We start from the raw sequence: 144,179 nt of genomic DNA, 5'->3' as shown, positions 1-144,179 counted from the left end.
CCAGAAAGTACCAAAAGCTAACATAACCACATGTATATTTGAACCGTTTTGCTTTTACTACAACCAAACAATGTACAGAAATGTTCAAACAGAACATGTTACACGACTAAGAACAGACTATAAATGATATAAAACATACACAACAGGGCTGCAACCACCATAAACGAACACTTCCTGACTGAAACAATATATATGTAATAAAATATGAAAAAGACAAATCTAAAAATAAATAAAATAAAATAAAGGAAATATCAGTGCTAAAAAGCAAGGTGATAAACTTTTATGCTACCGTTTTTTTTAAATGAATACTTTTATTCAAAAAGGATGCATTCAATTTATCAAAAGTGATAGTAAAGACATTCTATTTTAAATAAACGCTGTTCTTTTGAACTTTCTAGCCATCAAAAAGTTATGAAAAAAAAAAATGTGTAACAGTTTGCACAAAAATATTAAACAGCACTCTGAGGACTGGAATAATAAAAGCGCTTCTGAAGACTCTCCAGTTATTCATTATTCCAGTCTTCATGATGCTGAAAATCCAGCTTTGCATCACAGGAATAAATTACTTTTTACAATATAATAAAATAGAAACAGGTTATTTTAAAATTGTAATATTTCACTATTTTACTGTATTTTTTCATCAAATAAATACAGCCCCGATGAGCGTAAAAAAGGGAATTTAAGTGTGAAAAGCATGAAAAAATCTTACCAATCCCAAATTTTTCAACGGTAGTTTCAGTGTATATTTTTGACTTCACCTCAGTGTGCACTGAATTCTGTATACGATCTGTTTTAAAACTTTCCATACAATCAAAGACTTTTCTTACAAACATATTTTCTGTCATTTGTGCACAAAATCAATTTCTGTGCTTCTTTTTTCAGTGTAAAGATAAGAACAAGATGGCGCCGCTGTGTTCGGACGCTGTCCAGGTCGCTCCGCTCGGATTGTGCTTTAATTTACTTTTTTACTTACTTTTACTTTCTCTTTTTACACATTTTACGTCGGCACTGATCACCTATAACAAGGAAACACTTTTAGACATTGGAAACCGCTACACTAACCTGTTTAAGCTCGCTGGTTTGTTCACTTCCATCTTTAATGAGTCCCTTGCTACCTCCGTGGTTCCCACCTCATTTAAAAAATCCGTCATTATCCCTGTGCCAAAGAACAATAAACCCTCTTGCCTGAATGACTATTGCCCAGTTGCCCTCACATCTATAGTCATGAAGGTTTTTGAAAGACTTGTAAAGAGCCACATTTGCTCCTCCATCCCTGATACTTTGGACCCTCTTCAGTTTGCCTGTCGCCCCAATAGATCTACTGACGATGCCATCTCTCACGTCCTCCACTCTTCCCTCACACACATGGACAGCAACAATGGGAATGATGTAAGGCTGCTATTCATTGACTATAGCTCAGCTTTCAACATTATAGTCCCCATTAAGCTGGCTTCTAAACTCACAGACCTCGGCCTAAACTCCTCACTCTGTGACTGGATTCAAGACTTCCTCACCGGCAGACCTCAAGTGGTGAAAGTTGGCTAGTTCACCTCAAACTCCATCACCCTGAACGTAGGAGCCCCACAGGGCTGTGTCCTGAGTCCCCTACTCTACTCTCTCTACACGCATGACTGCGTGTCCTCTCACAGCTCCACATCTATTATCAAATTCGCTGATGATACTGTGGTTCTGGGTCTCATCTCCAACAAAGATGAGACCGCATACTTGGATGAGGTAGAGAGACTCACATCATGGTGCCAGGACAACTGTCTCTCTCTGAATGTGAGCAAAACTAAAGAGCTGATCATGGACTTTAGGAAGAGACAGCAGCAGCCCTACACTCCTCTTATGATCAGTGGGACCCCTGTGGAGAGGTTGAGTAGCTTCAAGTACCTCGGTGTAAACATCTCCGAGAACCTTGGACTACACACATCCAAACACAGGTTAAGAAAGCCAGGCAAAGACTGTACCATCTGCGACAGCTGAGGAAATTCAGGGTCTCACCAGCAATCCTGAAAACTTTCTATTCAGGGACCATAGAAAGTGTATTGACTCAGTGCATCTCAATGTGGTATGGAAACAGCTCCAATCAGGACTGCAAGCACTACAGAGAGTTGTGCGCTTAGCTGAGCGCATCTCAGGGTCTGCTCTGCCCTCTATGCAGGACATCTACCTCAAACGCTGCAAAAATAGAGCTGTTAAAATCTTCAAGGACTCTAATCACCCTGGTAACAGTCTATTCACTTTGCTTCCATCTGGTAAGTGCTTCCGTACTCTGATGGCAAAAACTGAGAGACTTAGGAGGAGCTTCTTCCCCCAGGCCATCAGGCTCCTAAACTCTAACTCTGTGTCATAACATCACATGACTCCATGTTAATATCAATATATCAATAAGCTATTCATAATTTTTCTCTACCTCATATTGCTGCTATTTAAATACCCTGTACAACTTTTTTGCACATTCCTCTTATATTACTATTTAAGTCAACAACATACTGACCTGCACATTTATATTAATATTTTTTATCTTTTATTTTATTTTATTCTTTTATTTTTTCTACTTTTCTTTTTCTTAATATTTGTATACTATATAATTGCACTGTCCTTGGAGCGGACCTGACTTACATTTCACTGCTGGTTATACCCTGTATAATTGTGTATGTGACAAATAAAAATCTTGAATCTTGGTAAAGACGGCTATAGATATTCAGATTCATGTAAGAAATGAAGAAAAGAAACTACCACATTTCAATATGCAAGAAAGAAGACCAGTTGCAATTCAAGTATCGTGCTGTGCTGCCCTGCAAACATAGTAAGTACACTCAAAAAAAAAAATGCTGGGATAAATACAACCCAATGCTGGGTAAATATTGGACAGAACACATGCTGGGTTGTTTTCAACCAACAGTTGGGTTAAATGTTTAACCCAACCTTCTGGGCAGTAACCCAACCCCTGGGTCTAAACAACCCAATCGCTGGGTTCGTCCATATTTTACCCAGCATTGTTTAGAGTGTAGAGTATGAACGTGTTCTCTTAAGAGTATTTTACAAAAGATCAGCATAAGGAAGTATATTTTCTAGTAAGTGTGATGGCAAAACCTCTGTCCCATTTATTTGATCCTATCTGGTCGTGAATATGTAGTCATCCTGAATGGCAGCCATATAAACAGCTGCAAATTCTTTTGAAAATAACTTGTGTACCATTTTAAAATCAGCTTATAATGACTGTTTTTATCATGTTTCTATAGGGCTATATTGTCATTTATGGACACTACACTACTTTGTGTACCATGGAAGAAAGAAGAACACAGGTTTGGAACAACATGAAGGGTGCACTGAAAAAAAAAAGATATTGTTCCTTAAGTGGTTTCAACTTAAAATAATTTGTTACCCCCGCTGAATTAAAATTTTTAGTTTAGTAAACTTGAAATTTTAAGTTACTCAAATTTAATTTAAGGGATAACTGGAATATTTTAGTTGACTAAACTAAAAATTATAAGTCAGCGGGGGTAACAAATTATTTTAAGTTAAAAGAATTATTATCTTTTTTACAGTGTGAGTAAATGATGACAGAATGTTCATATAAGTGAACTAACCATTAAAAATGAATGAACATAACGTTGAAACGATAGAATTGGAGATGTTCAGAAACACTCACTTTGTGATAGTTAAGGCTGGAATGGTAAACACATTCAGATCATGTTCTCTGCGCATCTAATGAACATGTTTACGGGGAAAACAGACAATGTATTCCATCACAATACAGAAAACACAATGGATTTGGCTTATTTCACAGTGAGACTCACTTCACAACATAACACAGTCGAAACACACAAACTATAAAAGACTCAGTAAAAAGAAACATGAAAACACGGAAGCGTTCTCGTAGCGCGAAAGACAAACGCCAGTGACCCAATTTACTCTTCAAGTATAAAGTCCAGTGATATCGACCTCTTCAAGTTACGAACGGCGCAGCAAATATATGTTCGGTGACTGGAGGGAATAAAGAACCAAGGCTGTTTTTACAACACCAGCTACACTCCGAATTTACATTCAAAAGATAAATTTTCCAGCTAGGATTATTCAACGTTAAGTTACTACGCCATAAAGCTTTGTTAAGGCTTGTGTAGGCCTCCAGATGTTAGTTTCCTCTATTAGCTTAGTATACAATGTTCTTTCTGTACAGATTTTACATATATGTGTTCAGATTCACCGTATGAATCTTCAATTTCTGTTTTTTCTTTGCGTCCAAAGACTCAACTTATTGAAAAAAAATTCCAGAGCTCTTTGACTCTGAAATGAAATGTGATTGGCTGACGTTACGTGTAATCTGATTGGCTCTGCCACCCAACTCAAGGCATGATGTCTATTTGAAGTAGTTGAGCCCGGCCACCAGAAGGAACTTCTCCAGGAAGAGTTCGGAGTCGAGCACCGCGATGTGAGCCGCACGTCCGATCAGCGTGTTGGCCGTGTTCGGTAACGCGTGGAACACGTTCTGTCTGATCAAACGACAGTTTGGAGCACTCAGCAATGGCTGGAGTAAGTTATTGATCATCTCTGCATATACTGGACCTGTTAAAAAGCAAATATATTTATCACACACATTGCATACAAGTGCAAAATTTTGTATAATATTTAACATTAATACCAAAAATATATTATAGTAGATGTTTTGCGGATGCTTTTATTAACTTTTTTTTTTTTTTTCCAAAAATGAAAACGTTTATCTAAGTAAATATACATACATATTATTAAAATATAAATAAATAATTTAGTGCTGTCAAACGATTAATCGCGATTAATCGCATCCAAAGTAAGTTTTTGTTTACATAATATATGTATGTGTAATATGTATATTTATTATGTGTATATATAAATACACACACATGCATGTATATATTTCAGAAAAAATTTATTTTATATATTAATATACTTTTTTATAATATCAATTATATGAATATAAATATAGACATGTAAATACTTGTAAATATTTTCAAAATATATACTGTATGTGTGTGTATTTATATATACATAATACATATACACAGAACACACACATATATTATGCAAAGAAAAACATTCTTTTGGATGTGAATAATCGCAATTTATCATTCGACATATAAATAGTTAGTTAGGTAGGTAGTTACTTAGTTACTGTTTAAAACTGTGGGGTCAGTAAAATATTTTTATTTCATATAAATGCTGTTTTTGAACTTTTTATTAATCAAATATTCAGGAAAAAATGTATCATAAAATTAAATATTAACATAAAAATGAAAATATTTGAATAAAATAATTCCTAAAGATATGTATAACAAAAATATTAAAATAAAATGTACTTTATAAAATAAACAAAAATAAGATATTAAAATTGTTTAAATATTAAAATTCAATTATATTTTATTAATATATATCTTGAAAAATGTTTACCACTGACAATAGTAAAAAAAAATTATTAAGCATATTAGAGTTATTTCTGAAGGATCGTGTGACAATATAAAAATTCAGATTTGCTATCACAGAAATAAATTACATTTTAGAACATATTTAAATAGAAAACAGCTGTTTCATTAATAATATTGTAATAATATTTAACAATATTACTGTTTTTGAATTCTTTATCATTAAATGCATCCTTTGTGCATTTACTAAAACTGTTTTTTTTTTTTTTTTTTAAGAAAGTCTGTTTTTTTTTTTTTTTTTAAGAAAGTCTGTATAAAAACAGATTGGATACTAGCTTACCACAGACCAGGTTGATAAGTGAATTAGTATGTCTATATTTATTTAACTGTATGTAACATTTATCCAGGCACAATGCCTTGCCCCTTTGACTTGCATTGTAAATGCATTGCAGATTTTTGCTTGTTTTTTAAATTAATCAACAGCATGCAAGGGCATCTTACATATTTTTTAAAGATTCGTTGCATGAACCTTGCAAACCCTGCAAGTCTAGTTCTATCCCAGAAGAGCCTGAGAACTCACAAACATGACTTCATCTCCAAGGGGATTGATAAAAACCTGTGCTCGCAGACTCTCGGAAAGCCTACCAATCTGATTAGACCTTGCCATGTTGAGAAAGCTCTTGCCATTTTTTGCCGTCTGCAGCTAGCTGTGCATTGACACCGACAGTCTGAATACTCATATCCCAACAAAGTCTCTATTTCAAGGCATCCTTCATTGTTCTATGTGATCATAGTCTTGGTGTGTGTGTGTGTGAGACTGCTCAGAGTGAGTATCCTTAGCTCTGTCTGTCACACTGACACTCACAGAGAGCCAGAATTCTCTAATCTGTCTATCAAACCGAGAGAAAAATACCTGTCAAAGAGCCGCATGCCACTCTCAGAGGTGACAGTCTCATAAAATGAAGAACGCTTTTTTTCCCCGCTCGCTCTCTTTTTAACTTCATATCAGTTTCCTTTCATTTCATTCACATTGCTGGCAGAGCGATTTTCTGCTAATGGAATATGCGTGCAGAAAAAATCTAAGGTTTATTTGTATTTTAAATATTAAAACTAAGGAGCAGTTGAAGCGATTGATTCTAGAGCGTTCCAGCTGGTTGTTAGGGTGATGCTATGTGCTTGCTAAAGTGTTCTAGTAAGTTCTGGGTTGGGACAGGAAGTTAACACACCTGTGGTTCTGTCTTTAAGCGCCGTCCGACACATCTCAATGCGGGCCGAGTGGAAGGGCACGTATCTGTCCTGTGGAGAGGCCACCAAGACCACGTTCCTGAAGAACTGCAGACCTGGACAAAGATAGAAAGAAAACATGGGTATGTGTGTGTGTGTGTGTGTGTGCGTGTGTGTGTGTGTTTGTGTTCATTCTTGCTTATTTTTCAGTGAATCTCTACCTGGTTTCTTGCTGAGCATATAGAGGAAGGTCTGTCGCGGGTCAGTGTGGTCTTTGAACGTAAGCTGCAGTAGGGAACCAGACTTCTTCAGTTTTTGCATTAGCCACAGACCTGAAGAACAAGGATAGAAGGTCATATGGGTTTAGAATGAGATGAAGTTGGGGGAAATAATGGCAGACTCCCTGATCAACTCTACACCAGCTTCATATACACTACTGTTCAAATGTTTGGGGTCAGTAAGATTTTGTATTGCTTGGAAAGAAGTCTCTTGTGCTCACCAAAGCTGAATTTATTTAAGCCAAAATATGGTAAAAACAGTAATATTATTATAATTTAAAATAACCATTTTCTATTTGAGTATGTTTTTAAAATATAATTTATTTCAGTAATGCAAAGCTGATTTTTTTAGCATCATTGCTCCAGTCTTCAGTGTCACATGATCCTTCAGAAATCATTCTAATATCTGCTGATTTCCTGCCCAAGACACATTTCTTATATTATCAATGTTAAAACCCTTTTTTTGTTCAAGATTCTTTGATGAATATAAATTTCCAAAGAACATCATTTATTTAATCTTTTGTAACATTATAAATGTCTTTACTGCCAATCAGTTTTGATCAATGTAAAGCATCCTTGCTAAATACAAGAATTACTTTCTTCAAATAAAACCAGACTGACCCCAAACTTTTGAACAGTGTATGTCTGTATTGGTGTGTGTACCTGTGCTGACCAGCGTGCTGTTATTATACAGTGTTCCCAGGTGGGGTCCAGACAGGGACAGGAAGGTGTGGAGTTTACAGAGGTAACAGCGGAATCTGGGTCGGGTCAGCACAGAGCGGATGATGACGTTCCCCAAAGAGTGTCCGATGAAACTGGGAAAAAAAGGCAAACATTTTGAGTAACTTTTTGGGGTCTCTATTCATTGCAAGTTATTCTTACATTTTACTTAGGAACTACAGTTTAAATTAAGTCTGTCATGATCATTTTGAAACTTTTAAACATTTGATTTTGAGAAGACGTGAAACTCTAGAGACTTCAGAGAGAAACAAAGACTGCGAAATATATTAAAAAAGTAATAATTACCGTGACTTTAAAATTATGATTAAAAAGCTTTATATGAACTAGGAGACACATTGCTAAATTTTCCAGTGTGTTGTATGAATGTCTTTAGATTTAATTTCTTCTGAATGCCAAACACTACCTTTCTTTTACTTTTATTACCATCTTGTGGTAATAATAAGTATAACATATGCAATTCTAGTGGGCTCAGTGGAGCCATCACACTTCAGCTATTTATTACTCACTCTAAAACATATCTTTAATGTGAAGCTTTATACTTCATGCTATACTTTATATCTGGACGATACATTTTGAATGCAAACCTTGTCTACAACATACTATTTTGTAACAAGCTGAAGTTCATAAATGTGTTAACTGAATATCCAGATGTAAAGACAAAACTAATGAGGCTTATATAATATGATTAACTACTCTGAAGTGGTTGTGGCAGATGTATCTATTTTCCAACCACAAGGGCGCGCTCTAGTCTGTCATATGTATTTTTGTGTACAGTGTGTGGGATCACATTGTTTTAATAAATCATATTGCATCAGTGTTAACATGGTGGTTAACATGGACTAGTTAGACCTTGCTAGTCAATGTCGTAACTATATCATCTGGATCAAAAGGCATGAAATTTGAATGTCTACACACTGTTCAGACCTGTAGTTTGAGCTCTAAAGCAGTGCTGAGATTAACTGTGGTTTGGCCGCACTGATATAATGTCAATATGACGGTGAGTTTTGCTGCTGTTAAATGAAGTAAAGTCCAGAATTGATTAATAAAGGTTAAGGTAATGTGTATAAACCTGATCCAGTGGATGGTGAGGTTATACAGCTGGATGTGCTGTATTATCTCATCCAGAAGTCTGTCAGTCATGGTGTCAAAATCTGCAAATGTGTCCGTCTGCAGACAGAAGATGAGAACAGAAACAGAAAGCTGATCAAACTTGTACTGGGAACCATATGAAAGTTGTGATTGGTTGTTGAGGGAAATTGTAGCTTTCTGATTGGTTGTTGTGCGCAGCTATGCTGTTAACTGGTCACAAGGGTTGCTTGTTGTTGTGTTGGCATGTTAAAATAAGTTTATAAATAATGAAATAGAGTCAATATGAGCAGAACGAATATTTGATTGCATTATATTCTCTCCATTCAATCAGGAATCCCTTGTTTGTGTGTTTGCTTTTTTTAAACCATGAAAGGTTTCTGATTATATATATATTTTTATCTTACCCCTGACTTGTCATTGATTCTATGTCATTATGTCCTGAGTGCTCTGACTGGCTGAAAGCAGTGCAACATGTGTGCTGATTGGTTGGATGTTCTACCTGGTTGCGTTCTGACATGAGGAAGTCCAGTCTAGATCCAGGCAGCCCGAGCTCTATAAACGTTTTAACCAACCGCAGATCTGCACTGTTACCTAGTAATAACAAACACAAAAATCCATTTACTAAAGATGCAGCTATTATTTTTTATCTTACACACTTTTATGAATCTAAATCTCTTCGAGATTGGCATGTTTACCATCAAGTCCATGGACACACACCACGAGGTGTATCCCATCCTCAAACTCAGTGTCGTCTTCCTCGGGAGGGAAGTATGGATGATCGGAGGCGAGGTAAGGCAGGTCACTGTAGAGAGTGCCTCTGAACACCAGCTCCCTCAGCAAGGCTTCCTTTGCCTTATAGAAGCTTTAAGACATCAATAAAAAACTTTTAATGACACAGTGAACAATGCATAGCCTAGTGTTTCGCATTCGGCCTGTACCAGTATATCTCTTTATGACTAGTGAGTAAATATACATTTAAAATAGAAATTTTGTTTGCTATTAGTGACCCCCCCAAAAAAAGAAAAATTATATCTGAAACACAGAGTTTGAAATTCAAGTTTTAATTTTGCTGAACACTGGCAGATCATCTTTGTTTGTTTGTTTTTTACTAATTTAACTTTGAGCATGGAACTTGGTTGAAATCACAGAAAAACTTACTTAATCATTCTCTCGTTGATTTCCTGATCAGCACCGATGAAAGTGTTAGAGGAGATTATTCCAAAGGAGCCCAGGGGTTGATGGGTAATAGGGGAGGTGGCCTGGCGCGTGGAGATTCCGCTAACTGATGGTGAATCACGTAGTACAGACGAGAAAGGCAGACACGTGGGCGCGCACGACACCGACAAGTTGACAACCTCCACCACCTTTTTATTCATGAATGCCAGACCTGTACTTGGCACTTTACTGGCTCTGCTCTGCCCATCTAGTGCCTGCTGCTCTCTCTCATTGGCTGGTAGTTTAATGAGATCAACGGACCTTTCTTTCTCAACGGCCGCAATTTCGTGACTACTTTTGTCACTGGTTGGTGAATCTGGAAGTTTCTCCTTACTAACTTCCTCAAGTTCATTCATTTGAATGTGACAGACACTGATGTCGTCGGGGTCCTTTTGATATGTTTTTGATTCTAGCACCCCCTTGTGTTCGCAGTATTCATTTTCACATCTACAAACCTCTGTGTTGTCATTCATTAGACCAGAATACTCTTCAAGTAATACATTTGTTTGACATTCCTGTGAGTTTTCAGCCATTTCCTCCACTGTGGCGTTTTCAACACCATTATGCATAACAAATTGCTGGTATAGTAACATTTCTGGATTGGCAAAATTAAGATTTACTGTTTCCTGATTGGACAACTCATCCTTGTCGATCTCCTGATTGTTTTTTTCGTTTCTGTCCTCTGTCCTAGTAAGGCCTTGAAGATTCTGCTTCACCTCATTGGTTTCTTCCTCACTCTGACTCAACTGATTGGCCGCACACACATTCCTCTTCTCCTGTTTGCTTGTTTCTTTTCTGTGTTCTCTAGTAACATCTTGAAGATTCAGCTTCACCTCTTTGGCTGCTTCCTCACTCTGCCTCAGCTGATTGGCCACACAATCATAGCTCTGATTGGTTGTTTCCTCTCTGTCTTCTGTAGTAATGCCTTTAACATTCCACTTCAAATCATTGGCTGCTTTATCACTCAGACTCAGCTGATTGGCCACACAAACATTCCTCTTTTCCTGACTGGGTGTTTCACTATCCTCCTCTGTGTCGTCAGGGCTGCTGATCTGTGGCGCTGAGGCGGATTTGGTCAAAGTATTGAGCTGTCTCTCCTCCTCCTCTTCATACGGCAGGGAGCTTATGGAAGTCAAAGAGGCCTGTGTGGCACTGGGCAGGCTGCCATGACTTTCTGTCTGTAGGCCCTCCAAAGAGCTCTGATGCCCTGGCTGACGTCGCGCCAAGTTTTGCAAGACGTCTCGACCCCCTGCGACAACTCCTCGACCCTCTAGGGTCCAGGCCACAGAGCTTGGCTCGCTCTCAATACCAGAGTCCGAGATCAAGGAGGAGGAGCGGTTCATTAGCTTAGCCCCACCCAAGAATACACCTTTGGGTGGGGTTTCGGACATGCGACGGTTCTGTTGTAGAACATTACGAGAAGGAGACGTGGCTAAAGTGTCAGTTCCCATTGAGTTGGTGTTTAGTAGATTAGCTGGTGTTGTATCCTTGCTCCCATAATCCTTTGCTGGTGCTTCAATGTATCTGCTATCTAATGCCGACTGTGGCTTGTCGCTGCCAAGACTCCCAGTATTGCCTGGTGTTTCAAGATGGTTTTCATGGTTATGAGTGGGCAGGAACTCAAAGCTGTCAAGGCTGGTGAGGTCGGGAAGTTCTGCAGCATCCGTCGGAACAAGCATCAACGATTGTCCGCTACTAAAATCAGTAATATTTGTTTGTTTTAGACCTGCGTGATCGGATTCAACAAAGTCAACTGCTTCTTTTTGGCAACTAGTTGTCTCCTGGTTACCTGTATCTATTGCTTGATCACAGTTTACAGACCTACAGTCAACATCGAATCCTTCCTCAGTTTCATATTGGCATGTGATCTTATGAACAGAATCAATTCTTGAATCTGAGGTCGTGATACATTCGCTTCTATCAATATCGGTCTCACCCACATGGCCAATCAGAGTCTCTGCTTGAGCTCTGGTCTCTTTATAGTCAGTGATGGAGTGCTCCTGCTGGCCAATCAGGGCCATGTATGTGGGCAAGTCCATGTGATCTTCACAGGGAGGTTCCTCGGGGGTTGTTGCTGGTGAATTGGTGTCCTGTGATTCCTCAACCGGACTGATGGTTTGGTCTTCCATCCTTGTTGGCTCAGGACATGGCTGAGAGTTTAAGACTCTTTGATTTTGCACATGGAGGTTGTAGTCTAGAACAAGAGAAAGAGAAAAGTGCTCAGTTGTGTTAGTTTGTTTATTAAAAAAAAACTTTTAAAAGTATCTTTTGTTGATTAATTTGATTTTTGTTTTTGATTATTGAAATTTGACCCTTAATAATTAATTTGGTTTTAAATTCTTTAAATCACATTTTCATTCTTGTTCATACATTCATTAATTTCTTGGTTCATTAGTTTGTTCATTTACTTTTGTTTCTTATTGATTTCTTAGTATATTACATTTGTCTTTGTTCATACGTCCATTATTTCGATGATTAATTTATTTGTTTGTCTGTTTATTTTATTCAGTCCATATGTTCATTCTTTAGTTCTGTTAGTTCTTCAGATCTCATTCGTTTATTCATTTATAAATCAGTTCATATTTTTTCGCTCATTCATAATGCAGTTCACTGATTTAGTGGTTTTTAGTTCAAATTTTTTAGTTTATTTTGATCATTCATAAATTTGTTCATTCTTTCAGTGATTTGTCTGTTTAAAACCTCTTTTTTCAATCCCTCTTTAGTTTGGCGTTTAATTATTTTGTTCATTCATTCATTCATTTGTACAATGATTTACACATTAATTCATACATAGGGGAAGTTGTGGCCTAATGGTTAGAGAGTCGGACTCGTAACCTAAAGATTGCGAGTTCGAGTCTCAGGTCCGGCAGGAATTGTAGATGGGGGGAGTGGATAACCAGCGCTCTCTCCACCCTCAATACCAGGACTGAGGTGCCCTTGAGCAAGGCAAAAATAACTCATTGAGCAAAATAAGTGTTCCCCAGGCGCCGCAGCCCACTGTTCCGTGTGTGTGTTTACTGCTGTGTGTGTGCACTTTGGATGGGTTAAATGCAGAGCACAAATTCCGAGTATGGGCAACCATAGTTGGCCACGTCACGTCACTTTTACTTTCATACATATACAGTTCATTATGCAGTTCACTGATTCAGTAGTTCTTGTTTCTAAAACATTTGTTTGTTAATTTAATCTTTTGTTCATTTGTAAGTTTGCTCTTTCTTTCAGTGATTTGTTTGTTTAAAAGCCTATTGATTTGTATGTTCATTTGTTTGTTTGTACAGATGCTCATTCTTTTGTTCATCTTTCAAATGAACAAAAGATTTTTGTTCATTTGAAAGAATGAACAAAATTCTTTCTTTTAAGCTCTCTTTTAAACTGGGTTTCTATTGGCTGTCACCTAAACAGGGTGTGTCCACGTATCTGTCCTCAAAGATGATTGGCAGGCTGCTCCAGTCTCCATCGATGTCCAGGCATTCCACAGGAAGTGGAGGCATTTGGAGCAGGTAATCAGAGCTGCGCATCTCTGTGGCCATCTGTGCATGTCTATTGATACTGTCATCAGAGATACACAGCAGTTTTTTTAAGGGTTATGAGTAGTTTTAATTACAGTAGCTTTAATGAAATTATTTTTGTGGTTATTTCTCCATTTGCATAGCTAGGTATAGTGTGTATGTGTCTAAAAGAGAAAGACAGAGGCTATACTAAAAAAATAATAAATAAATAAAAACTCACAGCTCCTCCTGAAATGTGAGTGAGGACTCTTTGGGATGTTCAGTGAAGAAATATGCTTCAGAAAATCTCCTGACCTGCACAAACACACACATTCAGTATGTACTTATATCATAGACAACAGCTGTAAATCACAATGACACATTATTTGTTGTTTTATTAATTGAGTATTCTTTCTTTCTTATTAAATTAAAAAAAAGATACTGTTTTAACAGTCTCATAACAATCTTTTTTTAACAAACATTTATTTTGTAAAATTTGAAATTGTCAAAAAAAAGTTCCCCTGTTGAAGAATCACCTATTTCAAAATAATTTCTATAAAGCAAGCATAGCCACTGTAGATCATTCTGGGTCATATTTCATTCATGTTGCATTTGAATCATTTCAGCTTTTCTCTCTGCATTTGTCTTGCAGACACATTTTGAATGCATTACAATCTTGCATTTTATATTTATTTTTTTAAGATCAGCCACAGCGATTTTATAAAGGTACCTCATATAAATTGGATTCATCTCTTCATCTTTTTCATCATTATAATAACTCAGAGTTCTGTAATTAAAAGCTGAGCTGTCCTGTGGGTGAAATTACTGTATGTATCAAAAGAAATGAGGTTTCTACATCTAATGCATCGCTCAACAGAACGCAGAGTTGTGAGGGATGCTGGGAAATTCAGGATGTTTATGAGAAGCAGTTTATTCCGGCTTTATCGAACAATACTTTAAGTTAGTCTGACTAGAAACTAATTCTCCTTTTGGTAATCAGGGAATCATGTCATTTTGTTGCTAGGATTATTAAATGAGCTGTTATATTTGAGTTTGTATATTTCATAAAGCAAAAATAAGCTGTCATGTTTATTTGTCAAGCTGTCATTCAGGTTTACATTTACATTTAGTCATTTGGCAGACGCTTTTATCCAAAGCGATTTACAATTGGGGAATTGGCACCTGGGGGTACAAATGGGGTTCAGCACCTAGTAATAGTAAGTTCTCATAACTTAAGGCTGGAAAAGAAAACCTATTGGTGTTAAAATTGTTCAAAGAAGTTTAAACTTCTAATGTGGCATATTTCTAAATGAAACATGACACTGAACAAGAAACACACTCACCCTGAGTGTGTGGTGCTCCTGGGCCAGATATGAGCGGATATATGGATTAGGAACCGTGGCTTCCAAAAACTGTGTCCAAAGAGCAGACAGCTGAGCACAGAGCTGCGTCAGATCTTTACTGATCTGTTCTGCTACCTTCTCATGACCACCCTGCAACTACAGGGAGAGAGAATTAAAACTGTCAGTAGTCACAGAACAATACTTGGCGCTTAACCTATATCATATTAATTGTATGTTTTTACAGGAATTTGATTAGTCAAGTGTTTCACAAACCTGCAGTTCAATGGTGAGCTGGTTTAATGTCTCTTCAAGGGGGAGGTCCTCTAGAAACGAGAACATAAGGAAAGAGTTAGTCACAGACAAAAAAAAAAAATAATAATCATGGTAATCCTATGTTTTTACATCAGTCGTGGCCTAATGGATAGAGTTGTAACCCGAAGGTCGTGGGTTCGAGTCTCAGGTCCGGCAGGAATTGTAGGTGGGGGGGGAGTGAATAACCAACGCTCTCTTCACCCTCAATACCAGGACTGAGGTGAGACCCTTGAGCAAGGCACCGGACCCCCAACTGCTCCCTGGGCACCGCAGCATTGGCTGCCCACTGCTCCGGGTGTGTGTTCACTACTGTGTGTGGATGGGTTAAATGCAGAGCACAAATTCCGAGTATAGGTCACCATACTTGGCCACACAGTACTTCCCTGTCCCTTTGTGTACTATGTAAATACCGTGGTAAATGAACATGGTGATCATTCATTACCACACAGTATAAAGTATGTCTAAGTACCTAAACCCTAACATGTCTAATCATGTTTATGATGCTGATGCTGACTTTTTTTGAGCTTGACAATTACTGATCACTCTGTGCTTTTTGTGTCCTACAGAAGAAAGAAAACCTTATGGGTGCTGAAGGACATTGAGGGTGAGTAAGTAATCATGACAGGGAACCATCTTCGAGAAATCCACACACATTTGAAGTGAGTGAGTTGCATAAGAGTTTGTGATTATACCCATTTCTATGTGTTGCAGTAGAGGGATCTCCTTCATTAGCGCCGTGTAATAGGAGCGCAGAGCTCTGTGAGCCGCCAGCAACAGTTTACAGATGCGCCGGTGCCACGTGTAAGCTCTCTGCGGACAGTTCTCCGACGCCACGTAAAAACTGCCCTGCAAACAAACACACATTCACACAGGACATATGAGTCGAGGTCAGATTTTACTGCATGTCACACTTCCTCCCTGTTATTCCTGCACACGCATAACCAGGTAGATAAACATTGAACAAAGGTTTACCCAAAGGTTTGGTCACACAGCCGTTGTTCTCTTTTTTTTAAGAGCTAAAAAGACAGGTTTCTCATGACAAAAAGAGAAAAAAAGAATATCATATTTGTGTGATGTGGTTGTTATGAGCAGCAGCTGTATGTTTGTGTTTGGCTGAGCCTGAAGCTCAATAATTAGATGAAGATCAAACGCAGGGTAAAACTTTAAACGCAGTCAGTTTCCCAGCAGTAAAATAGGAGAAGTGTGTATACGTGGCGCTCCTATGGAGAACGACACAGAGATGTCCTGTCGACAGGAAGTGCACACATATACAGCTCTACAGAGAGGAAAGACCCTCTCTATTCATTTCATTTATAGCATTTTTAGCAATTTTCACACTTCTGGGTAAAAAAAAAAATTGAAGTTAGAATAATAAGACTACATTACCATTCTAAGGTTTGTGGTTGGTAATATTTGTTTTTGATAGAAGTATATATATATATTTTTTATCAGAATAAAGTAAAAACAGTAATACTGTGAAATAGTATTACAATTTAAAAACCGTTTCTATTTGAAAATATAATTTATTCCTGTGATGTAAAGTTGTATTTTCAGCATCATTACTCCAGTCTTCAGTGTCACATGATCCTTCAGAAATCATTCTAATATGCTGATTTGCTGCTCAAGAAACATTTATGATTATTATCAGTTTTAAAAACAGTAGCACGTCTCAATATTTTTATGGATACCGTGATAATTTTTTTTCCTTTGATGAACAGAAAGTTCAAAAGAACAGCATTTATTTGAAATGGAAATTCTTTTGAAACTGCAAATATTTTGTACTGTCACTTTTGATCACTTTGTCCTTGATGAAATGAGTAGTATTTCTCCAAAAAAAAAAAAAAAAGATTAACTATAGAGTCACTAGGTGTCACTATAAAATAATGTCAAAAATAAAATAAAGTGTCATAAAATAAAATGTCAAAAGTCTATTACCTTGTTACCTTTTCACACTTGTGGAGACAGGCTTCTATGAATCCAAAACACTAAATACAAGTATTTTTAAATGTACAGTTGTATAGTTTACAGAAAACGCAGGTGATGCTTTTAATGTTTGGAGCAAAGGCTCATAAAATTCTGATGCAGGGCTGATTGTGAGTCCGCTGGGCCTCTAATATGTCTTTACTGCATACTTGTGTGTACTGTGTAATGTGTGTATGTTTGAGTGTAAAGAGAGTGCTGAACGCTGTAATTATATGCGTGAAGCTTTGTAATCTACATTCAGTTATGTCCCTTTGACTCAAACAGATGCGTTCTGAATTCAGTCTCTCTCTCGTGCACACACAAACATCTGCTCTGTGCTTTCTGTTGACATTTCTCACATTTTAGTACATGTGAAAACTGGGGTCAATATTACACTCACATACATGCAACAAAGGCCATAGATTGAGTTCACAGAGCCAAATTGAATGTAAGCATGGCAGAGTAAACGTGCCAACTTGCATTGTGGGATAGTGTCATCTGTTTGCGGTCAGTATGCGTGTAAATACATTCATGCAAGTCTGTACACTATATATTGTCTTAAGTCTTCAGGAGCTATAGAATAGTTTGATAAAAAAAGTAGTGAACAATTGCTCTTATGAGTTGAATCTTTTCAGTGAATCTGATTCACAAAACCAGTCTGAATGATTTGATTAGGAATCAGTTTGATCTGGTTCAACCCAGTGATTCAGTTGCAGCAGTAAACAGCGAGAATGAGTGAATAGCAATCTAAATCTACTTTTAAGCTGATGTTCACTGAACTAAGTTTTAGTTCTCACAGAAAGCTGTTGCATGATTCAGATGTCTTGTAATATATATGACTTGATATTTGTATGCTGTTTTTTCATAACTGTAGAAGTATCATAAATATCAAGTAATTTCTCCTTTCTGTTCTACGGATGAAAGAAATCCATAGGGGTTTGGAATGGCATAAAGGTGAGTAAATTACTAATTTTTAGGTGAACTGTTTCTTTAAGCGTCCAGATACATTTTGGGTTAACTATAAGTTGCTTTTACAGAAGACAAAAACATTAACCCATCACTTAATAAGCTTGAACAACTTATCTTTTGTCCCTGAGTGAAAAGCATCACATTATGTCCTTCATTGTAAAGTAAAAGTGCTGAGAAGCGCTTACAGAAAGCAGAGAGAGAGGGAGAGATGTTTGAGGCTGTTAAAGCTGGGCTCGTTACGATGATCAAACGCTACCTCCCTCCAGCGGAACACTGTACTTAATAAAGTGCCCTGCAGGGGGGGTGTAAACGTTGGACCCATACGAAGACGAGAGGCCTCGTTACGATTTCCTGCCTAAATGGAAATCTCCACAGGCAAGAGAAACCTCTCAGTTCATCCAGTCAGAAAAAAAAAGAGGGCTACTTTGTCCTCAGCAAATAGCCAGAAAGGTCAAATTATCTATGCCGTTTAACTCTAAATTGCTCTGGTTAAGTGTCTGCAGGTATTATTTGGAAATATTCCATGACTGTGTTCTGAATAAATACTGCACATTACATGCACTGCATACTGCCTGGTATTTTTTAAATAATAATAATAAAGTAACACGTTAAAACTGAATGCATTACTTAGCCATTAGGATGCAAATTTGTCATATGAACTCAGTATGTTTAATGTAGTGTCCAATTGTGTGTGTGTGTGTGTATATATATATATATATATATATATATATATATATATATATATATATATATATATATAGAAAGAGAGAGAGAGAGAGAGAGTAAAGATATTACACTTAAAATATTGTGGATTACATTATAAATAAGAAGGTTAAGCATCTCATAGTGTGCCGTGCATTTTGGCAAATATAATCAGTCATTGGGTTTTCATGCATACTGAAAATATGCATACTGCATGTAATACGAATTATGCTATTCAGAACAAAGCAGCTTTAATTTCATCACTGTTTTTTTTTTTTCTTAAGGTTTCATCAAAAAGTAATGACCATTCTCTGCAACAGGTTTCTTTTTCTGATAGATACAGAAAGAGACTTGAACTATCTAAGAACCCAGAAGAGCACCATGGACCAGTTTCAATGCTGTCAGGTAAGATGTCAGATAGCAGGGTTGGATTTAATAGTTCAGTTGAGATCAGTACAGTCATTTAAACACATTATCATTATGTGTATGTGCAAAGTGAATGAGTTAGGCAAGATGTTTGTGTTTACCTCTGTTGGCACAGGTTTGCAATATCCTGCCCCAAACATCAGATTCTCCACTGACATCGCAGAGGGCGGAGCTTCGCTCTCTGGAGAGCCTTTACCCAGCCACGCCCCCTTTCCACTGCGCGCGAAACTACAGAAATACAAACAACAGACTGTAAGAACCTGTGGAGTGATCAATGTGTGCTGCTGTTATCAAGTGAACCGCTCACAAGATTCTTCATTATCCAGTCACGCAAAATCATTTATACTTCATATCTGTCGGAAAACAATGTCTGCCGGTCCTCACGGAAAACCCAAAGACACACAAATGCCTGATTAGTTTGTTAAAGTCAGTCTTGAGAATATTTGTCACTAATTAGGCTTCTGTTCTCTGAACTCCATTACACATGACAGCTGACAAACACACACACTTTGGATTTGACAGCTTTGCTTTCAGGAGAGTTCAGAGTAAGATCTAGCACTTTAAAAGCTCATTTTTAAAGAACAGATCCACAGTAGTGAAAATAGATCACATCCTGCCGATAACACCTCCTACGAACAGGAGGTACAGATCCAACAAACAATACACGGTATTCAACATTCAGCTAGAAAAGCTAGCTATTTTATACAACCATGCTAATAAGCACATTGATTTGATTTGTAATTTAATTGTAAAAATGTAATTTAATTTTTAAAAATGTAATTTAATAAAAAAATATAATTTAATTGGAAAAAATTAAAACTAGATAATACTTGCCTTACAAAATGAATGATGAAATGATCAAAATTAAATTAAAATGCTATACTTTAATGTTTTTATTATTATTATTATTTATTCTTTCTTGTTGCTGTATAGTCATATTGGGTTACATAAAGTGTGAATGCGACCTGAAAATGGAATGTATTATTTATTCATTTTATTAATTAATATTAAATATTAAACAAAATATGATTTATTATTAACCATTAAATATACTACTACTAATAATAACAATAATAATAATTATTATTATTATTTGATGTAATTTCATTTTGATCATCATTAGTTGTGTAAGGCAAGTATTATTTTGTTTAAATTATTTATTTTTAAATTAAATTAATAAAATTTTTAGTGCGGTCAAACGATTAATCGTGATTAATCGCATCCAAAATAAAAGTTTTTGTTTACATAATATATATTTGTGTACTGTGTATATTTATTATGTATATATAAATGCACACTCATACAGTATATATTTTGAAAATATATACATGTGTATATTTATATAATTTATATTATATATAAATATATTTAATATACAAATATATCATATTTTTCTAATATATATGTATATATAAATATATACATGCATGTGTTTGTATTTATATATACATAATAAATATAAACAGTACACACACTTATATTATGTAAACAAAAACTTTTATTTTGGATGCGGTTTAATCGCGATTAATCATTTGACAGCACTAATTAAATTACAAAGCAACAAAACAAAAACAACAACAAATAATAAAGCAATGTAATGCAAAAACGGAACTGGTGGGGTGGAGTTTGTGTGGTCACCTGATCAGCGGTTGGTGCAGTGCCACCAGGGAGGCGTGGATTGAGACTGAGATGACGGACAGGTGGAAATAGTCAAACATGACGGGCAGGTGATGGTGTAGGCCTTGGTGTGGATGGAAGTGCAAGCCTAACGTCCTGCTGCTAATCAGAGGCACTGAAGAGAGATCCGCCAGCCTAACACACAAACACATGACAAAATCACACGTTATAGAGAGAGACACAGTCACACTAGACCTTGTTTAATTTTGTTCATATGCATGTGAACAATGAAGACTGTCTCAAGTCTGCAAAAGTAAAAACTATGCTGAGATGTGGCAGCCAAAGAAAAAGAGCAGGAATAAAAGACCTGAATAAAGAAAACACAGGAGAAGGAGAGAGAACATGAGGAGGACAGAGAGAGATGGACAGGTAGTGTAGTTAATGAGCTTGCCTCACTGCCATCCCTGCAGAGCTCAGGGGCCACAGGGGCCAACCCGCCACTGCCACTCTGAGCTCCGGGGCTCTGCTGCAGGTAAGAGGAGGAGCATGTAATTGCTCTCATTTGTGCTGCTTTGAAACAGGGCTCTCTCTCTCTCTCTCTCTCTGTGTGAGTATTTTAAGCTGAGGGCCTTCAGTGCCTTTCTTCTTACTGTTCTTGATTAATACACACACACATACACACACTGTGCTCTACCACACTCTCTTACTGCAGCTCCTTAAATACCGACAGACAGAGAGATCATACAGACGACAGGAAGGAGATAAAGAATGGTTGTACATAGTGTGTTATTAACTGCATACTATTTTTTTAAATAGTATGTGAAATATGCAAGTATTTTAAAATGTAGCTTCATTATGTTATATGTTTAGCAAGTTGTTTTCATCTGGATGTTTGGTATACCTACATGACCTATTGAATAGAGAAAGTACTGAATGGAGTGTGCTGTGTGGAATACACAATTCAATGCGTTTGATTTGATCTTCCATTTTTCCTGTGATGGATGAACCGGAAGCATTGTTAATTGCTAAATTGGATTAACATTGTTGCATCGGACTTCCAAATATAAAGATATGATTCAATATTGGATTGAGTGCATAATGTTTAATGTTTGAGTGCATAATTTTTTATATACAGCAAACGTGTTATTACTATTAAACAAATTGTGGGCAATAAATAGCATATTCTACAGAATGGATAAGGCTAGTATTTCATTCTGGGAATAATATACACTGCTGTTTACAAGTTTGGTGTCAGTAAGATTGTTTATTTTATTTTTTATTTTTTTTTAAAGAAATTTATCATTTTATTCAACTAGGATGTGATGTGTCAAATTTGGCCAAATATTTTTTTGGGTTGAAAAATCCAGCATTGCATCACAGGAATTAATTACATTTTAAGATATATTCAAATAGAAAACAGTTATTTTAAATATTTTTGATCAAATAAATGCAACCTTGGTGAGCATAAGAGCCTTGTTTCTTACCAACCCCAAACTTCTGAATTCAGTGTAATGTGGTCTGCAGCATTAAACATTGTTGTGTTTCTTCATTTGCCACGCTGTACATGGAAGATCAAGTGCATTGCATTGTGATATACAGTACTCAATGTTTAATATACAAGCAGAACTTAGGTAAAGAAGTAGGTCTGCATACTGAAAATTGACATACTTTGCAGAGTATTCTGACCATATACTGCAAAAACAGCATGGTAGTACATCATTCTGAACACAAGCAGTGATGATGCAGAGGGAGAAAAGTATGGAAAAAGAACTGTGAGAGACTCACTGCTGTTCATTGTCAGTGAAGTGCAGATCTAGTTTGAGCTGGACGTCCAACTCACTCACAGCTTCCTCCACCTGAGAGACACATCAACACACCTGTCAATCAAAACTAACTGCAGAACTTTCAAAAAACAAAGCAATCTCTCTACAGCATTCCTGCAGTTCAATCAATAGAGCATGTGTTCATATTTTCGTCGAATCCTTTAGATAATCCATAAATGTAATGCAAGATAGAGTAAAGTGCAAGAAGACTCATATCAGTCTGTCATAAAGCTGTTGCTATGTCGTTGCCGGGGTGTTTGGGTGATTACATTCTATCTTTATGATCTCTGCATTTTGACTCCTATATGGCTGGTTGTTTCGTGAATGTTTATGGAAACAATTATAAAAACTAGCACAGCTGTCCTAAGGTGTTATTCATCATGTTGTAACAATGTTTAATGATGTTTCCCATGTGCAGAATCTTTATGATCACATGTAAGTAAACAGAACCACATGATTCTTGGCCTTTGTATGTGACCATGCCAACAAGCCCATTGTTGCAATTAAATTAAATTAAATTAAATTATACATGCCTTACACAACTAATGATAAATATATCAAAATTAAATTGCATTTTCATAATTATTAATAGTAAAAAATGACATACGATACAACTTACAATATTAATTTATAATATATATATACTGTATATCTAAGATGCTTCAAGAGACCTACCTGCAAAGCTGAAAAACCTGCTGAAAAATGCACCGAGGGCAAAAGCTGGTTTAAACACAAAGGATGCTCACACCAAATGTTGATTTAATTTAGCTACTAGAAGTTAATTGATAAAGAAAATTTATTTATGACGTTATTTTTGACAGCATCCTCATTTTACAGCATTTTTACACAAGTGCCTAAAACTTTCCACAATACTGTAGCTTTGCAGGTAGGTTTCTTGAAGCATCTTGGAGACGTTGCCACAGTTCTTCTGGATTTGTTTTGTTTCTTCATGTCATTCCAGACAGACTGGATGATGATCAGATCATATCTCTGTGTGGAGCACTGGCTGTTGTCAGATTATTACAATTAATGGCAAAATCAATGTTTGGAAATGTAAACTGAAATTTCCTCCTGACACACTACAGCAAAAGATAGAACTAACTGACTTAAAACCATTTTTAGCTGGCGAAAATACTAGCGTTCTAATAATTTTGGCCACCACTGTATATATCCTGTAAAATAAAATAGTACAATACATTTTATTGTAAAATAACATGTTTAAACACTCAATTGAATACTAAATATGTCTTATATTGCAGTATTATTTAATTTATATATTATAATTAATAGCGTAATATTTCTTTTTTTACATTATGTATGTTTAATATTTATTTCACATGCCTCACATATAACAGCATTGTTTCCCTTGTGTAGAATCTTTATGTGATCACGTGCGAGTAACCACATGAATCTTATGTGCTCTCACATGTGCACACATAATTAATATGTTATGTTTTTTTTCCCCTATAAGGATGTTTCAAATGAAAACATGATTTTAGCATTTGCTGTTCCCACGTATCTCCTCTAGAAAAGAACCCTGATGTGATTTACACAGAAGGTTCCGCCCAGTTCTGAGAAAATGCTGCACTCCGCCGATCTTTGAAAACAAACAGGGCTGCTCCAATTATTGATACACAGATTGATTAAACTCACACTCTGGGGAAATGGAAAGCTATTTTTAGAAATCTTATCTGAGGGGGAGAGACAGAGAGTGAGACAGAGAGGAGTGTGGCTACAGATAACTGCTTCAAGGTTAATAAGAAAGATGGCCTTAGAAATCTGATAAGACACTCTCCCCACCCACAATTCCCTACCTCTCTCTGCCGCTCTCATTTCACATATTTCATAGCATCTAAAATGAGCTGGAATGACACAATTGGTCATAATACTTGAATATAATACAGTGCTGTCAAAAAAGTAAGTACACCCTCTGAAAGGTCTCTTTTTGTTGCTGTTTTTCAATATAGTCAACGCTATCTCACGGCAATTCGTACGTATTTTATGAGGTGGCGAATTCGTTCGACCTCACTCGTACGATTTGTCTAAACCCCAGTGACGGGTAGGTTTAGGGGCGGGGTTAGGTGTAGGTCATTCGTACAAATTCATACGAATTGGCAACTAAAATACGTACGAGTTAGTAAAAATCGTATGAATTTGTACGAGTGAGGTCGTACGAATTAGCCACCTCGTAAAATATGTACAAATTGGCGTGACATCGGGCTGATATAATTGGTCATACTGATGGAATGCAGTTTCTGTAAATAGATAAGACAATAACAAATGGCCCTTGGAATGTACATTTTTAAACAACTAAATTCCCTTTTCTTGTGTGGAAAAAGTTAGTACACCTCCAACATACTGTAACATCACAGATTAGTATAAAATCAAATACTGTATAAATCAAATATATTTTTTATAAAAGATTTCTGTTTCAAATAAAACAGCTTTATATTAATCAAAGAAAAATGTATCACGGTTTCCATAAACTATTTACAGTCACCACTATTTTCAACATTGATTATGATAAGAATCCTGAATAAATTGCATTGCTGTTTCTAACAAAATATTAAGCTATTGTTTCCAACATTGATAACAAATGTTTCCTGAGCAGCAAATCAGCATATTAGAATGATTTCTGAAGGATCATGTGACACTGAAGACTTCAGTGATGATGATGCTGAAAATTCAACTTGGTATCACAGGAATAAATGACATTTTAAAATATATTCAAATAGAAAACAGTTATTTTAAATTGTAATAGTATTTCACAATACTACTGTTTTTACAGTAATTCTCATCAAATAAATGTAGCATTGGTAAGCATAATAGACTCTTATAATATAAAAACCCTATAATATTATGCAGTTTACCTCTGAACCTTTTTATTAAACAGGATTTTGACTGAATTATGTATAAAAGTTAAAATTATTCCAATTCATACTCATACTTTCTAGGGGATTTGAACCTATAACCTTCTGGCTGGCATCTTGCTTCTTTAACCGCTAGCTTCATATGTGTTTGTCTCTTCTGTTGTCAGAGCAGCGGGACACTCACCCTCTCCCCGTCCAGCAGCAGGTGCACTCTGAAGTTCATGCGGTCCTCCAGGGTCACCTCCTCATTCCTGTACAGGATCTGAAAGATCCGACTGAACACGCCACCATCATGAACCCCTGCGCTGCTGAAACTGCACTCGCCTACCCGCAGCAAGACAGACAGACAGACAGAGAGGAAGAAAAGGTAGATTATTTCTCTGCTGTGCACATCACAGCATCTCCAGAGAGAGATTCTCCACTGCGTGAACATCAAAGCAGATTCAGTGACGCTTCCTGCAGAAAGAAAGATGTAGATGTTTCATTCATATTCAGTCTCTTGTTTTCAGACGGTATTTTCTGACAGCGTTTGGCAGGATTGTGATTTGAGACTTTTAGAATTCGAGATTAAAAATACTTACGCCGTCAGAGACCAGGGCCTGCAGGAATACTATTATTATATATCTCAATTGCAGCTCCTAGATAGTGCCCTAGCTCTTAGATTGAGAACAAGAGGAGACTTTGGCTTGAAAGAAAGCCCAAGTGTGAAACATTTTACATTACATTTTTTTTTTTTGGTAATGTCACAGTGCACTGTTACAAAAATGCACTCTTATCAAAAAAAAAAAAAAAAACTGTGCAATATTTGTAATCGTGTTATGTTGCTGTGCAATATTTGCAATATTTAAAAAATGTTTTAGAAAACTGCACAAAAATAGTATATTGTTTTGTCTTTTTGTTTTATTTATTATCATTTTATTTTATTTAGTTAAGTAATGTTGTACTACATTGTTTTAAAAATATTTTTGAAACTGGACACGAAAAAAAACATTTTGTAATTTATTATTATTGGTAGCAGTAGTTGTAGTAATTTGATAAGTAATTTTGGAGTGCAATGTTGTAAATATATTTTAGAAACAACCCAAAACACAGTATATTATTATATACTATTTTTTTTCTATTTTCTTTAGTAGTGCTTTAAAAATGTTTTAGAAAGCACACAAAAACGGTACGTTTTTCTTTTTTTTTTCATTTATTTTCTTTTATTTTGAAGTGCAGTTAATGTCGTAGTGCAATGTTTTAAAAATGTTTTATAAGACACAAAGAAAACAGTACATTTATTGTTTTTATTTGTTTTATTTTTTATTTATTTTTGTGGTGTAGTGTTTTAAAAATGTTCTAGAAACCACATACACACACAAAAGAATAGTGCAATATTTGTAATTTTGTAATTTGTATTTTGCAATGTTTTCTAAATGTTTTACAAACCACATTTGCCAACATAAAAAGTCGTTTTCTATTAAAATTTACAGTAAAGTAGCCTCAAAAAGTGAATCTAGCATTTTTGAGAATCAGACCAAACCGCATATAGAAAATGTACATATTTTATATATACTATATGATGATGATTATATATTAAAAGCAGCATGTTAGTCCACTATTTTTAGCCTACAATATATTTATATTCAAATTAAATCAGGACACATTAAAATGTTTGTGGAACATTTTTGTTTACATTTTTAACTTTCAAGTTAGCAAATTGTTGCAATAAAACGTGACTGCAGATTATTTAGTATAGTGTAAAATATATTAATGTGACCTATTTCAATGTGTGTGTGTGTATTTATTTTTAGGATGTGAGCCCCTGGTCAATGTTTTCAGCAGGAAGGTGAGTAAATTACCGTTTTTTTTTTTCTTTTCATACTTGACTAAATTCCCATTTCTGCAGTTGAATTTTAGCAGAAGCTTCTGAGAAAAGTTTAAAGAGCCACAAGTGAGCAATGAAATCTGTCCATCAAATCCAGCATTACTCGTGCCGTTTTTCACTAACCTGACACTAAAACAGCCACCAAGGCCGCAAGCATCAAACATTGGCCACTGGCTCCACACCCAGCCAGAGAGAGACAGAGATCTCGTCTTTGACGGATGACAGCACCTCAGCGGGGTTTCTCTTCAGTGGAGAAGATGATAGCGTGTGTCAGAGAGGTGCTGAGCGGAACGGTGAGGGTCTCGCGTAAAGACAGACCCCCGCTGCGTCCGTCTCTCTCTGTTTGCCTCTTTCTGTCTGTCTCTCTCTTTCTATGTCTTTCTTCCTCTCTGCGTGTCACCAAAACAGTTCTGCAGTGTGCCGAAGCCCCAGAGACCCGGAGAGAGAGCCATACAGTAGAGTTTGATCTTGCCAGAGGAGTCGTGGGGAGTGTGTGTGTGTGTGTGTGTGTGTGTGTGTTTAATGGAGAGGAAGAGCCAGAAATCCAGAAAAAAGATGATGGATCGAGTTGGTGTGTTTCTGATGAACACCACTATTTCTAGCCATCTGACAGCAGTATGGAAATTTACAGCTCTGCACTGGAATGCGGCATATTGGATAATCTATAATATACCTTTTAAAGAGATTACCAAAAAGTTAGTTAGAGTTGTTTAGAGAGCAACTAGATCTAAAAAAACAAACATTTCTTTATGGCGAAATTTGCATTGCGGTATAATTTGATAAAATAATAGACTTGATTATGTGAGAACAATAGAAAAAAGTTTGAGTCCCAGTGTTTCATTTTTGCTACGCTTAGAAAAATGGTCTCAAATATATGAATGTTCAACATTTCAAGACATTTAAAGTGCCCCTATTATGGATTTAACACAACTCAAAGTGAATGAAAACATCCTGCAAAGTTTTAAATCTGAAAGTGCACCGTGTATAAAGTTATTCTCTCAAAAGAAAGAGTCGACTCTGAATCACTGAAACGAGTCATTTTTAAAACAAATCCCAAGCTGTTTCATGTTGACGTAAACATGAAACATTAGCATATTGCCAGCCCACTTGTTGGGGTTTGGAAAAATGAATCGTTAAACGAATCGTTTGGGAGTCATTGAGCAAACAAAGTAAAAGTAAATGCACATTATAAGACAATGTGACAGTGTTTTTTGACCTTGCATGCATGGACTCCCAACACCAAAATATGAACTTTTCATTATCCATAATAGGGGCACTTAAGATTTTTCCAACAACACTTACAGAGAATAAATAAATAAATAAAAAATAAATAGATTTGCAATTAATAGGTGGCAAATACTTTCTTTGTAAATAGGTTAAATACATTTCTTGTTAAAAATGTTAAGAGTTGTGAATTGCTAATATTATGTGTTTTACCCATATTTGAAGAATATGAAAAGTTTATTTAATTGCTTTATACAAACATTGAAATGTGCTTGGTCTCTTAGAGATGGACTACGTTTATAGTCTTTTGTGTCTTTTTGTTTTTTATGGTTTTCTGCTATTCAAAAAGTCTCCTTTTGTGTTTCAGAGCTGAAAGAAAGTCTGGAACAATGTAACGGTAAGCTTATATATCTGGTTGTTTTGTTCTAGTGCAGATAGTGATGCAACATTTGTCATAAGTATACTTTTATTTTATATAAAAGTGCCTTCTAAATGAATAAATGTAAAATAATCTGAAAATTGGGTATTTTTTTCAAATTCAATACGTTTTTTTGGTAACATCTTAGACACTTCACAGCTCTCCTTTTATCAAGCAAATGCTGATAGCGTTTGACGGGCACAGTAATGGATAGTGGATCAGGACAGTGCGTTTCTGATGAACGACTGAACAGAAGGGACTGTTTCTGCAGTCGTCTGATTGCAGTATGGTAATTCACGGCACTGCACTGCAATATTACATGGTGTACAGTCAGAATTAGCATTTTAGCTCATATCTCCAGGACTTTATTATCGTATAATGTGAGTGTGATATATTATTAATTCTCTTCATACCTACGATATTATTCCTGCTGTTAACAGTAGAGATTTTAATATGCTGTATACATATAGACAGCGCTGCTTAAACATACTGAATGATGCACATGAGTAAAACAAAACAGGTCAGTTTGACGAAAAACTTGTGAGGCACAACGCAACATAGATTTTGGTTGCACTGTTGTACTGTTTTAATCATTTGAGTTAGAGAGCACAAAGACACTGAAACACTTAAGTTTAGTCAGCCACCCAGTTGTCCAAATGACATTTTGAAACTGAAACTGAAATCCCATAAGAGCCAGAATGGCTGACAGATCCAAAATGGCCGCTGATGCCAGTGAGTGTGTGTTTGAGTCAGACCGCTGCTGGCGTTCAGTCAAACGAGCAGCGCCAAGACTCAATGTCAGACAGAGGCCGCGGGGCTTCTGCTGCCAAATACACACTCACACACAACTCAATCAAGACATTAAGATGCAATAGCCAAGGAAAACTGCTGCGTTATCTCATATGACTCGAGCAAAATGAGCAACTGGATGAACAGGAAATACTTCATTTATCACTGACCTAGTTGGATAAATATAAAAGAGAAAAGATGAAAGATTTCAAATGGTTTCCATAAAAGTATGAAGCAGTAGAACTTATTTCAACACTGATAATAATAAGAAATGTTTCTTGAGCAGCAAATCAACATATTAGAATAATTTCTGAAGGATCATGTGACACTGAAGACTGAAGTAATGATGCTGCAAATTCAGCTTTGCATCACAGAAATAAATTACATTTAAAAATATATTCAAATAGAAAAGACTTATTGCAAATTGAAATAATATTTCACAATATTACTGTTTTTACTGTATTGATCAAATAAATGCAACTTTTGTGGACTTGCTGATCCCAAACCTCTAATCAACAGTGTGTGTAAAGTGTCTTTTTTTTTTAGAAACACTAGAATTACAAGCAAGTCTATGCAAAAATCCAACAACAAGCTTGTAGTCTTGTCGGTTCCTCGCACATAAACAGAAGATGAAAGTTTGCCCAGAAGCTCATTATAGTGCAGTGATATCAGTCAGACAGCAGTGTTTGATCTGGAATCACACGATTCAGACGATTATCTGAGGCCTCAGTGAATAAACCGGTGTCACTTTCTGAAGCATGCTAACACACTAACTGAATGCAAAATAGGAAGAAAACAGCAGTCTCATAAGTGAATAGGAGTGATTCTTTCTCAAAATTGTGTGTGGTAAGATATTACTTTTCTGTGTGTTTTTCAAAAATAGATATTTTGGATCTTTTGAACGGGTGAAACAGGTGTCATAACAGCAGTGTGTACACTGATAAGTGTGTGTGTGTGTGCAGGTAACTCGTGTGTGAGAGACCAAAGAAGCCGTCAATGTTGTGAAAACAGACTATATTTCCACCTGACACAACGTGACCTGTGGAAACATGGTGCCCGTGTCCCTGACTGCCATCAGATGGCCATAAAACTAAAGCAGCCTGTAGATTACTGTTTTGAGCACAGAGTGTGTGCTAAGAATGTGCTAAGGACCTTTCCTGTAGCTCAAATAGTAGAGCATGGCGCTAGCAACGCCAAGGTCATGGGTTCGATTCCCAGGGAAAGCAAGAGATGATGAAATGTAAAAACTGTAACTTGAATGCAATGTAAGTCGCTTTGGATAAAAGCGTCTGCTAAATGCGTAAATGTAAATGTAAGAATGTGAGTTAGACACAGAAAAAGACATAGGTAACAGTTAAATTACATAGAGGGTGTATGTTTGTAATCAAGGGGTCATAGAATAGCATGAGAAAATGTCTTTAATCATACAGCAAATGCACACCTTTATGTGTGTAATATAATAGAATCAGCCATGTGTTACAGTGATATTACTATGCTAAAAGGGTAATGCATATAAAAAAATGGCCGCAAACAATGAAGTAAACATTTAACAAATAATTAGATGTATTAGATTTGTATTATTATTAATAGGTTATGTAGTTTGTTGATGATATTGTAGACATTTATACATAAATATATAAGATGTTACAATATTAACATTATATTAAAATAATATTAATAAAGTATATATATATATATATACTTTATTATATCTAGATAGTAAATTCTAGAGACTTTATCTCTGTATCTCTCTGTCCTTTAAAGGCTGTGTATTTTGTCTCAGAAAGATCTCTGTGTGTCTAAGTGGTTTATTCTGCACATTTATTTTTAACAACAGGAGCGGAGACAGTGAGGGAAATCCTCCCAAAGCCTCTGGGAAGGAGCCCTCGAATGCTCGCACTGGGCTTCACTATCATCCTCTATCCAGCAAAACAAGGCAAATAGTCTGTATAATTGTAACCGAAATTAAGTCCTCACAAACAAATGCATTGTGCACAATAACAGGAGCATTGCTTACAGCGAGTGATTTAATGTTCGACAGTAATGGTCTCTGAAATTGTTGTTTAAGAAGTTAAATTAGTTTTAAAAGTGCTGCTTCAATGTGCCTTTAAAGGGAATGAATTTAGAGATGCATCTCCTCAGAGAGGATTTTAGCTCTCAGATGATGCATCTTGAATCTAAACCACCTCCGCTAAAAATATTAGGCCTAACAAAAGAAAAGAATCTAGACACACAAACCGATGTCGCTGACTGATTAGTTGCATGTTGTCTGACATGTTGATGCTGCACACATAGATTTATGGAAACACTGGGATGAAGAAAGTAAATATATGAAGTTCTCACCTGTATATCCAGGTGTTGTGGCAGTGACTCTGTGGGGAACCCGAGGAGACACACGCAGACCTGCCCTCACCTGATAGAAGCTGTAATTGACAGAGAATTGTTGAATTATTATATATTTTATTCCCAGATTACAAAGTGGAAAAGTCACTGGAATACAAATCATTTGTAAATACATTCATTATCATACAATATTACAGATAAACAACTGAAAAACATCACAAATTACAGTTTGTCTGAGGGGGAAAAAACTAGGTAGTTTGCTGGAGTTAAAATGGTCTAGATGCAATGAGAAAACTCCCAAACTCAAGGCAACCAGCTTTAAGACATTGTTGAGAATACTCAACATGAAAAAGTTGCTGTATGTATAACTTTGAGATTGTTGAATGTATAACAATTAAAGTTGGTCTGTGCTTTTAACAAACCTTATAAGTTGTGAACACAAAGCTAATATTTTAGCTATATATAGTTCAAGATCCAAGTTCAGTAAGTTTTCCTTTTAATTAGATCTTCAACACTAAACTTTGAGGATAAAAAAGTATGTCAGGGAACACAAAATTAAAGGCTGTTGCACACTGAGTCCGAAATTTTCGCACGTTGAAATATAAATACAACCTCACATTGTGTCAATCATGTTTACACACTGCCTCCAAAACTTTCGTCTGTCATGAAAAAAATCAGATCAGGTTCGATTTTCTGTTTTTCGCATCTGTACCAAGCATTTTGAGAGATGTTTTGACAATTCAGAGCCACCGTACAAAGTGAACGCCAAAATCCAGAATGGCATTGTCAAGTTTATCCACTGTGTCTTGCAGCTCAAAGCACCATAAAAATCCTTGCACACTGAGTTCACATAAATTGGTGGATTAATTAATATGCATCAGACTCAGTGTGCAAGGTTTCCGTGCGTGACAAATTTTTAGGATGACGAATACGAAAAAACGCATACGAAATTTTCTGACTCAGTGTGCAAGGACCATAACACCCATGGCTTCTGATGATACATTGAGGTCTTATGAAGCGAAATGATCGGTCTGTGCAAGAAACTGAACATTATTTATAACATTATTACCTGTAATCCAGAGCCTCAGACAAACAGGGAAATCTGATTATTTTCCTTTCGGACAGTTCAATGAGTTCATTCATCATAGGATAATATACACCAGTATTTTAGCTCATTTCCAGTCAGCGTGACTGTCATGTGTCCGAAAGTGAGCTTGTAGATTAGACAGTTTCAGATGGTTCAGTCCGATTTGGTGAGCTGTTCAAAAAGAATGATTTCTTGCGAACCAAACTCTGGACTGTTTGCCTGAGGCTCTGGATTAAAGGTGATAATACTGTAAATAATGCACAGTTTCTTCACAGACCGATCATTTTACTTCCATATGACCTCAATGTGATGTATTTTTTGACTCTCAAAATGACGGTAGCCGCTGACTTGCATTTTATGCATGTCTTTACTTTTCTACTGACAAAATCTTGGATGACCTGAAGATTTTTTTCATTTGAACTCTACAAACACCACCAAACTTGTGTTACTTAATAAAAGGCATTTACTTCCCAGCCGAACCGGTGAAGTCCTCCACAAATGTATCTAAATTATTAATTCCTTCAGGACAAAATGGCAATAAATAATGGATATAATGCATGTTCCTATTCCAAGATCAAGATAACATCTCAGGTTACGTATGTAACCATGGTTCCCTGAGTAGGGAACGAGACACTGCGTCCTCTAGGGGTCGCTATGGGGAACGTCTCAACGTGGCCGGTGTCTTGAAGCATATATCTAAACACGGCAATAACATTGGCAGGCGAGACCACAGTATAAAGGGGCGCCAGGAAAATACGTCATTCACTTCTTCGTCTGAAGCTTGCATCCGAAGCATGGCACCGAGCCTAGAGGACGCAGTGTCTTGTTCCCTACTCAGGGAACCATGGTTACATACGTAACCTGAGATGTTCGCTTTCGAGGGAACTTCGAACTGCATCCTCTAGGGGTCGCTATGGGTAACGGAATACCCACACCATCATGCTGAGGGGAGTGCAAGACAAGCACAAAAATGCGAGCACTAAGTACAAACTCTACCGGGCTAAGGGAGTTGTCCCTGGGACGGTTAGACGGCTATCAGTGACATTATGCCCTACGGCCAAAGACCCGAGCTGCATACCCTAAAAAACTTACCTGTCAAGGGCCGGGACTCCTGGACCCAGGGTAGAGCTTGAAGGCTTAGAACCATAAAAAAAGATTTAAAGGGGATACAGCCAAATACCTAGGATAGTAGCTAGGTCCTGGCCTGTCACCCAGGGGCTTCCGCTTTCTCTGCACGAGCTCGCTGAGGGAACTGTCTCCACAGACCCTTTGTAATAACCCACTGTTCAAGCCCAGAAACATTGGGAGAAATAGGTAGAGTGGGGCTCAAGGCGAAACCAGGACCTAACCAACCCAAAGAAAGGGCACAAAGCCGCAGTGCATAACCCATACCGTACAGGATTTTAGAAAGAACGCTAAACACTTGATGTGCGATCTTACCACAACGTGGCTTTCAGAAAGTGCACAGAGACTAGCATGCGCACTTACCATAACATGGATTTGTAAACACCGTTCTAGGGAGCAAAGCGAGCAACTTAACAGGGAGGCAGAGAGAGGCCTAACAACCTGAAGTTGCTGACTCACAGAACTCTGGGGGGTGGAAAACTCAACTCTCAGGATGAGAGGGAAACTCCAACACTCAGGGAGTAGAGGGTCTGCAAGCCCGTCGGGACACACCAAGTCCACTCGGGCCGGGCTCGGGCCATTTTTCTTTTTTACAGATCGGGCTCAGGTCGGACTCGGGCTCATTTAGCTTCTCTCCTTTAATTTTGCCCATATTATGCGCAGAGCACACATGGCAACTGTATGAAATACTGATTATATTATAAATATTACACATCGCCTACGCAATGCATATTCGCACACATTAGCATACAGGTGACAGTTGACCATGCAGAGCATCAGGGATAATTTGGAGCGTGGTTACTAATAAAAGTTCTCAATGCTTCGGGAAAAGCTGCATTTTGGATCATCCATGCATTTGATGATGATCCTGACTCGCCGTCTCCTCATGGATGCGCCTTTAGAGTTTTTCAGAAGCGCTCCTGCTCAAAACCGAAACTGCTTTTTTCCCCTTTATTTAATGTCTTTATTGCATGCTTTGTTGATATTTTGAGTACACACAAATAAAAGTAGGCCCTTTACAGTTCTGAACAATGAAGCCTATTACTCTTACCTTTATGAGCAAAAATGACAACGTATTTTAAATGTTTCCAATTCAAGTGATTGCTCTGGCGCGTCCATGTCCTGTAAAGCGCGCTTCAGCTTGCACTCTCCGCACGAACGACTGGATATGCATCAGTGCACATTAACCAAGGTTAAGCCTTTAAACTAACATTGTGGAGCTGTTTTATAACTATAGATTTAATTTTAGACAAGTCGTGATAATTTGAGAAGGCTAAATATATCAAACATAGGCTATGATCAACTCACTGTCTGCCGCTGGCTGCTTGGTCGTTACTTTAAAAAACAAAAAAACTTACATTTAACAGATAAAAAAATGCTCCAAACGTTTTTCTAAATAAATTTAATAAAATAACGAAACAAAATACAATGCCATTTCATACAAAACTGAAGTACTTTAATAGCTGAAACAATAGGCTATAAGCTGTTTTGGGAGAAAGGGAAAAAAAGATGGGCTCGGGTCGGACTCGGGCCGGTAATTCTGATAAGCTGTCGGACACGGGCCGGGCTAGGGCCTGAGCGTCTCGGGCCAGGGCCGGGCTAGGGCCTATATTTTAGGCCCGTAGAGGGCTCTATCAGGGAGGGGTTGCGTGCTCATAAGAGACCCTCGGAGTGAGGGGAGCACTGCCAAACACACCATGAGATCAGCCTAAGGGGAAGGGCAGAGAAAGGGCCTGACCCGTTGGCATGACTGCACGGTGAATCCCACAGAGCAGAGAATCAAATTCTCAGGATGAAAGAGAAACTCAGATGCTCGGAAGGGAGCAGCATGCTCATAGGTGACCCTCTATAGTGAGGGGAACAATGCTAGCTCAACCAACAAGGAGAGCAACCTAACAGGGAGGCAGAGCGAGGCCTAACAACCTGAGGCCGCTGAATCACAGAGCTCCGGGGAGTGGAGAACCTAACTCTCAGAATGAGAGGGAACTCAGACACTCAGGAGGGAGCGGCATGCTCATAGGTGACCCTCTATAGTGAGGGGAGCAACGCTAGCTCGACCAACAAGGAGAGCAACCTAACAGGGAGGCATAGAGAGGCCTAACAACCTGTGGCTGCTGAATGACAGAGCTCTGGAGAGCGGAGGACTCAACTCTCAGAATGAAAGGGAACTCAGATGCTCAGAAGGGAGTGGCATGCTCATAGGTGACCCTCTATAGTGAGGGGAGCAATGCTAGCTCGACCAACAAGGAGAGCAACCTAACAGGGATGCATAGAGAGGCCTAACCACCTGAGGCTGCTGAATGACAGAGCTCTGGAGAGTGGAGAACCCAACTCTCAGCATGAGAGGGAACTCAGACACTCAGAAGGGAGCGGATTGCTCATAGGTGACCCTCTATAATGAGGGGAGCAATGCTAGCTCGACCAACAAGGAGAGCAACCTAAAAGGGAGGCAAAAAGGGGCCTAACAACCTGAGGCCGCTGAATCACAGAGCTCCGGGGAGCGGAGAACCTAACTCTCAAAATGAGAGGGGATCACACATTCCAACAGCAACAGGGTCCCACATGGAGGCAACTGACCAAGAAGGCAACAGGGATGGGCCTAACAACTCGGTACGGTTGCATATAAAGTTCTCGGGAGCGGCGCTCTCAGCCCTCGGGCTGATAGCGGTCCCTACAACACAAACTGGGAACAGGAGGTGCATAGCTAGCCCTCGCTGTGAGGGGAGCACACCCTAGCTCGACCAGAAGGCAGTGCCAGATTAAAAGGACAGTCCAGCAGCACCCAAAGGGAGGCTGTCATCTGTTAGTAGGCGAACGTAGTCCTACACTCTCCATCTTGATAGAGAGCATAGACCAACCGAAGCCAATGACCATACATGCCTGAAGAGCTAAAGCACTCAGGAAGGGTTTCCTCAGAAACACCTCTCACTCGTACCTCCGGGAAAGCAGTGTACTCAAGCCCACTCCACGGAGGGGCGATTCACTGGTTTGACTGTAAGGGCAATGCGACAGGGAGATGCAGATTTTTTTGACCATCTAATGAACTGCAGAGTGGAGTTAAGGAGTGAAGCTCTTCACCACACACCTAACCCGCAAGCCGTGTGAAACTGCGGGTATCAGAACAAAGCCTCCGGCTAGAGAACATGCACTTTTAGTCATGCTTAGCTTCTGCTAACATAAACAAACGGTCATTGAAGACGAAGAAGGGAATGACGTATTTTCCCAGCGCCCCTTTATACTGTGGTCACGCCGGTAGTGACGTCATAGGCCGTCGCCGGCCAATGTTATTGTCGCGTTTAGATATATGCTTCAATACACCGGTCACGCTGAGGTGTTCCCCATAGCGCCCCTAGAGGACGCAGTTCGAAGTTCCCTCGAAAGAGAAACAGCTGTTGATCTGGTCAGTGTGAAATTTTATGCAGTGAATGTCTTCTAAATCATAAATAATGATGGTGAATTAATGTGAAAGCTTATTCGGCATGTTCAGACAGCCCAGGCTCCATCAGGGGGTTTGTACAAAGGTCACCTTGGTCAGTGAAGTGACTGCAGTTGCATGTTGAAGCACTTCACAGATCATGCTGCAGCTCCCTGGAGATCCTAAACTAAGTTGGGTCATCCTGAGCTCAGCAAGAACATCAGTATATTGACAGTACATGCTAAAATATGTCTACAACACACGTCACAAAAAAATGTATAACATCCACAAGCCTCACTGCATCTATAGTACCTGTTAAACACAACCACAATTTACACCGAAATGTCAACAGACCATTTGATCACATGCATGCATTGTAGCATATCTAAAACACTTTATAGAATGTTAAAATGTCTGTAGCCCATGCTGTAGCACAAGTATATTAAATGATACAGCACTTGCAAAAAATGTCCATAGCACGTGCTAAACATATACAGCACTGCTCAAGCTGCACTGCATGAAACTGCTTATGGTATTTTGCCGGTGTTTTTGTGGTTACCACCATGCTTGTGGTTTGGTTGTAGGATGGTTAGATGATGACTGTGCTTGATGATTAATTCAGTGAACATAGCGGTGCTGATGTCAGTGCAGTGGCAAACAGTAACAAAATTTAAAAAAAAAGGATGTCTAAAATTAATATAAATTAATTCTGTGTAAGCATTTGTTTTTTGAGGAAAAAAAAATGAGATAAACTTATTTATTCACTTTGTTAATTTTACTTAATGTAAGTGGATTTTAAATGCAAAATTTTGTAAAAAAAAAGAATAGTAATAAATAAATAAATTTTACTTTTTTCCAGTGGGGAAAAAACTGGTGTAGAAACAATTTTTTATTCAGAAATTGCTAGTAAATTTCACAATTAATTACAAGGAAAGAGCAAGTAACATTGCATTAAATATACCATTTTAAAGTAGCATGACTGAAATAGTATTTTCTTGTTTATTTTCATGTATTTCCCTACTCAAAAAATGCTTAAAATATTATTTAAATACATCATCTACTCTCCCAATTCAGCACTGTGGAAAGTGTGCTGGGAACTAAAAATCCACTCATACAGTTCCAGTTAATGCAACAAAAATGATTTATATGGTTCCAACACAAATGTATTTTGAATGACTTGGGGAAGAAAAAAAAATCACAAAACCTATTAAATCATGACCATGTATGAGTTTCTCTCTTCTGTTGAACGTAAAAAAAAAAAAAAAAAAACATTGCCCCCATTGACTTACTATAGTATTTGTGACCCTGGACTTAAGTCTTAAGTCACTGGGATATTTGTAGCCAAAAATACATAGTATGGGTCAAAATTATCCATTTTTCTTTTATGCCAAAATCATTAGGATATTAGGCAACGATCATGTTCCATGAATATATTTTTGTAAATTTCTTACCGTCAATATATCAAAACTTCATTTTTGATTAATAATATGCATTGCCAAGAACATTTTTTGCTCAACTTTAAAGGCAATTTTCTCAATATTTAGTTTTTTTTGCACCCTCAGATTCCAGATTTTCAAATGGTTGTATCTCAGCCAAATATTGTCCTATCCTAACAACATCAATGGAAAGCTTATTTATTCAGCTTTCAGATGATCTATACACCTCAATTTCGAAAAATTTACATTTAAGAAGGTTTTGTGGTCCAGGGTTACATTTTACCCCCATACTGTGTAAGTCAATGTAGACAGAATTTTCATTTTTGGATGAACTATCCCTTTAAGTGGACTTGGAACACAATGAGTCTTTTGGAATACTTTTATAATACCTTTATGGTGCTTTTTTGTCCTTTTTAAAGCTTGAAAGCTTCAGCGTCAGTTCAATTTAATAGAAAACTGTTTTAAAATTTCTCTTTTTCTCTTCCACAGAGAAAAAAAAAAGGCTTTGGAATAACATGATGGTGAGTAAATGATGACAGAATTCTTCTTTTTCTTCTTCTTCCTCTTCCTCTTCTTCTGTTCATTCAATCTGCATTTTCAGCTAGTGCACATTTGTGTTTAAGTTAGATGTCATATGTCAGTGATTTGTTCTCTATTTGTCAGCATGCTCTGTCAAATATAAGAAATCGGCATTGATTTTGTTCTTTTCTGTTCATTAAATCCACACACATTTTTCAGACCACTACTTCGCACCCCAGTGAACCACTGCCCACCGGTTCTTCCCAAACAGATTCTCAGCACTCATTATAACACATGCGGTTTGGCTCCATAAGACATATATAGACCAAAGGTCTATTGGTTCATTCAGCCCCGTTCTATTGTTAGCTGCTTCTCTTTGGAGCAGGAACTACATACAGAGCTGTTAAAAACATGCAGTGTATTAGAGCAGTATGTGTCTTGTGGGGATTATTTCAGACGAGAGCTTTAGCTTTCTGCTTTAATGGCGGGGGGGAAGGGCCGGTAAAATCTCTGCAAAGCTGATGTTTCAGCCAATGGCCTTGCTTTAATCTCAGAGCAGACGGGCTGAGCTCAACAACATTACGAGTGACCTCTACTGCATCACAACCTCTGCTTCACACAGCTGTCAGGAGAAAAGTGGAGGATAGAGGAAATTCTAGACTCGATCTGCTGACAGACAGCTGTCTGATGAGACTGTCTACTGTAGATGTGCTGTGGGAGTCTCTAGTGTTTCTAGCTTCATAGTCTCGCTTTTTCAGAAACTTTGTTGATCACCCGATGGGATTGAAATTGCAAGCTTTGCGTTAGCACTGCCCGGATCTTTAAGACAACATGAACTTTCTGTTTGTAGTAAACAATGCTTTCAGCCTTACGCGGTCTTCAAGTCCACCTGGGAAAGTTGCCTATGAGTTTGGAAATCATAGTTACACCGTGATGGGCATTCAAGTGATTCTTGTCAAAATAAAGTAGCCACATTTCAGTTTTATTTTTCAGACTGCCAGCCTTTTGTGTTATAAAATTAAGTTGAATTAGTAGATTTTTTCTTCAATTTTTATCCCTTTTTTAATCAACAAATGCTAATGTACTGTTAACATAAAGTTACATAATGTTATCATATTATACTGCTACCATAATTATGACTAATAGCATTTTTATTTGCCTCCATAAAATGTCATTTTTTTTACAATAAAACAGAAGAATGTAGTAAATAAATAGTAAATAGGATAGAATTTGATTTCATGTTGTCTTTAAATTGGTAGTTGACACTTTTTCTTCATTCAACTTTAAGATGGTTACATTCTAGATATAGGATAATGGAAAGAATAAAAAAAAACTGTTGGGATAAATTTTTTTGACAGGAATCATTTAAAGGGGGGAGGGAACCCTCAAACTAATTAAAAATTACTAACTAAAAAGTACACTAACTAAGTAATATATGTTATATGTTGTAGTCAGGATTTTATTTTTTTTAAACAAACTTTAAATCAGCAAGAATGCATTATATTGATCAAAAGTGACAGTAAAGACACTTCTGTTCTTAAAAGGATTTATATTTGTTTGAAAATAAGAAATAAATGTCAAATAAATAAATAAATCAGCATATTAGAATGATTTCTGAAGGATCATGTGACACTGAAGACTGGAGCAATGATGCTGAAAATTGAAGTTATTTTAAAATGTGGTAAATTTCACAATATTACCGTCTGTACTATGTTTTTTACTGTATTTTTGATCAAATTAATGCAGCCTTGGTGAGCATAAGAGACTTCTTTCAAAAACATTTTCCAACTCCAAACTTTTGAATGGAAGTGTGTACATAACATGCCAATGTCATTGAATGTCAACCACTGGGACTAGCACCAAACTCACACCACAAAGGTCATGGAAGCACAGTCATATCCCTGTATGCTGCATAGTTAAAAATCAGTGACCTGAAAAGTCGTTGAATTCCCTGTAGACTTCACCTGCTGCTCGCAGCAAGATTGTAATTGATTTGGCTTGAACCGATGACAGAAACATAGAAACAGCAAAAATCAATCATTAATCTACCAGTCCACTGAAGCGAATACCTTCACATGACACCTCATGGTCTTAGCAGGGAGATGTATATGAAAACACAGTTTAACACCCAATCAACACAAGCTGTCTCTGTTATAGAAGTTATTTAGATTAAACATACCAAATAGTACCACATAAACCCAGCGTTCCATTCGGAAGGGCTCATTCCTATGCCGAATCCCTTCAAAGGGTTTACCCTCCGGAGTGAGAGCTTCGAAGGGTTGAAGGGTGTAGGGGACCAAACAACTGTTTCTTGAAGTGCCCCATCATCACCCCCACATGGAGGCGCCATCATCATGCAAAGAATCTGCGCAAAGGATCATGGGAGCCCGAAGTGACCATCAGTTATACCCTTCGAAATCCTTCATTCCGAAGGGCCCTTTGAAGTGGCTAGTTTTGAGCACTTCGGTTTGGAACAACCCTTCAATATGGCGGCCATGATTGTTTTCACTCCAAAGTGCCCTTCAGAGGGCGATATATCCCGTTTGGAACGCACCGATATTGTTTCCAAATAGGATTCTTATCTGCTATTGGTCAGACAGATAGTCCTGGCCCAAATTCACGCCATTTGGTTGAATGAAAGTTATGTCTGAGCCAATCAGGCTGCTTAAATAGATTACAAATTTAGTTTGTTACCAATAATGGCCCAGAAATCACACTTCACCTTTAAAAAAAACTATGAAACTGCATGAGAAGCAGTTTACTTTTCCTGTTAAATTACTACATTACATTAATACTTTAATTCAGCATTAAATTAATAATAAATGGCATTACTGACATGCATAATATTGCAAAAGCTGTCCTTTTTAACTTTATATACATCAGAGCTTCAACAGCTGTTTTCAACATTGATAATAATAAGAAATGTTTCTTGAGCAAAAAAAACAGCATATTAGATTGATTTCTGAATGATCATGTGACACTGAAGACTGGAGTAATGATGCTGAAAATTCAGCTTTGCATCAGCCATGAATTACATTTTAAAATGTATTCAAATAGAAAATAGTTATTTTAATAGTATTTTTTTTTTTTGATCAAATAAATTCAACCTTGGTTAGCGGAAGTGACTTCCTTCAAAAACATTAAAAACATCTTAAAACATTTTTTTCCCCCATTAGAGACATATATCTGCTAAAAGTTCATTTTATCCGCTTTTACGAATAAACTCACTGTTAGCATAATGAGAAAACAAACTCCAGCTCCAGTCTTCCAATCCAGAATGCCACACAATGGCGTCTATTCATTGCATCCAAAAAGCACATGGAAAAATGCCTGGAATGTGACAATTAAACTGATTCGAAGCAGCTCATAGTGTTTATAGGTGATGCTGTCACCATGTGCTCTTCCTGAACAGGTTGTTTAGAGAACAGACGCTTAACAGAGCCTTCATTAGACATACAGAAGAACTCAGAACTTACCCTCTCTGGAAGAGATCCACATTGTGAAACTTGTGCAGCTCCAGCGAGAACTCCACAGTGCCCTGTACTTCCGACATCATCTATTCCATCACCTAGAGAGACACACAAAAGTTGATTTGCAGCTGAACACATCAAGACTTTCATTGTCTTGTTATCTAATCCAGAATGCATTTCTCTTTCAGGACTCTCGGTGTTGCTGTACCGTTGTCAGCTGAGCCGGTCACACATTGTGAGGGAGTGTGTTTACTGTGGTAACCTCAATGAACACAATCCAGTGACTCAAGAGCCGCTAGAGCGGCGGACACACTCGTGACTCAGGAAGACACCATCTCTAATTACTCAGGGTGTGACTCATATCAGACAATATTTGTTCTGAGAAGCCGATGTGCCGCTCTGCAGCAAACCAATGTACAACACGCGGCTCTAAGATGGATGACAGCAGTGGCATTTCTGGACGTGATCCCAAATCATGCTTATGACACCATCCGTCTGAGAGACGCCGCAGCTCAGGCTGAACCTGTGTGCGTGTGTGTGTGTGTGGCAGTGATCATATCTAATGCCTTCTTCCCACACAACAGGTTGTGATGTGAGTCCAGTGCTTGTGATATGAGAGGAATGGCTGGAATTCAAGAGGATAGTTGCTTTCTCAGACTGCCTTTATGGAGGGAAAATCAACCTGTTTTAGACAGCAACACTCAGTAACGATTATTAGCATTCGCATTTTCACTCAGTTTGTCTTTTTGTCCTGCAATCTTGTGTATATTTAAGACAATAAAGCACATTTCCCCCAAATTCTCATTACTGTGAAACACAAAGTTGTCTCCTCATTACTGTTACATGGAAAAAATATGGCAGCATTTGTTATACTGCCTTTCCTTCATTTAAGATTAATTCAGCTTAATTGAAAAAAAAGGGGAAAACAATATTACTTCTGTAATAAAGAAAAGAGTGTATTACAGCAATGAGAATCATCATTAAAATGCTGAGAAAAGCAATATCAGGCTCATTATTGTAATGAGAAATGAGGGGTAAAATGTGCTTAATTATTCTGAAAATAATGTTGCAGTGAAAAGAAAAAAAAAAACTCCTAAGGGTTTTTATAATAGAAACATTGGCTTTATTTTTGTATTATCTGTATCTGTCTGATTTGCCTAATATTGGAAGAAGATCATATCAGAGTAATTGCCGTGTTACAAGAGCGGAACTGTCGTCTATATTTTCAGTTATGTTACAATGATTCAATGTCTTAAAGCTAAAAAATATCTTGATTAGAGCTTACTAATAAATATTTATTAAAAACAACAGACAGAAATGTATAGACTTAGCTGTTATATCAGTAATCATATTTGTATTGATTGGAAAAAAATTCTAGTGCTTATATTTGATTAGTAAGCATAAGCTCATTTTGGGTTGACTTATCTATAATTTTCTTTTCCAGCCGTTTAATGAAGATGCATCAAGGCATTTTTCTATGAAATATGCAGCATGTGTCTAGAAACTGAACTGCCATATCGCCAGTGAGTGTACAGTTTTAAGGACATCCCATCAGCGGGGGGCAAAGAAGCAGAATGTAATGGATCTAAATCAGGTGAGCAAGAAAACCAGCTGCAACGGCCACGCAGACGTGCACCAACCCTTATTATTCACATGTGTTTCATAGGTAAACATTATTCTCCAGCTCAGGTGAGCTCAACAACCTCAAGGTTGCTGTAATTCAAATCAATGCCTCTGAGACATATCCTCAAGTTCAGTTCTCAGTGAAGCTTAGATTAGACTTGCCAAACCAATTAAAATGAGACGAAAATCATTTGATTTGGTGCCTGAACAAAATTAGTACCTGTGTCACAGACTGGCACATCAACACGTTGGTGTTTATAAGCAGCTTTCCACAAACTCCTGATTCTTATGCTTTGGTGTCAGAATGCTGTATCCCACAATGCAATGCACTTGACCTTTCATTTTAAGTATGATGAATGTAACAATATCAACTGCAGTATTTGGTAATGCTTTACTTGAAGCATTATGTAAAATGCATCATATAAGTATTCTTATTCCATGGTCTGTCTGAATACTGGATTCTGATTGGCTGGCAGGTATGCAGTAAAACCCTTTAATGCACAGGTAGTTCCAAGTCAGTTTAATCACTGTTCTATATTAATGCTCTGCTTTAATTGATGCACACTAACCAACACGCATCACTCGCACGTACACACAGAGAGAGAGAGAGGTCAGAGATCACAGATTGCGCTGCGCACACACATAAACTTGTCAACACTTCCTCGCAATTTTTTCCGCTTCGCGTCAGGCGGTTCTTTGCCTCCACGTCGTGCATTAAAATCCTTTAATGCATGGCTAGCCATTGATTATCCTTTACCTAATGTATCTTTGAATACGTAATTGCAACCAGACTTAAATGCATTGTAATATTTGCAGATTCCTTGTTACATCTAAAAATGGTTTGTTTGTCTTGTATATCAATGCATTTTTCTAAAGGTATAACAATGATAATATATAAGAACTTTAACTTTGGTTACAATTATTCATGAAAATCATACATGAATACATTCTAAGTTGCATTACAAAACATAATGAATGCATTAACATACTTTTAGAATGCATTATATAAAAAGGCTTCACATAAAGTGTTACTCAGTCTTTTTCTTTATGCATCTGATTGTTTCACCATGACATTTTTATAGTGCTGTCAAACGATTAATCATGATTAATCGCATCCAAAATAAAAGTTTTTTTGTGTACATAATATATGTGTTACAGAAGTAGGACACAGACTGAGTGATGTAATGTGAACGGGTTTTATTGACAGACTTGAGGTGGTGGAATGAATCAGGTGAGTGATGATACAAGGATTCTTCGGTGTTCAGGAGGGATGGTAACTTGAATATATTTTCCCAAACAGGAGACACGGAACAGGAGTTAACCACACACCTCACCAACACAGTGGACCAGGACGAGACTCGGGAGCTGACAGACTTGGGATCACTGGAAGACACACTTGGGATGGAACACAGCAGGTAAGTATCAAGCATAGAGATATGATAGCTATAGTAGTCCTCTTCGTAGGAACGAGACCGGACACTGGAGGGTTGTGAGGTGTAAAATACATGTACATATTGTCAAAAAATATACTGTATGTGTGTGTACATACATAATAAATATACAAAGTACACATATATATATATTATGTGAATAAAAACTTTTATTTTGGATGCGATTAATCGTGATTAATCATTTGACAGCACTACATTTTTACAAAACGGGATTCTGTACAAACGGAATTCTTTACTGGATTCACTGCATTAAACATGTAATGTAGAGAGGTTGTGTGATTTAATTGTAGCCTAAACCTTTTGAAATGTTTATCATTATATATCGGATACTGTTTGACTTGTAAATCTGAAGTGTAAAAATAACGACCATAAACACTGCTGCTGTTTGCCATTGGTTGAACAAACAGTAGCTCCGCCCCAAATTCATGCCACTGGCTGAGGCAAATGTCATCTGAATGTTTTGACAAACACAGATTACTTATAGTTGTTTGTACTGTAGTAAGGTTGAAAAATACATCAAATGAATATACCTCGAAGCCTTTTTCACAATATTCACAGAGGAACTACAGCAAAATCTACAGCTCAATCATAACATGTGTCCCTGTTTTGCATCCTCTCATCTGTTTTGCTGAAGCAGTGGGTGCAGCGCCATGTGACGGCTTCCTATTAATAAACAGATGATTTGTTTCAAAACCGCGTGAGCCATAGTGAGCTTCACTGTGATGAGGATGCGCAATGTTTCTGTTAGCAGTGATGAAATATTGATACAAATGCCTTTCCTGCAGACATTAACAGAGGGAGTGGAAAAAAGGAAACAATAAAGGAGGCAGGCCTGAGCGAGTGTGATGTAGCATTAGATGGCTATTATTAGTGGTTTAGTGCTTTGTCTCAGTGTTCCGGGTACAGGTTAACAGCTCTGGAGCTGCAGTCACCTTCCTCTGGCAGCTGATGCTGAGAAATGAAAAATATGTTTCCTTTGAAACGCTGCCCTTGCGTTAGCCGGCACAATGTTCCATCATGTTGGCTTCACTGCCCCATTCAATATCTTGAGGGCCCGTTCGAGACGGGCCGGAGAGCGCTGACCTCTGCAGCTGCTGGAGCAGAAACAGAGGGCTTTATGGGTACCGGTGCTTAATTTGAAACATGTAGTACTCATGCACTGTAGAAAGACTTTTTGTACCCAAGAAGAGAACAGAAGAATATTGTAGAAAAATATAAAGTTGCTTGCATCTATAAATAAATATAGAATAAAACAATAGATTATGAAGTTGCAATATGTGTATGCACATGCTAAATACATATAGAATAAAATTAAAATTAAAAAGTTGATTTAGATAAATGGATCTGCTAAATTTGATATAGAATAGAAAAGGCAAATTAATATAATAAAATAGAACATAACTTAATTATATAAAGGTGCTTTGTGTAAAAGGATCTACTAAATAAATTCATATAAAATGTAGTTTAATAACATGAAGTTGCTTTAGGTGAATCTATCTAGTAAATAAATCAAAATAGAATAGAATAGAATGTAATAGATTACTAGTTAATAAGTTAATTTGTGTAAATGTATCTGCTAAATTAATAAATATAGAATATAGTAAAATAATGTGAAGTTGCTCAAGGTAAATGCATCTAGGTGATAAATAAATATAGAATGAAATAAAACAATAGTATAAAGTTGCTATATATAAATGCATATGCTAATTAAAAATAGAATAGAATATTAAAAAGTTGATTTATGTAAATGCATCTTGTAAATATAGAATAAAATAGAACAGAATAGAATAATACAACATTTTGTGTAAATTAATCTGCTAAATAAAATAAAATCTAGAATAATATGTTACTTGTTGTGTAAATGCATCTGCTAAATTAATAAATATAATATAAATATATATAATAGAACATAATAAATATAATAATATGGTTGAGGTAAATATACCTCCTAATTATTAAAATCGATCAAATAGAAGATAATAGAATAATATAAAGCTGCTTTGGGTAAATGCATCTGCTAAAGTAATAAACAAATTAGAATAATATGAAGTTGGTTTGGGTAAATGTATTTGTAAAATAAATACAGAATAAAATGGAACATAATTGAATAATATAACTTTTTTGGGGGGGGGGGGGGGTAAATGCATCCAATGAATAAATTAATACAAAATAAAATAGAACATAGCAGAATAATATGAAGTTGATTAGATACATTTTAAAAGAAGTAAAATCGGTTATAACAGATTTATTTCTATAAGTTTAAGTCTCATTAGAATATTTTTTTTTCTAAATCTGCTCAGTTAATAAATATAGAATAAAATGAAGTAAAATAAAAACATACTAAATAAAATAAATATAATCAAATATCAAATAAAGTTTGTGAAAGGAAAGAGGAACCTGACTGATCTTGCTTTATTGATGCTACAAGATTCATATATGTAAGATTTACTCATGTAATTTGATTTAGATAGTGGAGTGGTATGACATGATGAAACAATATTGGTTTAACTGAGTTCACTACTTCCTTTACAGGCAATAATCACACACAGCGGACGTTACCGGACATTAAACCGCTATCAAAAATCTTGTTTGCAAAGGAAGTCTGGGAAATGAATCTCTCGGTGTGTTTGGACTGTAAAGGGTTCGGCTGAATGTATTACAGCGGGACTGAATTACTGGACACCTTTAATATTCTCAGAGATCTGCAAAAATGATGGAATTGTAAGCCGCATTTCCCAGAGTTCACTTCCAGCAATATTCAACATTTTTGCGCAACAGTATGTGTGTGAGCAGTCATAAATCTACTGCTGACTGAAGACACTTGCTCGACTTGCCTGCTTAATCAATTCTGCAGGCCGTGGGCTTGCTGTGAGTGATCTATGATTTCATTCTGGCTAGAGTGAAGAGCCTTATGTGCCTGTCAGGTTGTGTCCGTCTGTCTGTGTGTGTGTGTGTGTGTGTGTGTGTGCGCGCATATATCTATTTGAGCCTGTGTGTTTGTAATTGAACATAGCAAATGTTAATGGTAGTTTACATGAACAGAGTATAAAATTGGGCCACTCTTAATCAAATGAAGCCACTTATACAAATAATCAGTGAAAGGAAGTTCTTAACCTGCAGAACATGTTCTTTATCCACCTCAAAAAAGTTGTGTAGTTTAGAATTTTCTTTTTTTTATGTTAATTGCCTTTTGCATCACAACAAATGTGTTATAGAACATACATTTCTCTTTCTATGTGCATGCCATTCAAAAGCTTGGGATCAGTAAGATTTGTATTTAATTTTTTTTCTCAACAAGTCTCTTATACTCTTCCAGGCTGCAATTATTTGATCAAAAAACAGTGATACTGTTATTACTATATATTATGTATTTTAATATAGTTTAAAATATAATTTATTCCTGTCATCCAAAGCTGAATTTTCATCAGCCGTTACACCAGTTTTCAGTGTCACATGAAATAATTCTGATTTATCGTCAATCATAATTTGGAAACAGCAGTGCTGCGTAATATTTTTTATGGAATCTGCGATACTTTTAGACACCTAAAAATCTTTTCTAACAATATATTTTTGACAAGTAGTGTAGAGATTGAGTGTGTGTTTTATTCATCAAAAGTCATTGAATCACTGAAAGCATTGATAATAAATCAGCATATTAGAATGATTTCTGATCATGTGGCACTGAAGACTGGAGTAATGATGCTGGAAATTCAGCTTTGCAACACAGGAATATTAAATAGTATATTATATTAAAATAGAAAACTGTTCTTTTTTCTGTATTTTTGAATGCAGCCTTGATGAAACATGCTTTTTTCCAAGAATTAATGATCAATTAATTATTATATTTTCTCCATGTTTTCTTGCCATAATGAATTGATGGTCAAAAATCGAATTTGTCCAAATTCTGTTACAGCAGAACTGCACACTGCATCCAGTTGTACCATGCTAGTGGTCAGACAGGAAGTAAGCCAGCGGACATTGGCTTCACCCCTCTTTTGAGTCATGGCTGAATCGATCAATAAACACCCCCAGAAAGTCATTCGGTGAGTCCCAAGCTTTCAGTTTAGATGTTCCTTTGCCTACAGGTGTTTTCCTGTTCATTCAGAGCTCATTGCAACATTTATGAGATTTATGTATTTTATAAATCTATTCAAATGCATTTTAATACAGCACAACCTTTCTGTACATTAAAAATGAATTCAATCGCAATGCCAATGATGAACACAACAAATCCACCTTAGCATTCACATGGCCATGGTAAGAAAGACAAATATACAACAACTAGTTCAGTGATTCTGCCTAGAAAAGCTTAAAAAAAAATGCTGACTCTGCTCAGAAACCCGCCAACAACATTTTGGAAAGCACACAACAGCAGACACAAAGCTGTTGGGTTTATACAAAAATGGCAATGAAATAAGTTGTCAAACTGGAACATTTAATACTGTCCTTTGTCATCCTACAGCATATTCCTTGAACTGAAATAACGTTGTATTTTCTGTTTTACAGCACAAATCAGCTTCACCAGCCTTGAACTACACACACATCTCAAAAGTCAAAGTCGGGTAAACCTCTGTCTAACGTGAGTATACTCACATTACCTACTATTTTCAAAAACAGTATTCACAAATATGCTATGTTTTTGTCACATGACCTCTTTATGCTGCATATATAATTCAGCAAGTAAGGGATGATGTACTGTACATCCAACCATTACTGCAAAAATAAACCCAGACACACACAAAAACAATTCCTAGCATACAGTTTTGAACCTATATAAACAAACAAGTTCAAACAGGATGGGCATTTAAGAGATAATGTGCAATCACTTATTACACAACTTTTTACCACTTAGATAAACACATACATTTGGCTCTTCATTACACTGAAAATGAAAGGTCACTTGGGCACATTGCAGTGTGGGATACAATATCTAATGCATTGTGCTCTATATGCATATTTTGGCAAGACTTGTAGATCATCTAGATATTCCATGCAAACAGAAAATCTGCATGCTATGCATAGTATTCATATACATACTACAGTTGCATGATACATTCTTTACACAATAGTAGAATAGATAACAGTATGAAATAGTAACATATTCTTTTTCTTAAGTGAGCTGGCTGTGACGACTCAAAAGGTCACAAGCGTCTGCTTTGATACATACAGACAGACAGGGTGAAGTTGGGTGAGATGACAGTGGTTTGGTTTGTGGTTGGGTCACAAGGCCAAAAAATGCATGATGATTCTTACTGTGCCTGGGTGTAAAGAGATGGATGGATGGATAATTGAAGATAGATAGATAGATCTAATCTGCATGTGTCTCGCAGCAGTGATATTCAGCTCTGTATAATGAAGTCCTACGGTAGGACAATGGTGCTGGTAAAAGATTTATACGGCATGTGCTTGACCCTGCGGGAACAATGTGATAGTGAAAAGAGATTAGACAAATCACATGAGAGAGAGTCACAGGACCACATTAGCACAAACTCTTACAAATCCACACAAAGAGACCTGAGAAAACCTGACACACACTGCATCTGATGGTTCACACACATTACAGTGTTCACATTACAGTATTCACAGCTGACTCAAATCCTAATGTGAGGAATTGTCCTAAATAGTCACAGATAGCAGCCTAAAATGAGAGATGAAATCGTGCTAAAGGACAATGGAGTTCCTGCCTGCATTTCACCGTGTGTGACACAACAGGTCGTTTTTATGCTCAGTTAGGTTGAAAATACTGTGTAATGCAAAGCAGAACATTAATATGCAGTTTTTAGGAGAAGGATTGACCAATGACATTTCACTGTGGGCGGGGTTATCTGACACAATGCAGAAACAGAAGCCTAGCCAACCCAAAAAATGTCCAGTTGTTGTGACTGGTTAGTATAAAAAGTTATGATGTTAACTAAAATAAAGTTGTTTTAACACAGTGAAAGGAAAATGTTGAATGGCACAACATAATCAAAGCCAATATGAATGTATTTGATATGTAATGTACAGCTATTTATATTCAAATAAAAAAATAAGCAAAATCCTGTTGCTCTTCATCTGTTTCCTATTTACATGGAATGTAAGATTTTAGGTTCAATCTATTAACATGTTTAAGAAATAGATATCATAAACCAACAATTTTCTTAGTTTGTTGATGTTTTATATACTCAAAGGGAAATATTTCAAATATATACAGTATATATATATATATATATATATATTTGTACAAGTCTCTCATGCTCACCAAGGCTGCATTTAATTGATCAAAGGTACAGTAAATAACAGTAGTATTGTGAAATATTAAACAACTGTCTTTTATTTGAATATGTTTTAAAATGTAATTTATTCCTGTGATGCAAAGCTGAATTTTCAGCATCATTACTCCAGTCTTCAGTGTCACATGATCCTTCAGAAATCAATCTAATATTCTGATTTGCTGCTCAAGAAACATTTCTTATTATCAATGAAAACAGTTGTGCTGCTGAATATTGTTTTTGGAAACTGTGATGCATCCATTATATGTAGAAATGAAATTACCAAGATTAAAAATGAAAATGCTTTAGAATTATTCTTAATTGATAGTTCATGGTATCTACTTCATTAATGTTAACGTTATTCTAACTTTTTTCTTTCTAAAGAGGCGTTCGCTAAACCTCATTCAAAAATCCCTAGAAATTCTGTCCTCTGAGCATTCCAGAACTTTGTGTTGATTTTTCTAGATCATATAGAATGCGTAAACTAGCTGTTATTCTTTCTCCCAGCATTCCCACAAGATCATCTCTTACGTTTTTGCCTGAAGCAGTGTGGACAGACCTGGCCGATCGGAAGTCTGCTGGAAAATCTGCTGTTTTACCACATCAGTCAGAGCATGCTGGTGTCTGGGGTATTTCCTGTCCTCCGGCAAGCCCGGGCCCCATCCGTTAAAACGCTCGGGCCCCTACGGGACTTGCAAGTTTGCATTTGAATGTCACCATCTATGCAGTCCAACTGCATTATTCACAGCGCTCATTAACAGTTGAGATTATTCCAGATTTTATATCGCCTGTAAATGCCAGCCTGAGTCAAATGCCATGAGCTGAATTTTTTAAATCTCCTCTACATGAGACGAGTAATTTGTAAAAATAGATCCGCAAGACGGTGCCAAGACGTGCTGTGGATGTCAGATTTATTGACCTTCACGAATACAAGCCAGATATGCATTTAGAAGAGTTTAGATCTATTGATCTTGTGAAACTGTCCCATTCAAGGTGAACGACTGGATTTCCCTGATGCAGAATAACTCCAGTGGTTTTAGTGAGCTCTTGAGTTTCTTGAGTCTTCAGCTGGCTGTTTTTGTCAGTTCAGCCCTACTAAAAACACCTCACTACTTGAAACCTCTCAGAGCGGAAGAAAAGATGTTTACACTCAGTTTTGTACCAAATACATGAAGGAAAACCAAAAGCCTAGATATTTTTCCTCACTGTTGCATGGAAATGCGTCATGCAAATCCTTGTCATGACTCATATGTCTATACAGTTCCTTCAGGTTTTGATTGAACTCTTTCTGACCCATCAAATGACATATTAGCCTTCTAACAGAACAGAAAGCAATGCACCTTAAATCAAATCACTCCTAACCGTGGTTTCTGGCACACGGTGTACCGCTCAAGTCAACATCAATGTCACACGCTTTAAATGTGTTGTTGTTGTGTAGAAATACAGTGCTGTGTGTTTCTGCTGGAGCCAGATGGCTGGCGCGTTGCATTGGCAGAATATGCATCCAATATGTTCCTAACAGGGATTTATGATGGATAATGGAATATTTCCCTGCCGGTCCACCTAAGAGCGGCTTAAAGACCAGACCAGACCAGACTAGACAGTCATTAGGAAACGGCAGTCAAAAGCAAGTACGTGGTCGACGTGAGCCAAACACGAATGAACAATAACAGAGAAAGAGCGTAAACGTCCGTCAGCTTACCTGCCTGTGCGACGATGCTGCTGCGCGACCCGGAGGCGTGATCCGCGGACCCGCTTTGATCCTATGTCATTAAGTTGAGAGGGAGGGAGAGTGTGTTGAGAGCAGGAGCAGGTCTCAGTGTTGACACAGGCATGAGCGGCTCACGGCTGCTGCTGCTGCTGCTGGTACTGATGCTGATGCTGTTGTTGCCATGGTGATCATTCAGCTCCTGCGTGCTGCGGTAGCAAGCTTGCGTTCTCCCACCTCCAGAGATGATGTCCAATCTGCCTAAGTGCTGCTGCGCAACTTGCTTGGCCCCTCGCTCTCTCTCTCTTTCTCTCTCTCTCTCTCTCTCTCTCCATCTGAGGCTGGATGCATGATAATAAGGGATGGATGTGCGCTCTGTATTGTCAGATGCACTATGTGTACAAGCTTACGTCAGTGTCAATAGATGTGAGATAATTTAGCTTTACTCATAAGTAACACCCTGAGTGTGTCTCTGCATTTACAGTTTAATTTTAGGGTTAATATTTATGTGAAAAATAATCAGCCATTCACTTAGGCTGGATTAAACTGTTTTCCTTTTAACAATATCTTTCAATTAATCAACCAATCAATACAAAAATAAATGTAAAATAATAGCAATTTGTTTTTCCCTTTTGTGTTCACCTCTGCCTATTATATTAGCATTGGTTGGTATCTTTTAAAAGCCATTTTATGAATGAGTTTTGCTTAAATGGCAAAATAATATTTCAGACTATCCAGACTATAAACTTTAGAATGCTTGTCAAATTACAGTGCTAGCAATGGTCAGAGGTTTATTATTAGCAGTAGTGGTAGTAGCTGCATTGTTACTACTAATGTCAGTTGATGCTGATTAATGTTAATCATTTTAGTAATTGTCAGAGGGATTATTATTACTATTATTATTGCAATAATTAATATGATTATTTTCATTGCCATTTTATAGATCATTTTATCTTAGATTCAAAAAGCATATTCATTTACATAATATATAAAAACATTAACATGTGTTAATGGAATGCATTTATGATGAATATAGTTTTCCCGTACTAATTAATGTGGACCTGCTGAAATATAGTCTGAGGTAAACTAATATTTAATTTAATCACCTGCCCATGATGGTTCGGTGTTAAACCTCTGCTATTCATATTCAGATTACATATTTAAGTAACCCAGCATTTATTGCATTCACACTGCTGGTTGTTGAAACGCACAGTGTGTGCTATGCACTAAAAGCATGCGGGTCTGTTTTGGCCAGTGAACATGGCGGTCACCTTGCCCTCTCTGTGTACCAATCAAATATTGATGCTGTATCAGTGCAGACAGTACAGTGTATACATCCTTTTGAGTGTTTTTAAAAGCATAGGTGGCTAGTTGTACAATAGCTCTGCATTTCTAAGTCGCAGACTGTGCAGGTGTGCAGACAGTGTTATGGGCTTATCTAAACTCTGCAACATCTGGTCTTGGACAGGTAACTTCCTCGTTTTATCTACACACAGGAAACCCCAAATACTAAGGTTGGTGTCATTGCATAAGCGTAACAAAATACCTAGAGTCCTGCAAACTTTAGATACTCGGAATAGCATGGATAACATATGATTCTTTGCCATTTTTCACCATATTTAGTATGAACGCTGTAAATAATAAGCACATTTTCTGTTTGCATACTAATATGAGCTGAATATGAGCATTGCAGCAACGTGACCTTGACCAGTATGATGAATTAACTGTAAGTAATATTCAACGTATTTTTATTTATTTATTTATTTTTGTGGAATTGTATGGAAAGCACATCTTCAAACAGGTTCCCTTCCCCCATTTGTCATTGGATAAACAGTTTTTGTTTGTTTGTTTGTTTTCAAAACACCACAGAGTCATGGGGTTGACACTTTTGAAGGAAATCAACCCTTAAATAAGTCCTCTTCCTATTAGGATAGGAGGAAGTATTTTAATAATATCATTTCATATCTATATAATATATATATATTAGTGCTGTCAAACGATTAATCGCGATTAATATCGCATCCAAAATAAAAGTTTTTGTTTACATAATATATGTGTGTGTACTGTGTATATTTATTATGTATATATAAATACACACACATACAGTATATATTTCGAAAATATTTATATCTATTTACATGTATATATTAATATTTATATAATGTGTATTATATATAAATATATTTAAAATATAAACGTAACTTATTTTTCTTAAATATATACATGCATGTGTGTTTATTTATAAATACCTAATAAACATACACAGTACACACACATGTATTATGTAAACACATTTTTTATTTTGGATTCGATTAATCGCGATTGATCATTTGACAGCACTAATATATATATAGGTTAATTAGGTTTTATATATATATATATATATAATATATATATATATATATATACATGAAATATATGTATATATTAAATATATAATTTTTTTACAAAAGAAAACGCACACTTTTGAAACACTGACGGTCATGTGACAGCAATGTCAGTGAGGGAATGCAACCATTTCGAATATGATTTTAAGACTTTTTTGTGTTTTTCAAATAAATAGTCTGCATTTATCTGATGAGAATACAGTAATACTGTGAAATATTATTGCAATTCAAAATAATGTCAAGAAACATTTTTTCTTATCAATTTTGAAAACAGTTGTGCTGCTTCATATTTTTGTGGAAACCATGATACATTTTTTTCAGGAGTCTTTGATGAATAGAAAGTTCAAAATAACAGCATTTATTTGAAATAAAAACTATTTTGAAACATAAATTTTTTTTTTACGTAATTTATCAATTTAATGTGTGCTTACTGAATAAAAGGGTTAATTTCTTTTTTTTTTACCCCACACTGAACAGTAGTTTAGAGATGTAGTCATTGCATAATGCATACCTTTTACATATTAATATACATATTCAGTATGCATTAAGCAGTATATCAGTATTCTATTTCAATCCTGCCCTCAGGCACTGTCACTCTTGAACTGATTGACCACACACATGCTCTCGGTCTCCACATGTGTGTTATAGCAGCATTGCTGCTTCTATAGCTTACTATCAGCACTCAAGAAGCCACTGAAAGTCTGACACAATCATTTTGCAGTGTTCACAAATTCTTCAAGTTTTTTGCCTGGTGTCTAAAATCTTTAATTAATGACCAGCTATCCAGATGTTCCATGACAGCCTGAACATGCGTTTTATGAGGACATGATGCATGCTTCAGCATTTCTTCGCTTTAAGCTCATGCTATAACTTTTTCACTATTTCTCGCTTTCTTGTATGCCTTTATAATGGATAAAACCGGTCTTGAAAGCGTGAATGAAGGTGGTGTTGAATAATATATCCTGTAAGATGAAATGCAGATTCTGTCTGGGCCCTGCGGTGATAGCCTTAGTCCTCTCGTAAGGTATAATTACATCACATTTGATGTAACAGAAGTCATTGTGGCTGACATGCCTGTGAGCAAGTCACTTTCATAGACCGTTTTGATGTCATTAGTATTTCCTTTCCCAGAATCCTCCTCTGATGGGGGCAAAGCTGTAAGGCAAGACCTTAATAGTGAGGGAGCTCATGCAAGCCGACACAGATCGACTTCACAGTCGTTTTACAGCCCCTTTACAATCTCCTTTTCTTTTGAGAGCATTCCTGAAGTCTCTGTTGTGCCTCCTCTATTATCAAAAAGTTTTTTTTATAATCCAATAAGGAGACTAAAGCAAAAACAAGTCTGACTAATCTAATATAAACATACAAATGCTTTATTGGTTTTATTATGCAGTATGCCCCATCTGTTAGATGTACTTCAACATCCCTCACAGTTAGTCACCATTTGCTGAGGAAGATTGGGTCTATTTTGAATTTTTTTTGCTGCTGCTATTATTGTTTAAACACACATATTTTGGATGTAAATTGAGGTTTGTTATGCAATACGTCCCATTTGACAGATTTATCTCAACATCCTTCAGCATTAGTCATCAGTGACTCCGACCAGAAACCCGCGCCCACTGAATTCTGCAGAAAACTCTACGGAATTTCAACACCAAGTTCTGCTTGTATTCTTTTATTAGGTATTTTGGTTAATTAATGGTAAGTTTATGTATTATACATCATATTGTGCAATTGGACTTGTGTGTTTTTTTTTCTGGGTTATAATAAAAAAACCTGTGGAAACCCATAGACTTGGATCTAAATCCTAGAATATCAGGTTATTTTTGGCCTTGTAGAAGGTTTGCAAAGGGGCGGAAAATTTCCGGAAAATTTGGAATTCAGAAATTCTGAACATTTTGGAATGTTTCTGGAAATTTACCAAAAAATGTTCCGCCCTTTTGCAACCCTACCTAGTCAAAACATTATAGCATTAAGTTGTGCATGGACAAACAATGCTCACATTTACTTATTTGAATGGATAACAATCTAAATATTTGCAGTTGTTTGTGCTTTTAGCTTTAGTTAATTCTTCTTACGCTTGTGTAATTTTTTTTTTTAACTTTTTTTATTGATTCCTTTTTTTTTTTTTTTTACCATTTATTAACCATTTTTTTTCCTCTTTTGTAATTTATTTTCTTTTTTTTTTTCAATTTTCAATTTTTTTATGCAGATTTGCCCCTATAATCAAAGAAGAAAATGTGACAAAATGAAGTGAAGGACCACTACAGGCAATGCAGTGCCAGAGAAAACTTGGTTTTTGAAGCATTGTTGAAGAACACCACCTTCCCAGATTTTGCAGCAACTGCTCTACCTGCATATGCAACCTTTGTGCAATCAGCCCAGATTTATTCATACAGTTTGAAGTATGATTTGTGAATAATGCTTGTCAGCCAGATGGGATGCTGAGCGTATTTTTAACCAATGTCATACACACACAATCTAACTGTGTTTATGACAGGCTCTCCCTGCAGTAGGGCTCCCCATTAGCAGAATTACCGCCGCTCAACATGTGTTATTAGCTCCTGTGCAGAAATGAAAAAAGGTGCTCGTAACGCCTGAGGCTCAACATCTCCTTTAAACATCAGTCGTAAAAAAGCCTTGCCACCACCCCTCGATTCTCTCGCAGCCAATCGGACGCCAGGAACCAAGACAGGTTGCCCCTTGCAAAAAACCCTTAATGTGTCCCAAAGGTTTGGCATCTCCTGCACAGGTCGTCTTCAGTCAGAGAGGCCCGTGGGCACCACTGAAGACGGACTGGAAGGGGACATCACATCTCTGGGACAAAGGACAAAACTTCTGCATCCTCTCAGACTCTCACATCCCCATTAAGAGACAAAAACATGGCTCCTCTCCTCAGCTTGAGCAGGTAAGATCTCAAACACTGGTGACCCTCATGAAAGACATGGAAAAAGACTTAAAACACTTTCTTGTGGCTATTTTTGGGGAATATTTCTCTCTGATGAGTTGCTTTGAGCCTTTGTTGAACTCCTGGAGTGTTTTTAAAACACTAAGGCAGTGTGGAACTTAATTTGGCGTAAAATTTCAACTTCACCCTTTTTAGTGCATTAGATGTTATTATTTAGAGCCTTAACTGCATTTTGTGTTCTGTTGGTGTTTTTATCTTTGAGTTTTCAAGGCAGGTTCTTCTCTATTTGTGCAGTAAAGATAAAATGCTTCCACCATCAAAGCATTTTTATTTAAGATTTTCCTTTCTTCTATGCACCTTTGTAATTATAGTTTAGAAGAAAGTTGAGGAGGAAGTTCCCTCAACATCTGGATGAAAGACAGCAGTTGGTTTGTTCAGGAAAACAACAGTTGCCTAGCAGGAAAATCACACGTCCCAACACACATCTGATGATATTCCCCATATTTCAGTGTGTTTGTTGATATATTCTAGATGAATATGTCAGACACATTAGGCCACATGATAGCTACTCAATTGAATTTTGTTTTATAGGATTATCATGGTCAGAGTTCCCATGATCATGGAAAAAATGTAAATTGTGGCCTGGTAGAGTCATAAAAAGGCGTCAAGAGTCTTGAAAAAACATTAGGTTTTGAAGCAAATACATTTTTATAGTTATGTTTGATTTTAAAATATTAGAAAATGCTTTTTGGTGATTGAAATTATAATTCTTTCTCCCTTTCTCTTTCTCTTTCTTTTCACTTGTGAAAATTCATGAAAATTGTTTGGTGCCACAGATTTGTAAGAGCATTTACTTTGCATGGTTCTTTGTAATTATTTGACCAGCTTCTGATCACAAGCATATGAGGGAATGAAGAGTATACATTTACAGGCAAATATAAATTTACTAGCCAAATTCAAATCTGAAACCCATACCATATCTGTTCTTTATAGCTCATGCTGAGTGAGTCAGATGTTATATAAATCGTTCAGTTCCACCTCAGTTTTGGTATTTTTACGCTGTTGCTGGTCACAAATCTCTTGTACTATGATTAATCAGCAGCTTGTGATTTCCGGAGCCTTCCCTCATACGTTTGTCCTGATGACGGCTGTGAGTGGGAGGAGATATTCCTCCCTGCATGGATTACGAGTGTGTCAGCAGAACCAAATCCAAGATTTCGATAACGCTGCCTCCTAATCTCAACTTCACCCACTACTGTATGAGAATCAGACAAAACCTGCGCTATCAGATGCTCTCAGATGACAATACCATACTGCCTTCATATATAGTGAATAATAGGAATAAATACTAAATGATTACCATATTATCTAGGTAAATGATACCATGGTACTCCCAAGGTTAATGTTTACAGTATTTATTTACTTACTTATTTTATGATATGCATCTTTAGTCTTTGAAAATAATATTTTGAAGTGTTTGGAGAACTGTGATCACTAACCACCATTTTGTACCATTCTACCAAGTTGTTCTCACAAAAACAGTCTAGGTCACATTTTTCCCCAAAATCTAAAGGATAAAATTATATATATATATATACATATATATATATATATATAGAGAGAGAGAGAGAGAGATCAGTTTTTTTTTTTCTTGCATTATTTTAATATTTTTAATTTGCTTCAGAAAGGTTTTTTTTTTTTTTATGTAACTTTATTTTTATGGTAATTAAAGCACATTGTAGCCACAAATTCTAATTACAGTAATGTGTGAGGATGTTCAGTTTTGATTTAAATAGTTAAATAAATAAAAAATGAAATCCAAAAATGAAGTAAAATATATTTAATATATATAAAAAATGTCTTACATGCATGTGTGTGCATATATGTGTGTGTGTGTGTGTGTGTGTTTATAATATATATATATATATATATATATATATATATACACACACACACACACTATTATAATTTATGTTATATATTTTTTTAAAATAGTTTATTTTAATTTCACTAACAACTCAATTTAAGAGTCGTAACTGTCATATAAAGGAGGGAAGGTTGGGAATACTTTAATTAAGGCACTGTGAGTGTTCAGGAAAGCTGCCAGGGAATCTGGCTCACACACCAAAGCCACCACAGCTTGGGGGCCACTACCATATGTGTGACACACATGGACAAACACACACACACACACACACACCTCTTTATTGTTACGTTATAGTGGATTATTTCCCTTCATATGCATATGCTCGCTTTTATTTCTCTCTATGGCCATGAAAAATCACTGATCTGAAGTTGTATAATTATCTGTATTGTGCTCTCATCCTTCTGTTGCATTATTCTGTCATCTCCACACATGCTTCTGCCTCAACAGCTGCAAATGAAAAATACAAGCTGTTATTTTTGTATAATAGAACAATTGCTTGCAAAGCAAACCCATTTGTCAAAGGAGTGAGATTAAGCAGAGAGGATCATTTTGACAGTCCTAACAGGGTGTATGTGAGTTGCACTGGATATATAAAAGTATAATATGCCATTCAAAAGTTTGGGGTGAGTAAGATTTTATATTCTTTGATTAAAGAAATTAATACTTTTATTCAGCAGGGATTCAACAAATTGATCAGAACTGACAGTAAAGACATTGTGTTACAAATTATTTCTGTCGCAAATGCTGTTCTTTTGATATTTTTATTAATCAATTAAAAAAAAAATTATCATTGTTTCCACAAAAATACTGAGCAGCACATCACAGGAAAAATTACGTTTTAATATATATTCAAATAGAAAACAGTAATTTTTAATTGTAATAATTTTTCATAATATTACTGTTTTTACTGCTTATATCCTAAATGTTTGAACAGTATTTCATGCTTTCCAAACCTGTAAGATATAGTTAATACAATAAGGCATACAACATATTTGTGTGAGAAACAGACTGAAATGTAAGTTATTATTGACTCAAAGTTGTTATTCAGATCTTGGCATCGGCCTAATCACATTCATGAGATTTCATCAGACAAGTTCTGGTGTCTCAGTCATTTTTTTGAGGCAGATATTTTTAATGAATCAATGTCAGCAAACTCAAACACATAACGACTGACAGGCAGAGAGCTTGCCAAGTTTTGGATGAACGACCAACACATGCGTAGGCTGATGCGTTTGTGCTGCACAGAGAATCTAGTGCTGTCAAAGAGACTGCTCTGAATTATCAGCGCATCTATTTCAGATATCGGTCAGGTAGCTGGACATTTTGTGCATAATATTTGCAAAAAAAAACACCTACAGTGGCTTTAACATGCTCACCATTAGTCTAGTCAGTGGAATGACTCTGCATGTGTCCTGTAGATAGATGGATGGATGGGTGCCAGGGTTAGATGTGCGTCTATGCTGTGGATAGATGGTGCATATTGTATGTCAGTACCTCTGACCCAAGAGAATGACTCATTCATCATTGCTGTAGCAGAATATCTTTCTGTCACCTTCCTCTGCCTCTCTAGCCAATTTAAAGCAACACACACACACACACACACACACAGGGATGCTAGAGTGGACAGGTGGCTCAGGGTCTGATCAAAAGCTCAGTGTCCCTGTGTTCTGCTCGGCTGTTTTCCAGTGAGGAGCTGCTGGGGTTTCTCGAGGGTCTGTGTCTGACTGACTTTAATAATGTGCATTTCAGATTTCAGTGCTGTTAGATTATACTGTTGATATGGTTTGTGTGTGTGTGTGTGTGTGTGAGAGTGTGTGTGAGAGTGTGTGTGTGTGTGTGTGTGTTTGAAAGTCTTATGCTCAGTCTAATTATCATTATAATATGATGATTTGCTCCTCCCATTTATTTACTATTATTATCAATGTTGAAAACAGTTGTGCTGCTTAATTTTTGTTTGTGCAATCAACAATATATTTTTTCAGGATTCTTTGATTTTCAGTTCAAAGAAACAGCATTTTTTTTGTAGAATTTTTGTGCAACATTGTAAATGTCCTTAATGTCACCTTTTTTATCAGTTCATTCCTAAGGAAGAATGAAAGAAAGAGATTTTGACTGAACCCAAACGTTTCTCCAGTAGTGTACATCTGAACTTTTTGATTCAGAAACACCAAACCCAGTGTCAAGCCTCCCATATATAGACACATCTCACCAATATTCAGAATAATAGTTTTACAAGTTCATATTTTGCATTGCTTCTTCCTCAGTGTAGAATAATTGTTTGCATGTATTGCATATATATATTTTTATATTTTGTGAGTGTGAATAGTGCACTTCTCTGTCTCTGGCAGGAGTCAGGTCTGGCGATGGACATTGGCAGGATGTTTATCACGTTTGATTGTCTTCATGTTGCTCTGTGCACCAGCTCTTGCTCGTGAGTATCTTCTCAAAAGACTATTTAATGTGTCCCAGTGATAAAATGCTATCATCCCACAATGCCTTTGTCTTTCTTGTTGTTGTTGTTTTGTTTTGTTTTTTACTTGATGTTTGTCAGGTATCTCAAATGGATATGAGGAATCGATAAATCTGTTATTTTTAAAGATTGATGATTAATTCATATTCTAGTAAATCATTTAGCAGACATTTTATTCAAAGCTATTTCATCCTCGACATCTGCATTGTTTTCCCCATTAGATCTTTATTAAAGGATCAGTTGAAAAGACACAAATCTACCTGAAAATCTGCCCACCCTCAGGCTAAGATGTAGATGAGTTTGTTTCTTCATGTGAATAGATTGGGAGAACTTTAGCATTAAATTTAGCATCACTTGCTCGTTCCTTTGCAGTGAATGGGTGCCGTCAGAATGAGAGTCCAAACAGCTTATAAAAACATCACAATAACACACAAGTAATCCAAACTTATTCTAATGAAAAAAAACATCCCTTGATTTACTCACATCAATCTAAATTAGTTTAGAACTGATTTTCCTGCTTGATCTGTGCATATTTCCCTCCTGATTAAGATGAGGCTATTTTCTTTCACTGGAGAAAGCACTATTATGAATTATGGACTTGTATTTTAGCCAGAAGCAATGGACTAAAGTTAGAATGTCTTGATGGATTTGTTTCTTATAAACATGCAGCTTTTCACTTCACAGGATGTATTGATGTAGATTGCGTGCAAATTATTGTGATGTTTTTATCAACTTGCTTTTATCAGCAAGTGATGCAATGCTATTTTATTTATTTATTTTTAACTATTCCTTTATACATCACTCACTATGTCAGCATTTTACTCAATACTAATAAAGCACAAAAGAGTGTTAAAAATATACAAATATAATTATGATATATACTTTAATTTTAATATACTTGGATAAATCAGTCGAATATAGTGATAACAAAACAGCACCTCACCAATCTCTAGTGATTTAAGACCTGTCATGTGACATTTACAGTTGTTTTGTTTTGACATCAGTGTGTGGTCCTCATTGAATCACTGTGCATGTCTACAATCACGTATAAATGTGTGTGTACGCAGTTGCTCCAATGCTGTGGCTTCAGTCTCAGCTTAGTCCCTCATTTGCGCTAATGGGTGGTTTTAAAATGACACAAGAGGATATGAGGGTTTAAAGCGTCCGGATAAACAGCACTGTGAAAACACAGGAGAATGCCCTTTTTACTCTGGTACCTCTCGCTAGTGCCTGTTTATTTCAGGCTTTCAAGAAGTTCCAGATGTCAGTGCGTCAGCAGATCAAGTCCCTCCACCTTCCCCGCGGCGCTAATTTCATGATTTCCAGCGCTGCAGTTTTGGTCTCCTCTGACTCACAGTTACAAAAACCACTGTGGTGGAACCAGATGGAAATACTGTGGTACCTTTGAAATATACTGTATTTCTGTATGAATACCACAATGTACATTATCAGCAAGGTACTATTGACAAGAATACCATAGTATTATCATCATGGTATTGTTCAAAAATATCATGATGCATATACAAAAATGTATATATCCAACGCTTGAGCATTTCGAAGCTTTCTGAGCAGTCATGTTATATTTTTAGCATTTATTGTTGTTTTTTGGCATCTTTTTAGGTCACAGAACAGTGGAAACAAACTAAACAAATGTTTTAGCATCTTAAATCAGTGTTAGTGATAAGTTGACTTAACTTAAATTTTTTAAGTAAATAATAATTACAAAAAAAATAAGTTAAGTGAACTTGACAAATAACTTTTATAAAAAAATGTTTTATTATTATTTACTTAAACATTTTAAGGCAAGGAGTTTCCTAATTTTTTAAATTAAGTCAATTTATCACTTTTTACAGTGATATATTTGTAATACTTTAAGCATTAAATAAAATAAAATAAAAATGTTTTTATGTATTTTAGGGCAACATTTCTCATTTTAATTTAATTTACATTAAAGTACAAAAATAACAAAAAACAAATAAATTAAAATTAAACATTAAAACCCAATAAAAACTATGTACACACATTTAATTACCTAATAAAAATGACAAAAACACACAACAAAATTACTAAAACTTTAACTAAGATTAAAATGAATATATATAAATGCATCTAATTAAAAAAATTAACAAAAACTATAATATTAATTATTTTAGATTACCATTTATCTAAATAAAATATATCAACTGTACTAAAATTACACTGTGTTGAAAGTTTTTCTTTAACAGACAATTCATATATATGAAGAAAAGAAAAAACAATAGCTAAACAATCAGTGTCACATGTGTTTTCCCATCGTGTACTTACATTAGATTAATACAAATGAGCACAGATGACTATATCTGTCAGTCTGACCTTCTGAAAGCTGTCCTGCAGGCCCACACATGTACACTTACATCCGTAATTCCAGAAAATACTTCCTCACTGTAATTATGATGCATTTATCACGTCTTATGTTCAACCGTGCACATATGGCCTTAAAATGATGCTGGTGCTGATTATGACTCTCTCTTTTGGTTAAAAAGTCATATAGATTGAGTGGACTTTGCATTAAAAAAAGTAAATCAATTTGAAAAGTGTTTATTTATTTTATATTTAAATAATACTTGTAAAATTAAATATTTATTCAATATATTTTAAGTCTCTTTGTTCATGTTTTTTTTTTTTTATCCAAGTTTTTATCTAATAGATTTAAATTAGTAATTTAAATAAATAATTTGCTGTATGCTATCATTATTTTAAGCATGCTAGACATTCCCAAGCATACTTTTATATAACTGTATAATTAAATTTAATTTTAGATTTAAATAATAATTATTTATTCATTTGGTTACAAATTAAAATGTTTTTATTATTATTATTATTATTATTATTTTGTTGTTGTAGTAAAATATATGTGTTTGTGATACAATTTGTCTTGTGTTATCAGGTGGGTGAATGAATGTCATGTTTTTAACAATCTGAGCGTATTCTCTGGTGATATGTCGCTGCAGACAGGCCTGAAATGACACTCATGTCGCTTATGAATTTTTCAGAGCTGGATTTGAACAGATTAGATGGAGACTCGGTGTGCCCAACCATGAAGAATGGACAAGATGACCTTCCAGGTAAAATCAAGCCACTGTGAAAGACAGGCTGTGAACTGTGTTTTCATCATATGTGTGCATGCAATATAGTCTTTTGGGGATTTCATGTTTTATACAAATTGCATGATATATATAATTGCATCTCCTTTATAAAAAAACAAAAACAAATGCACACTAGATCACTTCTCATGACTGTTAATATGAATATTTAATAACCATGCTTTATGCATTATCATTAAAACCCTCTTCATTCAGGCATTGCTTATCTATAAATAGTCTTAAGTAGTTTTCTGTATGCAGGACATGCAGCGGCACGAAGCTGTTTGTTTTATTAGGTAAAGATGCCGAAGCTGATAGTCGCCTTGTTTTAAGACATCTTTAGATCTCAAATGAGGCAAATAAAACTTTGGTCTCTGACCGGCCAATTCTGCAGTGGAAACACTTCTAGCTCAGCAAGATCTTAATTGGTTGCGACTCCTTCGCTTTTAACAAATAATGCGGAGGGTGCAACCTCAAATCACAAACATGTGCTGCTTGCACAGATGGAAACGGGGAGTAAGCAAGTTCAAATGCAATTACTGAAGTAAACAGATGTAAAGAGACCTACTTGATGTTTTTGGACTGGATATGTACATAAATGCATATTAATGTTGCTATAATAGTGTATTGCATGAATTTCTCACAAATGCCAATGGTTTTATATTATAATTGGGATATTGTTTTTTTCCCCCCCTCTATGTGAACAGCAGTTTAGTTCATATTTGGACAGTCTGAACTGTCTATCTTATGAAATGACACAGTAGACAGTCCATCCAAAAGATCATTTCTGGGAAAAAAATTAATTGATATGCAGTGTGAACGAAGACTTCTTATTTGATCCGAAATGATTCTAAATTGTAATAGAAATTCCATTATTATTGCTTTAGAATTTTGGAGTATTTGAAGTATGTATTTGTGTGTGGCAGGGTTTGATCTGATCACGCAGTTTCAGTTGGATGTCATTCCCATGAGGGGCGTCAGAAAGGTTGAAGGATCCACACCTCTCCAGGTGGCTTACAGACTCGACCGAGAGGCCAACTTCCAGATCCCAACCAGGTACCGATACATGGTTTAGTGAGTGGTTTATTTTAGTTATAGAACATGTTTATATGGTACAAAACGCATACAAGTGCTTAAAACTTCACTTACATCTTATATGCATCTACATGAACTAAAGCTGGAAATGTCACATAAGCACGCACACACAACCTTGTTGACATCCATAATCTTTGTTTCAGGTGTTACATTATTACAGGTCAGAGACAGGTGTTGTCAGACTCTGAACAGCTTCTAATAATGCAAAAACAGACTTGTCTGAACCCATGCAGATCCTCTCAAGCAGAACACTGCATACCCAGACAACCAGTCTCACTGACACACAAATAGTCACGTTTTAGCTTGGTTGTCAAGTCTTTTGGTTTATTTCTCTGGCCTAGTAAAATGTTTGGCATTTGAGAGACTCTAATAGTCTCCACAGCTAACTGAAAAGCCTATTTTTGTTCTTTAAAGAGTATATATTTTATAATAAACTTTAAAGAGGCAACTGGTAAATATCAGCTATACCCTTGTGAAAAATACTGTGTTAATTACAGATATAATATACTTAAAGGAATAGTTCACCCAAAAATGGCAATTTGCTGAAAATTTACTCCAAGATATAGATGAGTTTGTTTCTTCCTAAGACCAGATGGGTGCCGTCAGAATGAGTCCAAACAGCTGATAAAAACATCACAATAATACACACCTCTCCAGTCCATCAATTAATGTCTTGTGAAGAGAAAAGCTGTATTCAGCTGTATCATTTTTAACTTCAAACCATTGCTTCCAGCTAACACACGAGTCGTCTATCCATAGTATTGTTTTCTCCAGTGATAAAGTCGTCTCATCTGAATCAGGAGAGAAATCTACACGGATCATTCGCCGTTTACAAGCCAAAACTACAAAACAGTTCCAAACTAATTCACTGATGAATTTTGATGTGAGAGGTCAATCAGTGATGGACTTTTTCCCTGTTATTATGAATTATGCACTTGTAATATCTGATATTTTTACATTACAAGTGCACATTTAAAACACAAGGGTAATTATAGAGAATTTGACTGTTATGACCATAGATGGAAACAAAGTCACTGGTTCATTATAATGAATTCAGTATAAGTCAAAATATAAATATAAATGATGTTACAGAGATGAAATCTGACAGTATTTTAATGTGGCATAATGTGACATAAAAGACAAGGCCTGAGTGTTTGGATAACGCTAATCTTCATTAACACAGTCTAAAAACTCTGCTGTAACAAAAGGAAACTGTTACGTAACTGACACTAAATGGCTAATTATGAGATGGACTCTGAGTCTTTGAAGTGCTAATATCTATTTGGGAAAGTGTGACTTGGAAATGGCAAGGGAGAACGTGATTTCTTAAGATTAGAGATTATTCCAATCTGTGTACCTCATTTATTTTACTAGCCAACAGGAAGCTCCATATTTATGGCCTCGCCTTGATCCATTTACAAGCTAGTTAAAGGGCGCTGTAGCTTCATTTGTTAGAGCATCTCCTGCAGAGCGCCTCTGCCCGTTAAAACGCCACACGGGTCAAGCCAAGAGAGCGTGCTTGTAAAACCGGACAGGATAATTGATTCTCAGATGCTGTGGTGTTCTGTCTCTGCCTACAGCCCGGCCTCTGATTCTTTAACACAGTGCAGTGAAAGCCAGCACCGTCCCTTTGAAATAACTCACGGACAACACACAGGCTTTGAAGATGAAAGTGCGCTTGGCTCTGATCTGTTTGGCATTCATAATTTTATCTCAGAGCAACTTGAAGCCGAGCTGCTCTGTGTGTATAATGCAGGGCTATTCCCTTGATGATCAGACAATAATGGAGGTGAATTACTATTCTTAGCTGCAATAGATCCCTTTTATAAATAGATGTGCTTTGTGACAAGTACGTAACTTCATTATGAATTTGCAGAAGCACTTTATGTGGAAGAAACCTGTTAATGCAATGTTATAGTGTAAGCTGTTACATTGCATTTTTGAGAAATTCTTGCAATTCTCGAGAAACGCTCATTTCACTCTTTATTGTTTTATTTTGCTCTTTTATTATTCTTCTATGTTCTATATCATTCCATATATTCAATATTCATATACATTAAAATACATATTTGTAATTTTAAAATGGACTTGAAAATATATATATTTTAAATAACAGTACACATTTAGTTTAGTTTGCATTACATTTACTTTAAAAGTACACATTATTTTTGCATCTAACAGTAGATTACAGATAGATAACCAACAGTATCTTGATTGCTGCTTGCAATTCATCTGTGAAAAATAAGACATATATTCAACATATATCAATATTTGTTGCCCACCAGGCTGAACTTTCCAAGGGGCTTCCCGGATGAGTACTCCTTCATGACCACCTTCCGCATGATCAAGAACACCGTCAACAAGGTGTGGAACATCTGGCAGGTGGTGGATGAAGACGGTTTGAAGCAGGCAGGTATGCGTCTGAATGGAGATCAGCAGGCCCTGGAGTTCTTCCTCACCACTATGGAGGGAGATGTGCAGACCGTCACCTTCCCAGGCCTTTCCGTCCTCTTCAACACTAAATGGCACAAAGTGATGGTTGGTGTGGAGAAGGAGCTGGTGACGCTGTACGTGGACTGTCACCCTGTGGACCAGAAACCCATCAAGAGGAAGGGCTACGTCAACACGGAGGGAGACACTCTGATCGGAAGACTGGATTCTGATCCCAACACCTCTGTAGTGGTGAGAGTCACCAGCTCAATCTTGAATATTTACTAATAAAGTATATATTTAACTTTCTTACATACATTTGCCTGTAGATGATGTAGGGAAAAAATAATTGCATTAGATATTTATTTATTTATTGCCATATTTGCCAGCAAAACATTCAGACATATACCTTTCAAGTTCAAGGCATTACTTTCTGATAGTGAAGTTTTGAAAGGGTTAAGTCTTTCTAAGATTTAAGTTTTTGGAAGTGTTAATTCTTTCTTTTAAAGGGTTAATTTTTTCCTATTTTTTTCTAAGATTAAAATTTTGGAATGGTTAATTCTTTGGAATGGTTAATTCTTTCTAAGATTCAAGTTTTGGAAGGGTTCATTCTTTTGTGTTCTGATTAGGTTTTATGTTAGCTTAGGTTTTGCAGTGGATCTATACTGTAATTGATGAATGTTACTGTCACCCTGCACCTATCAAATCCATCACATCCTGTTACAGTCACTACCTGTGATAAATGCGACTGTCAGTCTGTGTAACTGTCACACTATCTGACATGTGTTACCATCAGTCAATGTAACTGCCAGATTGCTGGACCTCACGCCACTTCCTGTCCAAAGGACAGATAAAAAAATAAGTCTGATAGTGCTGTCAGTCAAACTTATAATGATTTAAAACTGAAAACCTAATTCTGATACATGTAAATAATAAAAGCCTTGTGGTTTAGGATTTGTTTATATAGTCAAATAAAGAAATAACTTCATTGTGTTTGTGTTTTTCCAGTTTGAGTTGCAGTGGATGCTGATTCACTGTGACCCAAAGCGAGCTCAGAGAGAAAGCTGCACCGAACTTCCTCATTCTGAGGTAACTATGCTATTCTCACTTCCTGTTTGGTCTTAAATGAGAATCTGACCAATCACAGTCTCTTTTTCTCATGTTTAACCACTTAAATATGAAGAAATCAGGTCGGTTACCTTCTGAAAGACTAAAAAGTGGTTTGTTGGCCTCCTATCCTCATCAGCAAGCACCTAAAACTCTAAACCTTGTCAGCTAAGATCATCAAACCACTATAGGCTGGTTTTAAAGGGATAGTTCACCCAAAAATGATATTTCTGTCATCATTTACTTACTCTCGAGTTGAGCTAAACCTGTATGAGTTTTTTTCTTCAGTTGAACACAAAAGAAGATATTTTGAAGAATGTTGGTAACCAAAAAGTTGACAATAGCCATTGACTCCCATAGTGTTTTTTTATTTTTTTTTCTCCATACCACAGAAGGCAACGGATACCGTGGTTAAAAAATAATATTTTGAAGAATGTTGGTTTCCAAACAGTTGATGGTAGTCATTGACTTCCATAGTTGTAAAATTATCGACAGTATTACTCTCATTCTATCTTATATGTGTGCTGCATAGGTATGGCCTAAAAATATTGATAGATTATTGCTGTGGCAGTCTGGAAAAGTTAGTTGCCTCAAAAGACCTCGTAACATCTCACTTTGCCACTGAACAGTTGGCATTAATGTCAAAATTCATGCATTTGCTTTGTTTTGATGAGTTGGCCGGCTGGGGCGCTTTCGTAGGCCGCATGTTGTGGCGCCATCTACAGGTGTGCTTTCTCTTTTTGGTGAAGGGGTTTCATTTTCACTAACTCTGCAATAATCTTAATTCTCTCTCTCTCTTGCTTCTTCAGATGTATGCCAATGCTGAGGTATTTGATTTTTTACTTTGTTTTTCCCTTTTTAATCTAATAAATTATTTTTTAGCAAATAATCTACTACATTGCTTTATTGCTGAATTGTCTCATTTGCTACCTGCAATACTTACTTCAATCAACAAAACATGACCCAGAACAGCGTTTATGTATTTATACGCTAGAGGTTATTAACACCGCAAAGTAAATAATGTGTTATTTTATTGAGAAATTTGCTTAACCATAGAAGTTATTTTCTAAATGTGTTGTTCCTTGGCTCGTTTAAACCTTGAACTAATAAAGAGAAGCTGGCAGCGGAGAGCTAATGATTTATATTGTATTCCTTATTGTGTTAAAGTAATTTGTTAAGGTCCTTGGTAGAGAGAGATTATTTTCAACCCTTCCAGTTATTGATTTTGGTATTCAGTGAAAAACATTGATTATATTTGGCTAAAGCAAATAATAAAATCAGTTTGAAAATATTCATGTTTATGTTTACTCATTGTTTCCTTCTCTTGCTCCTTCAACCACCTATAGCCGGATCCCAAGCCGATCCCTGGTCCCCCCGGTCCTGAGGGTCCTGAGGGGCCTCGTGGAGCCCAAGGAGAACCAGGCAGAGACGGGAGAGATGCAAGTCTTTCTGCTCATTAAAAAAAAAATTGAATAAGACCAATTTTAAAAAGTAGTATTGACATGTTCACTGGTGCATATTATACACAAAAATGGCAAATACTGAATTTATTTTTTCAATTTTTGTTTTTATTTAACTTAATATACTATTATTATTTGTATTTTATTTCGTATTATTAATTTATTATTAATTATAATTAATTGTGTTTATTAATAAATCATTCATTTAATTTATTTAATTTTTTATTCATTCTATTTGGAAAAATAGGAAATACAGTATAATTACACTCTGTATGTAAACAGTTGTAGCATTATGAGATTTCCCTATTCATTTGATGTATTGATCTTCAAATCAAAATGATTATGAGTTAACTCATGCTGTTTTGAATTGTCATCATCAGAGTTTTTCCTGTACTAAAAATCATGTGAATCTCCATTAGAGCCGTTCCTTAGACTTCAGCAGCTCAGTCTTCAACACAAGCTAATGAAGCACTTCATCTTTGGTCTTCTTTCGTCTCAGGCAGCTCATTAAGGATTTCTTCTTTTGTTCAGGAAGGCAGGAGCTGCTCATTAGAGATGTTCTTTTGTCAACACCTCTGCCCTGTCTCACTGACTTACTTATTGTTTTTTTAACACACAGTGTCCTTTTCTCGTTTTTTCCTGTTCTTTAGGGTATTCCAGGCACCCCGGGCACTCCTGGAGCTCTGGTAAGTGTGAAACATTGTAGGAACATCTTCATCTCCAACCTCTTTAAGAAGACATTGTTCTTAAACTGAGCAGGAGGTTAAACTCAACAAGATTCATACTAGTTTGGCCTAGAGTTAGGAAAAGGGATGAACTGAAATTGAAATTCAGACCAACACTGATAAATCAGTAATTATTTTCATGTTATGGCAGATTATAAAGATGATATATGAATTAAAATAAAAATAAATAAATAAATAGTTTGTAAACTACAAAGATTACAAAGCAGACATCTAATTTGATACTAGTTTTATTTACTATTTTACTTTACTACTGTATTTACTATGACACCCTTCCCAAAACACAAATAGTTTGTATTCTACAAAGATTATAAAGGTGCTATATATATCCATATATTGTATTTTTAGAGTTTTTTTTAACAATATAGTTTTATACTGTGTATGTATGTATTTGACTAATATACGTTTTAAAAAGTAGTCTTGGCATGTCCAATGGCTTTCTGGTGAATATTATACACAAAAAAATAGATAATCTAATATATTATTAATTTTTAGTTTTATTTAGTATTAATATATTATTAATTTTAATTGTTTATATATATATATAAATAATAAGCCACTAAAAGACAAATAAGATACACAATAGTGTATATATAAATCTACACAAAGAAGTTTAACATAATAAAATGTAAGATATAAAGATTATTAACCTTATAATCTATACTATTAAAAAACAAACCGCTAAAAATAGTTTGTGAGCTAAAAAAAATATAAAGCTGATATCTAAATCTGCTCAAAAAATAAATGAAAAGATTATAAACATGATTAAATTTATACAAAGATTATAAATGTGATATAAGTATTTATTTAAAAATAATGATTAAAAATAAAACATTAAAAATTAATTAATTGTAAGCTAAAACAATTATAAAGCTGATATATAATTATTCCGCACTAAAATTTAAAATATGCAATACAAAATAAATTGGAAGCACTATGAATATGTGCAGATAAAAAGGATAAATTATGATTTTAAAAAATCTTTAGAAAAGCGCATATGTTTTAATAATAATAATAATAACTGTTAATAATAATAATGGAGGGATGCTGGATTTTCCTTGAAAAATAAGAACAGAGTTCTGAGAACTAGATTTGAAGAATGTCCCATGGCAGTGCATTGTATTATACAATATTCTGTATGAGATACATTAGACTAAAATTCAAACTTGGAGTTTATTCAGTAAGACAGAATATTGCCTTTATTGAGCTTGAAAGTTGTACCCAATAAAAAGTTTTGTATTATAACTCCTAATCAGAAAATGCATTTACATGCTGCCAGATCTGAAACCCACCCAATCAATCCAGCTTCCCGTGTCAATATCTGTTAAGGGAAAGTGTGGTTGAATTGCACCATCATCTGGTGTGTCATAAATAGGTCAAACACTGCTCAGATCTGACTCTGTTCCTATCAGATGAGGACAGATGCACCGAGGAGTCCAGCATGGCTAATTACGTTAGCATAGACCCGCTGTATCTTAGCAACGGCTGCAGTCGATGCTGAATGATGATAAAGCTGTTTGTGTGTTGTAGGGCAGTAAAGGAGATCGAGGAGAGATTGGACTGCCAGGACAGAGGGGACTGCAGGGGACACCGGGACTAATGGTCAGTACTGAGACACATGACCTTTACCATTTAATAACACAACCTAAACCAACAATACAATCAATATTTTACAGATTTACATATCGGTTTCACACAAAGTGTAGTATTTCACTGTGCAAAATGAATCACCGTGGAATCCTTTTTTATATGTGTGTAGGGACCGATGGGCCCCATGGGACCACGAGGACCGGTGGGAGAAAGAGTAAGAGATCTTAATAGACAATAATTCTGCAATAATGTAACACAATGTAAAGTCAATAAAAGTGTTTTTGGTGATTCTGCATAATTTGCAGCTAAATAATGAGTAGGTTTATTAATGGAGTCTCTTTTGGGAGAGATTTGATCAGAATTGTGAGAACTGCCTTGATGAGCATAAGAAACTTCATATTAAAAACCTTACTGATCCCAAACAAAATCGTTACAAAAATGAAAATCCAGGTGGGACTGCTGACATTTGGTTTTGTTGGGTTTGTAGGGTCTCCCTGGTTTCCCTGGACCTGCTGGACCCCCTGTGAGTATTTGTTTTCCCTTTTAGGAAAACAATCAAATCCTTCAATGCTAAATGTGTTTGTGTTCTGTTGACATTGTGTTGTCTTATTGTTTTCTTGTCTTTTTGATTGCATTTACTTTCAAAGTAAATAATGCTTTTTAAAGACAAATTATTCACTCTATATTCTATTTCTAGGGACCAGAGACTGTTGGGCCCCCAGTATGTGAAAAACCTGGTTTTACTTTAATTTGTCTCACTCTCAGCTTTTAATTTTACATTTGCACTTTTTAACACTGTTTTCCACTCATGCAGGGAACCCCAGGGAAGCCTGGTATTCCAGGAGATGAGGGAAACATTGGACCAGAGGTCAGAATTCATTACAAAGTGGTACACAATACACTAAGACACATATGAAGGCGTCTTTACACACCTAAGCACAGAGAGTTAAGGCTGCTCTTTGTCTGTTCAGAAGACGTAATGCTAAAATCCAAAGCTAAATTAAGCCTGCTCTGACCCACTTCAGCCCCTAGTATCAAAGTATATAGTTATCATTGCTGTGTAAATGCATTCATGCCACCTCCGAGCTGCATTAAACAGTCTTCTTTGCCACCTTTGCAGTGTGAATTTGGCATTAGATATACATCTTCATACTTAGTCTTATTATTGCAGCATGTTGATTGTTTCTGGTACCTAAATTAAAGTGTTCTTTATGGAATTGAATTTTCCAGGGTCCTCCTGGACCAAGAGGAGGAATTGGGGTCCCAGGACCACCAGGACCTCCAGGACCAGCAGTAAGACCGACTTCTGCCATTTACATTTTTAGCATTTTACATATTTCAAATGCTTTCTTGCTAACTTACACAACTACTTAAATGAGTTTAGTTCAGTTTAATGTAAATATATACATATTTAGCTTTCATTTACGTATATGCATAGTATATTTATACATAAATGGGTATATATATACATGGGGTGTGATTTGTTTAAAAAAGGGGGAGGGGGTATTTGAATGAGAATATCAAATTTCAATGTAGGAATTTAGACAAATCTAGATCTATTTTATCTAAAATAATGTTTTACTGAACTAAATTATTTTTAATATTAACTTTGACTATACAATTATTTGATTGTTTACATTTACCTCATGAGGTATTAAGGTAACTTGCAAAACTGAATGCATTTCAGCATCTATATTGACAAATTTGTATCAATTTCATTCCATCTTATTCCAGGATAAAGCATTTTACTAGTCTGCTTACAACACTGAAAATAAAATCTGTAACACAAGATAAAAATAAGATTTGTTTTGGTCTCATGAAATTAAGATTGTACTTTTGTACAAATTTGTATTAGATTATTACAATAATCTAATATTAACCATTTGTTAGTACAATAACATACAAGTTACTAAACGTACACTCAAAAAGAAAGCCTTGAAGGGAATTTTGGCTGAAGGTTTGCTATTGATTTTCTCTTTTACATTCAAGTTCACGTTTTGTTTTGGACATTCTAAGACATTTTTAGTCTTTGTCCCTTCTGTTAACCCTTACTTAACTGGATCAGGTGACTTCTTTTGGCTTTCAGAGGGTTTAAAACTAATGCAGAGCTTTGACACAGATCTGTTCTGACCATTGTAACATTTGAGGCTTTGCTTGAGTGTGTGTCTCTGAATCTAAACTACGCTGCTGTCATTCTGCTGTCCGTAGGGACCACAAGGTGCTGGGAACCCTGAGGGAAGTGGGGAGACTGTGAGTGCTTGTTAGATTTTAATAATATTCATGTTTCACATGGACACACAAAACCTGCAAATCAGACCTAGATCTTAAAACACAAAAAGATAGAGTATGCGACATGTGGAACTTGGAAAATGTCAACGTGCTCTGTATCTGCTCTATAATTTGTAGGGCTGGGCTGATGATATAGAATTCTCGATTTTAATCGATTCTCATTTTAAGGAAGCGATATCGATTCTTAAACCCAAAGAATCGATCTATACTGTTTTCATTTTTTTCAAGTGAACAAAACTTAATAAAACATTATTTGTAGCACACCTCCCATCCAGTAAATCACAATAATCTTTTTGCTTTGTCCGTTTTGATATGAAAGTCTCAGCTTTCAAATTCTGTCAAACAATACAAAAGTCAAACAATAAATTATGATTTGGCACACTTTAATGTGGCGTGACAGATCACTGTAGCGTCTCACTTCTGGCGACGTGAACAGATCGTCTCTTCCTCTTTACCGCTACTTATAGCACCAAAAGGAAAGAAAGAAAATATAGAAACAGTTCATATAATCGCTCAGAGTTTCAACTGCAGAAAGACATCAGTGAAACAGCATGTAAATAATGTCACATGATACATTTACCTCAGAAAATCCATTTAGTGAACATAAACTTGATAGTTAGAAAAATGAACTGTAGAAAAGAGCATTTTGCTAAATATGTATACTATATTACATATATATTTTTACTTAACCTGTCTATATTTAATGTTTAAATATATCCATAATGAAAACAAGTTATGGCATCCACTGTTTAAATGTTTATATTTCAAAAACAAACTGGAGTAGAAACATAATAATAATCATTAAAAAAGTTAGAATGAATATATAATGTTTTATTAAAAAAAAAAAAACTTTCTAGTACAATTTGAATGTTTGTTTACAAATAAGCATTAGTGTAGTAAAATAGCATTAGTTGACAGTTTTTTTTCCCATGAAAAACAATTAATTTACATTTACATTTACATTTATGCATTTAGCAGACGCTTTATGCAAAACGACTTACATTGCATTTTTTTTTTTTTACATTTTATCAGCTCTACATTTTATATGTACTGTACCTGATTGCTAATATCTAAATGAATCCATATTAAATCAAATTGATTTGAGATCGAAATGTATTTGAATGATGAAGTATATATCAATACCCAGCCCTAATAATTTGTCATTGGCTCATGAAAAGAGCTGACAGTCAGTTGCAGTCTGTTGTGCTCCCTCATCTTAAATCTTCAGTGCTTGGTTTGCATGTCTCTGGTGAGCTCAAGGCTGGTTGTGGGTTATTCTTCACTTCCTGTCTGATCCTACAGTTGATGATGAATAGGCCTGATGCATTTGTGTGTCTCATTTTGCTAGCAGTGCCAGACAACATGTCCAGCTGGACCGCAGGGTCTGCCTGGTCTGCCAGGGATAAAGGTGAGGCGCCAGCCCTAAATGTTAAGAAAATGTTCAAATATAATTATAAAAATGTAAGAAATTGAAATATTGCTTTAAATAAAAAATAAATTATTGAAAACAAACTGTAACGTCTCTTAAAACGTTCCATTTACTTGTTTCTGCAGTTCAGGCCAAACACCAGCTACCTTTCTAATGAATGAGTGTATTATTAAATTGAATCTCTCTTCCAGGGACATCGAGGTCTTCCTGGTGTGGACGGTGCGCCAGGTACCCAAGGTGAAAAGGTAAGATTGCCTTCTTAAGAATGATAAAAATCAAGAAACCGTAATAAACAAGCTCTCCTGAGCTTTAAATCAATAAACACCATAAGCATTTTCTCCTTTATTAACAGGGAGAGCGAGGGGCCGCCGGGGAGCAAGGTCTTCTTGGACGTCCAGGAGATGATGTATGAAAACTTGTTTATTTGGTTATGCATTACAGAGTGTGATGTGTTTTCAATATTGTCTGCGACCAAAAATATCAGTGTCAATTTAAAGTATTGGCATGATTGTGTTTACATACAATATTTGGCGAAGCACTATGTACACAAAACAGGTATTGACGAAAAAAGAAAAAGAAATATCAAATTTCCTTGCAGGGTCAGCGAGGGCCAATCGGATTCCCTGGACCTCATGGTGATAAAGGAGATCGGGTAAGATTTACAACATCTTCATCTGAAGCAGACCAGGAGAAGAGTGAGAAACCAGAGGAATGCTTACAAAGCAATATCCTTGAGTCTGGACAATGCATGAAATAATTACATTTGTTTAAAACTCAATACAGCCAATCGAATAACGTCTGCAGTGATTTTAAAACTGCTCTGTGAGCAGATATGCAGATTGTATGCAGAACAAAAAGCAAGTGTTGGTATATTATAAGAGCTAGCCTGTGTTTTCTATGTCTACAGGGTCCTCCTGGATTCAACGGAATCCCAGGACCTACTGGACCACCAGGATCACCAGTATGTGAGCTGTAGTTCATAGATTTTTTTTTTTTATTTATCAAATATTTGATCAAAATGTTCTGAACTAAAGTCTGGTATCAAAATACAGAGGTGTTAAGTCTTTTATTTATCGGATGTTTATGAAAAGAGAATGTACAACAGATTTTATAGGTTAGAAAACATGATTTTAGAGCTAGCCTGTGTGTTATACTCTATGCTCAGTTTTGTGATTTATACAGTTTAATGTAATATTCAATAATATTAATATTTGTGTGTCTTAACAGGGTGTTGAAGGCATCAGAGGGCGACAGGGACATCCTGGGCCTAAAGGAGACGATGTGAGTTATTGCTGTCCATATGATCTATCCTACTCAAAAACTCTAATATACAAGAATTCTAATATGTTGTTTTAGGGTGCGATTGGAGCACCGGGAGAGAAAGGAGCTTCTGGAGCCAAGGGTGACACTGTGAGTGACTGATTCATCAGATTTATGCTTAAAATGACCTTCATATTCACCGTCACTGGAATAATTATGAAACGGTGCTGGAAGAGTTATCTGAAATGTCAACTTTAAAGATGATGAAGATTGTTTATTTTGTAGGGTGAGCCAGGAAAGCATGGATCTGATGGAGCACCAGGAGCTCCAGGAGAGAAGGTGAGTCATGATGATCATTTTCATGATAATGCATAGAATTCAGAATGTATAGTTGTACATGGTGCACTGCAGTGGATATATTTTTGTGTGATACTGAATTTTACATATTTGATTATTAAAATGCATATTGTTATGTGACAAAATGATTCTCAAATCTGATAAAAACCGAAGAAGAATTTAAGATTTTGCTGTCTGCTTGACAGGGAGATCCAGGTCTGCCCGGAGCCATTGGTGTCAGGGGAATTGTGGGAATTCCAGTGAGTTAATCAGCATGTGCATATGTTTAATGTTATTCTGCTGTGCTTTTCCTGAAATGATTCTCAAAGCTGATGCTGGTACTCTGAATGCTGTTACAGTAAATGAGGGTTTGCCTGCAATACAGCAAACACTGTATTTACCTGAGGGTGTGTGTATGCTGACACCAACAAACTTTAAATGAAGAGATTTCCACTCATTTGTAATCTGAAACTCACCTTGGCTAAACAATGCTGCATCTCAAATTTAGGGTTTACCAGGAAAACAGGGACTCGTGGGGCCTGCAGGCCAGAAGGTAAAACTTAATTTACATGAAAATTAAATATGCTGAATCTCATTTAAATTTGAAAACAGTGATGCACGACAAGCAATCGCGCTCTCTTTTGCAGGGTGAAACTGGCACTGTAGGACAGACTGGTCCAGTTGGGCTTCCTGGTAAAAATGTAAGTATTATGATAGTAGCTGTTTGTTTGTGTATACATTTAAAGACATTGTTATATGTTAATTTTCTATTTAGGGAGCACTTGGACCATCAGGAGAAGATGGAACTCCAGGAGCCAAAGGAGCCACTGTAATAAAAGCATAATTTGAACATATACATAAATATTTGTTTTTTTCTTTTTTAATTTTTGAAAAATTTTAAGAACTTTTTTTTTTTCATTGGTTACAATTGGTTAGATTGTAATTCATGGTAATTTCTAAAAATGGATTCAATTAAACAACAAACTTCCTTCCTCAGGGTGAACCAGGAAAACAGGGTCCAGTTGGCCCAATGGGCCTGCAAGGAATCCAGGTGGGTTGGGCTGTTGGTCTGATTATGGATCTTTAATGGTTGTGTCCCAATTTGCATGCATACAGTATACTATGCACCAAACATATACTGTCTTTTCCATCTCCAGCAAAGTATATGTAAGAAAATAGTAAGTGTGCAAGTAAAAACAAACTAAATTGTGTATTAATAGCACCTTTTGTTGCAGAAGTGCACAATTAAGTTCTAGAATTTAGATAAATAATACATTTAGTATCAATATACAATCACTTAATTATTTATTTATTAATTTATGTTTACCTTTAAATTCAATATTGCTGTTTTTAGGCTAAAAAAAATCTAAAAACTTCAACTTATCGTTTCTGCAGGTCTTAAAAGGGTTTTAAAAAGTCTTAATTTCCCTTCCACAAACAAAGGGCTGAAAGGGTCTTAAATTGAACCAGAATGGCTTAAATTCAAATATTGCATGCACTGCAAAAAATGAATACAGTAGTTTTGTTCTGCTTACTAGTACAAATATCTAAACATCCTTAAGTAAAGATATATTTACTTAAGATGTAAACTCAACATATGAAGTCTTGTTTTCTGAGATATTAAACACCATAAAGTGAGCTGTTGCATGCTTAAAAAATGTGGATTGGGGAATAAAAACTTGTTTTCCCTTTCGATTTCTTTTTCAGCCTTTTCGCAGTTATTCGTTCTTGTTTACTTCTTTCATTTTGATCAATTTCTCAGAAAACAAGACTTTATTTTAAAGTTAATATGAGGAAATATGGAGGAAGAACATGACTTTTGTGCAGTGTGTTTAGATTTTCTTATATAATAAATTAAAAATAATAGCGATCTATTGGAAATTGATAAAAACTTTAAAGCATCACTAATACAAATATTCCTTTAATTTTTTTCTTTGGTCTTAAAAAGTCTTTTTCTTTCATAAAACCTACGAGACTGTTATATACTGTAGTCTCTGTTGGACAATATTAGCTTAAAAGCATGCAGTCATGCACCCTTTGCATACTATTTTCAGTATCAAATGATAGGTGATGCACTAAAACTAACTCCGCATAATAATTATACAAAACATGTTTGTGTAATATTATGTCTAACTCATTCAGAAAAAAAATGGGTGGCTATTCACACCATTTTCTCTATTTATCATAATTACAGTACATGAATGAGTACTGATAAAAGGCAATTATTTGATGAAGTGCTATACAATTATACATTGTTATTGTAATTCTTTATCTTGACTACTTCCACAGGGAGATAAAGGTGACCACGGACTCATGGGCCCTCGTGGAATCAAGGGTCACACGGGCCATAAAGGAGACCAGGTCATTGCTCATTGTTCATTCTGATAATCTTAACACAGAATGTATTATTGCCCTTTGTGTGTGTATGATCATGTATTTTTCTTATTTTAGGGCCCGATGGGTCCCGTTGGTCCCAAAGGAAGTGAGGTAAATTAGAAAGTACTCAGTGACCATTTAGATTCCTGCTGCTTCCTGCACTTGTATGAGTGCTGTGTAATTTTATTTTACTCTCATCGCTCTACAGGGAGATCCAGGTGTTGCAGGAGAACCAGGCATAAAGGGTGATCAGGTTCGCAATATTTATAGCAGCATATTTGTCACACCCTCTAATTATGAAATTCCAGTATGTGTACAGTTGTGTGATGGTTTTTAATAATGGTTTACAGGGGCCTCCGGGTATTACTGGCATCAAGGGTGAGGTAAGTGTGCTATCATTCATAAACACTCATATTATTGGAGTTTTAGGTTGTACCAGACCAAAAAAATCTAAAATCTACAGAAGCTACAGAAGATACTTGCATGTTTTTCAGAAGACAAATTAAGTTAAATTTACCTTGATCTTCAAATTCAAAAAGTTTTCACGCCCCGTCTCTTAATGCATGGTTTTTCCTTCTGGAGCATCAGTGAGCGTTTGAACTTTCTGTAATATTTGCATATGAGTCCCTCAGTTGTCCTCAGTGAAAAGATGAATCTCAAAATCATACAGTCATTGTTGGAAAAGGTTCAAATACACAAAAATGCTGGAAAACCAAAGAATTTGTGGGACCTGAAGGATTTTTCTGAAGAAAAGCAGGTAGTTTAACTGTTCAGGACAAACAAGGGACTCATGAACAACTATCACTAAACAAAAAAACACAGTATTAAGAATCAAGTGTATGTAAACTTTTGAACGGGGTCATTTTTATAAATTCATGCATTTTGTATGATCCCTCTTATTTTGGTAAAATAATTAACATTTTGCAGATTCTGAAAGGTGTATATAAAGTTTTGACTTCAACTGTATATACATTCTTGTTTGATCTAAGCGTGGAGAGAAAGGCCAGAGAGGAGCTACAGGAGCTGATGGTCGTCCAGGACAGCCGGGTCATGAGGGTCTGACCGGACCACAGGGAGCCATAGGTCTGGAGGGGGAACGAGGACAACCAGGACCCGCTGGTCCCAGAGGTCTACCTGTGAGTACATTGCTTTGTGACATTGTTCATCTTTTGAATGGAAATGCTTGCTCTGCAGTTGTTGCTGATGTTGTTCTCAATTTAATTTAATAGGGGCTCAAGATGAGTGACGAGAAGATTCGTGACATTTGCTCTGCTATTGTTGAAGGCATGACATCTCATTAGTTAATAATCACTTTAAATCACCAACATCAACTTTATTTTGCTTTATAAATGGCAACTAATGTATAACATTGTATTTTATCAAACAGAACATTTAGATGCCTACAAGAAGGAAGTAGCCAAGAAGCCTCTTCCCATTGTAGCCGCTGGAACTCCAGGACCCATGGGACCACCTGGACCACCGGGACCAACAGGTCCTGCTGGAGAAGCCGGACCCAGAGGGATCATGGGCCCCAAGGGGCCTCAAGGATACTACGGTCTTCCTGGAAAACCAGGAGTCAAAGGTACCATTAGTTTGAATCTCACGTCCTCTGATATCTCTGAACCGTGTATCAGTGTCCCAATTAGTGCTCTGCTCTCAGCTCAATTACAGCTGAGTTCTTGAGGATGCAGTTAATGCTGAGTCTTTGATTGCTAACTTCTTGATTAGTTTTTTTTTATTGCCTATGAATTCTCAATATTAAACTCTCATAACTATGAAATACTGAGTTAAGCTTCTGCTGCATCATGCTAATACACTGTAAAAAAGTGATGTAATATCATATAATGTGCACAACTGAGTACCCCTGCAAGAATCAGCCATTTTTATAACATTCCATGAGTGTATTTTGCCTCAGGCAGAATTTACAGGCTAAAACTGTGAGCACAAAATTATTTCCATCAGTCGCTGGTCACTGAAGGGTAGCAGGCTCCAGAATGTTTTGCACTGCAGTTCTTTTGTCCTCACAAGCGCAGGCTGTTGTACAGTGAGTGCAGTCGGCCCTAATTGCCAGCAAGCCGAGGAGGAATGCTACGCTTGCTAATGAAACAGAGATTGAGATGCAGTAACAGGATAATTAGAGAAGCCCCTGACAGCATCTCAATCTACCTCAGTTATTTCTGCAGAACCTCTGAGGATGAGAGCATGTTTATTGAAGTTTATAAATGCAAACATTCTTGACTGTATAAATGTCAGCAGGCACAGAGGTTTCCCGGGTCCTTTACAAGAGCTTAAAATATAAGAATTTTACCATCAGTTCAGGTCAGAGACCTGAGGTGTGATTGCAGAGCTTTTGTGTTCAGTACTATAGTGTGTATTTGTGCTAGCATTGCACCATGAAACCATTGCTGATTTTTTTCTGGCCCAAACACACACCCCTCTTTTCTAACCAAATAATAAAATGCACCCCCCAAATATGTAAACATAAAAGTGCCATAATATTATCTGATGCTGCTGATGATTATCTGACTAAGGCCTGTGCCATTGCTTTTTGTTTTTATTGTATTATGCATCTTTTTATGCGTCTATTTTTTGGGGGTAAAACACTTTGAATTACTGTTGTTTATGAAATGTGCTACATAAATAAATTTGCTGTGCCATACTCTTAGATTGTGTTTTGTCTATGGCGAGTTACGATGTGATTGACGACTTTGTCTAATAATTTTTCTGGTTCTGTATTTGTGTAGGTGATGCAGGACAAAAAGGTGACAAGGGAGATAACGGAATTGGAATTCCAGGAATTCCTGGAGAACCCGGACCACAAGGTTCGAAATGTTAAACCTCAACTTTCTGCTAATCATATTTTACCATCATTTCAAAAGATAACTACAGAAGGCCGTTTCCGCCACTGAATAATAATAAAAAAAAAGGTTATTATCTCCCAATTCTGACTTTTTCACAAAATTGTGCTATATAAACTCACAATTGCGAGTAATAAAGTCAGAATTGCGAGATATAAACTCGCAATTCTGACTTTTTTTCTCAGAATTGTGAGATATAAACTCCCAATTGTGAGTTAAAGTCCAGATTTGAGGGGGGAAAAAGACTGATATGTTCTCAGAATTGCGTAAGGTAATGTGTATTTGGCTAGTATAGTAATGCGTAGTTGGCGTGCTGTCCTGGGGAAGGGCTCTGAGCTCGGGAATGGCCCGAACCCAGAATACCCCCCATAGTGTGGTGAGAACTCTAGTGGTAACCTCTTGAGTGGAGAAGAGGCGGTGGAGGGATGTGAATGGAGGTATGTCAGCTGTATTTATATCCGTCCATTGATTAACTTGAGTGCGTTCCTCTTGTGTTAATTAGGCTAAGTATCTGACGTGCTCCTCCCGAACTTTAATAAAACATCATTTCGTCTTCCAATTGCGAGTTTATATCACACAATTCTGACTTTATTTCTCAGAATTGCGAGTTTATAATCACGCAATTATGAGAAAAACAGTCTGAATTAGGAGATAAAAGTCGCAATAACCTTTTTTATTCAGTGGCGGAAACGGGCTTCCATAGATAACAGAGCCATTGTGAAGACCTAGAAAAAAAAAATGGTACTATGTTACTGTCGACTTACTGTCGATATCAACATTTTCAAAACCCTACCAGGACCAACTGGCAAGCCTGGCATCGGTAAGGACGGTCAGGACGGGGTCAGAGGAGACACCGGTGTGCCAGGAACACCAGGAACCCCTGGACCCAGAGGACCTCCGGGCGCCCCTGGTCTTTGTGATCCTTCAAACTGCTTTAGGCCTCAACCTCTTTACCTGGTTGGCGGGAAGAAGTCTGTCAACATCAAGGGTCCATGAACAGAAACCTAGAAACCTTCATCACAGTGATCATCAGGTCCATCTCAGACAAACTTGAAGAGACTTCAGATAGCGAGCAGACGGCGAGAGAAACAAACGTGACGGATGTATAGAGACATACGGATGCAGCCCCTGATAGTGGATCCAGTTCACATGGTTTATTGTTGTACATAAACTAGAAGAAAATGTGTTTGTTCTTTCAGATGGTTTACAGGAAATCGCAGATAAATTAATTGGAAATTGATGTTTCAGCTCTTTGCCACAAACTGGTTACACAAACCACTACATGCCATAGAATTGCAATTCTGCAAGTGATTTAAAATATTTTTTTCATGAAATGTGATTGTAAAGACCGATTTTTAGACATGGTGCCAGACGTTAAGCTACGCTAACACATTGACAGTGTGATCCAACAACAGCTTGAAATAAAAGCTTTTCACCACCATGCTACCAGCGTGCAACGGTTTATTTATCATGACAAGCTTTAATAAGAGGTTTGTCAACATACCTGCAGATACAATACCCATATTATACTATTAGTTGCAGGAAATGCAATGAAGGCAAATGCTGATGTTTTTTAGGAGGCTGGATTATGTGTAACATTACATTACATGCAATCTGGATTACATAATCAGATTCCAAAAATAAAGTGCTTGTAATTAGATTACATTTTAAGAAACATAATCAGATTGTTACTTTTTTATAGATTACATAACACATTATTCATTCAATGACATTTACTCTAATTCTTCAATTTCCTTAAATTTTCTTTTGGAAAACAAATTTTACCACTTATCGCGTCATTTAAGCATGTATTATATGTCTTTGGAAACCTTATTTGTGTGTCAGTTAATAATCACAATTACATGCAGGAAAACAAGAACTTGTTTTCTTTTTATTTTACAGTGTTCATGGAAGTCCTTTTATATTAGTTAATACATTTGATCATTCATGGTATGTGTCTTTAGACTGTTTTTCAGGAATAAAACATGCAAACTTGTAAATTCATTAATTAAGATCACTGTATATGGTATAAACTTAACAGATTTTTTCTCTCACAATAAGAAACCAATTGTAGTAAATGGACTTGATCCAGTCTTTATTAACACACGCGCTCTCCCCACACATACACATATATCAACCTAATTAAGAACTGTAAAACTGTAGCACCAGAGAATCAGTATAAACAAGTGGATTACACCATGCATAAATTATACTATTTTACATCACCTGCACCTGTAGTTCGTTAGAATAATTTAATGCAAATTGATATGGAAAAACAAATACAGTCATTATTGGCTTGAAGAAGCCAAACTAACAGGAGGATACAAAGTCAAAAAGCAACTATATTTGAATAAAGTGAAGAACGTGATAGCAATGCTGATAGCGAGTATTTCTTTGGCTAAAGCACCATTAATTTACATAAATTTGCATCAGTAATAAGCTCAGCTTTTCAAAATACATCACCAAAACATCATGTTTTGAATGTGATTCTTGAAGGCAGGGCAAAGGTGGACAAAAAAAATGATAAAGTGTGTATATAATACTCATTACAAAGAGCTTTATCGTGGACACTGAATTAGAACGTAAACAACAAGTCTATACTGTAATTATATTTGAATGCAAAACCAGATGTTATAATCAACATATTCAAATCATTCTTATCCACTAATGATGCTGCATGTTATTTCAGCCATTTTACTAAAGTCAACACATGGTCTCTCTTTAAAAACCTCACCCTGCAAAGACAGAACATGCAAAATAATGGGGACTTTCTGATTGTCTGGGAGAAAAAAACAAACTAACTAAAAAAACAGACCACACCGTCTTTCACAGAGACACCTATCTGTCAGGTTAGTGTAAAAAAAAAAAAAAAAGTTCTACATGCTCTACAAAGAAGAGGTCAAAAAATTAACTAATCATGTAATACTGAAAATTCATTTTAAGGATATTATGATCTTAAAGGAGAAAATAAACTAACATTTAGTTTAAACAACTACAAGACTGAAAAGTCAATCTTGATTATTTTGGATATTACAATTTCGGTCAAGTGATCTCAAAAACAACTACAACGTTCTGGTATAAGTCTATTCTTGACCTCACTGATGCCCGTCAGTTGAAGATGAATTGCATCCCTGTTTGTGGGCTGAGGAGAGTTCGTTTTGAAGCAGTCTCTCCTCTTTCAATGGCTTTAATTGGCTCACAAGGGAGCAATCTGCAGGATCGATCCATCTGAGCGCTTTAGTGACACAAAAGATAGTACTGCTTTAACTAGGACTTTGTGTTCTGAAACTCCCATAATAACCAACGCAATGGCTTTTGAAGAGAGGTGCTACACAAAACTATTACAAATGCATTATAAGAGGCGTCAGTCGTGTATTTATGCAGTGACAACCTTTGTGACAAACCAGCCATGTTAAACTATCAAACAGGCACTGAATTGTGCAGCTGCCTTTCAGGCATCACAAAAAAAAAGTTTAATGATCCAAAATAAAAAAAACAGCAAGTTGTTTACCAAATGCATGGATACAAAAGAGATATCTTACAAAACGTAGACTAAAAAGAGCAGAAATGCATTTCTCCATCACCTCCAGGACCTCTAATGATCCTTATTGAGATTTCCTATTGATGAGAGAAAAAGTGTCCCGCTGTGTTTTTCCCAGAGCAACGGAACGAACATCAATAAAAATCAAGTAGAGAATTCCCCAGACCTCCTGACCTGCTACAGACATCACTAACAATAGATCGACTCGTGATTACTGATCAATGACCTCAGTAAACGCTGTCAGCAGAACTCGAGTGTGGACGGCACAATTGTGTCATTATGAGATCACAGTCGGGGAAGTAAATGTCTTTCTTTCGTAACAGGAATTCTCATCCTGTTATACAGAAAGCCTGGAAAGTCTTGACTTGAAGTAAATGACCTTGATGTTGAGCTTAAACCCACCACTCCTCTAATAAAAAAATAACAATAAAATCCTAACCGACTCTGACCGGCAGGACACTAGAGGGCTTTTCATACTTAAAACTGTTCACCAAGGGCCATTTTTAACCCCGGGTTAGTAAGATTCACACTATAGAGCGTTAGAAATCAATCCTGGGTAATGGGTTTGTAGAGGTTTCATATTCTACATTTTTTAAACCTTTGGAAGGTTAAATACATTGGGCAAGTACAGTACTCAACATTATTTTATTATTAAACATTTTTTGTCTCTATTTAGCATGTTTTACTATCTTTCAGACACTGTACCTAAAAATTTCAAAACCCAATTTTTTTGAGCAGTTAATTACAGTGACTATTTTTCAAGCTATTTGTGATTAATTCATAAGGATTTTTACTGAAATTTAACAAACTTGATTTTGAATAACTTTACAAATGATTGGTGAACCAGTTGAACTGATTCATTGAGAAAATTTCAAAATTTCAAAATTTAATGACTCAAAGTTTATTTAAAGTTTATAATGAAAATATATATTCACTGTAGAAACTTCCATAACATTTCCATGTTTCCATAAAGTTTGGCAAAAAAAAAAAAAGTTTATATAATGTGCGTACTAATATATATATGCACACATTTTCCATGATTTTTCATAGGGAAAAAAAAGATTTATATTTTTTTCTGACTGTAGGGTTCTTGTATTTATTGCATTTATTTTATGATTAATATCTTGCTAAACAAATCCCCATAAAGCATTGTTTTGACGTTTTACACCTTCAGCACCACTATTCTGTCAATCCTGCTCGAGCTAGACTTCATAACCCGGAGCTGAAAGTGCTAATGCTACATGCCAACACCTTTTCAAAACTTAAAGTGTGAAACGTTGCTTAACCCAGGATTAAAAGTGGCCTTAACTCAGGGTTCAAGAACACATTAGCTGTGGTGAAAAGCCTATGACAAACACACGTATAAACACACACATTCACTCACCCCTCAGACTCTGTAGTTCTCCTGATGTTACAGAACATGTTCTTGGCTTACTAAATGTCCAAGTTCATAAATAGTTGTTAGCCCAGGACAGTGAGGGTGTATTAAGTCCCCTTGACGTTTTTGGTGTGAGGTCTTGATGCCAGACTGGCATAGTAGGCACATTGTGAGGGGTCACACTGCCCCAGCGGTCCAGGAGGTCCGGGCTGACCGTGAGGACCAGGATTACCAGGCTCTCCCTGAGCACCTGCGGATCCAGGAAGACCGTCTTTTCCATATCCTGGCATACCTGCAGGACCTGTGGCAAATACTGTCTCAGCTGCTGTTCATCATTCCAACAATCACAATTTACCCAAAAATAGTAAGGAGTAGAATGGTCTTATAAATAGGTAATTCATTTTACCAAAATCCTCAATACTGTAATGCAAAAACATCTGTACAGAAAATATTCTCTTGTAAAAATTATTTTAAAATATTAGCATTAAAGGTCATTTTTAAAATTTTACGTTGGTGTTGGTCTTTTTCTTAACAGATTATGTATTTGGATGAATCTCATTAAAACTGAGTCAATGCAAAAATGCTCTTACCCATGGGACCTATTGGACCAGGCTCTCCTCTCTGTCCAACACCGTCCTCTCCCTTTTCACCTCTTGCACCTCGTTCACCTGAAAAAAAAAAGAGAAAGGTGTGTGGGGATTTTTTTATTTTTTTTAAAGGTTTAACATCAAACATCAAGTAAATTAACAATCTGAAATTAGCTTTGCAGTACCTTTAGGACCAACTGGACCTCTGAGTCCTTCTGCTCCATTTTGTCCAGGTATTCCAGGCTCTCCAGGTGGACCTTGTCGGCCAGGAGGTCCATCTTTACCTGCCGGACCAGGTGGACCGGTGCGGCCAACTGAGCTCTTGATATGTGCAGGTTGCATTGAAGCCATGAGGTAAGCTAACTTAGCTGTGAAAATCAATGGAAATCTTGGGAAATGTAAAAAGACAGTAAAATATATAAAAAAAAATCTTTGCCAAATGAATCTCACCATCCAACTGTTTGGAGAGTTCCTCCTGAATGAGCCGCCGCATTTGTTCCAGTGATGGCGACTCACCCTTAAAAAAACATCGAAATGACGTCATGCTCTTTATAATATCATTAGTGTCACACACGTTCCATTAAAAATACTAAAGAAGACTCACTCTGAGACCTGGGAGACCTGCCTGTCCTGGAGAACCAGGGGATCCAGGGGGACCCACTTCTCCTGGGGGTCCCGACATGCCCATCATTCCTGTGTGACCCTTCCTGCCGGGAGGCCCAGGGTTTCCCGGAATGCCCGGATCACCAACAGGTCCTTTGTCTCCTTTTATTCCATTATCACCCTACAAGAACGAGCAACACAGTAAGTTCTGATTTGATTTGAGAGGCGCATATGTGGATGGATGGATTGATGGATGGACAGATACCTTTTCTCCTTTATGTCCTCTGTCTCCTGGTTTTCCTGACATGCCCTAAAATAAAAAAAATACATGATTAGCTGGAAAAATTATGAAAAGGTGTTGCTATAATATTAATGAATCATTACTCACTTGTTTGCCCTCTGGGCCAACTGGACCAGTCAGACCCTGAGGGAAAAACACAAGTGTAAATATAGACAGGCAGATAGCAAAAACCCTTCATATCCACTTGGGACTGAGTGCTTTCAGCTTCTATAGATTTACAAGGCTTGTTTGTACAAGTATAAAAGCTTAACTTTACTAATTAAACTGAGAGTCCCAAAGCAACATCTCCACTCACCGATGGCCCTTTTGGACCTGGGAAGCCGGGTAATCCTGGACTCCCTGTTTCACCTTTGTGTCCTGGCTGACCCTGAAACATGATAAAACAAAGTGATCATTTACATTAATCAACTTTATTACCTAGGTGGTAGAATTATTGTTTATCATTATTATTATTATTATTATTAATAATAGGTTTAAAGTTCAGGCTGATATGTAGACATATAACTTTGTGAGTGTAAAAATTAGTACAAATTTTTTTTTTTTTTTAAAGGCTGCATTTATTTGAACTACAATGCACTACATTCAAACAGGAATATTGTGAAATATTATTACAATTTATAAATAACTTTTCTATTTTAATATATTGTAAGATGTAATTGATTCCTATTGTGGCAAAGCTGAATTTTCATCAGCCATTTACTCCAGTTTTCAACACACCATTAAAATATGCTGCTTTGGTGCTCAAGGAAAATTTCTTATTATTATCAATGTTAAAATAGTTGAGCTGATTAATATATCTGTGGAAATAGTGGTACTTTTTTTCAGGATTCTTTGATGAATATAAAGTTAGAAAGAACAGCATTTATTTTAAATTAGTTAAAGTGTATGTCTTTACTGCCACTTCTGATTAATTAAAAATAGCATAAATGTGTAAAATATTAACTGGAAAGAAAAAATATTTAGTTTCTATTTTTAGCATTACATTATGAACATTTTTTAGAAATTAGAATTAAATTCTGCAGATTTGTTTTGCATTATTACTATTATTTTTATTTCTTTAATAGACATGTTTACATTTTTCTCCAAAATGTTCCTTCTGTGCCCCCCTAGAGATCTCTGGACCCTTGAATTAATAGACAAACAAGCAAGAGGTATGAAAATGGATGTAAATGTAGATCTCAGTCCATTAAACCATATGAAACTTACAGGATTTCCCTGAGATCCAGGCTTGCCTGCTTGTCCAGGTTCTCCAGGCTGACCCTAAAAATACAAAAACACAGTGACCCAACAGAATAATCACACGAGTGCTGTTTTGTTTTGCGATTTAATTGGTTCATCAAGAGCCTCCTCACGGGTTCTCCTCGTGGTCCTCTCATGCCCTCTGGCCCCGTTGGTCCGGTGTTACCCTGGGTGAAACAAGTACACCAATTAAAACCCAACACCATCTGCTCACAGCGGTCAGATTTACAGTGACCTCTGCACAACACAGATTGCATTTACTCACGTCTTTCCCAGGTGGACCCTCACGTCCAGGAACACCCTGTTTCCCATCTTCACCCTAATATGACATGACAGCATTTATTAAACAGACCCCATGAAGTTTCTGCATGATTTAGGGAGCATGTATTAGTCCTGTAGTTCCCCATCTCTGAATACTGGATGTATCTCTGGGCATGCATTTTTAATTGCCATTGACTAACCTTTGACCCTGGTGGTCCTGGTTCCCCTCTGTGACCTTTGAAACCCTGGAAAAAAACGAAACAAAGATGTGAACATTTCAGTCTATAGGTACAGGTAATAAGGCAACACTTTAGATTAGGAAACACACATTCCTTATTAACTAAGAGTTTTACCCTCAATAAACTCCTAATTTGCTGCTTTTTGATAATAAGTAAAGTAGTTGTTGCACTAGTTATGTTTGGGTATTTGGTAAGGTTAAAGGACCTTCTATAATATGGTCAGAATAAGGCATTAATATATGCTTTATAAGTGCTAATAAACAGCCAATATACTGGTAATATGCATGCTAATCAGCAATTAGTTAATAGTGATTAATTTTCCGTAAACTAAAGTGTCACTAATAAAAATATCATGGTGCATTTTTGTGAGGTATAACAGCCCTGGCAATCTAGTTTTATACAGAAAATCATCTGTAATCACGTCACTCACAGGCATTCCTCTGAGCCCGTCTCTTCCTTTTGGTCCTGGCTCTCCCTGTTTACCCTGAAAAAGAAAAGTAAAATTATCATGTTTCTACATTGTCCCATACAGAACTAAGTATTGTTAGGATGCTGGCATGCATGCAGAACATCAGACTCATACCGGGTCCCCTGTTTCTCCTGGTCTTCCATCCTTTCCAGGTTTACCCATCAGGCCCTTCAGCACAGAATATGAAGTATCAGGCAGTATGTAGGTAACAAAATAGCATGATGGAGTTATTAAACTTATTCTTCAATTACAATGACCCAAAAGTTTAGTGTCAGTAAGATTTTCTTTGGAAAGAAATGAAATACATTTATTTAGCAACGATGCCCTAAACTGATCAAAAGTGACAAGAAATACTTTGCTGTTGTTTTATTCATCAAACAATACTGAATTAAAATCATGGATTCCACAAAATTATTAAGCAGCACAACTATTTTTAACATTGATAATAATACAAAATGTTTCTTAAGCACTAAATCAGCATATTAGAATGATTTCTGAAGGATCATGTGAAACTAAAGACTGGAGCCATGGCTGCTGAAAATTCAGATTTGCATCACAAGAATAAATTATATTTTAAATGATATTCAAAAAATAAACACTAATTTTGAATTGTAATAATATTTCTCAATATTTATGTTTTACTGTGTTTTTGATCAAATAAATGCAATAAATGCTTGGTGAGCATAAGAAACTTCTTACAAAAAAAACATTTTAAAATTTTACCAACCCCAAACTTTTGAACCATATTTGTACTAAACAAATGTACAGATTTTTTTTTTAAATATGAAATTACGCACCATTAGACCTGGAAGACCAGGTGGTCCCTGAATTCCCTGAAGTCCTTCTTTACCCTGGTAAAACACATTCAGTTATTAATGACATGGCTGGATTCCAGTCTTGCAATCCATCCAACTAATACACATTCAAATGACCAAACAAAAAACTTTAGCCTTGCCTTTTCTCCAGGAGCTCCAGGTGGTCCGATAGATCCAGGGTTTCCATCATTACCCTATTGATACAGCAAGATGTAAGATTTTTCAGTATAGCTATACAGTATGAATAAGTAGCATTTTAAAAATACTCACAGGCTGACCCATAGCTCCTGCGGCCCCTGGATAACCAGGAGGTCCTGGGGGGCCCTGAGAAAATACAAATCAATAGAGAAAGGTGTGGTATACTAATAAATAATCGTGGTATGTTAAATTTAATATGTATTATATATATATTCAGCCTATTTATGATGAAAATGGTAGGCTGACAGTACCTTTTCACCTTTATCTCCAGGTGCTCCTGAAGGACCTTTGTCTCCTTTGACCCCCTGCAAATGGAACCAAATATAAATGTCTATTATACAACAATTTTTCAAGCGGAGAGTATAAAGGTCATGTAGTGATGCAATGTTGTCGGATGGGATGACATGCATTTGACACATAAATGGCTAGTGAACCTACAGTATTATTGTGATCAATGAGACAAGGTTCTTTGAAAGTGAACTGGTTTGTTATAAGTGTATTTTTCGTCAACATTCTAACCTTGGCTCCATCAGCACCAGGTGGTCCTGCAGGGCCTGTTGGTCCAGGAGGACCCTGCCAAAGCAAGCAGTTGATTAAATGTTCATTATTCCATTAATAAACTTCAGTTTATTTCCAATTCCATTAAGTTTAAAGATGAAAGTGAGTTTGATTTCTGAATCATGCTCTCTCACCGCATATCCATCCTGTCCATTTTTCCCAGGTGGTCCAGTATGACCTATTTCACCTGGAGGTCCTAGCATTCCCGGTTGACCAGCTGGTCCAGGGGGGCAATCTGAACAAATGTCCTGGGAAACAGAGAAAGGCAAAGTTACAATCTTGGGAGGGGGGGGGGGGGGGGGGGGTGATTGTGTGAGTGGATAGATGGTAGAATGGTTGGATGGGGATGGACGAATGGATGATTGTGTGAGTGGATAGATGGAAGGATGGTTGGATAGATGAATAGATGGTTAGATGTCAGAATGGAGGGTTTGATGGATGGTGGATTGGTTGGTTGGATGTAGTGCTGGGAAGTTCAGCTCTTTTCAAAGATTCGGCTCGGCTCACAAATGGCTCTTTATTTATTATCACTCGGAGCCTTCCGTTTTAGCCCAATTGTGAACAGTTTGTGTGTTGGTAAGCAATTCTTTATTCAGTGTTTATTCAGTATTTTTATGCATTTTGTTTTGTTACAAAAAAAAATTACCGATACAGAGACTGTTAACATTTTAATAAAACTTTAATGGAACAATTGAACACAGAACCACAGCAAACAAACAATTAAAGGCAAAAGTCTTAACATTAAGACACTTTAGTCTTTAGTGCAGGTTGGCATTCAGAAATATCAGATGCCTCAGCTTGGATGGGCTGATGCGATTTCTCCTTTCTGAGATTATTTGTCCTGTTTTTGAGAAGACACAATGAGGGGACCTAGGGGTCTTCCTACCCCAATGCGCTTGCATTTAAATCTGGCTCCCCCGCCTCTCTCTGTAGCTCTGTGTACCTGGCCTGTGATTAGCTGCATGTGTGTTTTTTTTTTTTTATTTTTTTTGTAAAGAAAAATGTATAAAAATAAGGCTTTTATGAAAACACTAAATTAAAAATTGCCTACCAACACACAAACCATTCACAATTGCTAAATTGGGCTAAAACAGAAGGCTCCAGCTCTTCTCGTTCGCTACAAAAAATCGTCTCTTAGAGCTGGCTCATTTGCTAGTTGGATGTATGAATAGATGGTTAGATGGAGGTTTGAATTGTTGGATGGACTGTGTGATTGGATGGATGGATGGTTAGATGGAAGAATGGATGGTTTGATGGATGGAGGGTTGGTTGGATGGATAGAGGGTTGGATGGAGGTTTGAATTGTTGGATTGATAGATGGCTGGATGGCTGGATGAATTGAGGGTTGGGTTAATGAATGAATGGATGACTGGACGGATGGATGGAAGGATAGTTGGGTAGATGGTAGTTGGATGTATGGAAGGATGGTTAGATGGAGGTTTAAACTGATGGATGGATGGATGGATGAATGGAAGATTGTGTGAGTGGATAGATGGAAGGATGGTTGGTTGGTTGGTTGGATGAATGAATGAATGAATGAATGAATGAATGAATGAATGAATGAATGAATGAATGAATGAATGAATGAATGAATGAATGAATGAATGAATGAATGAATGAATGAATGAATGAATGAATGAATAGTTAGATGTCAGAATAGATGGATGGATTGTATGATTGAATGGATGGTTGGATGGAAGAAGGGATGGTTTGATGGATGGAGGGTTGGTTGGTTGGAAATATGGATGGATGGTTAGATGGAGGTTTGAATTGGTGGATGGATGGAAGAATGGATGGTTTTATGGATGGAGGATCGGTTGGATGGATAGAGGGTTGGATGGAGGTTTGAACTGTTGGATTGATAGATGGCTGGATGGAAGAATGGTTGGATGGATGGAGGTTTGGATTGTTAGATGGATGGATGGAAGAATGGATGGATGGATGCAGGGTTGGTTGGTTGGATGGATAGAGGGTTGGATGGAGGTTTGAATTGTTTAATGGATGGATGGAATGGATGGAAAGGATGACTGGATGGATGCATGGCTGTTACCTTCAGGTTCAGATCAGAAATGTCTGCAGATTTTCCCTAAAAAAGTTGGGAAATAAATCCATTAAAAAACCCATTCATAAATAATTTATGCGTTTATACATCCATCAGCAGTAGGTGAATATTAATAGTGTCAACCGATTTGATATTTAAATGGCGAACAGATATCACTCACTGGTTCTCCAGTGGAGCCCTTCTCTCCAGGTCTTCCTGGTAAACCCTGCAGGTAGATACACACACACACATACACACATTCATAAGCCATAACTGCTGCTGCTGATCCTCACCACAGGAAAACACATTCAAACCTTGTTAGTCACAAGCTGACACTGAATCCCCGAGACGACTTAACTGTGATCCACAGCAGTGCAGTGAAACCGGTTTAGTTCTGCATCATGACTAGAGATTGAAAAGTAAAGCTCCTCATTGTCATTGTACAGGTAAAATAAAATTAGTTCTAAAGTGTTTTTTTTGTGCATGTTTCTAAAGTGTTCCGTAGTACAAGAACAAATCCCTAACTATTAATATGCAATATTAATCGTAACACTTGCTTTAGTGAGCATCAGTAACTTTAGCAGATTATCAAAGTCTGTAAAATGGACCAATTATGGTGACAAATCTAGTTCAATTTATAAAATAAAATGTTCTCTAGAATGAGAATATCAAATCTCCCTGAATTATAACTACAACCTGACTAGCATTAGCATGTAGCTAATTACAGGCTGTCAGTGTGTCTTTGTTTGTGTGCTGTTTGTGTGAGTTTTAAAAACACATTTAAAAGTACTGATGAAAAACAAAACAACCTGATGTACCCATGTCTATGATTCTCTTATCCCTTCGCTACAAGTGTAGCATATAAATCTTACATTGTGTCCAGCGGGTCCCTGTTGTCCGCTCACTCCTGGAGGTCCTCTCAAACCCTGAATATCAAACATGACATGTCACTTTAGGGTGTTCTGTGAGCGTCTGTCTCATTTGAAAGTAATATAAATATGAACAGATCGTTTACCGCTGGTCCTGGTGGTCCTGCAGGTCCAGGACGCCCCTGAGAAAGACACAGAATATCAATCAGATGTGAGATAAATAAATATTCCTCTGCAATTGTCTTCAAATCCATAAGCAAAAAAACACTAAAGAGGGTCTGAAATACTGTAATTGGAAAAGTCACATAGGCTTTCACATTACAGTATGTGTGCTTTTACAGTATATGCATGTGCTTGTAAATATGCGTGTTTGTCTGTGCATATGCCATCTGTTTGCTTTAGTTTAACCAGTTGCGCTGGTTTCAATCCCTTTTCCATAATCACAGCAAATTAAAAAGGTAATTCTGGAGTCACTTGAGTTACTAACCCTAACATGTCGGATCTTGCAATGGCTGGATGAGTTATGTGTGTGTGTGTGTGTGTGTGTGTGTGTGTGTGTTTCCATACATCGGGTCCAGTGGTTCCCTCTCCCGGTGGTCCTCTGTTTCCTGGCATCCCCTGCATTCCTTGTGGACCAGGTAAACCCTGAAACACAAAATAAAGATGGATGGATGATTGGAAGTTTGTGGTCAGTAAGATTTTTTGAATGTTTATGAAAGAAGTCTCTTATGTCTCTCAGGAAGGTTGTAATTTATGGATCAAAAATAAAGTAAAATTGGGATATTTTTCTGTTTTTCATTTGAATTTAATATGCCATTAGTCCAGTCTTTAGTGTCATCAATCTAGTATGCTGATTTGGTCCTCAAGAAATATTTCTTATTATTATCAATTTTGAAAACAATTATGCTGCTTCATATTTTAGTGGAAACCGTGACACTTTTTTTTGGATTCAGAATTTTTTGATGAAACGAATGTTCAAAAGATCAACTTTTATTTAAAATAGAAATCTTTTATAACATTATAGATCTTTGTACTGCTTGTACTTAAACTTTTGAAAAGGAGTGTGCATATCTGGTACTTCTCCTGAGGAAAATTTCTCTGGCTCTCTGAAATTTGAGTAAGATCATCACATAAATGAAATGCAGTAATTCAGCTTTTGCCCCCGGGGAACACACACCTGCTTATGATAAAAATGCCTAAAAAGACCTTTCATACTGATGAAAGACTAAATAAAGTCTGATTCTTTCTTTTAACAAGAAAAAACTTGTGCAAGAAGTTTCATTACCTTCAGTCCGGGAGGTCCGGGTGGACCCGGAGGTCCAGAATCACCCTGTAAATAAAGAAAGTAGATTACTGCTGTGATGCTACTTTCTCTATTTTCACTCTATTTCCTTTCCCTCTCACAAAGTCATATGCAGTTTATTTTTATGAAGGGTTTAGCTTTGTGAGACAAACAGAATAAAAATTTAAGTCATGTCTCAATGAAAATCAACAATAATGTTTGATTTGGTATTAATGATACAACAGACAAAAATTTCAGTAAATCGCTTTTTGTTAATCACGTGTGTTAATGTGCCTGTATGTCTGTTGGAGAGGTTGTAGATGTGCGTGTATGTGTGTGTACAGCTGGAAAAATAAGGCATCTGTTGCTATAAAACAATGCCAGTTCCCCAGTCACACTTGCAGCCATGGTCCAATTGACTCATTAGTTTAATGTGCGGTTGTTTTATTCTCCACATTTCAGTGTTTTTAACCACAATCAGCAAATATAAATGGAAAAGTTAGCGTAAACAACTTTCAGATTCTCCAGGACTCGACGTAAACACAATGCTTATTAAATGCAATTTTGCACGCTCATGGCAGGAAACTGTAAAACAAGAATGAAACAAACTGCATGCTCTTTTCTTTTACACCTAATGGTCTAGTAGTTTTGAGAATCCACATGGAACATTTGTAACAAATTTTTGCTAAGTAAGACTATTCAGCAATATATTTGATGTTATCAAACTGATGAATACATTACCTTTGGTCCCTCTTTGCCTTTTCCTGGCAAACCAATTTCTCCTCTTAAACCAGGCTCACCGGTCGGACCAAGGGGTCCAGGGAGACCATCTTTACCAGCATCTCCCTGGTGGGATATAAATAACCATTTTAGGAAGGGTGAATTATGATTATGGTTCATAATTATATCAGCTTAAGTTAGAGTAACTCATAGATGCTTGGTGTAAAATAACACAACATATCCAACTAAATGTCCACACCGAAAGCTAGACTTGCCAGTTTATTTTAGTTTTGCATTTAGTTTACTTCATTAGTTCATTTTCATACCTTCTCTCCTCTCTGCCCAGCAATACCAGGTGGGCCGATGCTACCTGGAATACCCTGAAAAACAAACAATGTCTACACTTGCAAAGACCCCCCAAAAAAATCACTTAAAATTTCCATAAATATTTGCTTTTATAAGTTATAATTACAAAATGAGACGATTAGAAGAAAAGATGGCATGCACCTGTATACATGAAAAAAAAAAAACTTGCTATGGATCTTTGGATGTCAGGAATTTTTCAAGAACGTACCACATTGCCTGGCAGCCCTCGGGGCCCCTGAGGGCCCGTCAATCCGGGCGGACCCTAAAAAAGAGCATGACAGTAAAACGTTTTGAAAACAATAAAAACATCATGTGTGATAAGAAGACCAAACTCACTGGGTCTCCATGTCTCCCTGCCTCTCCTTTTTCACCAGAATCACCCTTAGGGCCCTGTCCACAAAAACAAGAGAAAGACATCAGACAGTCGTGTGTGGAATACAGAAGAAACATCTCAATTTCTCAAAAAAATCACTGGCTTTCTCACAGACATGACTAGAATATGAAGGTACAGGATTAACAACGATAATCATATTCAGTAGACTGTCTCATGAGAATCAAAGCAAGTCAGATCTATCATAAAACAGCTGTTTAAGATGATGTTTCAGGTTTACCAAAGGTCCCGGTTGTCCTCTGAATCCCTGCTCTCCAGGAAGTCCTCTTTGACCCTAGAAATATCAGAGAATATGAAAGTAATCAGATTATTTTAGTAACATATGCTAGAATACCTAAAAACACCTTCAAAGTGTGTATACTGTATGTATAATTCAAAGGAATGGTCCACCCCAAAAATAAAAACCCTGTCATCATTTAATCACTTTCATGTTATTCCAAAACAAAATAATATATGTTAAATTATTTATTTTATGTTGGTAACCAAATGACTCAATAGGACCTGAAACAGTTTGGTTACCAGGTTTCTTCTCTTTTGTGTTTTACAGAAGAAAGTCATACAGGTTTGAAACAACATATATATGACAGAACAAAATCTGTCATTTTTTTCCCTGTTAAAACATTTTCTTGTTCATTCAGTCATGGTGACTTTGTAAACTCCTTTCACAAAGTTTTACTGCACTCCAGAAATGAAACCTGGCTCTCTTTTTAGATGTCGTCCTGGCAGTTTCTATAGCAGAAATGATTGCATTTGGCTGAACTAGTGAGAACTGCAGTAATTCAAGAGAGACTTCTCATTTCACACTAACAAATTCAGGTGGGAGCAGATATATATCATCGTAACAAGCTTGTCTGTGTTTGTGTAAATGATGCATCGCTTGGTGTCTGGACTGTTTTAGTAGATGAGTGCAAGATGGAGAGAGCTTTCATGAATTCAATTTTGCAATGTGCATATTATAATATAAAACAATATAATACCTAATAATATAGTATAATATACTGTATAAAATACCTTGAGCAGTAGCCCCGGAAAAAAAAAGTATATTGGAATGAGAGGGCTGAAGATGGGACATGATGTCAATAAATAGGAAGTGACCTTGTGAGATATTAATTAGCCCACACTGAAGTTTTCAGTCTTGTTTTATATTTGATATTCATCAGCCAAACTTTCACCTTGATATATGAGACCCTGGACCACAAAACCAGTCTTAAGTCGCTGGGGTATATTTGTAGCAATAGCCAACAAATACATTGTATGGTCAAAATTATTGATTTTTATTTTATGCCAAAACTCATTAGGACATTAAGTAAATAACATGTTCCATGAATATATTTAGTAAATTTCCCACCGTTAATATATCAAAACTTAATTTTTGATTAGTAATATGCATTGCTAAGAACTTAATTTAGACAACTTTAAAGGCGATTTTCTCAATATTTAGATTTTTTCCAGATTTTCAAATAGTTGTATCTCAGCTTAAATAACAAACCATACATCGATGGAAAGCTTAGTTATTCAGCTTTCATATGATGTAGAAATCTCAATTTTGAAAAATGGACCTTTATAACTGGTTTTGTAGTCCAGGGTCACATTTATAAACTGATGTTCTGTGCAGATGTGGGTGAGCTGTCTGGACTTATTTGCTTTATTTTAACTATTAATATTTATTAGTCAAGAGATCAAATATGCAAATAAAAAAAAAACTCATTTTGGATGTGTCAAAACCAAAATGTCAACGATTTAGCATCAACAAATCATAATTATTATTTTTAACAGCTACAGTAAATATGTAAATAACACATTGCTTGGTCCTTTTGTTCTATATTAATGCATGATCATCGCTAATCTGTGTATCAATGCTCAGGATCTGCTTTTTTAGCTTACAAATTTTTCCTATAGCGAAATGCTGGTTTTAATGTGAGCCAACAGAGGTACATAATATCAGCTGATGGGCTGCGACGCCCTTGACCTTCAGATTTATTAATATTTTCTTATGCAACACTGAATCCCTTAAAGTCTATTGTCAGCTAATGCTTAAAACACAGGAAGTGGCTGTGCTCAGAAATGAAATGCACATATTTCGCTGTTCCTCCTTTTCAGGTGGATTTGCCTCATGATTCTTCAAACTGACAGAAGACTTAATTACGAAAGCACTAGTGACAGTAGCATAATGCTATAAATGAAATCATTTTCAGAGGCCCAAGAGACTAGTAATTCAAACAAACCTGACTCTCTACTGCCCTCTTGTGATGGGTTGTACAACCTGCAAGGGTTAGTTTATTACATCTACAATTCATTTGGAAGTTAGAAACAAAAAAAGCTCACCATCTCGCCTGGTTTTCCTTGATCTCCTTTCTCACCCTTCTCTCCCGGCTTACCCTAAAGATGAGGTAAAAACAGTGAATATGCATGAATGTAAATCAGGTAAAATATCTGGTTGATTATGATACAATGGCCCCATAAAGTATTTCAGCTGCAGTCATGCTTAAAAATAATTGCATTAAATAACAAAATATCAAACCAAGTGACATTTAGTTTCAAGAAAGACAGCACAAACACACTTAACGCAAAATGTGTAAGATAATATTAATAGGTACACTTAAAATATCTTTAAACAAACTATTTTCAAAATATGATATGTGACCCTGGACCTCAAAAGAAGTTTTAAGTCGCTGGGGTATATTTGTAGCAATAACCAAAAATACATTGTATGGGTCAAAATTATAAATTTTTCTTTTATGCCAAAAATCATTAGGACATTAAGTAAAGATGATGTTCCATTAAGATATTTAGTGAATTTCCTACCATAAATATATCAAAACTTAATTTTTGATTAGTAATATGCAAATTTAAAGGTGATTTTCTCAGTATTTAGATTTTTTTGCACCCTCAGATTCCAGATTTTCAAACAGTTGCATCTCAGCCAAATATCGTCCGATCCTAACAAACCATACATCAATGGAAAGCTTTCTATTTATTCAGCTTTCAGATGATGTAGAAATCTCAATTTTGAAAAATTGACACTTATGACTGGTTTTGTGGTCCAGGGCCACATATATAATACTAAATATACTTGATTACTCAAAACAAGCTCAAAATCAAGACAAAACTGATTACTTACCGGTTCACCAGGTTCAGGAATCACATTAGCCACCTAAAGAAAATCAAAACACATCACTGTGAAATAATACTGTAATACTATAAATTAAAAGCCATATCAATAAACAGAGCATCAGCTGAATCAATATGATTAGAAATATACATATATATATATATATGAATATGCCTCTTCTATGCTCATTTTTGTGATTTATTACCCACATCAGATATCAGTTATTATTATTATCATCATTACTTAAATAATCTATAATTGCATATGCATATAGTTATATGTTTGTATACAGTATACGTCAATAATCAGCTGTACTCACATTGCCTGGGACCCCGGCTGGACCCCTGGGGCCAATCTCACCCTGTATGAATGAAAAACAGTAACAGTGAGAGGTTATATCCTCATCCTGTCAGCATGTTAATTATCTCATTAACCACCTGATGCCCTCAGGAAACCATCGCTGACAGTTTAATCCTGAATGTGTGAAACCTACAGCAACTCATGGTCAAAAACTGCTTCTCTAAGCCTTCTTTACTGTATAATGCTGTAATGTTGATACAGAAAATGTCATTACACAGATGTGACTTGTAGGAAATTGTGCATTTAAACAAAACGAGACACAGAAAAAATTAAGAGTGATTTGGTGCCTATTTTAGTCATATTAAACAATCATAACTATAAAATAACTCTATATCTCTTATCCTCACCAAAGCTGGATTGAATCTAGATTTATCAAAAATCCAATACACTAACATTGTGAAATATTATAAAAGTTTAAAGGAACATCCACCAGAAATCATTTTAATATACTGATTTGCTGCTCAAGAAACATTTCTTATTATTATCAATGTTGAAAACGGTTGTGCTGCTTAACATTTTTGTGTAAACTTAATACTTTAGTAACATTATAAATGTCTTTACTGTCACTTTTGATCAATTTAATGCATAAAAGTATTTCCAATCCAATCTTTTCAGTAATACTTCATAATTGTTTGTCTGTTTGTGTTTAACGCCATTCCAGCTTCGGTGGCTATTTTCATGGTGAGAAATGTTATGGCTGAATTATATCGTTTTTATAGTTTATTTTTGCTAAAAACTCCAAAACTGTCTTTTAACTCTTAAAAATCTCTTCCAAAGGGTTAACTGAATAAAAAGGCTTTCTCAAAGAGTTAAAACCAGCACAATCTAATCAAATAAAGGGATTTGCCAAAGAGAATATGTTGGATGATCTTCCCCAAATATTAAAAACGTGTGTGTCGTACTTCATAATAAACAAATCACTGTTTTTTTTACTTTCTCTTGTCTCTCACCTTGTCTCCTTTCTCTCCTTTCGAGCCAGTAGGTCCATCGTTTCCTCTCTCTCCCTATAAGAGCGATGGAGGGATGAAATCTGACAAAAATATGACTCACACAAAACTACATAAAAATGAGGCATAAACTGACATTACTAAGACTACAAATGATCTGTATCATGCAGAATATAATTCCTTACATTTTGCTCACAACCTTTTTAATTAAACATAGTCTGAGCATGTTTTTATGAGATGGTTCTCGCAGTAGTAGTTTTTCTACTGTAGAGCGTTCGTTTTTCACAAATCAATGTCTATTGATTCTGTTAATCAATAAAACATCTCATTTTGACTTCACACCAGTAATATCCATTTAGCTCTGTCTTACTTGGCCTCCGATCTCTCCTTTGGGTCCCTTTGCGCCGACCTCTCCAGGCAAACCAGTCTCTCCCTGAAACAGAACAAGACACAAAGAGAAAGATAGTTGTGTCATAAGGTCAAGGCTCTGTCAAGACTGACTGAAGTTTTACTTTCCGTACCCGTTCACCAGGAGGTCCTCGTGGTCCTGGAGGGCCTTCATCTCCCTGAGAGAAAGAAACTGGCATTGGTGACCAGAAAATTGGATATCCAACCCAAATCTTAAATGATTAGAGCCCACGCCACCCTTTACCTTCGGTCCTGGTTTACCAGGGAAGCCGTCCTGTCCAGGTTCTCCTCTTTGCCCCTAATAATACAAAATAATTAAAAACAGACTGCAGTGCACACAAAAAAACACAAATGAAAAGGTCAAAAACCAGATCTGGCCTTTAGATGGGTTTATAAATTTATAAACACAGAACTGAGTTCACAGTTTGCCTCATTAAAACAGCTCTGACCTTCTCGCCATCGTTTCCAGGGAAACCATCCAATCCATCTTTTCCTGGCAGGCCCTGAAAAATAATTACCATCATCGTTTCAAGCTTTTTGCACTAAAATGAGTGTTGAGTTAATAGAGCAACAGATTATTAGAGTGTGTGGACAGTATGTTTGAGTTCTCAGGGTAAAGTCTCACTGGTTGTCCAGGTTCTCCTGGTTTTCCTGAGAAGCCGATTTCACCAGCTAATCCCTGTGAGAACAAACAGATGAATTTAATATCATCTGCTACTATTATGTGACTCTAGTTCAGTTTGCAAATAAAAACAATTGAAAAATTAATTATTTTGGTGCATGGAAACTTACTGGAGGTCCTGTTTGTCCAGGTCTGCCTGGAGGTCCAGGAGGCCCCTGAGGACCCTAAAAAACACAAAAATAAATATTATATTATTACTGTATTATATGACAACTGCATGTGATTCTACCAGAAATTTGTTCATTTTTATTTATTTATTTTTTAATCTGATTTATGTTTATTCCTCTGGTAACCACTAGAGTTCACTGTTACTCTAAGAGACTTTTTTCATTAAGATAATAATGTTGAGAATGCCTTATAGTCATAATACTATTTTTGCATAGCATACCAAGTTTCCATATGCATGAATAAGAGGTAAAATACCTACTATTTGTTAAAATATGTACTGTTGCATACTGCCTTAAAATACAGTATACGGTAAGCAGTATGTTATTATTCCATTCTAAACATAAAAAACACACTTGACAGGAAAAATAAAGGGCGAAGAGCTTGACTCAGACTAAGAATGAATGTTCTGGTGGTTCTTACAGGTGGTCCTGGAAGACCATCAACTCCTGGCAACCCTCCATCACCTTTTTTACCCTGAAGAAAGAGAAGACGATGTCTCATGAGTCTGGGTAAAAGTGAAATCAAGTAGATAAGAAATAAGGAGATATTTTGTACAACAAATATTAATAAATAAATGAAAATAATAATTCAAAAAAATGTATTGCATCCTGTAATCAAAGCAATAATTAATAATTAAAATAAACAGAAAATAAGAAATATGGAGTAACAAGATATTTTCTAAAATAAAATAATATGTTTATTTTTTTAATCGCTTAGTCTGATTGATAAGATAAGACTTTTTTCTGAGTCAAACCATACTTTTTAATTATCCTTTTTTTTTTTTTTTACTATAGATTTTGTTGTTAATCCTAATTTTACTTAAAGCAAATCATTTCTCTTAGTGCACTTTAAAAATTAAAATTAAAAAAAATTATATATATATATATATATATATATATATATATATATATATATATATATATATATATATATATATATATATATATATATATATATATATATATATATCAGAATGAGCTTTATTGGCAAAGTATGTTTACACATACAAGGAATTTGTTATAGTGACAGAAGCTCCACAGTGCAACAGAAAGACAGCAACAGGACAGGACACAGATATTAAAATAATAATATACAAATATCCAAATAGGCAATGTACAAAGCAGCAAAAACACAATATATAATATAGACAACTATGTATGTACAGGTCAAGTATGTGCAAATTAGAAATGAGAAATAGGGAGTGTGCTGGGTGTGAGGGGTCCAGATATATACACACACACACATTTTCATAAAGTTAAATAGACAAAATTACAATATTAATACTAGGAAAAAATAAATTCCTTGTATTAGGAAATGAATGAATAAATGAATGTGAGAGGTCATGTAGAGTTCATGATCCCTTTGTCTGACATCTATAGTGACTCCATGAATGAAACCTTCCATCCATTAGAGGCACATAGCAAGGTTTGCACTGCCCTCTGCAGGACAAACAGGAAATCACACTTATGGTCATTTTGTTCTGTTCAATAGTCAATAGAAATTAAAAATATGTGCTGTAAGCAACAACATTTAAGATCTTATGAAATATGAAATATTCTGTTTTTATATATTTCCAACAGAAACAGGACGCCGGGGCCAAACATATACTGTAGAAGGGTTCATATTTTACATTATAAAAAAAGCCAGCAGCCTATTTTTATCATCACAGTCACAGACTATGATTTGCAGCTTCCTATTGCATAGCTAGTCGGTTTTAGGGATATGTTCAATCCAGAAAAGACTTGCATATGCATAGGCTCAAAACTTTTAGACGCTGACTAAATGCCACAAAAATAAAATTTTGATTAAGAGTTTTAAGACTTGAAGAGCAATGGGGGTAAATTCTCTCCCTCACATTTACGTTTGTTCAGGAAATTCAGTCACTGATGTCGTAGAACATGCTAACATCCCCTGCTGCTGGCACGTAAGATAGGAAAGGTAGTTTGAAGGCATTACAGTGATAAGAGCTCAAATGGGGGGGTGGGGGGTTAGAGAAACTATTTTAGCATCTCACACAGGGCTTCCTGCCGCTCTGCAGTTGTGCATCATTCTACACTCGCTCAAGCACCACCCACAGTGTTTCTGAGCTGAGCGCAAGATCTGTTAAATTCACTCACTAAGAGGTCCTGACAGTGTTTCCCGCTGGGACAGAGAGAACTCGGGCTACACTCAGAACACCTGCAGCCCCGCTGAGCAACAGCACAGAAGTGTGTGTTTGTGTGTGTGTGTGTGTGTGTGTGTGGGGGGGGGGGGGGGGGGATAGGGGTAGAGAGACCATAGGGCACCTTGTGTCAAAAATTCCACCCACCCATAACTGGACACCTGTTCGTGTACACCCCCACCCGTCTAAGCGATTGCAATGACTTGCAGTGATCGCAAGGAATTCCTGTTTTGAGAAACGTGTTTTTGTGCAGGGCATTGAAAGTGTTATGTGGTTTAAACTTTCAATTGTGAAAACAGTGTTAAACGGGCTAAAGGAATTTTTTTATTAAAGTTTTTTCACACACATATCCAGAAAAAAACATCAAACATACACGTGAAATGAGCAATGACTGTTTTTCCCTGGAAAACTATTTTAGGAAAAGGTGGAGTTTGTTACAAGTTAGAAAATAAAAAAAAAACATTAGACACGTTCGTTAAACAATACGGCAGTTTTTCTATCATTACAATTTAAAACTAGTTAGTTTGACAAAGTTAACTATTTGAGGTTTCGCTCATCTAAAACAAAATGCATCAGGCACGTTCCTTAAAACAATGAGATACTTGTCAAAATCTATGTTGCACTTTTAAAAAAGTATAAAAATATAAAACAAAGTAATGTTTTAACATTAGAACGAAGGTTATTTTTAATAAATCTTTAGCATTTCTTAATGAATGAATCCATTCAGCATTCATCCTAAAGCTTTTCACTTTAAAACTACGTTACCCTATATTTTTGTCTTTTTTTTCCCCCCTTTTAAATAAATCACATCTAAGTCTCAGGAAAATGTTGTTTGTTTTGTTTTAGTTTAGTTATTCGCACTTAATTCCTTTATTCACTCTTTTTTTGGCCAAGTTTAAGTCTTCTATCATGCAATGTCAGTTAAAACGTATACATGCGTGTACAAACTGGAATGAAAGCAAATATTTTGGCGGGGTCTTTGGATTTTCAGCCGTAATTAGACGCCTAAACTTTTTACAACATCTTATATTTAATATTTCATAAGAAACGATCTTGTATCTTAACTCCGATACAATATAATAATGTAACGTAAATGTCTCAAATGAAGACGCGATATTTTATTGAAATTAAACAAATTCGCAGAAATATCGACTTATATGAACAGCAAAAACTAGCAAGCGTAAGGCCTAACAATTACAATTTGGTGGGGGAAAATAAGATAAGGATGGTGAAACTGCGGTAAACAAATTCAGACAGAAAGAACGCACAAAGTCATGGAAACTTAAAAATTGCTCTGGTTTCAAAGCTTAACACTATGAAAAACTTTGTGGTTTTTATCGCACAACGGCGTGAGGAGAGCTAGAACAGTAGCGCCGTTAAACATGTAGGTAGATTAAAACGTTTTCATAAAAAGAAGAGCAAAATCTGTTTTCTGGGTCAGACTTAAAAGACAGACGTCGAAAACGTGCGTATCAAAGCATTGGTGTGGACAAAATAAATACATGAATCGTCCCACCTTTCACTTAAACTGACGTATCAACTGTAAGTCATCTACCTAACTATTGTTTAGAGACATACGCAAAAGAAACATTATCTGTGTATGTACTGTGAAATGCGTAGCTTCAAGCGTAATAGTAAGAAAAGTTTGAAGTGAAATAGTTGTATGTAGCTAACAGAAAGACACAAACACCCGCTTTTCATGCTCGGCTTGTCTTGTGAACGCACACATCGTAGAAAGACCAGAAAGTTGTCCTAAAATAATAATTTGTTTAGTCTTAAGCGGCATCATGTAGAAGGACTGTCATTTAATTGTTGTTGCATTTCTTTTGAGAATTGAACCCTGTTAACCCTAATTACAGAATAATGCAATATCGGAAAACGATCAGACAAATCTGAACATAAAACACCGGATTTCATTTTTTCACATAGAATTTGTTAAAAATTTTATAAATTAAGGAATTTTCTTTAACTCTTGCAGGTTTATGATTGAATAAGAGCAAAGAATATTGAGAAAATTTGCAGTAAGGGTATCAAATTTCTCGGACATGGTATGTTATTGTGGCGAAGAATAATAATTTTGTCCTCCCTCCCAATCCACCTCAGGTTTTTGTCTGTCTGTCTGTCTTTTGGTCAGGTTTTTGACTGAACGTACAGAATGCATATTGTGTTATGCGTTATGTGTTTTGAACATATTTTCAAGCTCGGTATAAGTTTTATAATGTTTCTCTTTGAGAACTTGTTGGTAATTTACACGTCGGGAACGTTCTGTTTGACAGTATTCTATTTTAAGCGTTTTCATAAGAAGAATGTATTGTTTTAGAAGTTTGAAATGTTTTAATGTTTCTGTTTAAGAGTTTTACATTCAGCATACTGTAAATAAAACAGTTAAATAAGCTCATGGTAGGCTATTATTTAAATTAATTCCGTCTTCCGGTACGTACTTCAGCGGTTCTTTGTGTGATTTCATAATAAAAGCATCTACATTGTTTACAGACTATTATCTTTTATATTAAAACTTAATAAAAACGTTAAGTAACGTGCAGTTGTGTAAGACACGAACCAAAACATCATGTTAATATGTTATCCATCCTTTTACATACGTTTTGCGCACTATCGATTTTAAGAGCGTATCGCTTGTGCAGATTATATTTTCAAGTTGTTAAAACAAATCAATGAGTTTATAAGACTGGTTTATTCTTTCTACAGGCTTATACTTTAGACATGTAGAACATATCCTCGTTTATGTGTAGGCTGCTCGATATTGGTCGGTCGTGACTCGTATCTGACACAAAGGATCAACGAATGAAACCGTGACCACAAACGTAGGATAAATGAACAAAAGACGATACGGTTAAATTTATTTGAATGTTACACTGATATAAAATGACCCTGAGTTGTTATAAAAGAGATGTACACTGACATCACTGCGAGATGAGAATCGGTTCTTTGAACCGAACTGTGCGAACGAACTTTCGCGTCACTAACGGAGATTGCAAAAAGGGTTTGTAACATCACAACGCGGAACAAGCATATACGTCGCAAAAAACAAATTGTGGAAATGCTACACTTGAAATGCTAAATGCAATAGCAAGATTTCTAATTTTCATTTACAGTAGTTTGAGTTTTTCATTTAGTATTTATCTTGTATTTTATTTCAGTTAACAAACCAGTTTTCAATAGCTTTAGTTAACGATAACAACATTATGCTAAACATCTTTTGTGGATCAATACAGAAGTCACATTGATTTGGTACAACATGAGGGTGAATAAATATTTTCAGAATTTTCATTTTAAAACTAAACTTTTTCTGTTTGCTTGATTGTTCCTTTTTAGAGCTGTTATTCAAATACCATTATTATTTTTGACAAGAAACAATGTTTTCCAAGTATTCCGAGAACATTATAATGATGCTGTTATCTCATCAGTTGGAGGGCATCTGAGAGCGTCAGGCCATTTGAAAATCTCCTATCTCTCTTCCTAACGAGCTCCTCGCTTTAATCTGACCCCAGAGAGCAGTCAAAAACACCAGAACATGCACCGAGATCTGCGCTTTCCAGCCAGTCTCTATGGTTACCGCAGATCAGGTTCTAGAACATCTTACATCTCCATTAAAAGCAGCCGAGATGGATTGTTACAATACAATACAAATGTCCTACCCTTTGTCCGTTCTCACCCGGCTCACCGGTCAAACCTGGAGGTCCAGGTGGGCCCTGAAGAAAAACAGCATAAACAATAGGCTAATTAAAAACAATGAAGTCCACAACAGTAGCAGACAGAGAAAATATGATGTTTCTTGTTTTCATAAACAGACCATGAATGTGATATTTTATGATGTACAGTGACCCCAAAAAGTATCTCGACTTTGTCTATTCTGTTCTAAATGTGTCATGTAAATCTATAAATACATCCACATAAGTGTTTACACATTGACACAAACACAGAATTACACTAACTACATCATTCCTTGACACATTTCCAACCTATTAAAATAGCGAAATAATGCCAACCATTTTCTTAAATTGATTTAATTTAAAATTTGTGGTTTAAAACAATCACAGAGTCTGCAACCAGATGGGAGGAATAGAACAGGCAATCAACTTTTTTTTCAAAACTAACTTCACTTTTCTTTTTCAATATGCATCTAGCATTATATGACAAAATATATCTTACAAGAGGTCCAGGCAGGCCGTCCGCTCCCGAGGGTCCTCGTTCACCAGGGATGCCCTAAAAAAAAAAAACACACAGTTATGAGAATGCTCTGCAAAAGCGAAGTTTAAGACTCATCTTCTCAACAGATTGCACACTTACAGTCTCCCCTTTGAGTCCTGCAAGCTGAACCTGAGGAGCAACACAGGTGAAGCAGTGAGTAACTGAATACTACTATTTTACAACATGATTCATTCAATTAATGAATCAAACGTCTTACCGCATCACCAGGTAATCCAGCAAGACCTTGTTCACCCTATCAGCAAACACAGTGTTTATTAAACAGCAGCTAAGTAGTTAAAATCCCGCAGTGATTTGATGTTCTGGGTGGAGTTAAACCAGAGTGGAATTGTCTGTACTGCAAGTTACAACATCTGATAGGGTACTATTTGTAATTTCCTTTGGGAACGAGTTCCTGAACGTGTGCGGGACAGACAGCGAAAGATAAAATGACCCAGACTGGTTGAATTTTTGAATGGCCGTCTTTGTGGATGAGCCTGAGAAATACAAATATGTGATACAAAACTATAATTTTCCAAGAAAGATATGTGTTTTTAGGGTTTTATTTGGAAATGAGTAAGAGTCAGATGTATCTGGGTGAACCATCTTAGAAATACAAAAGGACTATGGGTTTGCATCAAACTGAGGGTGAATAAAAGTTTTGCCCAAATCTTTCAAAGCCAAGCAACAAAAAGTGTCTCTATACCTTTTCTCCTTTTACTCCATTTGGACCAGGAATACCGATGAGCCCCCTAGGACCCTGTTTTTAGAGAAAATGAAAGAAAGAGAAGTAATTTAGATAAAACGTACACTTGACCTAAGCAAAACGTGGCATAGGCTCACATTAATATCTTCTACATCCAGTGAACATGCATGCTGCGCAAAACGGTACATGACAAATTATATACAAATGCTCTGAGTACTTACATCTTTTCCTGGAAGACCTGGTTTCCCTGGAAACCCATCTAAACCTGATTCACCCTAAACAACATTTGAAAGTGAGACGTCATCAAATGGAAGATTTGTGCAATCAAAAGAGACAGTAGAGACATTTATAATATTACAAAAGGTTTCCATCTTGAACTTTCTATTAATCAACAAATCCTGAAAAAAAGTGTCACAGTTTCCACAGAAATATTAAGACTATTAATAACAAGAAATGTTTCTTATGCAGCAATCAGCATATTAGAATGATTTCTGAAGGATCATGTGACATGTAATGATGCTGAAAGTTCAGCTTTGCATCACAGGAATACATTTTATGAAATATTTCACAATATTACTGTATTTTTTGATCAAATAACTACAGCCTTTCTTTTTAAAACATTAAACAAATCCTACTGAGACCAAACTTATAAAAAGTACTTTTGTGCTGTATTCTGCTTCCAATTTTGCAATGATTTCATGAAATAAATGACTATTAGTTCAACACATATGCCTTTATGAGCACAATGAATTATTTTAATTACAATAGTATGTCACAATCTACATTTCTATTCCCTAATTTCAAATTTTATGTCCCATTAACAGCATACAGGTTTGGAATCACATCTTCATTTTTGGGGTAAACTACTCCTTTAATAGACAGGCGTTTTGTTTTTTTAAATCAGCATGAGGAAAGCGACTGAGGGGATGGAAATGTGACTAAGTTAACATGACCAAAACATATGCTATATACACCATGCAGAGCCTGCTGTTCCAGGTCAGAAATTCAGGAAATATAACAGATGGTGAATGCATCTGTATGATGTATTTATTTTTAATTCAAGGCCATTTGAGTTCAAAACCATTCTCACAAAAGCATAATCTGATATTTCCTGTTTCATTGAACCATGCACTGTTTCTAAAGATATATCCATTTGCACTGAATTACCAGCATTCTTACTTAGTGCCCCTATTATGGATTTGATGCATAGCATAACTCAGCTCTAAGTGAATGAAAACATCCTTCAAACTTTTCAATCTGAAAGTGCACTGTGTATAAAGTCTCTCAAAAGAAAGAGTCGACTCTGAATCAACGAGTTGTTTTTAAAACGAATCCCAAGCCGTTTCATGTTGATGTCAACATGACACATTAGCATATTGCCCGCCCACTTGTTGGTCTGAATGAAAATGCAAATTCATTCTTTGCCACTAGGTGCCGCTTTTGGAGCGTAAAATAGCTGTTTCCCCAGTAACGCTGTACACAAAGCAGCACTGCACTCACAAACTCAGCTTTTATTATGATATGGAAATTAAATCAACCAATCAGACCAAGCACACAGATTAGCATCGCGCAAAGGAGGGGTTTGGAAAAACGAATCGTCGAGCGAATTGTTTGGTAGTCATTGAGCAAGAAAGTTAAAAATAAATGCATATTATAAGACGATGAAAGTGTTTTTTGACCTTGCATTCATGTCAATCTGTTGTTGGGGACTCCCAAAACCAAAATATGAACCTTTTATTACTCATAATAGGGACACTTTAAAAGTAATGCATAGTTGCCTAAACTAAGCTTATTTTCCATGTTAAAATATTTAACATACAACTGTAAATAGTTCTAAAACATTGTTTGTTTGAGCATCCCAAACAGCCAAATAAAGCAATATCAACTCAACCAATGGCATGAGTTGGGGGCAGGACTATATGTTTGCCAGCCAATAACAGACGGGGAGTGATGTATGAAAACCTGTACGAAAACAATAATTTTTTTTTTTTTTCAGTTCCATTTTGTGACACTCGTGGCACAAATTTTCTCCATCTTTAACTTCTAAGTTAGTTTCAGAAAAGTCAAATTTGGCTTAAAAGCTCTCAGTGTGTGTGCGGGGGCGGACCGTCAGACAGACTGAAGAATGACGACAATGCTCTAACGTGTGAAACTGTTCTTAGACCGGTCTGTCTGCACAACGCCCCCACAGAACAGGATATATGGAGTCTGCATCAGCACTGTGACATCTGCTTGAGTTATTAGTCTGCCTGCGTTCACTCTGTAGAAATATTCCTGTAGCGTTTGGATCTGACAGGTATGTACAGTTCTTCGTGACAATGACAAGTTTGGGCTCTGCCCAAGTTATTCCAAAGCATCAAACCTAAAACAGGGGCGCTGACAAGGGGAAGACAAGTGGGAACATTGTCCCAGGACTCTTAGTGGAAGGAAGGGGTCTGCAATGACAGACTAAACAAGATTTTTACATTTTCTGAAGACAATGTGAGTGCTGTGCATGCAAAACCTCTGCGGCATGAATTTAGGCATTCATGTCTGTAGCACACATGCTGTGGGACATGTCAACGTTTAATACTTAATACTAATACTAAGCCTAAATAATGATATTTGTGGTAACAGTTGTTATGATTGACAGGTGTCAGTCATCCCTTACCCTTTCTCCAGAAGCCCCTTTGTCTCCTTTACCTCCAGTAACACCCTGATGAAAAACACAATACACTCAATGTGTTACAAACGTCACCGAGAACACAAAATTGTGGATACAAAGTTTTAATTTCATTGTTTAAACGCACAGATCATACTTACAGACACCCCTTGAGGACCCGGTGCTCCGGATGGACCGGCATCACCTTGGATACCCTAAATAAAACCAGGTTAAAAAAACAACTAGATCATGTTAAAACTACTAAGCAAGCACATCTAGCACAGATCATAAATTAGCAAAAAGTTATTAAAAAAACATAAAATAAGAAAGTGCTGTCAACAGTAAATGTACAGTGGAGTGTTTATTGCATTATTTACACACTGTAAAAAAATAAAAATAAATAAATAAAGTTGAGCCAACTTAAAAACTCAAAAATCTGCTGAAGCTGATTGCCTTCAAATTTTAAGCTGGCTCAACTGTTTTTTTTTTACATAAAAAAAATTGATGTTGATTTGATTTTATGTGACATATCAGCTATTTGGACAATTCGTTTTAAAGGTGTCATTACATACTATTTTAGCATTTATAATCATAAAATAATTTACAATTAAGATATATCACAGCTTAAATAATTTTTAGGATGACAACAGCCTTTTTGGACTCAAAATGACAAAACGATTCCGCTGAGATTAATGGGGAGCAAATATTGACAATTAGATTTTACTCATTTCTGACACTAGTCTAATCAAGCCTATCTTTATTCTTCTGTCTAAAGGAGGTCTCACCTTTGGTCCGAGAGGTCCAGGTAACCCAGCTTCACCGGCAACTCCTTGTACACCCTGTTCATCAACACGCCAATGTCAATCTCAAAATATCCCTTCAACCACATGCAAATAAACTTTCTGTCTGTCACTCACTCTCTCTCCTTTATCGCCTTTTTTCCCAGCCAGACCAGGTAAACCGTCTGATCCCTAAAAAAGGTTAAATAAATATGAATGTGACTTATAAACACATTTATGGAATCAAGAATATTTAGACAAAATTGGAATAAAAAACAAGGGTAAGATAATATTTTTCTTATAATTTTATCCAGTGTATTCTTCACAGTATGGAGAAGTTGTTTATTCTCTTTTCTGCTGATGTAATCAACACTGCATGGAATTAAAATGAACCAATAACATCACAGCATCCACAAATCAAACCAAAAGGACAACAAGTCCAGCCCTAAATTATCTTCTGCTGAATATTCTGCTTCATCTAAAGTACATCGCATTAGATACACAAGCATTCAAATGTTTGGGGTAAGATATATATATAATTATTTTTTTTTGTATCTATTTCAGCAACGAAGCCTAAGCAGCACTACTGTTTTCGACACTGATAATAATAACGATGTTTCTTGAGCAGCAAATCAGCATATCAGAACGATTTCTGAAGGATCATGTGATACTAAATGCTGGAGTAAAGTTTCTGAAAATGCAGCTTTGATCACAGGAATAAATTACATTTTAAAACATATTCAAATAGAAATCAGTTATGTAAAACAGCAATAATAATTCACAATATTACTGTTTTTCCTTTGATTCTTTAAAAACTTTTTCTGGTACATTCCCTAAACCTTTAATTGGTAGTGCAAGTTAACTACAAATGCCATTTCATGTTGTTTGCATGTACACAAGTATGTCTTACTCCATCTCCTCTTTCTCCTCTGGCTCCAGGTTCACCACGCTCGCCGCCGTCCCCCTGTGGAGAGAGACAGGATTTTAGTTGGTCTTTAAAACAAGATGTCATGACTTTGGACATGGCCACAAGTGGCCCCCGAATGTGCATGTTCCTGTGAAAAATCTGACCTTTGAAACCATATTTTTAAAACAAGACCATCAAACCAGACAACCAAAAACGAACTGTTTTTGCTTGAAAAGATCATCACAATTTTTCCCAGTGTCGAGATTATTTAAAGAAGCATTCAAATATTTTCAGTAAACACTGTAGCCTATATTGTAACAATACTTTGCAACATGTGGTAACATCTTTCTGCATGGGTAACATGGTTCGACTTTTCAAAAGCACCACAGCTTCAGCACAAATATTTCAGTGTGAAAAGATTGACAAAACGACCACATAACAGGGTTTAAGAGTGACAGACAGAGCAACACCTCAAACACAAACATGCGTTTGGGGCATCATGCATTTTAACTAGCCAACTCCTCAATATGCTGCTTGCTAACTTTAACAGAAAATAGACATGCATTCACATATACAGAATGAACACACATATACATAGATGCATGGACACTCATGCAAATCATTTGACACCGAGAAATACATACGCAAGCAACTGAAAATCATGCATAAAAAACTAAAGTGTTCTGAGGGGTTGCTTATTTTCCCAAGTAAGGTTCCTCCTTTATTAAATCTAATGGATTTTTTCGCCTAATTTATTGTCTACCATGAAAAAAAAAAAAATGAATTTCTTAGTATTTTTGTCTTAAATCAAGTTACAGTTTCTTAAGAAGGAAAACGACTTAATTTTGTTGTATTTTGTCAGAAGCAATACTTGATATCTTAAGAAAAAACACAACAACAGTGAGTTTAGGTTTAGAACAAACAAAAAATATCTGTAATTTACGTTTGAATTAAGTTTATTTTTCTTAACCCACTAACAGATTATTTGCTTGTTTAAGCATAAACTCGCTTCATTTCTATTTTTTATTTTTTAAGTTGTTGTGCTTCAAGAAAACATCTTGATTTAGGGCTGTTTTAAAATACTGTTTGTACTGAAAAAATAAATAAATAAAATACTGCAGTAGAAAATTATTGTTTGCAGAGCATAAAAGGAGCTGTAAAACAAGTGCATATGAATCGAGCGGTTTAATCTAAATCTTGTCATGGTCATTTTATATGATGAACAGACTTAACTCAGAATCGCAGAAGCATCTCAGTTTTTATAAAAAATATTTTTAAAATATTAATTTTTAAGGGTTTCAAAGATTAACCACAGGCTTATGGGTTTGGAATGACATCAAGTTGCGTAAATGATAACACTTTAATTTCCGGGTTTGTTAAAACTTGGATTATCCACCCAAAAATTTAAATGTTAATGTAAATGTCATCATTTACTCAACCTCATGTTGTTTCTTCTGTAGAACACACAAGAAGATATTTGGAAGAATGCTGGTAACCAAACAGTTGACGGTAGCCATTGATTTCCATTGTATTGTTTTTTTTTTTCATACTATGGAAGTAAATGACTACCATCAACTGTTTGTTACCTGCATTTTTCAAAAAAAATATTCAATAGAAGAAATAACTCAATTTGTGGATGAGTTTTGAGTGAATTATCTATTCGAGTAAAAGAAATATTGTTTTGTGTGTTTGTTTTGTAATTGTTAACCTGCTCAAGCACAGCATTTGCTGTTTTTAGGTCAGCAAATTCCACTGACCAATCCAGCATGCAACATTTTTCTAGCTGTGGGCGTTATCTGGCATCTAAATTTGGCCAAATAGTGACCGAGTGCAGTGGAAATCTCAAAATACCACTCCTTTCCAGAAGTCTTGACAGATTGCGAATCACCATATTCATCATACGGGTGAAATCTGGACATTTACGGATATTACAATAAGCACAAGTAAATGTTTAAATAATGACAGTTGTCATTCTATTCCCAACACCACAGTCATCTAATTCTCCTGTATGAATCTCTGACTGATAGAGGTTAATTAGGACATTATTCTGAGGTAATTATGCCCTGGAGTCTGTACTGTCTGCTGGGCTGCGGAGGAAGTCTGTTTTAAGCGCTGTGAGTGGGTGTTTGGTGCACAGCCTCTTGTTTTGCATATCCTGTGAGGTTGGAAGACCCATAATTCTGCATTACAAAATAAGGTATTTTTATTGTTTTATCCTCAAAAGAGTGGCAGCTTCCACAATTTGTCTTTTCTGCTGTGTTCTTTTGTAATTCTAGGCTTTGCATTCAAGGGAAGAATTATGTTTTTGATGAATTGGCTTCTTGCTCACACGAAACGACGGAAACACACACACACACACACACACACGTGCCCAAACAAACACACATATAGACTATACATTCACTGTTTTATCTATCTTGAGGAGTTTGGCTGTTAAATTCATGACCTTACCTTCTCTCCTCTATCACCTTTGATAGAGATAGCCTGCAAATAATCAATCAACAGCAATAAATTACTCTCCAGGCCCAGAAAGACAGAAACAGCAGAGATGGAAGCAGATCAATATCATATGGAAATAAATTGTGGGTTTTTTTCTAACAACTATATTGCAGAAAGCAATTCTAATATACAGCAATGCTGTTTTATGTTTATCTTAACAGTCAGTAAAGCTATATGAAACTTTATAAGTGATGAAATGGATGTCGTACACGCTCTCCTTTCTGCCCTTTGGGTCCAGGAAGTCCTTCTGCCCCTTTAAGACCAGGATCCCCCTGCAGATGCAGAGTTTATGCAAAAAGCCAATGAGGAACCCACTGAAAATGCATTCAGAGATGTGCAAAAGCGTAATAAAGTCATTGTGCGATGCTGTGATACTGAAACGTTATTTGACCTTTTCACCCTTGGGTCCCGTGACACCCGGAAGACCTGTCTCTCCCTGTAGGATGGGAAAGATTGAGAGAGAGTGCAAAAGAGAGAGATGCGGGTATACATTTTGAAAGACGAGGTCAGAAATAAGAGTGTGTAAAAAATGAATGCATTACAAAACTAAACTGAATGCATTACAAAAGAAAGTTTAGATTAAAAAACTGATATCCAACCTTATAAATAAAACAGTTCCAGTTTAAATAATAATAAAGAAATACATATCCATCAAAAGCATCTGAGACATACTGTTCATTAACACAGGAAATAATTTTGACTCGGTAAAAACAAACCAATATACTGAATGTCTATTTCATGTCATATTTGATCTGAATGATGTACTTATAAAATATGTACTTATTTACAAATTATGTAAATATAAAATTTATATTTAATGATGTCTTATATTAATCTGCACAAACTATGTTTTTAAACAGCTGAAATAATAGGCTCTAATTTTATTATTTAATTATTCCTTGGTTTTTTTGACCATTATTATAATTTTATTTTGGAAAATTGTACATAATAATTATACTTTATTAATTATTCTTTATCAAATTTTAATCACACTAGTCTAATGTTAACATGTTTATTTGCTGAAGTCTTGTGGCTATAACAGTGCATTTTATTTATTCCAGTGCAATGATGTCCATTATTACAAAGTGAGGGATGAGCTGAAATTATTTCCTGTGGTAATCAATAAAATGATCACAGATGGTGCTAACAGAACCCAAAAAGTATTTAATATTAACATGACCAAAATGTCTCCAGCACATGACTTCAGAAGAAAAAACTATTTAGCTCATGCACTGTAAATAACTTTGGTTTCTATATCATAAGGCCGATATTCAATTTTTTGCATGTTAAACAGGGGGTTCACCAGCTTTAAGAGTGTGACATTTGACCTGGAAGGTCTTACCCTTTCCCCTGCAGGACAGGAGCAGTTGACCGCGGCTGGTTTCTTCTGCTCAGCGCTTGTTGGTTTTGGGGTGGGCAGTGGGAGTGGGGGGGGCTCAGTTACCAGAGATTGTTCACACTGAGCGAGAAGAGAAAGTGAACGCAGAAACGAAAAGAGACAGAATGTGTTATGAAAGAAAGAGAGAGAAAGAGAAGAGGAAGCAGCTTCAAATGTCCAGTATTATGAGTATTACTATATCCTGGACTCTGGATAACGAATATTCCCCATCTTCATCAAGGACTCAAAACAAAGATCTTTAAGCCCTTTAGAGAACTTGTCCTGTTCGAAACCGTATGTTTTTGCCTTACTATCCATGTGATGACATAATGAGGTGAAAATAAAGGTTTGTATGTGAGTCAGATGCACTTACTGGGCCACCGGGAATATCACAACACGTCTCTTGCTCAGACTGTTTACCATCACAGTAGATCACCATCCTCTGGAGGTCAAACTATAGAAAAAACACAGGCAGAAACACAGAAACTGGTTGTATTAAACTGATTTCGGTTAACTTAAAAATTCATAAACACATCACCATTAAAATATTTAGGGTCAGCCAGCATATTTAATGTTTTTGAAAGAAGTGCTATATTCTTACCAAGCATTTATTTAGAAAATATTGCAAATTAATTAAAATATAAGTGCATAAAATGCATATACATAAAGCATAACTATATTCTTACATCAATGGGAACGCTGTCATAGAGCCTCTTGCCGATGACAGTCTTTCCCTGGATGTCGATGTCTTCTCTTTCCTCTATGGGCAGTGTCTCAATGTGCTTGCAGTCCAAGAACAGGGACACAGACTTGGAGTCCACCCTCATGCCGATCTTATGCCAGTTACGGTCAAACAGATTGTCCACCTCTGGGTTCTTAAAGACGGCCCGGACAGCATCCTTTGTCAGGCCCACGGCGTTGTATTCCACCGCCTTGTTCTCCCCATCCAGACGGATGGAGACCTGGAGGACATTCTCATTACAGCCTGATCAACTTACATTACCTTTATGATTTTTCATGTTATAAATGAATTCAAACAGATTTTAAAAATAAAACTTTTGAAGAGGATCTTCAGTTTCAGTTCTCTATACAGCCCTGATGTTTCAGCCCCATTCAGGACTCATTAATACACACCTGCGGGATGCCATATTTGTCATAGACCTGCCACAGGTACCAGTCTTCTTTACGAGAGGTCTTCCTGAACTTAAATGTGGTCACAAAGGCATATTCATCAGGCAGACCCTGAGGTAACACATCTCTACAACACAAGAATCAAAGAAATCTCTCATTAAAAAAAAGAAAAGAAAAATAAATGTGTATCACCTTGTAGAATATATTGTCGGAAAACAAACAATGTAAATGAAGTAAAAGTACAAAATTGATTTTTTGCATATATCATTAAAATAAATGATTCTCTTACTCTGTTTTTTGGACGATGGGCATGGTACCAAGCCGGACATAGGGTGTCTGACCTGGCTCAAATTTTTCTCCAAGAAAATCTCTTACATTGAAGTACTCCATCAAATCAAATCCTGGGAAAGGGAAATGCATATATAATAAATTAAGTTATTATTAAGTAAACTGTACTGTTCCCTGAGTAAAATATGTCCCTGTAGATCAGGGCTGTCAAAACTTGGTCTTGGAGGTCCTGGAGAATTTAGCTCCAACTTGCCTTAACACACCTGCATGGAAGTTTCTAGCATGCCTAGTAAGAGCTTGATTAGCTGCTTCAGGTGTTCTTTAATTAGGGTTGGAGCTAAACTCTCCAGGACTGAGTTTGGACAGCCCTGCTGTAGATTATTGTTGAAATGTCTTTCCATCAACGATCACTAGGTGGAGACCATGAGACAGGTCAAAAAGACAACATGCTATAAATGAACTTTCCTAAATCATTCCTCAACAAAAGGATTTACTTTTATAAAAATTGTTAATTAAGAGTAAAATATCATACAGCAATAAATCACAAAAGGTATATGTGCAATGACATAGGTTGAACTTGATTTAACACATTTCATAAATGGAAGTAATTTAAAAAATCCCAAAATGCAGAAATCAAGTCAATATTTAATATCACAAGTTAAAATACAAATTAACACAAAATAATGTGTGGAATGAATAAAGCAATCATAAGTGATTTATATAATACAATTATTATAAATTATATTATTATAATTTAGGGGACCTGTATCTATATTATTAGAATTTATATTATCCTTTATAGACAGACAGACTGACAGACAGACCACACAGACTGAACAGACAGACTGGACAGACAGACTGAACAGACAGACTGGACATACAGACAGACAGACCAGACAGATAGAAAGACCAGACAGACAGACTGAACAGACAGACTGGACATACAGACAGACAGACCAGACAGATAGACAGACCAGAGAGACAGACTGGACAGACAGACAGACCAGACAGATAGACAGACCAGACAGACAGACAGACAGACAGACAGACAGACAGACAGACAGAAAGACAGGACAGACCAGACAGACAGACAGAAAGACAGGACAGACCAGACAGACAGACAGACAGACAGATAGATATACAATTATTATAATACATTTAATAGAAAATTATAATTTGATTACATTAAAATATTTTACCACAAATTGCCTCGACTCACCAATAAAAATCAAGTATTCCAAAAATTAATGTAATACTGAAAGGCCAATAAATCAAAGTAAAGAACAAAATTACCGCATAATTGGTCACCTGTGATTTCAGCATTACGTTTCTGCAAGCAAAATGTCACGGCTTTTTCCACATCCACACAAAAAAGTCTATGCCTCTGGGCTCAAACATGACGTCATTGTTTGTTTAAAAATAGTAGAGCTATGCTGTGTGGATATCAGCCCACTAATTAATGCTTCAGATCTGCAGCCAACACTCATTAAATTGCACTTGCTGCACCAGATGTTTTAAAAAACAACCCTTCGTGTGCAATTATGTCACTAGTTCTCCAGCATGTGTGTGTGTGTATGTGTATCTACTGAGGTTAGCAGTCCTGGCCTTCCACCCTATTATAGCAGCCAAACCAGGGTGCTCCTATAACCAGTACATAGTCTGTCACCATGACGATGCCAGCGGGGCCCTGGGCGTTGTCTGAGGAGGCAATTCAAGGGTCGATTTGGAAATATTGGTCTCAAAAGAGCTCTGGCTACATGAAACGATGATGTTTGTGTATATGATGCCTGTGAGGGTCATGGAGAGATCTCACGTTCACTTGATGAACTCTCATGTTGTTTTCCTAGGGCAGGTGTGTTCATGTCAGCAAACTGAGGTTGTTTTAAACAGTCTAGAGAGAAGGATTATTTGAACTGAAAGATGTTTGGAGTTGTTTAACTCGGTGGTAATGTGATAACGTGCCAGTCTAGGCCAGACGGTGTGTGCGTGTCTGTGTCTGTAGTAAAGTAACAGGTGGCTACAAATGTTGAAAGCAGATACCGTGTTAAGAGAAAAGTAGAAAAAACAGCATAAAACAACAAAAGCACTTTGTTTTTTCATCTTTGCATTCCCAAAGCACAACAAATCCCTGATGGTTTCTGGCAGACCACCATCACACATTCTCATGTTCCATCTGTGCTAGTTTTTAATTGACATCTTTGGCCGTTACGGTACATCTCAATGTTTTTGCCATCTCTTGTGCCATAAATGCTGTTTCAAGTTAAAAAATAGTTCAGGAGTTTAAAACTATGGGCCAATTAAATGAGTCAGTATTGAAATATACAGCAAGTCTGGTGTAAGCTGCCCCTTCAAGGAAATTTTTTTAAGTTTATGCACCCTCATGTTTTTCCAAACCTGTATGACTTTAAAACACAAAAGATGATGAATAGCATTATAAAAGTAGCTCATATGATTTATAAAGAAATTAACAAATTATTTGCCAAGGTGTTCTTCTAATATTGCTTTTTCATTCAAATGATGCTGCTGATAAATAATACAGTAAAAACAGTAACATAGTAGCATTACAATTTAAAATAACAGTTTTCAATTTGAATATATTTTAAAATATCATTTATTCCTGTGGTGGCAAAGTCTACAGTGTCACATGATCCTTCAGATATCATTTTAATATGCTGATTTCTTTCTTTTTTTATGGAACCTGTGATACTTTTTTGAAGATTCTTTGATTAATTAAAAGTTAAAAGAACAGCATTCCCTCAAAATAGAAATATTTTGTACCAATTTAAGTATTTAATATTACTTTTCCTATATATTAATTTCTTTCAAAAAAAGAAGAAACAATATGCTAATTTTGTTACTAATTATTATTGTATATATTTTATATATATTTTTTAGAATAAATACTGTTCTTTTTTAATTATTTTATGTCAAACTGGAAGTAAATATACTGTTGTTGTTTTTTCTTGTATTCGAAAAAGTCATGAATGTTTGGATTTTTTTTTTTTTTTTTTTTACTTTGACATGCTATTAACTAAACTGACCTCATTAAACTTTAATTTGTAGTTTCTGAACCTCTGAAAGTTTATCATCTTAAAAAATGAAACTAATTTATCCAGGCACCATGCACTTGTATGGTTAGTTTGATCAGTTTGATGTATTCATTCCAGCTGTTTGATTTCACACCATGCTCTACTTTTCCTCCAGCTGTTCGCTTCTCATCAGCTCATTTCCACGACTCTGTTTGTCTCAGCGTCTCCATGCGTCAGGCACGACACGGATCTCTGGGGGTAGCGTTTCTAAGCCTGAAGGAACCTCGCATGGCGAGCATGACCTGTAATTTGGGCCTGGCGAGTGAAAGCGTATAATCACGACCGAGTCTTATTTTAAACAGTGAGAGAGCGAAGGCTGGGTGGGTTCTGCGGCGCGGCACAGATGAGTGCATTACGACTCGCGTCTTTGATCCGAACACATGGCACTTCTGCACACAACGCAACAATCTGGAAACCAGCCCAATATTGCCGCATGAAAACTCTACGACTGCGTTTTACACACGGTCACAATGCGTCAGCATCAGCGTGACAAACGTCTCTGTGGTTCAAACGCCTGTCTTTGATCCAGACGCATGCGCTAAACGGATCTCTTGGTGTTAAAAAATATATATCAAGATGAGTGCACTCATATTACTGGAAGAATGTGCAACACACAATATAGCGGAATATCTCCAAAGAGAAGCGGTGCGTGCGAAGTCTCATATTCAGTAGTCTGGGTTGCTTGACAGTTGACACTTTTAGGCTCTGTCTCACGCTCTCACTCTGCCCATGTATATCTCATGCCAAATCGGCAACCCTGCTTGCAATATGAAACAAAGTCTCAGTTTTCAAATTTTGTACATTTTAATACTAAATTCTAAAAATAAATACAGTTTTCGTACACTTGATGTGGCATAAATCGTAAAGCGCTTCAGTTAAAGCCAGAGCAATTGAAAAACAGAGTTGCTACAAGCTGATCTCGCCGGCGCCCTCACGCGGTCACCTGATACATAGTGCTCTTAAAAAAAAAAACAGCGTTGACAATACATTTGAATGGGTTTAAGTAGAATGGAAGACAGCTTCATTATACAGGTATTTACAGCAATTTTGGTAAACATTACAGCATATTATGCATTGGTTATAACGTCAATGACATTTACAGTATCATTTTATTCTGGAGAGTGATGGAGAGGGAACATTAATATGGTTTTCTGAACCCTCGGGTATTGCTTATAATGTGACCATACAGCTTAACCATTTTTCAGTTAAATAAGAGTTCTATATTTTAGCTCAATAATATGTATTTAATATTTTGATACTAAATACTACTTGTGCAATAATGATGGCCCATTAATGACTTAAAATATGTTTTCTACATAGTTCTATTACTTATATTACAATTAGTGCATTATTTAAGGTTAAGATAGAGAAAAGGGTTTTAAATTCCAATACAAAGAGGCAAATTACAGTCATTTTGTGGTCGGGAAAAAAATATTTTTTATTTGTAATGCCATGGTTTATACACTAGGTACCTGTATGGCTCTTTACTAAATATACAGACCATACCTGCTTAGTTTTAAGTTTTTCATTTGAATAGGCCTAAATATTTAGACACTAGATTTTTATATGTGAAATTGAATAACTTGCATCCTTTTTTTAAATGATACTAGTTTAAGTACACACAATGAATGCAAGCAAATACTGAATTTAACCCAAGTTCATAATGGTGCTAAAAGGCATTCAACAAAAGATTCTTATCCCTTTATATGTACAGTATATGAATTGATATTGAGATCGAACCCCCCCCCCCCCCCCCCCCCAAAAAAAATTGCACCCCTAGCTGAACTTAAAAGTTGGCAACCCTGCTCAATAGGTACTACATTTGAAATTTGTACTTGCTTTGTAACCATTAAAAAGTATGTTTTATATAGTATGAATATGGGCAGTACTACTGAAACTTGTACATACTACATCTGCCTTGTTGTTACTGTCACGTGACCTCCCAGTATCAGTTGGGTCTCTTAGTAAAGCGTAAAGTGTAAAAATAGTAAAGTGTTTATAGAATGCACACTTCAAAAACTCTGCACAAATAGTAGGTAGTAGGTTGTCTGATAGGTTGTCTCTTCACCTACTGTTTTTCGAATACTATGAATTCAGTCATACTACTCTTTGGGGGTACTGTTTTTCTCATACTACATTGTTGGTAGGTGTTTTTCAGTGTCCCACGATTACAACTGCACATGCGCATTGGCTGGTCCTGAATTATATGCTTGTTTAATGCTATTTGAGCTTAAGAAACAACATTTATGAGATATTTCAAATTAGCAACAAAATCTAACATGAACTTTGTTTTTTAAATGTGAGTCTCTGGGTCTTGAACATGGTAGGACCCTTGCTGTCTATGTAGGGTCAGGAAGCTCTCGGATTTCATCAAAAATATCTTAATTTGTGTTCTGAAGATGAACGAAGGTCTCACGGGTTTGGAACAACATGATTGTGAGTAATTAATGACAGCATTTAAATTATTTCATTGCAAATGCTTTGTGTTGTTGTTAAGTTACTTTACAGAAGCAAAATTGAGTCAGCAACCTAAGAGTGATGTTTCAAACTTCAGAAACAGCATGCAGATGTTGGCAGCTTCAGCAATTGTGACATCTTATGTGAACCTGGAATTTCCCTGAAGATTTAGCTTGTGTTGTTCTCTTGATATCACAGATTACAGGAGCGAGATGCCATAAGTAACACTTACAGCCACCAAAAGAGGAGAGATGTAGTCTAGTCAGTGCAATCCAAAAGAACCGCAACCAAACAGATCTAAGCACAAATGTCAATCCTACAAAGCTGAAGATGACAGAAGCGAAGAAGAAAGGGTAGTGATACACAAATACTGTTAAGACATGGAGAGATCACACCTTAAACCTCATCTAAATACCAAAGACAGTACTTTTCCTCATTATAAGTAGTATAATTAGTCAAATGGACCACATTTCAGAAACTTCCTGAAGTTTTACATTGTTTTGAAGCAATGCATATATAAAAAAAAGAAGAAAGAGCATTTTTGTCAAAGCATTCATTTTGAGTCACCTCCATTTTCCAGGGTTGCAACTTCTCTGAGAATTTTTCAAGATAGATTGAGCAATTAAAACATGACCAAACCTCATCAGATTTACGAGTAATAGTTCTCTTGACCATTTTGTACTTATAGTAGTTCAAAATAGGACCTTCTATAGCGCACACCCCTATAGCTCCAGATTGTATAGTCATTTACTTACAGGTAAGAGCTCTCACTCTCACTCTCTCTCTCTGTTTCGATCTGGTTTTTTACTTAGGTTGATGAATTTGTGTGAGTGTCTCGCAGAGGAACTCAGAACCCCCTGAAGACCCAAACACAACATCCTCCAGATCTGTGTAATCACTAAAGAACTCCACATTTCTTAGAACAGAGGAGGGCAAAAGATCTCTTATTTCGATACCTCAGTGTCTCACTGCAACGTTTTATGTTTTAAAGCGCAACCTTTGGGGAAAAGAAAGTTTTATTTTTGATCCAAACGTACTTCACACATTGAAACTAGGCTTGTAGTTTGTGGTATTAATACTTACATCCACACAAAAAAAGACTCCAAAAAACCCTGAAGTGCAGGATTGGAAGTCCATATGTCAGAATCATTATACAGTGAACTTCTTTCTTTATTTTTGACCTCTAATTGAAATAAAATACACTAGGGAGGATTTTCATGTAACTGTGTAACCTTGAGAAGAAGAAATGTTTTGGTTTTCTCACATCTGAAGATGAAACAGAAACACTGATATAGCGGATCATGAATCACTACAACTTGAGTTGTAGACAATATTACTGTATCATCCATTGCGTTTCATGTAAAAAGCCAATTTATAACAAATGGATTTAGTGACCAAAGTAAGCTCAAATTATAATTAAAACTACATTGTTTTTTGCTTTGAGAAATTGCTGTCTCGTAACTACTTGTGAAACCATGTAATCATTTTTAGATGCAAACAGTGCATTGTTATGATGCTGAAGGGGCTTTCATGACACTTTGACACCAAAGCATTATGGAAAGAATAGAGAAAAGAAAACATTACCTGGGACCTCCGTCAGTCCAGCACTGGTGCTGTTGGGCCGGAAACGGCCCGCCTGGACTTTCATGTTTGGACACAAGACATCTGTGGAGAGACAGACAACATTATGTGTGGACATAATATTGGACACACACATCAGATTTTCTGATCTTATGAATTGCACAGCACTCCACAGGTATGGATAGCAATTTATTTCTACAGTTCGAAAAGCAATATTTTTTAGTTCTATTTAAGTTAATATGATACATTTAGAGTTATTGCAATCTGTGCTTTATTAACAGTATGGGGTCTCCTGTAATTTCTAAACATCTGCTTTTGTGGAAACAGACCTCATCATTAATTCATATTGTGAAATTTAATTTTTTTGTTGACATTTTATTGTACTGGCTCCAGGTGCTCAGGCAATCTGCTTTGGTATTTTGGCAGTGACAAACCTTTTCACTCATAAATATGTAACATTTAAACGTTTTATGTTAAGACTATAGACATAATTAGAACGAAAATGTATTCACAAAAATTACACTTGGCATGACCTTTTTTCTCCAATGAATGCACTTCGTTTTCACATTGGAAAAGCAAATGAGTTTTCTTTAAAAGAACTGCATGCAAGTTTCAAATGTCTGCTTAAAAAAATAATTTTGATGGTACACTGATATCTACTAAAGTATGCCTTCATCCCAGTGTGCATACTATCTATTTAGGGCAGATAGTATACACATTGGGAAGCAGGGCATGTTTATAGGCGCTATAATTACGACAATGCGATTTTTAAGTCAGGGAAATCCAGTCACTTAACTGTAGGGGGCTCCAAAATAACAAAAAGGCACAAAAATACATACATTTGCCTTAATATTTCAATATCTTGTTCTTAGACAGCAGAGTTTAATAGACAAACTTATTACTGAGTTTCAGAAGCTCAATAATGTCTCAAACTATGTTCAAAGATACCAAAGTCTGTCATCAAAAGTCATGAATATCAATAGGAACATCATATTTTTACAAAACCAATTGATTCGACTTTCTATTTATATCCAAACCTGTATGAATTTAGAAACCTGTTTCTTTTTCTTTTTTTTAGCACAAAAAAAACATTTCTAAGAATTTTTGTAACCAAACAGTGAACATATACATACATACGCATACACTTTATATATATACGTATACATTTATACATAATATACACACACTTAAGCTATCATAGTATATCTACATATCATGTTTTCAATATGAAAAAAATTCTATCATCATCATAATTTCTGAGCAGTAAACATTCCTGACTTTGAAGAGGTCTGATTTTACTGACAGCTGAAGGAAATGAACAGTTGAGAGTGACTGTCACTGTAATATTATCCATCTTCCTCTCTGTGCTTGAAGACTGTTAGAGGGTCAATTCCAAGCACTCCAGTGTTGACGTGGTGGCGTAACTTATGACTCTAGGATGCTGGCACACAAACATGGGGAAAGATACGGATTGGTCTAGTGAGCTTAGTGTTTGGTGGAGTGCTGCTATGCTAACGTCACAGCGGTGATAATTTAAGATGTACAAACAGGCAGATTTCAAATAGCGACACATAGCTAGTGACAGCAGTGATGACAGGAGGAAACACAACACCAGCAGACTTGCTTTACTACGGCATCTGTGATGAGAATGTGCTATTTGTAGAGAAGAACTTGCTAGTGCTAAGGAAGGATGCTAATATTAGCCTAGAGTCTAGATGTGTGCTTATTGCTTTTGTTTAGTCTTTGTCACTTTTACAGGTGATCTGATTGGCGAACATTGTGTGCCAGATGATCAGATCTGAATCACCCACAAGCACCATAGTTGTTATTTGTAGAGGAACATAGTTTAGCCAGAAATAAAAAATCCGATGTCATTCACCCTTGTGTCATATGCACGTTATATTTCTGTGAAACACAAAAGTAGTTGTTTGTTAAGAATTTTTAGATAACGCTTCCATATGACATAATCTACATCTGTCAAGCTAAAAAAAAAGCATAAAAGAGCCATAAAATTATCATGTTTTAAATTAGTAAATTAGTAAAAGTGCATTTATGATACTTTTTGGAATTTGATAGACATGAGCTGTTGCTGCACTTTGAAAATGTGGAAACAAATATTTTTTAAAATCTACTTTTGCCTTTCCACATAAATAAATAATACATACATGTATAAATGTTTGAAAGGGCATAAAGGCAACAATAAAACAATTTTTATTTTTGTCTGAACTATTCTGGACAGGCACAATGACACAAAGTGGTCAAACTTTGGTTTTAGGTTTTCAGGTGTAAAATTATAAAGTGCTAAACTAACCTATAATAACTCAGCCCAACCTGAAAATAGAATAAGAGAGTGGGAATTAGTCTCAGATTAGAAACTGGTTATGAATATTTTGGGACATTCAGATTTAAAGTAAATAATGTGTAAAGGACGTTACAGTAATTAGGCCTACTCCAAGGTTCCCATTTCATCCTGAAAAGACTAAATGGCTTTTCACCACTAGAATAAAAATACTATAAAACTGAAATATTCCATTGATTAAATCATTTTAATGTTGTAGTTGTTTTTTTTTTTTAAATCCTTCTCTTACTCTCCCACACATGCACACACTCTTGGCATGAAGCAGGCAGACGCCCAAACCACAGTGGCTGATCGCGTCCCTGACAATCATGTATGATCAGACCCTGTAATTTTCTTTAATCGCTCCTATAAAAAGCGCTTTGTAGCATTTAAGAGGCCTCAACTTCGCTACAAATTCCACTTTACAGAGGCTGGGTCACTTGACACAATTACATCTCTATCCGATACAGTGTCCTCAGCGTGACTCTCCCAAACCCCCACACCCCCGAGCGAGTCCCAGCCCGATCCAAACTTCACCCTGACCGCCAAAAAATAAAGAGCTCAGCTGCCCACCCAGGGATAAATAAAGGTTGGAGAAAATAGCACCTGGCTGTCTATCTTTGTGTTGTATCCATTATGTGAGCCAAGTTATGTTACTAGTGCAGCGTATATCCACGTATCGTTGGCAGATTTGCAATACCAAACATTTGGAATACTTACGATTTTTTTAAACTTTTGAAAGCAGTCTATTATACTCAAGGCTGGGTTTATTGAATCAAAAATACAATAAAACTGTAATATTGTGAAATAATATTTCAATTTAAAATAACTTGATCCACAAATTCTAATAAGGCGAATGGCTTCTGTTTCTTTCCCAGGCTAGTAAGTTTGAGCGGGTACGGATTTCAGTCTTCAGTGTCACATGATCCTTCAGAAATCATAATATGCTGAGAAATTTAAGGTTTGTCTTTCTGTATTACTTCAAACAGGTAATGTTGTTCCCTCAACTTTTCTAAAACACAAAAAGTAGTTTGCTAATTAACTACTTACTAGTTCTTAGTCATGCCAGAAAACTAAACTAGTGGGTATTAGAGTTAGCTGTAGAAGCCAAGTTAATAGTGTACATTCAGACGGTAAGTGGAATTCACGATTTATGAATGAATCATTTAGAATGGCTGTATCAGAGGATTCACTGAAATGATCTGACTCAAATGATTCACAATTGAACTGTGCATTTAACCTCATAGTTTCTTTTGGGGGACTGACCCCACAATTAGCATGCTGCTAAATGACAAGTAGCCTAACTAACAAATTGTGGACATACATAATGAGTTGTTTTTGAGACACCCATTTCCTTTGCCTGGTGAAATGACAAAGCAATCTATCGCCAGGAGTGCGTCATTGTTTAAATGGTGGCATGTATGAGTGATTTCTAACTGAGCTCTATCGAGGGCAACTTCCTTCAGCTGTGGCATAAAGGCTGTAATTTAGAGAGTGGCCATGAAACTAAAATGATGGACTGAACAGAACATAGTCTTCAGATTGTTGCATTTCCACATTGTTTTTTTCCAAAGACTTTTGCATTTATTTTCTTGTTTGTCCCTTGCTTATTTCTTAAAGCACATCAAATCGTGATTGGATCACATGAAACCATAGAGATGCTAGGATAATCGGTTGGTAAAATGACTTTAACTTAATATAAATCATGATGCACCTTCAACGTGTTTCCGGATGTTTTTAGTTAGCAATGTAATGAATGCAAACGCACAGGGCAATTTGCACTGTTTCGTGTTAAGACTTTAGTCAGTTTATAAAAAACTGACTATTTTAAAAGATCAAACATTATTCATACTTAAAAGGGCCCAACTGGTAACGGCTGATCAAGGAAATCAACAATTAATCACCTTGACATTTCAGGCTGGAGAATGATGTGATGAAGTGCTGTGCCATATAGAGGACTTTGTAAAACTATAACCAACTGCATCTTTGCGCTAACTTAAAGTATAGCCAGTAAGAAAACAAAACACCATAGCAACCACATAGCAACACATTTAAAACCATTCAGAAAGCCAGTATCAGCAACTGAAACACCTCACATCCAAGCTTTCTTGGATGCACTAGGCAAACAGAAACAATCCCATTTCATTATTGTGTCCAACATAAAATATTCATCTTCGTGGATAGTATATCCGAATCCTCCAGGCAAGTGTGTGAGCTATCCTCAGAGACACAAGAAGAGGAAGGGCTTAGCCAAATGTTTTCTCTCCTGTTTGAAATGCCCATTAAGTTCATCAAAACCAGATTTAGGAAACCGGAACAACAGATGCTAAAGCAAACATGAGGAAATTATCACACCCAACACTATTACAGTGCACTGCTGTTCTGTTTAGCAGCATCCCACCTCTGATTAAAGATCTGGCATGCTGTGGTCATGGGTGGACCACCGACCTGAACCAAAGCCCATATACACTAAGTGATGAAACTACCCAGTCAAACACACAAACGTTTCATTCATTTAAAGTATGATAAAAATGGCCCAGTGAAAGAACTATAAGGACTTAAATATAATTTTTTTCTGATCAAAAAATGTATTTATCTAAAAAAAAAAAAATTTATACAAAAACATACAATTTAAAATTGTAAAATTTTTGGATAAAAATAAAATTTAATTGAATCATGTATGCCACAACATATATATATACTAATTATGCTCCTTAAAGAGGTATGGTTTTTTTTTTATCTTTTTTTCACATAAATCAAGTTAAAACCAAAGATTAAAAAGTAAAAACAGTACTGTGGAGCCTTGTTCCACATGAAACATTAGGACTGTAATTTTCATGGCAAAAATAACTTGGACCTTGGAGATGCCATGTTTTCTAGCCACCAGTGTTCTTAGACGCCAACGCTAGTGCCAGATGATCTTGGTTATCACAGAACTGGACCTGATATGCAGTTTCAGCCTTTCTAAATGCTTAATCCCTGGTGGGACAACAAAGTCTATAGCTGGCAGTGAGATCGTCAAGTTGATCTGCACACTGAGTCATGTATGTTGTTAGAGTCATTGAGAAGAGGACTTCTGGTTGGAATCAGGGCAGGGTCAAGGTTTGGGTTTACAATAAATCAGTTTATCTCTTTCTCTTTTTATCTCTCCATCTCCCTGCCAAGTCAAAGTGGTTCTCGATCTTCCCACAAGGATGCCTGACTTAAATAAGGCTTCGGAAAAGGCTTGTGTTACAGCCTCTTCAAATATCAATAATTGTTTAAAGAGTGTGCTTTCAACAAAATGTGTCATGTTTTAATATTAATTTTACTACACAAGAGTTCTGGATAGCTTTAGTGTTACTACGGACTCAGAAAGAGCTCCAGGTGTCACGTTCTCCCGCTCTCACTAATTTTAGTGAGGAATGTCGAGTCTGTGTGCTAAGCATCCATCAGCACTAAAAACATACTATGCGTACACATAATTTGCATTTGGATGGTCAATACAGGCCACATACCTCAACGGTTTGGGTTTCTATATCTATCTATAATCTATATTCATAGTTCTAATGCAAGCTTGTTGTTTGCAATGGCCTCCAAAGACTATCCCACATGCACTTTTAAGTTATCTTTGCCTGCGGAGCAGATCTGGAAAAGCACTTGAGCTCTCTTGTACATACTACACCTCTTTACTCAGAGCTCACCGAGGCAAGAAACCACAAAAATGTGCAGACCAAAGAGCTTCCAGTTCCTGTCCAACACGTCTTGTATGGCACAGAACAGACCTTCTTGTGAATGGAAATGTGTGCCAACAAAAGCAGATTAAATGACTGATGTTTTTAGTTAACTGTCAAGTCAATTACATGTTATGTCAACTCCCACCTATATCTGACTGTGTAAAGAAAGTCTCTAAAGTTTCTTTATTGGCATCTACAGTTCAGTCAAGAACAGGGGTGACCAGTCCTGCTCCTGGAGGGCCAAGTTTAGCTCCAACACACTTGCTTGATTAGCTGGTTCAGTATTTTAATTAGGGTTGAAGTTAAACTCTGCAGGTCAGTGGCCCTCAAGGAACAGGTTTGAACACCCCTGATCAAGAACCTTTCTACTGCACAAAAGGTTCTTTGTAGTGGAAAAAGGTTCTTTAGATTATCAAAACATTCTTCACACTAATAAATAGTTATTTTAAGAACTGTTCACTGAAAGGTTCTTTGGAGAATCCAAAATAGTTCTTCCAAGGCAGGATGGGCAACTCTGGCCACTTTCCTGAAGAGCTTAACTCAGGCCATAATAAAACACAGCTGAACCAGGTAATCAAAGTCTTCAGGTTTACAAGAAAGCTATAGTCAGGTGAGTTTGATCAGGGTTGGAGTTAAAATGGATCTCAAGGACCAGAATTTTCCAGGTTTGTTCTATGGCAGGGGTCTCCAATCCTAGTTCTTGAAGGCCAACATCTTGCAGAGTTTAGCTTCAACCAGCTCCAACACACTTGCTGGTTCAGTGTGTGTTCTATTAAGCTAAACTCTGCAGGTCAGTGGCTCTCCAGGAACCGATTTGGACACCTGTTCAATGGCATCACTGTGAAAACCTCTTTTTGGAACCTTTGTTTTTTTAAAGAATGTACATGGTGCAAAATTAAACTCATCAATACTCACTCTCGCAGAGTCTCCTCCTCAACCTGCCCCTGATCTTGTCAATAGCATCAAAGTCCGTCACATGGAACACATGAGCACTTTTGGGCTCTGCTGCAATCTCCTCCAGCTCCTCTCTCAGAGCTTCCCCAATCCCTACGGCGAACAACCTGATTCCAGCAGCCGCTGCAGCAATTGATGGCTCCAAAACAAAATCCTGACTCCTGCCATCCGTTAGTAGAATTGCCACTTTTTGAATGCCCTTACTGGCAGGCCTCGCCCCTGCCCTTTCTGTGAAGATGTTGTTGGTGGTAAAGCTGATGGCATCTCCAGTTTTGGTGTTCCCACCCAGGTAGCGGATGTTCCTAGCAGCACGCTTGACCTCCTCAAGGGTTTTGTACCTGCCCAGGTTGAATTCGGTGGTGGGACGGTCGCTGTAGCGAACCACGGCCACACGCGTCTTCTCCACACCTACGTCAAAAGATTCCACCAGGTTTGCCACCCACTGCCGGATCTTCTCAAAGTTTTCCTTGCCCACACTGGAAGAGGTGTCCAAGATGAATACCAGATCATAGTGGACGTTCTTGCAACCTGGGACACAGGACATGAAATTTTACAGACTGTGTGTATACAGTTTAGCCACAGATTTATGAGGCTTGTGTTTCCGCCATGGTCCGGTTGGATAATACATGGGATGAATTTTGCAAAGAACTCGAAGCTACTAGTATGTCAGGTTCAAAACCTCAGTCTGCACACATTACAACAGACTCACTGAGAGTCAAAATTAGAACCACCAAGCTAAAGTTAAACAGAGATGTGGTTAGGGGTCATGAAAACTGTATATTTAGGCTAGTATGTGACCTCACCTGCCCTTTGTCCTTCAACAATGCCTCCGTACAGAGTCAGAGCCAGTATGGTCAGGACCAAAGAGATCCTGATCCCAAATCGAAACTTCATCTCCTTCTCCGCTGTTGTTTGCTGATATTCCCACTAAGGTGCGATGATCATCAACTTAGGCTGCTCCTGTGGAGACATGAGAACAAATGTGAGGTGATCAGTCATTTGGACTCTGAGCTGAGTTATATTGAATGATTGCAAACAGAAGTGGAGTGTATGATTCATGTTAGCTCTGCATTAACTGATGTACTGCCGGTGCAGCCCACATTAATCCTGATTTGTACTTGATTAATCCTGATTTGTATTTGCTTGAGCTGATAACAAGATGTGCCATTCTCATAAAAACAGTATGTAAGTGAATGCAGGGCTATTTACAATTTTAAGCTTTAGGGTAAGGCATTGTTTTTCTTGACCTTTAAAAACACCACTCTCCACAATACTTTAAATAATATAAAATCCCTTTTTTATATACTACAATCTTAAATATATCAATATAATACATTTTATTAAGTTTTTTTTTTTATACATAAAAACAAAAAAAATTAATAGATTAATTATAAATTTCTACTCATTTTAATTATTATAATTTTATATAATTATATGTATAATTTCATGTAATTATCATATAATTTTAATCTTATTTTTGGTATGAAGTGTGACCTATATATGTTTCCATGAGATTCATCCTTCATATGTATGATGGACACCTCTGGAAATGTAGTTGCTCCAAACTACTAGGTATATTGTTAAAGGGTTACTCCACACCAAAATGAAAATTTTGTCATTAATCACTTACCCCCATGTCGTTCCAAACCCGTAAAAGCTTAGTTCTTCTTCTGAACACAATTTAAGATATTTTGGATGAAAAGGCTTGTAACTATCCCATTGACTGCCAGACACTGTCAAGGCCCAGAATAGTATGAAAGACATCGCCAAAATAGTCCATCAGTGGTTCTACCGTAATTTTACAAAGTTACGAGAACACTTTTTGTACGCAAAGAAAAAAAATAAGAACTTTTTTCAACAATTCATCAGAGGAGATGAATTGTTGAATAAAGTCCTTTTTTTTTGCATACAAAAAGTGTTCTCGTAGCTTCCTAAAATTTGAACCACTGATGGCAGATGGGATTATTTTGACGATGTCTTTCATACCTTTCTGGGCCTTGACGGTGTTAATTGTTTGGCAGTCAATGGGACAGTTACAAGCCTCCCAGTTCTCATCCAAAATATCTTAAATTGTGTTCCGAAGACTAACAAAGCTTTTACGGGTTTGGAATGGCATGGGGGTTTATGATTAATGGCAAAATTTTCATTTTGGGGTGGAGTAACCCTTTAAGTGCATGGTGAAGAAATAATGCTTGTTTTCTGATAGACATATACATTAGCAAAAGCATGCACATGAGGAGAAATATGTATTAAGGAAAAATGCAAAATATTATAAATAACACATAATGAAATATAGTAGATCTCCATCAGCAAACCAGAATAAAAAAGGAGGGGTGACACAAAGAAAAATCTGAGAAAGTTTTACATCCAACTGTAATTCATTCCCCCATTCACTTAACTATACATTCCACCACTGGTGACTAACCACACTCCTCTGGCTAAGCTTAACTGATGTTTTGCTGTAAACAGGGTGTTCTTCTGATTTAGTGGTGTATAGTATGCCCCAGGGAGCACACAATCATCAGAGACCGAGGGAGCAACGTTGGGAAGCATTGAATTATGGTTTGCAGATCCTTGATGATGTGGCATCTCATCCTCACAGGCAGTTTCATCTAAGCTGTCTAACTTTCCGGTGCATAAAATTACCATTCTTTTTGCAAAACCTTCATCAAGGACAATAGAGTGAACTGGGACTCTGATGCCTTGTAAAAATGGCATCGATTCAGTTAGTGAGTTAAAAGTCCTCCTTATATCTTTCCAGTACTAGTTGATGCATTTAGAAAGGAAAAACTGTCCATTTTTGGATCTGTTAGGCCAACAGGAAAACAGTCCTGTTCCTTCTGAACTGTCGGCCTGACGCCTCCTGTCACACAATTCAGTGTCTTTTCTTTGTTGCTTTCCGTAACTCATTCCTCTCCCTCCTTTTTTCATGAAGGTTTGCATTATCATGATATGACCCAGAAAACCCTGCTTGCTCATTGCTTTTGGTCATTGCTTTTGATCTCTCAATACGATGAGCTCTTTGAACCCTCTGACCAGAGCAGGTCTTCTTATGTTTCTTTGATGCTGTGAAAGTATCCCGCATTCATTTAACTACTGCCCCAAAGTATAACCAGAGCATTTATATATTTGCAGTAAACAACATTTATGTTTATATTTAAGAACAGAAACTGCCATCTGTAACCTCCTTTAATTCAGATGTGGTATATGAGCTGGTATGTTGGTTGGTATCTCTATGGACATCAAATGTTGTTGAAAAAGGCTTCTGTTTTTTTACAGTCAGTTTAGCAGTCCAAAGTATTAAAGGGCACATTATTTTACCAGCCCTCTGGTCAAGCTATTAGCCTGAATTGCCTGCTGCTTTCTAAAACTAATGGACCCGCACTTGGTTAAAAATAGATTAAAATGACAAAATTCTTTTCATAACTAAAATGAAATGTTTGTGGGAGTGAACACCCATTTTAGCCCTTCTGTTCACTGCTACAAATGTTGGTTAAAACACATTTTACAGTACACGTTATATGGTCAATGTCCAGTAGGAACCTGGGGTTAAAGGCCCAGGTATACTTGTTTTTCCAGGTTCCACTCCGTCTCGCGCTCATTTGTGTCCGCACAGCTTTCAAAGTATACTCAACCATGGATGAGCACAGATAGACGAGTTCGACACATGCACAGTACAGTTGCTTTTTATATTCTTCCAGAAGCAATTATATTCTAACCTAGTCCACGAAGACACAAAAATTAGGCTGTATGCGTAAAGTGTGCACGGACATCCACAGACCCTCCTGATGATGAAAATTATGTCATACAGTAGGCCGAAGTATGCCATGGGCTTAAGTTAAGACCTTTAGGCACAAAGATCATGGTCACATACAGCTGTCTGTTTACCAGCCCTACAGTCTAAAAATAAAGGCTCTTAATTGGCATCTATGGCTCCATGATGAAATTTTAACATCCATGGAACCTTTCCATTCCACAAAAGGTACTTTATTGTGGAAAAAGATTCTTTGGGTTGGGTTATTAATCATTTGATTACCAGCCCTTTGAACTACCATCTTTTAAGGAAGGAAAGGAAAAGGAAAGAACTTCACGTGTGGCCCATACTTGGAATTTGTGCTCTGCATTTAACCTTTGTTCACTTCTCACACACACAGCAGTGAGAAGTGAACAAACACACACACTGTGAGCATACCCGGAGCAGTGGGCATCCAATGCTGCGGCACCTGGTGGTTCAGTGCTTCGCTCAAGGGTCTCACCTCAGTCGTGGTACTGAGGGTGAAGAGAGAGCACTGGGGACACTCACTCCCCCCACTGACAATCGCTGCCAGACATGAGATTCAAACCCACAACATTCAGGTTACAAGTCTGACTCTCTAACCATTAGGCCACGACTGCCCCGACTTATTTACCTGGCTTATTTACTCACGTTACCAGTCCTACAACCTTTGGAAATACCAGTCCCTCTGCCTATAACCTTTTGATTACCAGCTCCAAAACATTTTGTTTACCTTTCCTGCAGCTTACAATAATTTGGTTACCAGGCCTATAACCTGAATTCTATTGACCACCTTACAAAATTTTAGTTACTAGAAATACAGCATAACATATTGTATTTGGTTTACCTGCTCTATTACCGGTTTCCAGCTTTATGGCCTGCATTCTGTTCATCGGCCAATTTACAACCTTTTAGTTACGAGATGTGCAGTATAACATACTATTTTTCTGGTTTACCAGTTCTATAACCTATAATATTTTGGTCACCAGCTGACCTGCATTCTCTTCATCAGCGAACTTACAACTTTTAGTTTCATACAGTATAACATACAGTACTGTTTTTGTTTTACCATCTAATATCTTTTAGTTATTAGATGTACAGTATAACATACTATTTTTTATTTATTTATCAGCTCTGTAACCTACAATATTTTGGTCACCAACCCAATTGAGTGACCTGCTTACCTCTGTCATTTCATTACTGATCAATTTGCAATTTTCACAACCATCAAAAGTCAGTTTTTTATCCTTTTTTATCATTTGCAGGTACATTTCTAGTTTTGAGGCTCTGAAACCTTTCAGTGCGTCTATTTCCACTAACACAAACTCCAAATCTCTGCTAAACGACCAGCATGGGAGCAACCTGCAGATGAATAAACCAGAAAGCTCTTCCCCTTCTGAAATGTAAAAAACAGCCTTTCGTTCTTCTAAAGTTCTCCAAAAACATGGAAGAACACAGAAAGCGCTAGTTGAAGACCAGAATGAGCTATCAAGACATGATGGCTAAATATTCTAGCGTAAAATATCAACAATAAAACACTATAATAGAGACGTGTACTGATGGGATATGAATGATAAACCTCACTCTTACCTGTGATGTCAATCTGTGGGAACAAGAAGATCTTCTTCAACCTCCTCCAGAAACACACCTCACAGACACCTGAAGTCTCAGAGCAGCATCCTCCTTGAAATAAAGCTCCAGGTAAGGTCACACACAGGTGTGATGATTCACACACACACACACACACGCACACAGTAATCCTGCAGTGAGGAGCAGAGTGTTGTGGAATCTGCTCTCCTCTGCTGTGAGGTGGGAAGGACGAGGAACTGCTCCTGTAAGTGTTGGGTTTCAGTGGGGATGAGATGGCTGCCCTGCCCTGCTCATGCACATAAAATAGGGCCCTGACAGACTGCGCCAATTATAGAGCAACTTTCCTGGATATTTTCATAACTTTCTTTCTCTTCGTCTCTTTCTTTTTCTCTCACTCCCGTTCCTTCACTCTCTCCCTCTTGTCTCCGTGGCTTTAGTCTTTCCAGGCCAGGCTAAGCCGACCACAGGTTGCCA

General features: G+C 36.4%; 3 protein-coding genes across 3 annotated transcripts; 1 reads left to right on the top strand and 2 right to left on the bottom strand.

Moving 5' to 3' along the window:
- Positions 1-4,366: 4,366 nt before the first annotated feature.
- LOC306885020 (protein FAM135B-like) lies at positions 4,367-43,240 on the bottom strand (the record flags this gene model as incomplete). The annotated part of the gene is made up of 19 exons (XM_079441330.1): positions 4,367-4,572; positions 6,629-6,742; positions 6,848-6,958; positions 7,568-7,719; positions 8,715-8,812; positions 9,234-9,325; positions 9,430-9,596; positions 9,893-12,143; positions 13,344-13,498; positions 13,679-13,752; positions 14,781-14,936; positions 15,054-15,103; positions 15,785-15,938; positions 19,253-19,379; positions 20,790-20,963; positions 22,554-22,624; positions 25,646-25,785; positions 32,103-32,182; positions 43,161-43,240. The coding sequence occupies 19 exons, from the start codon at positions 43,238-43,240 to the stop codon at positions 4,367-4,369; spliced, it is 4,452 nt and encodes a 1,483-aa protein (XP_079297456.1).
- A 23,679-nt stretch (positions 43,241-66,919) lies between these two features.
- Positions 66,920-86,970, top strand: LOC306885824 (uncharacterized protein; the record flags this gene model as incomplete). Its single annotated transcript, XM_079442607.1, has 36 exons — positions 66,920-66,983; positions 67,928-68,057; positions 70,382-70,778; positions 71,535-71,615; positions 72,443-72,460; positions 72,980-73,072; positions 73,744-73,779; positions 75,367-75,438; positions 75,596-75,640; positions 75,914-75,949; positions 76,124-76,147; positions 76,241-76,294; positions 76,657-76,719; positions 77,635-77,676; positions 79,067-79,123; positions 79,336-79,389; positions 79,497-79,550; positions 79,743-79,796; positions 80,052-80,105; positions 80,372-80,425; positions 80,501-80,554; positions 80,690-80,743; positions 80,947-81,000; positions 81,249-81,293; positions 81,388-81,441; positions 81,516-81,569; positions 81,738-81,791; positions 83,030-83,101; positions 83,192-83,227; positions 83,325-83,369; positions 83,467-83,499; positions 84,106-84,252; positions 84,346-84,400; positions 84,504-84,698; positions 85,861-85,938; positions 86,771-86,970. Exons 1-36 carry the CDS (start codon positions 66,956-66,958, stop codon positions 86,968-86,970), a joined length of 2,676 nt encoding a protein of 891 aa, XP_079298733.1. The 5' UTR covers positions 66,920-66,955.
- A 144-nt stretch (positions 86,971-87,114) lies between these two features.
- LOC306885823 (uncharacterized protein) lies at positions 87,115-143,951 on the bottom strand. The gene is made up of 64 exons (XM_079442606.1): positions 143,706-143,951; positions 139,144-139,300; positions 138,302-138,868; positions 131,336-131,416; positions 124,207-124,318; positions 123,921-124,044; positions 123,473-123,748; positions 123,160-123,240; positions 122,751-122,867; positions 121,800-121,844; positions 121,618-121,680; positions 118,913-119,068; positions 118,141-118,194; positions 118,009-118,062; positions 117,385-117,438; positions 117,233-117,277; positions 114,804-114,857; positions 114,583-114,636; positions 114,097-114,132; positions 113,979-114,008; positions 113,841-113,894; positions 113,327-113,380; positions 107,930-107,983; positions 107,452-107,505; positions 107,285-107,338; positions 107,109-107,162; positions 106,904-106,957; positions 106,773-106,817; positions 106,622-106,684; positions 106,255-106,308; positions 105,264-105,305; positions 104,954-104,986; positions 104,158-104,211; positions 102,053-102,106; positions 101,778-101,831; positions 101,650-101,703; positions 101,402-101,455; positions 101,097-101,201; positions 100,359-100,403; positions 99,641-99,718; positions 99,220-99,255; positions 99,077-99,130; positions 98,386-98,430; positions 98,214-98,249; positions 96,298-96,411; positions 96,125-96,178; positions 95,857-95,910; positions 95,678-95,731; positions 95,548-95,601; positions 95,390-95,443; positions 94,707-94,760; positions 94,554-94,607; positions 94,085-94,129; positions 93,889-93,942; positions 93,737-93,790; positions 93,591-93,644; positions 92,680-92,751; positions 92,472-92,507; positions 92,349-92,393; positions 92,085-92,264; positions 91,931-91,997; positions 91,666-91,848; positions 91,484-91,561; positions 87,115-91,194 (listed from the first exon to the last, which is right to left on the bottom strand). The coding sequence occupies exons 2-64, from the start codon at positions 139,232-139,234 to the stop codon at positions 91,001-91,003; spliced, it is 4,932 nt and encodes a 1,643-aa protein (XP_079298732.1). The 5' UTR covers positions 139,235-139,300; positions 143,706-143,951; the 3' UTR covers positions 87,115-91,000.
- Positions 143,952-144,179: the final 228 nt, after the last annotated feature.

This window comes from Barbus barbus (assembly GCF_936440315.1).
Source record: "Barbus barbus genome assembly, chromosome: 19".
Classification (NCBI taxonomy): domain Eukaryota; kingdom Metazoa; phylum Chordata; class Actinopteri; order Cypriniformes; family Cyprinidae; genus Barbus; species Barbus barbus.
Note: the sequence above shows the minus strand (reverse complement) of the source record. Positions and strands in the feature narration are given on the sequence as shown.

Coding starts and splice junctions, on each gene's coding strand:
- LOC306885823 (XM_079442606.1), bottom strand. CDS start 139,234: ATGAAGTTTCGATTTGGGATCAGGATCTCTTTGGTCCTGACCATACTG. Junction 95,444..95,547: donor CTGGAGCTCCTGGAGAAAAG/GCAAGGCTAAAG, acceptor GTGTTTTACCAG/GGTAAAGAAGGACTTCAGGG. Junction 92,265..92,348: donor GAGGACATAAAGGAGAAAAG/GTATCTGTCCAT, acceptor TCGTTCTTGTAG/GGTGATAATGGAATAAAAGG.